General features: G+C 44.3%; 1 protein-coding gene across 3 annotated transcripts; it reads right to left on the minus strand.

Annotated features, from left to right (window-relative positions):
• Positions 1-13713: 13713 nt before the first annotated feature.
• On the minus strand, positions 13714-79858 carry GRHL2 (grainyhead like transcription factor 2). Of its 3 annotated transcripts, none has more exons than XM_050891691.1 (16): positions 79734-79858; positions 66477-66666; positions 63396-63463; positions 61431-61815; positions 58112-58164; positions 54452-54605; positions 51844-51955; positions 46340-46434; positions 37139-37297; positions 31471-31558; positions 31244-31383; positions 29005-29036; positions 27412-27506; positions 21283-21368; positions 14987-15051; positions 13714-13828 (listed from the first exon to the last, which is right to left on the minus strand). In XM_050891691.1, the coding sequence occupies exons 1-16, from the start codon at positions 79751-79753 to the stop codon at positions 13714-13716; spliced, it is 1857 nt and encodes a 618-aa protein (XP_050747648.1). In that variant the 5' UTR covers positions 79754-79858. The 3 variants fall into 3 exon arrangements, with proteins under 3 accessions (XP_050747648.1, XP_050747647.1, XP_050747646.1); XM_050891690.1 differs by having other exon boundaries at positions 31244-31380; positions 54452-54608; XM_050891689.1 differs by having other exon boundaries at positions 54452-54608.
• Between the last annotated feature and the right edge of the window lie 64321 nt (positions 79859-144179).

Here is a 144179-nt window from a genome sequence, read left to right on the forward strand (position 1 = left end):
GGCGGTCCTTGGGCTCAGGAGTTAGGTGTCAGGGAACTGGTGCAAGACTGGTGGAGAAGAATATTTCACCTGCCCTTTGCACAAGCATTTGGATACGTTTTTTGCTCTGTGTCTTACTGGGTGGTATCTCACGTAGGAGTCTTAAAGTGGGGGAAGTCGGTTTCCTTGGTATCGTGGGCAGAACTTGTGCTTAGAAATGCAGAGAAACTTGGCAAGCGTCAGACAGCCAAGCAACGCTCAGAGCTGCATGCAGAGTTTTCCATTGACTATGCAGTAGGCAGATAAGATACAAAGCAGTGATATGTCAGACTCGTGGTGTGATGTGCTCTGAGATAGGGCTAGACCAGAAATGGCACCTTCTAGCTGAGCAGCTCTGTCTGCTATGTATTCAGTCAGAGGCGCTGACAAAATACACTTTTAAATACCTTCAGCATGAACATGCAGCTGCAGGAGTAAAATAACTCTCCTCTTTCTTACATATAAGCAACAGAGCTGTTCGCCATGCCCCAGTTAGGAGTCAAACAAACAGGTCCCAGGAGGAGCATAAGGCATTTCCTAAGCGTAACTGAGGGCAAAACGTTGCCTGCGGGAGCTTTCCTCCTGGTCATGGTAGACAAGAAGGGAAAGCTCCGTTTGACTCTCAAAGCCCAGGTGCCATTTTGCAGGCTGGGGAGGGTGAGAAGAACAGCTGTGTTTTAAGCAGACAGAGGGAAAAAGCAGCAGGGTTTGTAAATTGGCATGGAAAGCAGTGACACTAGAAATGGGGACCATCACTGAGGGGCTGCAGAAGCCGTTAGGTGCCTCTGGCATTCAGAGTAGTAGAACGATCAGTTGGATGCAAAGTCAATCTCCTCATCCCTTGCAGAAACCATTCCTGGCTACCATGGGTGTCTCAGTTTTGCTGCTGTTGCTTCCAGATCATCCATAGTGAGAAGTTGTTTCAGGGGTGGGGATTTTCACAGGATAAGATATAAAGCTTTTCAGATATACTCTCCTTATTTTAACAAGTAACAGCTGGAAAGGCCAGATGTGAGGGGCTTCTTGCAAAGTACAGATTTGATTTCCTCATTGCTCCCACAGGTCCTAAGTGTTTTAATAAGTATAGTTGGGATTAAGCTATCACGTGTAAAATGCTGACTAATGCGCAATAAACAAAGCAAAAAAGAGCTTGGGTTGTAGTGAACAATGTGAAAAGACTAGAGAAATGAAAAACTGTAAGAGACATCACTGCCTTTAGATCAGGGTCTGAATTCACAAGGTGAAACCCCCTTAGCAATAGTCGGCACAGAATAGCTCCTCTGCACCAGCCTAATCCGTGGGACCTCCTGGGCTGCTTCGTCCCCATGTCACCATGTGCTGAGGCTGGGGAGTCTGGGTCTTGCCACAGAGAGGGTCATCTGAGCTTTTTCAGCCTGCTGAGTGCTTCCCAGATCTCGCAGCACACGACGGCCACCCTCTCCGTAGTGTTCACTTACTGTGCAGCTGAGACATGTCTTAGATCTTCCCCTCTTGCCCTGACCTTATACCAAAGATGTTCTCACCTTCCCAGGGCAGGTGCTCAGGGTGTCCGGCTCTTCGAGGCTTTGCGCCCACCTCCCGGTTGCCATCCTTACCCTCTGTGTGAATGAATAACAAACACCAGCCCTTGACATCTGGAGGAGCCAGGCTTGATGCACTTAGATGGAACAGCTTCTGATTTGGTTCTCAGCCTTTGGCCCTCCTGTGTGTACCTTGCCAACCACACTATTTATTTCCTATTATTAAGTAATGGCAGTATTAAACATTTCAAGAACACACTGAACCTCTGCAACAATGTGGTTTTCATTATCGTGTATGTGTTTGTTGATGCACTGCAGACTGAACCTGACCAGTGCTCGCTTTCCGCTCCCATGGTTTATTCCATAGAGAGCTGATTTCTTCCAGGCAGGAGCAGTATCTTCCTATGCGTCACCGTTCAGCGTGTGGTGCCCCGATGCTGCCTGGAGCGCCCAGATGCTGTGGACCAAGAGATAATTTTGGCACAGTAATGTCAGGCAGAAAGTCTTCCTGCCATCTGTCAAAAACACGTGTCAAGGGTGTGACCTCTGGTTTTCTCCTCCCTGGGGACAGGGGTTTCAGCAGTATTCAGGGTTGGCCTCATGTTCCCCCACCGAACGGGATGATGGTGATTAGTAAACCCACCTGAGAAAATCCTCTTAAACTCTAAGCTTCATTTGTGCTGTTAATTGGCTGCCCTCAGAGGGAAGATTAATGGGTCCTATGCCGTTGTTTGGGGGAGAACTCGCAGTTCCTTGCCACCACCACCTTTTTATTTCCTGTCATTAGCTTATTCCCATTTCCAGGGCAACCAAACAGTTTTTATTAGTATCTGGGAGAAAAAGAAAAAACAAACCCAGAGTTTCAGTCTGATAAGGATCTAAGGAAGCTTACTAAAGACATTGTGCTCCATGTTAGTCGTATGAATGCTCTGCAAGATCATGTTTCTTTGGTATTTTGTGTTTAATTTCCTTATTCGTGTTTTAGTTGTGTTCGTGATTTCTTTATTTATTTTGGATCCTCTTAGATTCAGCTCTGCTGGTTGCTTAGCTCATATGCTAGCAGAAGTCCCAATGATCCCAAGAGCAGAGCTGCCTGAGCAATTACTAGTGAGGTGGGCTCACTGTGCCTAGTAAAAATGAAGTGCTTAATTACATTAGGGATTATTTTTGTCTGCACATTTGCTGCAAGGAGACAGATTGAGCTGCATTTCAATATGCTTATCTCTTCCACTTGCTCACTTCAATTCCATTCTAGCAGTCTTGTAGTTAATATTTGTATATTCAGTTCTATTTCGCTCTTGAACCGAAGGTGACCAATATTGGCCTCTTCTGATAGAAGTACTTGATACCTTTTGATTTTTAAATATTGCCGAGTGAATGATGTGATGGATGCAAAGGTAAATAGTTATACATTTGTTTGTGTAAATTTGGGCAGATATTTTTGATGCTGTAGAGACTAATAAATTGAGATAAACCATGGCCAAAAGCTGAATGGATCCAAGTGTCCGGTTCCTATTTAAGCCCATGATCATTCCACAGGGAGAGCTTTCTCATCTCTGTTCCCTCAGGCTGTTTCTACATTGCAGCGTAGAGTAGAGATATCAAATCTAACTTTAAATTAGCTACCACGGGCAGACTAACTGCAGCAGCATGGAGTTCAGCATATCCTGTGTCTTGGCAAAATTAGATACCTCCCTAGATGAATGCTTTGTAAGCAAACCTACATATCCTAAGGAAGACTTTTACAACTCAGAAAGGAGAGGGACGACTATGAATTAAGTGAATTTGGTCCGCATATCTTTCTTATGGCTGTCTAGAATTGCTAGTGTCCTGCGTGTAGTTGCCTATAGCTATTGTGATGTGTTAATTTTTCCCCCCAGTTCTGTTGTAAGCTCCTCTGGTGATATTCTGAGTCTCCAGCCAGTTCTCAGCCAGGCAAAGCCCACGGAAAGGACATCTAGAGGTGAGCTGCCTTCAGGAAGACTGCGGGCAGCTCTCGGGATTCGGCCCTGTGCTGTTGCATGCTTTGGGAGCGTGTACCCGCAGAGCGACATGTTAAACCTACCCGGTAAAATGGAAGTAGATAGTTAGGCCATCGGAGGAGATGGAGAATTTGGCGGAGGGTTGTGTATGTGTTTTGTGCCCCCCAGTACGCGCACCGTTCCTCCTGCTATTAACTTCCAGTTAGGACCTTTCTTGAACTCTTAGTGTCAGAGTAAAGTTTTCTTATGCTGATAATGTATTTGTATTATGCAACATACTCAGAAAAAAACAGAAGATTATCGCTCTACGACTGTCCTCTCCTCTCGAGAAGCTGTTCTCTTCTGTACATATGATACGCAGAATGTATGGGAGTCTTACTAGTGTTGGTTTGCATTTTTAAGACTGTACTAATTAATGTGTGATACTATTGTGTTTTCGTAGTGGCATCTTTGATGTAAGATGTAAAAACTATTTAAAATGATTTTTTTTGTTGTTATTGTTCAGCTTTTAGAGATAGCACCAAGGACTGCATGTTCACTAGAATCAGCCTTTTTCAAGGGTTGTCATAGCTGCACACAGGCACCGGTGTTTCATCCGGAGCATAGTACCTGAGTTCTCGTTTTAATAGGGGTCAGTTTTGAGCGGAAACTAATTCTTCCTGAAAAATCTAGTTTTCTGTCTTTCCCTCTCTCAGACTCAAGCTTCCCCCTCCTGTGCTGTGTGCCAGTCCTGGCCCCAGGAGAAGACCTGGGAGGAAGGTCCCCTAACCTGGGGCACCCCGCTGGCCCCAGCATCAGGCTTCCTTATCCCTTAGCTCACCCGCATGCACGCTCGGTTTTCCTTGGGACTGCTGGCTATACCAGGACAAAACCGATGGATTCACGTTTTAAGACCATTTGTGCAAGTGACTTTACAATTAATTAACTAAAATTTTGAGGAATTAAGCAATTAAGGAAAAGAAGAGCCTGAGTGGCAAGTTTGGGGTCAGAATCTTATTGGGGTGCTTAACATAGCGAGAACTTGGGGTCAGTCCCTAAAAGACAGGACCATTTGGAGGGCTTAGGTCTACGTTTCATGTCAGGTTTGGAGAAGAGGGGCTCGGATCCAGCCTTTCGGGCAGGGCTGACTTACTCAACGGATTGAGTCTGAGAGAGATGCTTCTCCAGATGGTGTCCTAGGCCAAAAGACAAGACTTGCTGCAGCTTAGGAGTTTTTTTTCTTTTAGTTTTTTTCTTTTTAATGGAGAAAGCAGTTCAGACTGCACCTGGCAAAATGACTGACTTCAAAAGCATGTTTTTCCTTGTTATATAGACACTCACAAAACAGCATCGTGTGGTTAAAAAGGCGCATTCGTGATAGTTTCTTTTTCAGTGCCAAAATATATAAGCAGTATTGTTTGAAGGGAAATAAGAATTTTTTTACTGTATTGTTATTACTGTTGAACAAATATTGTTTTTAAATGTTAGATTTTGAAGACTTTTGTATTGTAAACTGTTTTGTGACATGGTGCTTTTTCATACTGGAATTACTGATTGCACCTAAATATGAATTATTTTGTTTTCTTATATAAATATGTAACCTTGAACAATCTTGATGAAAACCAATGTATGGTGGATACCAATGGTTCAACAAATTCCTCTACTGAAATCCCCTAAATGTTCTTTCCTACTAATAAACATTCTGCTGCAGCTAGCTATGATGTGCCATGCACTGTTACTCCCTTCACACCGGAGCCTTAAAGCCTCATGTAGCCCCATGGTCTGGTGAGCAAACCTCAGAGAAGCCTTTGCCTGCTGTCCTCCCAGCCCCCGGCCCGCTCACCGCTGCGGGCAAAGGGGTAGCAGCCAGGCAAGCCAATTTGGAGGGCTTAGCGAGGGCTTAAGCCACGCATGGGAGCTGTGCTGGCACGTTGCAGCCGGCTGGGCTCTCCACTGCTAATACAGTTTTTCCTCCAGCAGCTAAAGCCGGCAGCCGGGCACAGGGCGAGATAACACGGAGCAGGTTATAAAAGCAAAGGAAGGACGGCACAAGGCTGAGAGCCCTGGTCCTCCGGAGCTGGAAAGGCCAGCTTAGCTGGCTGATGGAAGCTTTCCCTGCCATAGATAAATCCCTCTCCAGGTTTAGGGCATTTTTTTATCCCCAAATGACTAGCACACCATCAGGGGAGCAGGATGTGGGATGGGAGCATGGGTTGGTAGGGTGGTAGCTGTGGTTAGTCGCTCTGAGACGTGGCTCATGGGGCGGCAGCAGAGCCCGTCACAGCAGGGGCTCCTGCCAGCCTCAGCCAGGCTCTGGAGGGGGCTGGCTCACGCTCCTGTGCACGCTCCTTAAGCTCCTCAAACTTTTACCTAGGTTAAATTTAGAGCTGGGATTAGCACCAGGGTGCTAAAAGTAGTTTAAATCCCTCTAGAAGGTAACTGAAACCAGTGCTTATTTCCTCTTGAGATTAAAAAAAAAACCCAGCCTATTTGTGGAACTGCACATTAATATGGGCCTGACACAGGCTGGAGCCTGGATGGAGCATGTTACATTGTCCAGGTACCCTGTGTGCTCAGTGCACCTTCAAACTGACTTTATTACATGAGCTTCTGGTGAGCCAGACTCCCTGTGATAGACATTCTCCTCGCTCTCTCATTAGGGTCATTAGGGCCGTAATATGATTTAGCATTAAGGCGTAAAAAAGGCAGGGGTGTAAGGAGGTGTTTATTTGCATAGGGATGCTAAAATCCTCCACTCACCACCTTTGCTGGCCCGTGCATCTCACTGTGCAAAGCCCAAGGCTTCTGTCCCAGGACAGGGATGTGGACAGGCTCCCAGCGCAGAGCCTGGCTTCAGGTGATGGCCACCACCAGGCACTTGAGTGCATGTTGCACCCCGGCAGCCCAGGACCGTCCCTCCCACTGCCTCGGGGAGGAGGGGACCCGAGACCCTGCAGCTCATCGGCTTGTGAGCCCTGGATCTGGCTCTGTCTGGGAAAGAGCATGCGCTGGAGTCAATCACTGATTTTGGCAGCACAAAGCGAGCCGAGAGCTTGGGAAGGTGCCGAAAAATGTTTTGCTGCCCCATTGAGCCCCCTAAAGATTAGGCCAAGAGCTAGAGGAGGGGTGTTTTGCTCCCCTCTCCTTGCAGAGGGTCAGTTTTTCTTAAAGACCTTGTAAGTCGCCTTGCTAAACCCTCGCTCAGCCACGCCAGAAATGGCCTGGCCTTTGGGCACGCTGTGGGTACAGTGGTTCCCATCAGCTGACACGGTTCTCCTCGCTCCTCCACGGCCTCACAGACGGAGCACTTCCAACCACTCAGCTGTTAAAGCATTTGAATTTTAAGAGCCACTCAGTAAAATGACTTCCTATAAAACACGATTAAACATCTATTGCAGGCAGTGCCCAGGAAACGTGATTACTTTAAAGAGCCCCACGGGAGCTGGTCCTGGCTTACCCCACACTGCTCGTCCAGATAGCATGCCCTGAAAAACTCCCCAAAACCTGCTGGACTGAGGAGCCACAGTGGCAGGGGCAGCACCTTGGGCTGCAAGCTTGTCCATGGGGGCTACCAGCACCAGCAACTGCACCCAGTCCCACAGCTGCCATCATATATATATATACACACACACACACGGCATTATATACATATGGCTTTTGGTTTCTGCTGTAGCTCAGGTGCCAGCTGCAGACAGGCTGGTGGGGGAACACGGGCTGCACTGGAGACCGTTGTCAGGGTAAAGAGCATGTGGTGGGAGGGGAACGGGTCTCTGTGGTTTCCGGTGGATCCGGGAAGACCTCTTCTGCTCTTGGTTAGTCAGTCATACTCGCCAAGCTACGGAGTGCTTAGTGCCTAGCTCTCCTGCTGCATCAGAAACAAACAGCTGACAAATAGTTTTCAAAATTATTAGAAAATGCCAAGCACGCAGGGAAAGCCTTTTTTTAAAACCTTTGGTGGCTGTGAAAAGGCTCTTAGAGCTGGACACAACCAGATCAGTTTTTCTTGGATGGGGATGGGGAAGGAAGGGCTGGAGGAAACTGGGCTCTTGTAGCCAACACTCCACTGGCCAAGGCATTTCAGGTGAATTAACTTCTTTCCTCATTGCCCAGGTGTGGTCTCTGCCTGACACAAGAGAGGAGATCCCAGGGGCAGGCTCTCGCATGGCAGCTTGTCCCACTCAGCACTTGCCCTCGGCAGGAGCACTGAACTTCTCCACCCCACCGTAAGACAGGGCTGCCCCGCCACTGCTTGGGCAGCCTCCCTTTGCCAAGGCAAATGCTTTCCCAAGCAATTTCCCACTTACTTAGATGTTCTCACCTCCTGGATTCTTGTTTGAAAAGACAAAGTCAACTCGTGGAGAATAAAATGGTTGATGAAAATGTTCTACTGGAAGACGCGTGGCCAGGTATGCGTCAGTGCTTTGGGCACACAGGGCACAGCAGGAGCAGATGCAGGTAAGAATCTCATCCCAGGTGCCCTGGACTCACAAGGATGTTAGTGCCAGCACTTCCAGCTGGGTTCCCAGGACACTCCAACATGTCACAGAATCACAGAATGGTTGAGTTTGGAAGGGACCTCTGGAGGTCATCTGGTCCAACCCCCTTGCTCAAGCAGGGCCACCTACAGCCAGTTGCCCAGGACTGTGTCCAGGCAGCTTTTGAGTATCTCCAAGGAAGGAAACTCCACCTCCTCTCTGGGCAACCTGTGCCAGTGCTTGGTCACCCTCACAGTAAAAAAGTGTTTCCTGATGTTCAGAGGGAACGTCCTGCATTTCAGTGTGTGCTCACTGCCTCTGGTCCTGTCACTGGGCACCACTGAAAAGGGCCTGGCTCCATCCTCTTTGCACCCTCCCTGCAGGTATTTATACACACTGAAAATCTCTCCGGAGCCTTCTCTTCCCCAGGCTGAATGGTCCAAGCTCTCTCAGCCTGTCCTCACAGGAGAGGTGCTCCCATCCCTTCATTAGGTTAGTGGCCCTTTGTTGGACTCTCTCCAGTATGTCCATGTCCCTCTTGCACTGCAGAGCCCAGAACTGGGCACAGGACTCCAGGTGTGGCCTCACCAGCACTGAATAAAGATCACCTCCCTCGGCCTGCTGGCAATGCTTTGTCTAATGCAGCCCAGGATACCATCAGCCTTCTTTGCTGCAAGGACACATTGGTTCAACCTGGAGTCCACCAGGCCTCCCAGGTCCTTTTCTGCCAAGCTGCTTTCCAGCTGGGCGGCCCCCAGCACGTACTGGTGCATGGGGTTGTTCCTCCCCAGATACAGGACTTCGCACTTCCCCTTGTTGAACTTTGTGAGGTTCCTGCCGGCCCGTTTCTCCAGCCTGTTGAGGTTCCTCTGGATTGCAGCATGACCCTCTGGCGTATCAGCCACTCCTCTCAGTTTTGTGTCATCAACAGGCTTGCCGAGGGTACACACCGCCCCATCACCCAGGTCATTAATGAAGATGTTGAACAGGACTGGACCTGGTATTGACTCCTGGGGTACACCGCTAGTCACTGGCCTAAAACTAGACTTCATGCTGCTGATCACCACCCTCTGGGCCCAGGCCTTACTGAAGTCTGGGTAGACAATATTCAATGCTCTCCCCCTGTCTACCAGGCCAGTCATTGAACCCATGTTTTGGTGATGATTTTTTTCAGTCTCTGTTCTTGTTTTCTTGGTAGAATGAATTTCTATTTTCTTCTTTTTGAAAAGCTTTCTGGGCTCAGAAGTAGGAACTCAATCCCCAGTCTGTAGTAATAAACACCACAGCAACAGAAATATTATCTCATACATAGGAATATTTATTTTTTTCCTTCTTAAAAATGTACAAAAAATAAAATAACTGTATTTACAGTTTATCAAACCCCTCTCCCAGTTGCAACACTATTAAGTTACATGAGCTATTTTCTTAATATAAAAGCACACTATTTATACATAAAGTTTCCTTGTTTGCCAGAAAGAGGGCTTGTCACAAACTTTGGCACAAACATTCTTGTTTGTATCTTGTCTCAGTTCACAAGAAATGGAAGAGCATATAAACATTTCATAAGCTTTACATTTTAAAAGTCAGAAGATACTTCTTTCCAGTTCCATATCAATCAATATACAGCATCTCTGACAGCTGGAGAGTTTAGTTTTTACTAATTGTTTGAATTAATTTACAACATTTAAACAATCCATAGGCTGAAAGAGGAAAATATACAAGAAAGACACTTGATCTCTGAATTCCATTGACCAAAAACTTCATGAGAGAGGACACACAGGAAGAAAAAAGTTCTTTTCTTTGTAGTTTACATTCAGTGGTAAAAATCCTCCAAAATGTCTTGATGGGGATATCACCACATATCAACAAAGCTTCACTGCAAGGATGCACTTTATTTTGGGGATATCAGCACCTGACTGTGTAAAAAGAAACTAAAATTTGAGACTTGGGGGTTTCATAATAAAACATCAAATGGACGGACATAGTGCCAAATCTGTAGCGGGAACCAAAATTAGAGCTGAGAAGACTATTCTCCTTTTGCACATCTCTATCAGTCTTTCAAAACCCAACATCTACAGACACTGCACTGCTCTAATTCTTCATAGGGAAAAGGAGCTGAGCAGCAAGCCACCTTTCAGGATGCACTAGTTAAGATTCAAGACTGCTGTCTTGAAGAAGGAAAGGAAATGAGTTTTGTTCCTTTAAATAAACAACCACAGCAGTGCCACAGAGACAAAAGGAAGCAAGGCAGATATTCCTGTCCCCTGCTGAACAGTAGCCAAATCTTACTTCCATTTAACTCATAATATTTGGAAGATCCAGCGTTAATCAATATTTTTCATTAAACAAAAGCAACATGTATATTTTAAACAATATACCTGCGAGCACTTTGTACTCCTCAAGACCTTTGAATCAAGCAGGGCATGAGGCAGGCCACTGCTTCAGAAGTTTGCATTACTTGTACTGGCCCTTCCCCATCACTTTGATAGCCTGTATTTGACCAACAAGGTGAACCCTGAGAGCTTGCACCTTGCCACGACCAGCAGCCAAGGCTCAGAGCCAAGCTCAGGCTCAGATGCTGTAACTACAACTAAAGGGGTGCAGGGTGATGTGCTCTTTGTAATGTCTTAGGTGCTTGCGATGCATCTGCATCTGGAGCAGAGAAACAAAGCCCTCAGACCCTGGCAGACCCTCCCTCAGAGTCAAGGGAGATCATCCTTAACTAGCTCTAGTTGTTGTTTTAAAATAATCTTACCACCAGGGTAAATCCTACTCATCTTCCTCAACCCTGCTACCTTTATAGAGACTGTAAGAAGGAACTAAAGGCAGGAGTATCAGCTCTCTTGTTTCAGGAATTCACACACTTTAAGACGCATTTAGAAATGCTTTCAGTTAATCTTGGAAGCAACTTTCCTTCCCTGGACACTGCCTGACCGAAAGCTCCTAAAATGGCAATGGAAAGATGGCTCCTTAAGCCCCAGTATTTCCTGGAGCATTGCACTTCTCACTGATCCTACACTGCTCCTCGGCGCAGGATGCTGCAGCATCCAACAGATCCCAGCTCATCTCCACCCATGTGTAAGACAAGAATGTCCCATTAACCTGAGTGCCAGTGCTGCCAGGACAGCCCTGTCCTTCTCCGTGAACCCCAAATTCTCACTGTCCTCTCTTAATGCAGCACATCCCAACCCGGGCCAGCCCCAGGCACCACAGCCATTCCCTGTAAGTAAGAGAGCTTGGATGGCAGGTTTGTTGGGGGCAGATTCAGGGCTCAACTCCTGTGTACATTTACTCCTATGCTTCACCTGTAGCTTCTGCCCAGACATCGTGACCTACTAGGAGATCCCAGCTAATATCCTTAGGATCCCAAACACCACCAAACAACAGAGAAACACAAGAACTAACACCACTGTTCACCAGTCCTGTGTGCTGGTCCCAGTTCCTAATGCCACCTGCCAAAACTGTCCTCTTTTTTTCTTCAGGTAAAAAGTATCTCGGCTAAGTCACCACAGACTTTTTATCTGAGCCTGAGCCAAGTGGAAACAAACTGGACCACCATAAATCCCCTGTTTTCCCAGGATGTCTGCTCTTGAGCAGGGTAGCAAGAGCATCTTTGCTGGAGTACATATTTATAAAAAGATAAGGGAATTACTACAAAACTGCATCAGAAGGAGAAAGAGCACATGGCAAAGGAAGAGGGAGGGAGGAAGGAAGACAGAACAGACACTTTGCTTTGCAGACATATGTGGATTCTGGGTATGTTAGCCCTGATGCTAACGGCCGGAACCTTTTATAGGTTCTGGTCCCACAGAAACTTTGACAGGTACCTAACATTTCTATTTGAAGTACAGATTTTAATGGGATGCTATTGCTAATGAAGTTAAGAAAGTGTGCAAGAGCTTGCAGGACAATTCATGCAAAAACATGACCAGATCAGACTGATCAGCTATCCCAGCTACTCTGCTTGAATGTAAATAGCTCCACACAGCTCAAAACACTACAGAATGAGCCCTGTTAAACTAGGCAGTGTTTCTTTATGCCATTAACCACCTAATAAAAAAAGATTCTGGGACTAAATGAAAAAAAGATTTCAGAAGGAAAAAAAATAAAGAAACTCTGAAGGCTGCATGTAGGAAAGGACCCACATTTCTGTCTGTCACACAGGATCCACATACAGTGCATAGAAAAGAAAATGCTTACAGCTGAAACTCACAGGATTGTATGCTGAGTGAGGAGCTCTCTATGATAGGCAGAGGAGCTGGAAAGGAGAGAGAGAGGTGCTAGGTTTGGATGTGCTAGGGACATTCAGGCCTCAAACCCCTTTCCTGGTATGATTTTAGCCTGCGCAACTTTCTCTCTTCACAGAATTCATGAGATGGGGGTGGCATTTGATGGGATAACCTTGTAGTTCAACTTGGGTTCGGATCCAGCCCTTGTGAGAGAGACCTATCTCCACACCTCAGTTGTGGGATACTCAGTCTCCACTGGTAAAATTGTTCCAGTTGCAATAAAATATTTACATCAAGCCCAGGTTTATACCTCACCCAACTGTCCTAGGAATCAAACCAGAATCATTCAATGGAGACACAAGAACAAGTACCCTTAAGAAGAAGTTTGAAGTCCTGTTTCTTACAGTCTAGAGGAATGCTTTAATGAGCAGGCTGCTGCGGAAAGCACCTTTCCCTCCACAGCATTGAGAAAAACCCACTTTGAGAGCCTCCGCTTCCTCAACAGAACAGGCAGAAGTCCCTTCTGTACCTCTAGGCATACCAGGCAGCAGGCACATGGTGCCTCTTGGATTTGGTGACAGCTGGATGGGACACTCCGGTACCTACAGCTGGGACTTGGGCACCTAAGGTGGGTCCCGTTGTGCCAGAGCACTCCAGACCCTGCAGCACGGTTTGCTCCAATATTTCAGTATAAAACTGGCTGGGGCAAGGGTGGAGCAGATGAGTGCAGATGCAGTTATCAGCTTCTCAGTACACACTCCTTAACAGATTGCAGCAATCTAATCCTCTAGGAAAGATTCTGTTAAAACCTAAACCCAATACATACAAAAACATAGTGGCAGTAAACATGCCCACATACAGTAGTTAAAATATATTATTGCATATTATAAACATTATATACAAGGTTAAAATGGTTTCTTTACCATTTACTTACAAGTGACATTTGTAGCTGAATGCTTTACTTACAAGTCCTCATTGCTACGTGCTGAGAACTACCAGAGGTATTTGGCAAGACTATACACTATAGAGAGATATGGATCAGTCTGAGCAAGTGAACTCTGTCAGCCACTTTCCCCATCTTTAGCACTGCACCGTTTTTTTTAGCAATGACAGAGAGAACTACTGGTAAAGTGATTTACACCAGATTTCTGAAACTAGACCAGCACGGTTCCCTAACATGTTTTAGAATGAGCTCATCCACACTAAAGTATGGATTAAAATGCTGCATTTCACATTTGCAGTGGGTCATCTGGTTACAAATCTGGGGGCTGGTAACTGCTTGTACACTAGAGAGTGGGGAACAATAAATAAGGGACCAGGTTAACATGAGTGGCCTTGTGCTTGACAAACCCAAGTCTATATGCAGTGGGTGCACATGTGCAGAATGGACAGTATTTTCAAAGCAGTCTTGTAACAGTTTCTCTGATCAATGTCTGTCAAGTTCCCAGGGAATCTGCTTTCCAAGAAGGATGAAATGCTGTGGTTCCTTACAAAAAGGCTCTGCCTGAGGCTAGATCTCTGTCAGTGTGATCTTGAAGCCTTCGACCATGCTCTCCATGTGCAGGATGAACGTGTCCTCATTGGAGTAGTGCTCAATAATGTTGTCATCCATGTTTACCAAGATACTGGTGACAAAGGCAAAAATCAATATTTTTATGTACCAGGACACTGAAAGGGAAAGCTATGCACTCCACTGCATGTGTCGCTTCACTACAGTGCAAAAACAGACTCCAGCACATGCCAGCACAGGGACAATAGTGGGAATCATCATCAAGATCTGCCCCATAGTCCCTTATAGTCTTTGGATTAGAAGCTGCTCCTTGCCAAAGCAGTTAAGGTAAGAGACATGCCAGGCTGGGATGTTAACCCACTTAAGCTGCCTACAAGGTGAGCTGCACTCCAGATCCCTGGCAGACCCAGCTAGCTGGTGCTTCCCATGCCTGGTGTTGGCTCCCGCATGTACACCTCTGTGCTACTCATCAGCCATGCCACGTGAGCTGCTGCACCTCTGCGGTGTGAGTCGCTAACACAGGGAAGCAGTGTAATTTGTGCTTTGCACACAGCTCACAGGCCTAGAACTCAGCTTGCATGTGAGAATATCGACAACAACTATTAGAAGTGTATATGAGTGTTTTCCTCACTCTTTACCGTAAAGTGTTTCTTCCAACAAACATATCACTTGGAAACAGTGTTAGAAAGAAGCAAAACATGAGAAGTCTCACCTGTCTTCTGAAAAGCTAAAGAGAACTAAATGACTGATTTAAAATTATATCACTACAATATTGTGGTTATTTAGAAATAAAAAAAGTTAAAGTAGAGAGATTTAGATTTAGATTTATGGCAAGCAGTAGTAGCCTAGCTATTCTAAAACCACAGCTGTGATGCTCATGTCTAAATTTACTCAGCTGAAACCCCTACAGCAAACACTGCCTGCCTGTCTTTCAGATTCAGACAGTGGCCTACTTCTTCCTAACACTGCAGGGAAACTCTACACCACTATCACAGCAAAGGCTGCACCTCTCCCATGTTAGCGCTCCACGATGTTATTAAGCATATAGTCTACAAAACAGACTTTATCCAAATACATTTTCCAAACACAAACTCTGTTTCTTCACAGTAAGCCTATGAATACTGGTCAGACACAGACTGGAGATTCACGTTTCCTCCTTGCTGTCTCCATAGACATTAAGATTTCAAGCGTAGCATCATGAGGCCCCAAGAATAGTTGGGATCTCTGAGTACTTCTAAAGGATCCTGCAATAGCCCCTAGTTAGTTTACTTACCCCTTTTTGCTCTTCTTATAAAGTTTTGCAATCTTTTCAACTGGCAGCCCATATTTCTCAGAGATCTGAAATCATAAAAATAAAAGAAATATCATTAAAGACTAATGAGAAATATGAAATTAACACCTCTCACTTAAGGCATTAAAACACCATCTCTGCAAACTTTGATCAGATAGCTATACAGAAAAGTCACTCGCCATACCATACCATAGCTTATTTAAGGATGATTTGGGGAGGAATAATCCTAAACATCTTGATCAAAAAAATACAATCGTTTCCATCCAGAAACTTGGAGACTATAGTTTTCATAGGGTGTGAGTCATCAAAACTGCCTCAGCATCTCCTACCGCTCTGCTCAAGGAGTCAACACTCTTCCCAGCTTTAGATTTTACCAGGGAATTTCAATCTGATCAGCCGCCTTTCTGCCGTTTCTTATTCTGATTTTCTGGGCTCATGGAAGCAAAGGCTTCTTCCACCAGGCAGAAGGCAGATGAGTAGCAACACAACAAGAGCTGATGGATTGATGGATCAACAAAAAAAATGTGCACATTTCTGTTTCTCAATGGCATTTCAAGGTTTGTTAAGCTAACAGGACCCTCCATGGTACTTCTTTTGTATGAAAAGTATCTTCAAGGTACCTTTTATCGTGGGAGGGCTACAAACATGCTACACACAGGATTAGAAAGCTTCTGTATTGTTGGGGAGGTGACTCAGTCTAGCTACTAGGGTGGCAAAATGAGAACACTATTTGGCTCACAAAACATCATCTAAGTGTACAGATAACGAGATGCCGCAGAGAAGTGTGTTAACAAGGTACAGGACTTCTAAAATAAGCCTCTTGCCAGCCACTCAAATGATAAAGCAGAAAATATAGGAAAGCTTTTGAAGGAAGAACTACTTAGCTGACAAATTACCAACACTAACAAGCACTTCACTGGGATGCTTTGGCATCGCTTTGCAGCAGTGTTTTAGTAACTTCTTTGGATGTCCATTCTGCAGTGAGCCTGTGGTGTGCTCATGGAGATGGTGTCCCTGAGCCCTCCGTCTGAGCCAGGTTTCCTTTCCAAATTACGACTCTTCTTTGAGGGAATAAGTGTCACAGCTCATACTTTAGAAGAGGATTGTCCCAAAAGGCAAAATAATTACAGAAAAATGACTTTTTGTCAGTGATTAATGTCCTGTGATACTCTACTGCCAACCAGAGTAAGTTTCCTGCTCTTCCCAGGTGAAATGAATTTGCAGCTAAATAGCTGACTATTTATCTTCTGCATTAGAGAACTGAAATGCACAATTAAAAATCCATTTAAAGACTGCCAAACATCAGTCACTGTAAAATCCTTTCTTTGTGTTTGCGTTCAGACTTCTGTTGAGAAAAAGTGGTATTTTAGAGAAGTAAATTAAAGCAATTATCATGAAATAGAAAATGGAAAGCAAGCAATGGATAAACTCAGCATCAAGGACAGATTCAAACAGCCACAAGTTGAACCCCAAGCATGGCTCCTGTCCAGAGAGCCAGCATTCTCTAAGAGAGAGAGTTAATTAGCCTATACTTGCCTACATCACCTATACTTGTATAACTGTCATCTTACCTAAGATACAACTTTGTACTTAAAAAGTATAGCATGAGTCCAAGATTTTGAAGAACCAATAAAGCTTCTTTTACACTGCAAACAGTTTCCTCTGACCACAGCGTACCTCTGTGGCTAACAGAAAGGGGAGGTTGTAAATAAGGAGTAACTGATAAGGTACGCTAGACCCATCCACTCCCTAAGTTTTGCACCTAGCAGAGAACAAAATACAAATTAAATTGTGGCTTGTATTTGCTACTTCAGTTTTACTCGCACCAGCGTGTTTCACTGCCCTTTTGGATATGGTGCTGGAGATACTGATGGTAGTCCTGGTTCCATGTTCTCGCCTGCCTTGAGAGAGGCCTAATTCAGCATCAAGGCTGCACAAGCTCATATGCCGTACGGTCACACTCCCCCTGCTGTGGGGAGCAGCCCACTCTGTACATTTATGAGAAGAGAGGCTTCACCCAACTTGTCTTACATCTCACACAAGCATCCTCACTATCGGACTATAAAACCAATCTTTTTCACTCTGAGCTCTAAGTAGCCTATGCAAAAGGCTCTGTGTAGCCTACGGAAAAGCTATGTAACCACATGCACAGGGTGGAAATGCATCCTACAAGGAAGTTCTATAATATACTCAGCTTATCTGGAGCAAGTTCAAGTCTTTGCTCCAAATAGGGCAGAACAAGGGTGATTCGAATCCAGGGTTTGCCATATCCATGTGTGGGATGTCCCAATCTATTCCAGCTACTCTCCGTCACAGACAGGACAGGCTGCCCCACCTAGCCTTTGTGAATGCCTGACCCAGCCTACACACATAAATCGAAGGGAGGATCCATGGGCAGGATCCCCAGTAGAAGGAATCCCCTACCTCTGGCCAGAAGCACTTGTGTAGGTACCCACACCTTGCCCCTCACTCACACTACCCCTGTCTACCACCATCTTTCCAAGTCTCCCTTCCTTTGATGCCTCATCCTGTGCTGCCCATGGAGGACAGCTGCCTGCCCTGAGGCTGGTGACTCCTCTGCAGTACCCAGGTGCCACACTGTGAGGGCAAATGTTGACTGTCTTAGAGAAGCTCTCAGACAAACTTTCCTGTTCTCCTTTTATTCTTTCTTACCCTCTAGCTTTGCTTACCATGAATAGAATGACGTCAGATAAGCAATCTGGTGCTGAACTTTTGTATCTATGGTTTTGGTGTACGCCTAAATTTAAGCTTTCATGTAAAGCAATAATAAAAATGGCTCCATTTCATCAGATTGTTGAAAAAATTCTTCCTAACAGGCATCAGAGAAAAACTGCAACCTGAAACTGCAGAAAATGTCACAACTGTGTGAACATGAGGAAACAATATATCTTCCTCTCTGGGTTGTTAACTCTGAAGCCTAGTGATATTGTAAAGATCAGTACACTTGAAGACACTTTTCACTGACTCCATACAAATAAACAAGCAGGGAGAAACATTCCTGTACCCAGGAGGTTTAATAGCAGCTAATATACAGCATTCTGCACATTCCAGCGTAAAACTTCCCTAGGATATTTGGGATACCTAACACTCACGCATTCCAAATGCTGCTCAAAGTGGTTTGGGACTCTGGGACACCACTTCCTACATAAGCTATGAGAGGTAGGGCTGAGAAAGCCTTGCCTGTCACACTGCCTATGACAGGTGTAGGATTTATATAACATGCAGGGATTAGTGAGCTTTGCGAAAGACTTCCAGCTGACTGAATAAGCACATTTCTCAGGAACCCCTAAGGATTCAACCAATTATACCAAACGGTGAGCTGTGGAAGCAAGGCTCAAAGTGGCAGTATGGGAGAGCCTCCCCCTCACAGGCTCAGAAAACAAGTCTCCAGTGCAAATGTGCTAAGTCCTGCTGCAGAATCTGAGAAAGCAGAGAGCCAGCATCTGCTAGGGCATCTCACTTAACACCCTCTTCTGAAACACGTTTGTTGCCAACTCAGAGGGACCACCACTACTGCCAACTTGCATATAAAACAACAGGATTTCTCACCTGACCCCAAGCAGGCTACAATAAATTTTAAAAAGATATCTTTATTTGGAAGAATATTTTCCTTTATCATCTCCATTGTCTATTTTTCAATCTTATGAGCAGAGAATTCTTTCCTTCCCTTAGGATGCCTGAAGCAGTGGGACAGCCTTCAGAGTGGCACTGAAATAACAGTCTGGCTGTCCCTTTGGGCTGCAGTCCCCTGGCATGGCAAGTTTGTCTGTAGGACATATCTGATTGCACAAACCACCAGAAATGCTTTCTCTGCTGGAGTCAGGAAGACAGAAAGGGCAGTATCTGGGCTGGTCGAGGCACGTAGGAAAACATCTTTGCCAACTTATTTCTATGGAATGGTCCAGTCTGTTGCCCTACATTGGTTGGAAGGACACATACATAGACAGGTATGTAATAAACTTTGGTCTAAGCAAGCTCTATCGAGCTCAGCTGTTAGCTTTTAATTTTAGAAACACTTTGGGAGATGCTTGAATTTCCCAATTTAGATCATCTTCTGTAATTTGAATAAATATGTGATTCTGCACAATGTAAGACTGGGGTACCTACTGAGATCCAGAATTAACCTGACTTTGAATCAGGCTGAGAGCAGGATTTAGAGCTGGTCAGTCACCACATATGTGTGATGTTTTGTGATGGGCAATTGTTTCACTATTTTCTGTTGATCAAGACTGACTAGTGTAGGATGCAAACATCTTAAAAACGAAACATTTGCATCACTTTCTGAGATGTACTGTATCTCTGAAACCTGAGACCTCTACATATTTGCCAGAAGAAAGAAATCTGAGAAGGAATCTAATTGTTCATTTGGAATGGGGGTATATGAGAGAATAAAATAAACATATTATCTGAGAAAACAGTATCATTAATCATGCAAAATTAGGAGAAAGCCACAGACCAGTAATAGTGATTAACAAAAAAAAAAAAGTAAAATCCATAAACACAGAAGGAGGGTATGATTCAGGATCATTGGTGCTGCCTTTCTCTCTCTACAGTCGTTTCAGCAAATCATGTAATTTTGTAATTACACACATCCTAAATGCTCAATTCTAAACTCTAGTACTAAGAACTTAGAAACTGAGGCTCTGAATATTATAGAGCCCCAGATCTGAGACAGAGTATTTAAGAATATGCAGTTTGACAGCTTTTTGGCATTGATTTATCCACAATATCCTACCAAAGAGAATTAAAATTTTCTGAACGTGTTCCTTCCAATGAACTGGGACATTTTACAACAGATCAGATTTCTCTGGTGCCGAAAACATGCCACTGAGTCAGCAGCTGTACTGACAGAGGTATGCAGAAACCTTTCCTGCTTCTGCACCAGCTTTGTTTTTACGTTATACAGTGGCTGGAGAACAGGCATGGAGAGGCACAGACTACCGGAGATAAAATATTCATGTTAGCTTGAAGGGTTATAGAAGGATTATAACATACTTTTAACTTCCATACAAAGACAAGATGAAATCGTGTTACAGCTTATCATGAATCAGACTGCAGACTCTTCAAGTGAAGTCTGGCTTTTATTATACATGTGTGTTCTGCCTAACAACTGAGCTGCAGTCACAGCTAACAAACAGTATCGGCAAAAGCACAGTTAGGACATCCTTAGAACGCAGCTGACTCTCCTCAGAGAAACCCTGATCTGAATAGGTGCTTTAAACTTCACTAACCCACAAATCTATTTTTGCTTTCTGCTACTGGCCAAATATTGACCAAATAACTCCATCTTTACTGCATTTGAAGTGTCTGGTACATGCAACAAGACACTGTGACAGTTTTATGAGGGCATGAATATACACACTTTTAGCACTCAGCTGAGCTCTCTAGGGACACTTTCATCCATTCCCATCTTCTCTCCTACATGTAACCAAGGCTGGAAATCAACTCAGCGTCCCACGTGTCAATCTCACATTAGTCCCCCCACCAAAACAGTGAGACACGTGGTTGCTTCTTAACTCTTCCCTCACCAAATTTCACAGATCTACTAGCCATCAGCTCATATAAACAGGATTAAATGTGGAAATAGCCACTCATGATCACAGCTAATTGGTAACAAGCAAGAACTCAAGTCAAAGAAGCAGCAAAGAGGCAGGCTGGTAGGTAGGTCACTCTGGGAGTGAGGGCTAGGGAAGGAATTTGAGACAGGAGGTATGAATGACTACTCTGCATTGGCTCAGCAACTGCCTCTTATATGCTGGAACAGCAATTGCACAAAAGCCGTATGAAATTCACACGGAAACAGTGCATCCTTGGGCCTCTTCTTTAAAAGATGGCTGTGAACACACCACTCGGCATTACAGGAGAAGATTCAACAGGCTTTCAATCATCAGTTCAGAGAGAAGCATTTCAGAAAATGGAGCCTGCACCTCTCTGCTTCCGTGACACTGGTTAATTACCGCCATTCCTCAAGGCTCAGGTCTCCAATAAATCAGCTCTGCAACACTATTTAATCCCAGCAACCTGCTGACAGCACTGAACTTGGAACATGCCAGCATTTCAGAGGTGTGCTCCAGAAAGCCTTTATGAAATGCTTTAAATGTATTTGAGAATAACTTCATCTTTATATTATGTTTTATCTTAATAATACATGGAGAATAACTTCATCTTTATATTATGTTTTATCTCGATAATACATTGAAAGCCTCAAGATTTTCTTGCCAAGAAAGACAAACAACGTGAGGACATCGGATACTTACTGCTTCCATTAGCCCCTTTACTGTGGGTGATTTCAGCATCAAAGCATCAAACACCTCATCTGTCTCCTTCCTCACATACAAAAGCACTGAAACAGAAAAAAAGTCAAACTTGGAGCAGGTTCAGTCAATTGAACAGATGAAACACCCCACGCTGAGTAGAAAAACAAATATTAATCCACGACAGATAAAGTGAAGTGCTGAAGATGTTTTGCACTTAAAAAAAAAAGTACTCTTATATCATCAGTGATCTAGACATGGAAGACACATCATAGTTGCTTTGAAAACACACAAAGAAAATTCAGCAAATTTAATTTAATGTGAGGAATCTGTATCTTCAAGAATGTAAACCTCCATCTACTGACATAAGAGAAGCTAAAAAGCACCAGGGCCCTGTCCCTAGGCCATAGGACAAAACACACAAGCTAGGTCTTCCTAAACCTGTGTCTCAGCTTGCACCTCTCCAGGCTTCATCCAAAAGGCCGCGAAAGGACATTCAGAAAAGGCAAATCTGGTTGCCTTTAGCTGAGCCTTTAAGAGCAAAATCAACAAAAGAAGTAGTTCTCTCTGACATTACCATGCAGATGACTGCAAATTGGCCTGGCCAGTCTAAAAATAAACACTGGAAAGAACGAGTCCAAAGTCATTTGAGACTTTACAGGGAAGACATTCAAAAGCGCAGCTGGCAGGCAGGCATCTACCTGCGTGCCCACCCCTGCTCAGGTACCCAAATGCCATTTGTGCTCCTGAAAATCTCCTCTTCCTCCCTCAGATGTCCTGCCAGGTCTCAGTGGTTCACAGGCGCAGTGCCCTGCCCTCTCTAGCTCGTCTCCCCTCTCTGACTTGTGCAGGTAAAAGGAGGAAACTTGCTGTTACACGGCAAAAGCAAAGCAGACAGCTACAAAGCGAATAAACATAAACACTAGAGAAGTGTTTTAGGCATCATCTCACGTGACTGATAGAGTAGCAGGTTAAATAAGATGTTTAGCAATTTATTTTGTTCCCTAAATAAACTGCCTTTTCAAATAGCAGTGCTGCACGTTAGGTACAAATACACATGCACTGTTAGGTGTTTTATGTCTGTGTGACAAACTACATTGGTAATCATCTTTTTTTTTTTTTTGGTAGACAGAAAAAGATATCTTTTGAAACTGCTAATCCTTGTCATCCAAAAGATATCTTCACCAGGTAACTCAACAGATGACTTGCAGATGAACCAACAGAGATGATGGTATTTTTCATACAGAAGCAATTGTTTGGAAGCTAATTCGCAGGTCAAGACTGTAGCAGGGTGGACTCAGGCCCATTTGCAGAGAATTCTTTGCCCAGGTGTTGAAATGATTGAAAAAAGATTTAAAACATGGGCAGATTAGTCCCTTGTCTTGGTCTACAAACCAGACGTGCAGGACAATGGTGGTTTTTTGCATCTTTAATTCAGAAGTATGAGCCACAGAACTGCTACCGCAGGCACTCAGAGCCACATCCTTTTCACCTACGTTTTGGTAATTCTTTGGGACCTGAGAGTGTCCTTTTAAAGGACTTAGAAGCTGAGATAACTCTGGGTCATAACCTAAATAACCGTCAGAATATAAGAGAACAAAAAAAATCCACATCAGTAGTTAAACTTTATTGGGTTTGCCATGTTTACTTGCATAAGCAAGCACTCACTCAAAGTGCTAATTTTACCTGTACTAACACTTCTATTAATTCAGTAATTCTCTTCTTGTGACTAGAGGGCCTGTCCTGTAACTCCTGGCTTTTCAAACATCTAGATCTCTGCCAGCCTTAATAATTACAAACATATCTGAAAGGAGGAAAAATCACTCGGTCCGAGGTTAAAGTTAGGGACATTATACAGTCCAAGTGCTGAGCTTTAAATCTCTCTGTTGTGCTTGACATGTCAGGCAACATTATGCTGAATGAAGGATCCTTTACAAGGATAACGGGGAACTTGAATCACTACTATACACACAGAGAGCCAGGATTAGTAAACATATGGGGGGTTGTTGTTTTTTTCTTTCCCCTGACAGGTGTGAAAATCCTGGCTTTGATTCACTAGGGCACTTTTCCATAAATGACTTCTGGTGACAGTGATGCCTTAAGAAGCCCCTGTCTCATCCCTGCCCTTATGCTCTGTTACTCTGGCCCGTCTCAATGAATCTTCCCGGATGATGAACTCTCTCAAACAGCAGATGTGAGTGAAAAAACAACCCTTTTTTCTGACCTGTTCTTCAGACAGATCAGGTCCATGCTCCAGCATACAATGCAGCCCCACAAGCCTTTGTGCTGGTATAACCGCAGAGAGAAGGCCGGCTGGCCCGCAGCAGGAGGCACAGCCAGGGCGGAGGGAAAGGGGCTGCAAAAGCTCCACTGGGCTCAGCAGCATTGCCGCTGAATGCCAAGCCATGACTGCAATGATGTGACACAACTCGTACTTCTGCCCTCTGATCCTACTGTCACCATATTCATGGCATCTAGATGGGCTCACTTTAATAGTACAGATTGCAATATTGCGGGGGGGAGAATCTTGTACCAGGCAATGATCTATTTTTGACTGGAAGCTAAAGGATAAATTCAAATTTATCTTGGGCAAGGGAGGTTGTTGCAGCTGGGAGATTTTTAGAAGCCACGCCACTGAACTCAGGATTTTAGTGTGAATGCAGAAGAACAATGTTAGATACCTCTTTTAAAAGTGTTAACAGCTTGGCTCTCCATTGGCAAATCTGCCAAGGCAGAAGACAAGCAACAGACATGTGGCAAAAATGAAACTAAGGACATGATGGGACAGTAAGACTTGGGCCACTATGAAGGTCTGAGCACAAGCATCATCGGTACTCCGACTGACACCCTATGAGCAATGATGGCACATTTTAATCAAGGAAAGAATGGCTGGTAGCTGTGACCTGGCTCTCCTTTCCCACATTTGGAGTTTTCACTAATTGCCCAGGCACAAATTCCCTAGGTGACAGAGTGAATGCTGTCCTCCACAGGGATGGTTCACAAAACCCTGATTGTTTGCCCTGGTTTTGGCTGGGATAGAGTTATTTTTCTTCTTAGTAGCTGGTACAGTGCTGTGTTTTGGATTTAGTGTGAGAATACTGTTGATAACACTCTGATGTTTTAGTTGTTGCTAAGTAGCGCTTATCTTAAGCCAAGGACTTTTCAGTCTCCCATGCTCTGCCAGCAGGCAGGTGTGCAAGAAGCTGGGAGGGAGCAGAGCCGGGGCAGCTGACCCGAACTAGCCAAAGGGATGTTCCATACCATAGAACGTTGTGCTCATTATATAAACACGAGGGAGTTGGCTGGGAGGGGTGGATCGCTGCTCAGGCATCGGTCAGCGGGTGGTGAGCAATTGCATTGTGCATCACTGGGGTTTTTTTTCCTTTTTTTTTTTTTTGTTTTTTTCCCCTCTTTTTTTTTTGTTATATTCCTTTGCATTACAATTATTATTATAGTTCATTACTATTATTACTAGTATTACATTTTACTTTATTTATTAAACCATTCTTATCTCAACCCATGAGTTTTACCTTTTTTCCCCAATTCTCCTCCCCATTCCTCTGGGAGTGGCGGGGAGTGAGGGAGTGGCTGCATGGTGCTTAGCTGCTGGCTGTGTTAAACCACGACATTGTTATGAATCCAAAATGTTTCAGAGTAGTTTAACATGACTTTCCTGAGAGACAAAAGCTAGACAAAAACATGAATTTCTTCAAGCTGAGAACTACAGGACTGGAAATCTCCCTGATCCGTAACACAGCTGCTGGATTTATAATTAATGGGAAACTCCCTATGAAATCTGAAAGGGAAAGTGATTTGAAAACTGTTACTGCGAACTCAAAACAGGAAAAAGTAGCAAGTCTAGCCAAGTAACTAGCTGTGCTGCACACTTGGTACAGATTAACTTACTTTACGTTTCTGTGTTGGGCACTTGCACCTCCCTTAGAGGTCAAGGAGATGAAAGAATAATTCACAAAGACGCAGCTACCTGTGTGAGAATATGAACCTTGTTTTACCAATGGTTTGCAAACCCCTTCAGACCTGTTCTCTTGAAGGCTGCCCCTTAATACTTTTGCTTCCACCAGACAGTATTACAATTATGTCCATCAGGCAGAGGTGAGGCCACACACTGTCACTTCAGTTCTTCAGCTGGGCTTGGACCCCTCACTGGGTGCTACTTACCTGCACTGCTCTGATAATGAGCCGCCTTGGGATTACATTGCTTTTAATGCATATTTTCACATATCAGACCTGCTCGCTCTCAAACATTACACCAGTGCCCCATCTATACCTGCTCTCTAGGAGTTATTGATTCTGCTGTACCAAATAAATCTGGGAGAAAAAAAGCTTCTAGTATGGCTAAGCCTGGGAAAAACGGCAGAACATTTTCATACCCAGTGACTTCTGTGGCAAAGACAGTAAGATTCAGCTGAGCTGTGCTCCATCGGCACAATCCTAGATGCAGAGTTCCCGATGGCAGGAAGTTCACCAGAGCAAAGGCCACGCTGGAAGAGGCTTGGCCTCCAGCCAGCATAGTCCAAGTTGCAAGAAACACTGAACAGGAAGGGGATGTGAAAAGAGCATCCTCCAGCTTCTCTGGTTCCGTGCCTCTCCTGGATTTAATTATTTAACATAGTTTTGCCACCAGTTGAAAAACTTTTTTTTGTATTTCATATCGTCCCCTTGAAATGGTTGCAAGTCCTGGACGATATTAAAACAACTTACCACAGCAAAGGACAGGAATAATCAAAGCAAACCAATACCTCCTTGCAGGCAACTCTCCAGGCTTCCAGCTGGGAAACCCAGGTGAAACTGCAGGAAATGACAGTTCTTTATGTAGCCCTTGTGGCTGTCCCCTTCTGCTTGATGGAGCCCTGATAATGTGAATTTGGTCAAGGCCTTGAGTCAACCAGATGCAAGTTTGTGGTCAGTGCTGACCTCACACAATTAATTGAAGATTTAATTAAAAGAAGAATATGTTCACATTTATTCCAGGAAGATATCAGTCTCTATCCTGTAATCTTCTATGCTTCCCCTGGTTCAAGCACACCACTCCAACTAACAGAGAATCTTTGCAAATGCAGGCTCATGGGAAGTTGTTTCTATAAGCTCAAATGAGTCTTAACAAATGCTGCAGCTAAGAACAATTGAGCTCACTTCTGTACCTTGTTGCTTTGCTGTCTCACAAATTGATGGGTGAACCTCAAAACATTTGCAAGTTTGAGTTATGTAAGTTGGTCAGACCCCTGGAGCCTCCAATAAACTTACATGACAGAACTCATGAGACTGAAGGAATGACAAATATTCTCCAGGGTGTCTAACTGTGGCAGTGTAGGAAGTTATCACCTATAGCTCTGCACTGGAAGTGACTGTATACAAAGCAGATTTTGTGTACAAAACCACCATCTGCTCATCCTTACCTTCAGTGCAAAGTTTAACAGCTCTGCCTAAACCGCTGCTTCAATGTTACTCAACTTAAGCTTCACTGTAGCAGACTGGAAAACAGGAGTTAGACTGGTATAGCATATGAAACGCGACTGCAATAATATTCACTCAGGGCAGTAAAAACAGTTAAGGCAAACAAACTCTTAAACAATTCAGTTAGGTCTGCTGGAAGATGTCTCTCCATGCCTTATATTTCTAATAGTGTAGGAAATTTCTGAGATTTTATTCAGGCTAATCTAAGTCTGCAATCAGCAGGAGCTTGCCTGTGTAAGGTCTCTGTATTTGACCCAGTGCATCTTGCATATTTGCTTGTGATCCCAGCCAGAACAGAAAAGATGAGCAAAAGTTAAAAATAGACAACCACAGATTTGCTACTGGAACATTTATGAACTATGTAGCTTGGCCAAGGATCAAGAAACTTTCCAGCTTTTTTATATTTTATACACACTTGTGTCCTGATCCCTTCTTGAGATAGCACAGTCCTTTCTTTCTTTTCTGCTTTTAAGTCATTACAAGCATTTGTTAAAATGCCTCCTTGTATACTGGCAGGTGTAATGATCTCTTCTCCCATTTACCCCACATTTGCACCAGCATCAAACAACTGACTTGGTCCGAGCCACACCTGCCCTTCCCAGCTTGAGGGCATGAGTCCCACAGCATTATTTTTAACTGCTAAGAATTGACTGTTACCTCTTTTCAGGCCTTCTTCTTTCATTTGTTTCAAAGGGGATGGACCAAACTCCTCCTCCACAGGCCGGAACATCCTTTTAACCAGGACACTGCTACTAGAAAACACACAACAGGGACCATGTCACAGTAAAACTGTGCTCCCACCAGGAGAGGATACAACAGCAACAGTCATGACTCGCTTTGTACTCTGGCAAAAACCCCACTAGCTACTCAAGTAGCACCAGACCAGAAACTGCAAGGATTTAGCTTTTGATGCTTATCTGAACTCTCCAGGCCTCTCAAATTGCCCAGACTGACTGGCTGGGACAGGTGACAGGAAAATATGCTCCAATGTTACGTACTATTTTGAAAATCCCAAAGGCCCTTAACTGTTTAAATATTGAGGGAAGAGGGGTGGGGAGGAAGAAACAGCTAAGTAAGGAGCTGAACCCACGTTTACACATTGATTCACCTCCTCTTTGGGGTCAAGGAGACAGCCTCAGGAAACACCAGCAATATTTCTAAAATCCAAGACCATACAAGCCAGCAAGTTCAAAAGGAATAACGTGCTGGGCCAGATCCAGCCCAAAGCAGCAACATGCTCCGCCGGGGAAGCTGAGGGCTGAAGGCACTACGGCTGCCCACTCCCCTTGGCACAGCTTTGGCAGGACTCGGTGTCTCCTTTTAGTCTTGGAGGAGAGAACTGAAGCCAATGTGCTTGCTGCAATAAACCCCTTTGTTTCTCAAATTCCACCTTGAGCCTTATGAAGAACATTAGCTTCATAAAAGAACCAAAAAGGGCCTTGTGTTTTCAAGTCAATGTTAGCTGCAGGTGCCTGGCCACTCCCTACCACAGGCCACTTTTTGCAGGCTTACATGAGTGCAGTTGTCTTACTCCAAACTCTCAGATTTGAGGGTGCTCGCTTGGGATTCAAGCAACTTATAAAAGTATGGGGCTTGCACACATTACAGTTAATACTGGCTGAACTTCAGCCACACATATTAAAGCCCTTATTTCATGACCTCTCTAACTATTTTAGGGACTTTCTGCAATTATTCCAGTCCCTCCAAAGCCAGATAGGGGGTGCTCCCATTTCCAACCTTCCCCCTTCCCAGGATCTCCCATTCTCTTTCTGCCTTTCTCTTCTGGCGCTTGGGCATTCCCTCTGCAGTTCCTGTATTTGTCGCATACACACATGTGCACTGCTAAACAGCTTCCAGGAATGCAGTGAAGTTCAGTGCTTCATTAAAAAATTTCTGGGTTTTAAATTATTTGAGAACCCTTACATATATAAAAGGCACTTTGTCAAATATATTGTCAAATATATTGTCCTGTCCCTGTACTGAACCTTATGGCTCTTTAAACTGTTTTACTTGGAAATGTAATAAACAATAGATATAAAAAGCAGCCAGTTCACATGAAGGAAAAGAAAGTTACCATAAAATAAACCTCCCTCTATCAGTTCTATGTATTATTCCCCTACCATTAGCAATGGAAGAACATGAGAGAAGGGGGAGAAAGGGGATTAGTTTTATCTGATTTCGTGTTTTGTGCCTGCTTTCTATGAGTTTGAACTGCTAACTGCAAAGCTTGTGAAACAATAAATGTCTTACCCTTCTCTCTCATCATCTGTATTATAGTAAACCTAGAAGGGTGGAAAAAACACAATTATTCCCAAAACTCAGACACCTGCTTAACAGAATAACTTCAAAAGGGAGAAAAGACAACAAGTGGTTTGCAGTTTTTCATCTGTTAAAAATCCTTCTATATCCTTTTCCTTCTATAAAACACAAACACCTCTGGTTCTAATTGTGATCTGGAAAAAGTGTGGCTTAGAAAAACTGCTGTTGAATATCATCTAGTGGAAATGTATCAAAGCATTTTGACAGACATTGCCCTCTCCCCTGGTTAATATCATTTTCCCAATTATTTTACAATCCTTTAAATCAGATCACTACTCACCTAAATTACCCCTAATACAATTTAAGCCACAACACTCACAAGCTTTTGTATGTATTTAATACTGTCTGAAAATCTAATTAAACTTTAAAGACCAACATTAAACTACAGGCCTAATGGAAATACAATTACTAATGGTACAGCTGAACTTTTTTGCACAGGCTGTGGACAGAAGCTCAAGTCCAGACCATTGTTTCGTGTAAATCAGTATAGCTCACAGTCACTGGGACCAAATTTACAACAGCAGCAAATGCAGCTAACAGTAGCAGGGGAGGTATAAAATCACAGTCTGTTGTCAAAGGCTTTACAGAACAGTCAGCCAAATTCCTCACAAGGTGCCTGCACCACAGGTCCGCACCAACAAGCATACCAGCATTCTAGCTGCTGAGTTACTGTGCAAGCATGGGGCAAAGGCAGGGCACCAGAGCCCTGCGTTCTGCTGGGGCAGAGCAAAGCATCTTGGGCAGGTTTCCAGCACTTGTGCTGGCAAGACTCAGAGCACACTCAGCTCTCACTGGGAGAGGTTCACTTCTGAACCTGTACAATGAAAATAGCTCAGAGGTGTGTGTGTGCGCAGCTGAGGTCTGTAACTCATTCTATGACCAGGACTTGAAAGTGGCTACACCTTCGTAATAATACTGTCATAAATAATAAATTATTGTCATAATAAATCATTCTTACATTAAGTAATACACAAAACAATTGAAAAGTTCAGGATAGCAAGAATGCCGATACTGCAACCTATACAGCAGTAAAAGACAGGGCTGAACATTGCCTAAGAGCTAGCAAACTGGGGTATCTTCCAGTTAGTTTAGAAAATTATTTACAGGATTACATATACTAAGGAATGCTTCCACCTTCTCCTGTTTTGAAACAAATCCACATTCTGGTTTGAAAGCCATGAGGACAGAAGGTACCCAGCACTGATATGTGAGTGGGTGTCTTTCCAATTTTGGAGAGTAAGTCAGTGACAGCTGTGATTGCAATGTCTGCGCTCTTTGTGCTTTGCTCTACCACAATTCTCACTGCTTTAAAATAAATGACAATTCTAACACTCCGTGTCATTTAATCTTCATTATTTTAATATTTTGCAGCAAGATGCATATAAAATTTCCTCATCTACTATTTGTCTTTATAAACACATGCATAAAGGTCTCATTCTGCTCACTGAGATGTTAATAAATAACAGGTTCATATTCAAAAAATTGTCAGAGCTGACCCTCTATTTCAGGTTTGCAGTTTCCCAGCAAGTAATAAAGTAGGTCTTAAAAGAGCCAATTCAGCAAAGACTTCCTCTCATTTACTGGTGATAATGACTGTCAATACCAAATATTAACACTAGCATGATACATTTTTACTTTGTAGAGTGAAAATATTTTCTTCTAAGGAATTCCAGATCTCTAGGTGATGCCGACAGAAAATGGGCAGTGGTGTTTACTCTTGACCTCCTTACACATGTAAGAGCTTGGTCTTTGTTTTCAGTTGTCACAGGGAGAGGGATCTCTGCTACCGCAAGGTGGCACTTCATTTCATTAAGCCAAATAGCACATTCAAAACCAGACTTTCTTTCAGTCACAAATCAACCTTCTATTTCAAAATTCTTGACTATTTGTTCCATTCTTTCTTCCTAGGAAAAGAATGGCAAAACCATAACAAACACAAACCAGTCAGTTGTTAATGAAGTATAAACTCCTTTTTCGCACCCAGAACTCGGAAAGGCACTTGTCTCTTTTAAGGTCTTTTTTAAGTGACTCACCAAGAGGTGCATTTACCAAAACGAGAGCTGAAACAAGTGGCCCCCAGGAACAGTGATTTATTTTCCTAAAACCTGTCTCAGAGCACAGCCAGCCAGATGGCAGGTGGGCACCGGCTCATCTCATTATCATTTCCTACCTGTCCAGTTCTTTGTAGGTTTCCAAAGTGAACATCCGGTATGAAGAGAACTGGCTGGGAATCCAGGTCAGCCATTGTTTTGAAGAAGGTGATATCGCTCTTTTTTTGCAGAGGGAGTGCACTCAACTTCCCTTCAGCTGCTAGGAGGATCACAAAGCAACATGGTTATGAAAGGAGGCATGTTAAGTGTGACTTAGCCCCAAACCAGAAAGGCCTCTCTTACTCACAGTTATTACACGAGGCTTGGGATGCCTGGCCTTTGCCTTTCTTCCTGTTCTGCTTCCTCTCTTCGTCTCGGATTTTCCTTTCCGCTCCCTGATGCAGAAAAGACAACCCACAGATATTATCCAAAGAGGAACCACTGTGAGCATCGTACCCTGCGATGCCTGGACCTACAGAGACGGACACATCAGAAATGCTGAAACAGAGACTGGTTATCCTATTACAGATAAATCTGTCCAGGTTGTTGGGAACGTGCTAGCTTCGGATCGATCACCTGTGCCCGAAACTCAGGCTGGCACAACCAGCTACCCACACAGCTGGAGACAGCAAGAGGAACATATCCACATGCTGGCTTGGAGGAGATGGGATGGATGACTCAGGCAGCGTGCAGTCTATAGCAGAGCTGTTGCCACCACAATTTGCGCAAAGGGCATCCCGAGCCCAGTGCCTCTGCAATGGATGGAGTGCTCAGGCCAAATACTTTGCGTATATACTGACGTAAAACACCTGCAGGATTGCTATCATCTTAGATCATGTCTGTGCTAAGCTTTTCCCTAAACTCTCCTCCACCCACCTTGTCTGAGGGTGGCATTGCTCCACTGTGGCCAGCTTTGTAGAGGCCTTTGAGATTTGCCAGTGCAAGAAGGCTACACTGACAGCTTGTCAACAGTGCAAGGGCTCTTACAGGAAAATACAGGCATTTCAAACAGGGAGAAGCCCTCCAGAAACTGGAAAGCAATGTAGCACTACCCTATTAGGCCCCAGGAACTCCTGGGAAGTTGCACGCTTCTGTTATGTAAATACACTCTCAACAAGTTTAGAAAATAAAACTTGTTATTGACATAAAAAGCAGCAACACCTCCTTTGAAGTTCTCCTAATTTACTTTATAAATATGAACAGTCATGTTGTGAAGGGTATTAAAGATCCATATGCTCCCAGACAGTCAGCATGCAAAATTAAAGATTTTTTCCAAATTAAAATTAGAAGTTTCTTTAAAAGGAAGGGGGGAGGGAGGTTAGGAAAGCCAAAAATATCCACTCAAGATGGCAAAATTCATACATGAGCCAATGAACCAAGCTTGAAAAGAATGTAAGGAAAGATGTACTCCTGGCTGTGATCTATCAATAGATTTCCAGACGTTGAAAGAGGTGGAGGAAGAAACACCTCTTTAAAAAACATGAAGGTGCCTAGCAGAAACATTGCCTCCAGACCCAGGTCCCAATCCAGTTGCCACTGACCTCAACCACAGAAGCCAAGGGATTCAGAGTCGTGCCCTTATCAAAATTGTTTCTAGGGGTACATTTGTATCTTTAAAGGCCACCTGTTCTTTGGCAGAAAGGAGCAAAAATATGCCTCACAGCCACCGTCCTGCAGAAGGCACATCCCCGAGAGCCCTGTGCTGCACAAAGCGGCTCTGCCAGGCAGCCACAGCCCTACCTACCACTCAGTGCTGCCGCTCTGCTGCTCGCAGGGAGCAGGATGAACCATGAAAGCAATTTCGTACACGGCAGCAAGTGCAAGTTTCCTCTCAGGAAAGCAGAAACTGAGGAGGCCTCAGCCTTTTATACACAATAAAGAATGTATGTTTTGCTATTTTTCTTTGATATTCTCTGTAACTGTGAACTTGGTAAACCTTCACGGCTTTGTCTTCATTCAGTCAAGGCAAGACACCCCCAAGTCCTCTGGGGTGCAGGCAATCTCTGAGCAGGGCAGCCATTCCCACCCGACAGTGCTTATTTGTGCCACAGCCACTTTACAAATGCGGCAACTGCAATACCCACAAAACTACCTGCCAGCCCTTCTGAGCTAGGAGCACCCCACATGGCACAGTGCAGGGGCCAGCCAAGCCTACGTGATGTACGTCATTGTTGTAGGTGCTGAGACAATTGACCACAACAAGATTTTTTGCATACCAGAGCATTTCTGCTGGACAGTTTTCACAGCTGAGCCATCTGACACATATCTAATAAATCAGAGTTTGCATATCTCTTCAGGACAAAAGAAGAAATAACTCTCTCACAGGGGACTACAAATTAGGCTCTGACCAGTCCAATGAATGAGTTTTTCATTTTTTCATTGATGTCTGGACTTTGTATAAATGCAACGAGCACTTCTGCTACTAACCATTAGCAAAACGCAACCTATGAATTTCAGCTGATTCAAAATATTTTTTTTCCAAGACTTCAACTCATTTAAGCTTATGTCTTGCACTCTAGCTCCAGCCTAGCAAAGCCTTTACCATCATAAGGACCACCCCCATCACCATTATGAAGCTCATGTGTACACCTGTTTCTAGTTCAAGTCCAAAGCATTCCACTTCTGGTAGGACAGGCCCATAGACTTCATCCTTCTTCCCTCTAAAGCTGAAGATTAATAGGCAATTAGAGTTGCTCAATACCCTATGATAATCCATTGTCTCTGCGACGATTCATACTGAAGACAAGAAGGCAGGAACTGCATATATTCCAAACAATATGCAGTTTTTCAGAGTGAAGAAAATGGGATTAATTTATTTGATTTTGGAACAATGTTATGGTATTTGCCAAGTCAAATGCTTCTGCTTCTTTTCAGCAAAGCTAATCACATATAGAAAATCAAAATATCTCTGAATTCCCAGTTCCTTCATACACAGTGGCTAAAGCATCTTGCAATATATAAATATAAATAGGCCTGGTAGCAAGTTTCCCTGACAACCTACTTAAGGAATAAAAATTATATTCTCTTATCATAATGCAGCATCAGTGATCTGCACATGATAAAAAGACTGCACGGGCAGAGAGAATTAGCACTGAGAAAATAAGATGTGCACCGTAACAGTTGCTTTGAAGATCACCTACTGGAAAACAGACACGGACAAAAGATCGGAGAATGAATAGGGAGCAAGCACACAATTACAACCTTTGCAGCCTTTATCTCCATACGTTTATGTCACAAAGCACAGATTGGATCTGAGTCGGTGTTGCGCTCTGGTTTATATGTAAATGAATACTAAATTTAAGCAACTGCCTGAGTAAATACTAAAATATATATAATATGTACCACTTCGCTAAATGCAGTTTTATTTCTTCAGGGATACTCTTTCCACAACAGCTATGCTGTGTTTCAGCTTGGGGACATTAATTTATCAGCAAATGTTTTTCTTAGAAAATGGACACCTCTACCTGTGATTTATCTAAGTTAATATACAAACACATCTACTGGTCCTAAAGAAGCACCATCACTGCAGAAAAACCATTTTTAAGAACACTGTCAGGCACAGAAACATTTTTTCTTCCACGTTTCAAACTAAGATACATTTCAGTTCTTAGGCAGGAGGAATTTACTGTGCAGTTCCTCTGATCCAGATGATTGTAATAAATCAGGCACTTTTCTCACCAGCTTTTTTGGGGGGTTGTCAGATTGGGGCATAACAGTGCAATTCACACTTTTAAAATGTATAAAAATTATTATACATTTGCTGTTTTTTTAAAATGGCCCCATAATACTTCTTTAATTGATCATGACAAAGAGGTGGGCAATAATTTTCTCAGCTTCACGGCTTTTCCCAAACAGGCAGCAAACGGTGTCTTTGTCACTAGAGGGCGAGTCGCAGACTCGCAAGAAAAACTGAGCCAGGACCCTCCATTTAGCACCGCCTCAACCAGTGCCAGGGTTTATTTTGGCATCTTGGAAAGATGAGGGTACCCAGCCCCACCAGCTACCTTCCTCTGAGTGTGACGAATTCTCCCAGTGCCACCAGCAAGTGGAAATTCTCCAACCATTTATTTACTTACAAAAGCACCATGACAAACAGATGTTGGTAAAGATACAGCAGCCTAAGTGAGGGGAGAAGCAAGCTTCAGTCTCTTTCCAAGTGCCAATTAGCACAAACAGTCATGTGAATGGACCTCAATAATTTTCATTCATTTTCATTCATTCAACTCATTTTCAGCCCTGCATTAAGTTAAAAAGCTTTGTGTGCGTGTATGCATGTATACATTTATATCATACAGATATATATCCCATTATCGATACCCTTGAGCCCTCCAGTTCCCACTTTCAATATAGTTTTGATGTGGATAACGCTTTTACTACCCCTGTGATCTTTTCTTCTACTTTGAGACAGTTTTGATTAAAAGACTCAGCATTCATTTCCTGCTTTCTAGTCTGGATATTTGAAGTACCAGTTAAGCCAACAGATGCAATAAACATGTATTATTCAAAATCTCCACCAGTTGTGTCTACAGGTCACCCTTGATGAGTTTGTGCTCTGAATTTCCTTCCTTTTTTAAAATAATTCAGATTTTTCTAATTGCTTTTCAAAAACAGGTAGATGAAAATGACTTGTTACTTTGATATTTACTGAGCTTTTAACATCCAGCTGTAGCTTCAAATCTCTAAATATTTGACATTCAAAGTTACAATTAAAAGCATAACATTTTGACTGCAAGAAGACCTCGGTGCATACATTTACATTCATTACTTTCAAAGTTTTTGCTCCACTAACACAACTGACTGATTAGCCCTCAAGATCCCGTTGTCAAGACAGCAACAAGGGAACAAGCAGCAGCACAAGAGACCTGGAACAGCTGAACTCTTACCCTTTCCATTAGAAAGTTAATGCTACGTATTGCCTGGGGCATGGCCTTTTGCCTTTCTATTCCCACTTGTAAGACGGCAAGACTCATTTGGATAAATCTCCGAGTCACTTAAATAGATGTAGGCTCCCGAATCCCTGAACCTTGACTAGAATCCAGGCATCAGCTCCCCCCGGAAGATCTTTCCCAGCAGAGACAAAGTCATCGGCTGGCAGGTGTTAAACCCAGCTGAAACGTGGTCATGCTCACATCTAAGAATCATCACTGACATAACATTTCTGAGTAACTGTTTCTACTTGGTGATATATACAGCTGACCATGACACTGTCAGACTCATTGAGGCATGATCTATGTTTTGGTGCTGAAAAATCTTACCAGTTCCCACAAAGGAGCAGGGAAATGCACTGTAAAAGAACAAAATTTTGCAAAAGAGGGAGTGAGCACAAAAAAAAAAAAAAGTTACTGAACTACAAAATGGGAATGGCTAACATATTTTTGCAGTTTACTTTTAATAAGAAAATCATAGCAGCATAGAAGCCTCACTGAAGCTTCCAAAATAACGGCTTGTAATCAAGTGGGGGGGAAAAAAACCATCAGCTGCATCACTGGGACTTGGTGTTTTCCACTGCATTATAAAAGAGAGCTTAGCAGGCCTTTAATGAAAGGTGCATTTCTCTGGCAGAGACCTCTCCACAAAGTTTACACGTTACCTATCCTGGCTGTTAGAGCCAGAAGGCATAACATCATCAGACTGGCACCTGCATGAGCCTATGGTCAGCACTCACCTTCCAAGTAGAGATCTTTACGTTTGTACTTTCTATGACTTTTTTTATATTCCTGTATCATGACCTATAATATGCTGTCCTTAAGCAATCCAACTATTGCTCACAAGCTGAGGAATCAGGGCGAAAAACGTTGCAAAGCAGCAAAATAATTACATGATAATCTGTTAGATTTATGATATAGCTGGTCCAAATTCTACCATGAAACACAATTCTTTAGGGAAAGAAAAAACATTTAATCGGGTTTAAAATACAGCAAGAATAAACTAACAAGGTTCCTCCTCTACCCATGGTAACTGTGCTTTCCACTTACCTTGTCACAAAAAACCTTGATCTGGCAGTAGGCTCGGTGGATGGGTTTATTGCTGCGGTTGTTGTAGCTGTACGTATCAATCTGAATCATCAAAGGAAGCCCTTTTACTCCTTTTTGTGAGGAGAAGTCTGTGCTCAAGCAATTCACTGTGATGAAAATCTGTGCCAGAGAGATTACTTTTAAAATGTGGTGCAAACAACTATTAAACTTCTGGAAACACATGATAATAAATGGGAAAATAAAAGCAGATTCCCCCACCCACCCACCCCCCCAAAAAAAAAAAAAATTAATTCAGCTATGATCCACACTCTGGCAGTTCACACATTCATTCTCTACTTTTGTCCTAAGGCCAGCAAAGATGCTCTCATGCTGGGAAGAAGGACAAACCTTTAAGGCGTGTATTGGTGCTTCAGTTTGGATCAGGAGCTCACATTTGAGGTGAATCATTTCATTGTCCCAGCTTACCGTGCTTTGGTTCATACCAGAGAGCTCAGACTGCATGAGCTGGATTCTTTTCGGAAGAGCCAGACCAGAACATGTGTCCTAGGAACACATCTCACATGCTGCAGCTGCTAATGGTTGCTCAGTCCGTGGGAACTGACTAAAGATAATCTGAGATAAAACCTCCTAAAATGTGCCTCACGTGGATGTCAGGTCTTTAGCCCTGACTTGTTTCACTCTACAAACCTGCTCTGTATGTTTGCACTATTTGTTAATATAGACATAGCAAGATCATCCTGCATTGTCCTTTCCAGCTGTCTTTTGGTCTGGCTTGTTCTTCTGACAGCTCACAATTTAAATTCAGTGTGGCCAAAGATCAGTCCTACCCGTTGTTTTAATTTTACAAATTCTCTTCACACTCTCATCAGCAGTACCCCTTCCTCCATCCCACCAACAGATACTCCTGATCTTCACTTTAAGGGTCCTTCGCTGTCTTTCTTCAATTTCAAAAATGCATCTCGCCCTGTCTTTCAAACTGGGAAGGAGTTTCTCAAACATTTATACAACTACTCCCTACCTCTTCTCAAAAGTTCCCTTTGCCATGTAGCATCCACGCAACTTGACATCGCCCTCAGTTTCTGGCAACCCCCCTGCCTGCCTTTGCTTCAGAAATCCGTCTCGTGCTTTCTTTCTACGCCCACTTACGTCTGTTGATAGCCACTAGTCATCTCCTGCCCTCTAATCTCCATTGGCACCATGGGACAAGATGTCTCATCTGCCATGTGTTTGTACAGGACCTGGGAGAAGGGTCTCCACCACCAAGTCTCCCAAGGATTATTCTGATGCAAAGCAAGCATTGCGAACTGAAATATCACTGATATCTTTCAGTCAGGATAGTGTGCATGAAACCTGAGAGATGAAACTGGATTAAAAATCCAGTTGTTCTTCCCAGTGAGGAATATGTGCACTACATAGTAATTTGAGCCAATTATGTATTAACCTGATTCTACTTTTCACTCTTCCTCAGTTTAAAAAACAACAAACAAAAAAACCCCAACCAAACAAAAAACCCCCAAACTGTGAACTAAGGAAAAGGACAGAGAAAACTGCCAGTACTTATTTCCTGAACCAGGAGGATGTGAAACCTGCTCCAGCAGAATGAGCACACTCAGGAAGGAAGAGATCTCAAACAGGTCTCTCAAACAGACCTGATGCACACCTCGCCAAGCAGAGGAGAGGCCAACAGGCCCCTGGGGTGTGGGAGGATTCAGGAAGGGAGAGCATGAAGGAACCACTCTCTGATCCATAAGTAGGGAAAAAAAAGAGTTTGAGTGACCAGAATGCAACATCCCTAAGAGAAAGGCAGCTGAGAATAAAGCAGGGCTCCGGCAGGGCTGGTGGGGGGATACTCTACCCTAATGGCAGAAGTTAACATTACAGTCAGGTTTTTTTACGATGGAGCCAGAGCAGCTTGTTTGCCTGACTGAGCTAATGGCCCCTTGCATTTCTGCTTCTGATTGTATCAGAGCGCTGCATTTACAAATGAAATAGTTGAACTTTAACTGCTGGAGAGGAGGGAGGCGGGGAAGGGCCCTAGGTGAAACTCTGATTTTGAAGCTGATAGTGTTATTTCTGTTTCAAATTACAACTTGGTCTCCTCCAGCTCCAAAGGTAAGTGTGGATATGGGTGCGTATGCCTTTGAAATATGACGGCCTGAATTTTCATTTGCCTTCAGACTCCTTTACAGTGTCAGGGCAATGCTTTAAAGTGTGTGTGAACACAGAGCAGCGGAATGAGGTCTGGCATAAAACAGAATCTGGTCTTGCTATATTTTAGCCCATACTTCTGTACAGGGATTTTCCAAACTGTACGTTAAAATGTGAGAGGGGACGTGCAGGCTTTGCATCTACCCAGCAGTCTGTGCATCTACCACCTTTACTGCACACTCAGCTGAGAAGTAAAAAAAGATCTTGTCCCACCTTAATCAACTACACACACTGTGTGTCATCTCTTCCGCTGCCTCCAGAAACACAGAGCAGAGTAGGAGCAGCTGGGGAAGACAGACTTCATCGTTTCAAGAGTTCCCATATAGCAATAACAGATTATTCAGCATGAATAATAGATTGATGCTGTAAGATTCAATATCCTTGTCCTGACACTGTAATACATCAGGATCTCTCTGAGGAGCAATGACTGTATGTTCACTCACATGAAGTGTACTATACTTTCTGTCATATCATTTGCACCTCGCAGATAGACAGATGGATTCAAATTAACACAGATCATTTATTTTTGGGAAAATTTTGTCTCCACACAATCTTCTATTAGTTTTCCTGTAAAGCACAACACTGACTTTGGATTTGGAAAACGTGGGAGGGTGTGCAGAGGGAAGGGGAAGAGGGCATAAGTTCTCTTACTTGAGTTGATTTTAGGGTTGTTTTTTTTCCTTTGCATGACTGAAGATTTGCACCAGTTTTAACACCATGGTGCAGCAGGCTGCTGTGGTGAACAGGACCTGGGAAACCGTCTGGACAGTCCCCTTCTCTCTGCCCCTGCTCTGACCAGAAACCTTCGCCTCCCCGAAGCAGTGGCCAAGCAATGCCGCCTGCTCTGAGCAGCAATGATTTCACCCACCTGTCCAAGCACAGCCTGCTTTGCCCTTTACAACCCTCATCTTTCCCTCCTTTGCAGCTCCTGTCCATAATGCAGGTACTCCCATTCTCAATGAGACAAGGAGCAAAACAACCCCATGGGCAGCAATGAAAAGATGAAGTCCCATCTACCTCTCTTGGAATACACCCAGGTTTAAGATCCTCCTTGCTCTGGTCTCTTGCATAGTAGAGTTACATGGTTAGAACATGTAGAGTTAAGTAGAAATGACAGTAGCAGGAATAGAAATAACTGCTTTTTTTTCCCCAGGGCCCCGTCTACACTTGACTTAGAACTATTTTAATGGATGTGAATATCGCTGTACCTGAATTCATTTACAAACTTTTTTTTCCTGTGCAAACTGGATTTTAGCAATGTTTTGCTATCAGGAACACGTTTGGGTTGTCGTTACAGTGATGTCTTTTTTTTTAATGTCAGCATATCTTAGATTAGAGCAATTAATGGCAGAGTTCCACCCATCTAGTCTCCAGCTCAGGCATGCCATTGGCAATGCAAAACTAATTTGGAGAAACATTTGGTGCCTGAGAAAGTTTTAAAAGTGGTCTAAGATAACGACAACTCTCCTGTTTGTTATAGAGCATGCCTAGAAAAAGCACTCTCTCTTTCAGGAAAGGTGCTCCTCCACAGTGTAGCTGTTATTATGTGAATTACTGACTGTTTGTTAAATACTGCAACATAATTAATGATGTACGAGACACAAACACAGTAACCTGCCTTAAGAGAAAGTAAGGCTCAGAAATGCATTTCCCCTTTTATCATCTAATCCAGCCAACATGACTCCTGCTGCGGTCTCTCAGCTTATACACTTTAAAGGTCTACAGTTACGAAACTTCTAATATAAGCCTTTTATTACTATTTACATTTCTGGCTCACATCGTCTCAGAAAGAGCCAAGGGCAGAAAGGAGGGAAGAGTGTGTTATAGTACAAATCAGGAACTTAAAGCAATTTCTCTACTGAATACTGCCAACACACAGAATCTACGCCTGGGTGATGGGTCTTTACAAAATCCTGTTTTAAAACGGTTCATCCTTTCAGACTGTAACAATAAAGAATTAAATGACTTGTCTCTCAAATGACTAACATCAATCCCATCATTCCTCATATACACAAAAAGTGTGGTTTTATAGTTTCTCCTGCCAGCCGTTTACCTTATAAAACCCATACAAAGGTAAGACCTTTGTTTTATTTCAATACAAATGTCTCCAGCAAATGTTTACACTACTCTTTTGAAGCTTCCTCAACCCACACCACACCCCGGCAACTACATAAAAATGCCATTTGCCTTGAATCCCAGATGCATACTTACCAAGCCACTTGTATGCACTGAAATTTCAACATTATTTGCTACCACAGGTTAACTCTTCTTTAATATATATGTGTGTGTGTGCATGCCTGGCGTGTGTGTATATATATATATTAAAAAAGCATATATATGCACGCTTGCACACACAGACATGGTTTATTAAAGCAGCTGCCAAGTCTAACCCTACATAATTTCTGGTACTAACTCTCCAAAACAAAGTATCTTTTCCTCCAACCTTTAAATTTTGAGAGTACAGAAAATATTAATTTCCTCCCTAATTAAATGAAATTTGATGTAACTTAGGAAGGAAATTAATAATTAAGAACAAAATAATTCTTATACTAGTCAAAACCAGTCCTAAGTATCACTAGCATTGTTAAAGAAATATGGATTGTCATAATACAAATCACTGCTAGAGACAGTGCTGCTCTATAAGCTTAATTTTACCATTGTACCCACTGGAATCATAGCTCACTTCAGCCCACAATATCTAAGAACCTAATCCTGCAAATCACTCACTCATTGAAAACAGCTTATTACTGTATGGGCTATGCCAAAACTCATTAAATAACTGGAAAGGTTCCCAGAGGCTTCAGCATGCTTTGGATTAAAGATCTACATTTCAGTTAAATATAGCAGGACAATGATTGCACGCAAGTATACACAACAACTGCACAGCACACAACTACTGTACACACCAAAAAGCGTGTGCCAGCACCTGCCTGAATAATATATCTGCCAACATGTCTGTTTACCACATGTCCAAGTTGCAGTCCTTAGCAGAAATCAGTAATTTCTGGGTATCACTGAAAAGTATTTTTTGTCTGCTGTAAGGTGACATTTTTCTTTAGCAACTGTTCACTGAAGTCACACCTTTGAATTTAAGGTTAAAAAGTACTCTCCATAAAAATATACAATTAATGTATTGTTTCAGAAGTAACATCATCCTAACCATTTTAAATTAGCAAAGTATTAATCAGAGAGAAGGCATATCTCAAAGAGTTGGTATGATTTATGATAAAGATACGCTCCTTTGACTAGGAGAGTTCTGGTTCTTAATTATCTGTCTTGGAAACTAACTTCTGTCAGCAATAAGACTGCAAGCAGGCAGATATATGTCTATCAAAAATGAAGCTGAGCTCTCTCTTCAAAAGCCTCCACTAGAACTTTGTCAACCAGCCAGATGCTGCAGCAAAATCTCCTGTAGGGCAACAGCAAGGCAACTAACTACCTTCTAACATATCATAAAAAGACTTTTAAAAGATGGTTAAAAAGTCAGCCAGTCCTTGTTAATTGTTGTTTGTTTCCTCACCTTTTTTTAAAGAAGTCCTTTAAAAATACCAAACATAGCATTCAGGTTCAACCAAAGGGAGCCAACAAATCACCTTGCCCATAAATGTTGCGTATTTGTATATAGAAGTAAATGTGGGAGTGAAACAAAGATGGACTGTACAAAATGTGTTCTTCACTTCCTACCTCTTCTTCCTTACTGCACAGTATTTTTGTCTCAAGGAAGCATAAGGAAGAGTTTGACATGGCTGTAGACCCTTCCCCTGATTTCCCTATATCCTGCTCTGAACCACAAGCCCTACAGTGACCTCTAGACAACAGCCCCAGCAGAAAAGGATGTTGTTCTAGAAAAAGGTAACGATGTGCCAGGCCCAACTCTGCTCTGCCAGAAGGCAAGGAGACTGCTGTGTCGACCAGATACAGCAGAGGAAATGCTAGTGGAGTGGTGTTTCTGACTTTGGTGCTGTTCCCTTAGTCCACAGAAAGCAATGGTGAGATTATTCCACAGCTCAATACGTGCTGTACAAGATTCCCTCTTCCACTGACTTGTTCTGCCAAGCAGCAGTCAGAAGAGGAGGGACCGAGCACGGGGAGCTGGAGCCAACACCCCAGTTCCTTTCACGTTACTGAGGCAATAGAGAGGCCTCTGCCTGTACTCTCTGAATGCCTGTTTCTTCCACATAAGATCCAACTGAGATGCTGCCTTACAAACTCTCAGCAGGCTCACTGTTAGCAGGCAGATTCTGGCGGTCACACCCGCGCTGTTATACCCTCATCCTGAAGGGCTTCCAGGAGGAGGGTACTGCTCTGCTTGTGTGTGGGAGGAGAAATCTGGCTTTAAATCAGCTGCCCTCCAGGTGGAGTAGGAAAGTGAGAAATCTGATGCTCCAGATGTCTTCCTAGATGCGGGATTTACTCTCCCAGGAGAGACAGGGATATTTGGTTAGGTGATTTCTGCTTCTTCTGTTTGATTTTTCAAGATCGCTCCCCTGTGCACTTCCAATGACCGGTCTGTTTTCTTTATTTCTTCCCGGGCCAGTAGAGCGCTTCATCACATCACATCTCAGAGGCCCTGGAAAGAACTGCTCTGTGCCGCTTTTGTCTGACTCGGAAGAGAAAGGTCTTTGTGCCTGTGAGGTTAAGTTTTAATCTTGAAATTGTGGTGAAAAGGGAAAACAACACTGAGCAGAAACAACGGAGCCAGTTGAAAGATCATCGTTCAAAAAGCTTAAGAAAAGAGAGTCTGTAATTAGGCCTTGAAATTCTTCATCTCTCTTGGATGAGGTAATTGCTGGAGAAAAAACAGTGACGTGCCTCAGAGTCCACAGCTTTCAAACACCACAGGGGCATCCTATGGGAATCCCCAGACCCAGCGCAACTGGTTATTGTATTAGACTCTCCAACAGGAGCAAGCATGTGGGTACGTGTACACGTGTGCAGGGAGGGAAACACTTTAGTGCACGACGATAAGCTTTCAGGTACAACCTGATTTATGCTTGATAGCCCAATACCAAAGCATGTTATGAATCCTTTTATCAATCAATTTGCAGTTCAAGCTCCTAAACGATCAGATATTTGATAACTACCCCCCAAAATAAATATGCATAAGCCAATTTGCATTTTAATGACTACTTCCTGCAGAAATACAAGCGGCTTTCTTAAACTTCACTCCTGACACTTTTTTAATCTAGCAATAATAAGAAGGTCATTATTTTAAAATCTTACTATATTTCCAGTGATCATTGCGAGAGTTGTGTTCTTAATGTTCTGGCACCCAACGCAAGAGCAATGTGAATGGTGTGAGATTAGAACAAAATGGCCAAGGATAACACCTGACATTAGTGGACGTGACTCTCTTACTCCTAGATCAACATGGTATCTTGCTAAGTCTGGCTTGCAGCTGCAAATGCAAATGTGTTAAAGAACTGCCAGCCCTGGCAATGGGGATGGTAGCTGCCGGTGGGACGAGACTGCCATGCTCTAGCCCTGTAGTGCTTCTGTAAAGGTCCTCGGGAAAGTCCGTCGTGTTGGAGATCCCAAACCTGTATTTGCTGTATTTGCTTGCATAATGATCACACGCACACAACGGTCATCTGTTGTGACTGCAGAGGACAACATACCGCTGTATTTTGAAATGGAATCACATAATAGGGGAATATCTGGGGTGGTGAGAATGTAATCATTACATGAGTAAATAAAGCACCATTAGCAACTGGGCCAAGTACAACTCTGTTTACCAAGGCCAGCTTTTGAAAGAGCTAGGTGGTTTTCAGAACTATTGTCTTTTCTTTAGTGCTCTATTCTTTTAAAATGTGCATCAGAGATGCAAATCTCTGTTACTACAGATTTCAGCACCTTTAGTCAGCAAGTCAGGACAGTGACTGTTAATGCTACCACTCCGTGCTCCATGCAATCTCTCACAGGACTCACTCGCTCAATGCAGTCTCTCTAATGCTCTGTTAGAAATGCAGTGGGGAATCGTGCATGAAGATGTCTCTGTATTTGCAAGATCCTTAGCATTACTTGAACATTGGGCATTTTGTATTCAACATGAAACCAGTATCAGGAGTTTGCTAAGCTCAACAGTGTTTGCTGTTTATTATTTCTGCATCCCCAAGAGTGCTGCATTACCCCCACTCATTTTACACAGCCTATTTCCCTTGTTGTTTGCTTTCCGGGGGCCAACTTCTTCTTATAATTGCCGGCAGCTTTTCATTTCTCCTATGCTAGTCCATGCAGCTGAAACACTCTGCCACCTTTGGATAACCTTATCTGTAAGAAACTTGTTAAGGCGCTCTGCTGTCCTGGTTTATAGGTCCACTGTAGCAGTCATATCCGCAAATGCAAAATCCCATGTTTGAGGGTACTTGACCATTTAAAAACAAAAAAAAAAACCAAAACAAAAAAAAAAAGAATGCACCAGTCCTCAAAAACAGTCCTCAAAAATACGTTCATTCCCAATTGCAAGGACAGTCTGTGTAACACTATAAAAAATAATGGCACCAACACAAGGGAAGGCATAGTCTAGCTTACAGAATATTGATTATTAGAGACGTTAATAGTGTAGAAAGGAAGTTGATAATTTAGAGAAAGAAAATATTCACCTTGTGTCCTACACTGACTTTGCAAGTAGGAAAAAAACTTCTACTGTTTCTCAGGCTGGGCATATTTTAAATGGAAAATCACTGAGAGGCCACAGGTAAGAAACTACATTGTGAGAGCCCTGCAGGCTTTCCTCAGAAGTACATCTCTATTTGTCAGTGATACAGGTGTGAATACAGTATCATCCCGACAGCCACTACATACCGTCTTGCCTTTTACAGATGGCCAGAATCCCTGGGGTCAGTGAAAGACCACAGTTTGTCTGGCTTTGCAGAGACTGAGCTCTCCCACCTCCACCTATCCTCATTATTTGCTAAAAAGGAGAGAAGTGGAACAGGGACTAAGGATGGGTGGTACTTATAAAGGGATATCATCTGCATGGCTTTTCCTCACCTTTGCCTCCTCATTGACATCCCAAGTAAAGGACACAGCATTGAATGCGATTTCTTCAATATTCCCAATGGTATTAAAACTCTCCTTGTAATCAGCTGTAAGAAACAACAAACAAACGACTTATGAAAAAGGTTTGAACTTTCTCTTTTACAATTCGTAGTACATCTTTGCTTTTTCAGCTGGGTTGTCTGATGCATCAAAACTACCTCTTGTATTGTTTATGTTGAATTATTAATAAACTTAATTGCAAAGAGGTAATATACTGCAGCTTGAGTCTTATGCATAGCACATCACTAGCTAATGTTCTTGCAAAATAATGCTTGCTCTCAAAAAGGAACCAATGTGACTGTAGTGGGAATGAGTGGGTGCACTCATTAGCTTGGCCAAGGAATGGCCAAAACTGGAAAATTAATTAAAAGCTATTGAAACATAAATAGACAACATTATGGTAAATCCCAAAGAAGCTTTCTAAAAAGCTAAGAGCTATCATTGAAGGAAATAATCAGTGGTGTACATTCCTTGCCCAGCTGTTTCAACTTTCCCAGGAATTACTGCACTGGATGCTGGATCTCTATTAAATAAAAAAAAAAAAAAACACAACAAAAAAAACAACAAAAAACCCCACCAAACAAAGAACCAAAAACACAAAGATCCTTTCTTCAAAGTGTGTATGACACTAAAATAGCAAACAAACATGAAGTATTTTTAAATTGTCTGACTACAAAATCTGCACCTTCTTCTCACTTCTTTCCAAAGGGCTGTTAATATTATCAATAAGCTAGCATTTCAGAAGGAATGCAAAGCAAGAGTGAGGAGGTCCAAATTTCAAAGATGACCCAACCCCCCCCCCCCCAAAAACAGTAAGGGCGGAAAACCACGTAAGACAGACAACTTCCAGGTCTTCTTTATAATCGAAAAGAGGAACAAGCCCCCTTTTTCTCTCCCTTTGCCAGCCAGTTTAACACACTTTCTTCTTTTTGATGACAGATTAAGAGAAAGACCACGTTTGTAAGAAGGTAATATCTGCTTGATTAAAGGAACTTCCAGATTCTTCACACAAATGCATCAACTCTCTCTGGGACATATACATTTCCTTAGAATCCCTCCAGGGCTGTAATGGCTGTAATTGGACTCCATGCCAGAGGGCTGCAGCAATCTTGATCTAAGATTGCCCAAATCTGCGCTTCAGAAGCACGCTGATTCTTAGCTTTGTAATCACTTATAGAAAAAGGATGTTTTTGTATTCTGTAAATAAGACCCTCAAATGGTTTCAATATTCATTTCCTTTGCCCTTCTAAAAATGAACTATTGGTCCCCAACAAATAATTTATAGGTAATAATTGCTTTAAAATCATTTATAACAAAACCATTGCAGTAAGGAGAATTATTTAACATTTGAGATGTGCAATCTGTATACTCTTCTCTCATCTGAAATGCAGGGATACTGGCATTTCACTGGGAAAGTGAAACTGTGTGCCTGGGATACATGAATGATTTTGGATACAGTAAAAATTCACTGTTCTGACCCCAGGAACAGCACAAGGTATTTGCTGATGCAGCAAGTGAACATGGTGTTTGAGAGGGCAGGCAGGCTTTTCATTTCCATCATGAACTCAGATCTCTTTTCTAACTGAAGTCATTGGCTTCACTATCTAAATTCAGTTTGGGAATGCAAATGAGAGGAATTAGAAGACACATAAGTAGTTTAATATGCATGTGCACACATCCACCCACCTCTTAAATTTATGATTCACCAGAAAGTGCCTCGTGCAACTGACTGCTGCATATGGGCGTGCTGTGTAGGTGCGCTTTGGAAAGACATGAACAAGATGTCTTGTACAGACACATGTTTTCTTCTCCTAAAAGGCTGTTAGAACCTTGCATCCCACCAACCCTTCCCTTCCCCCAACACATGCCTCCGCTTCCTTAATTGCCATATACAAATCTCATGGAGCGTCTATGTGCCATGCTGTTTAAAAGCAGAAGTGCATCCTATTCCCCTCAATTTACAGATAATTAAAGAAGGATCCTCAGTTGATTAAGAAAGCATTGACATCCAAGGATATTTGAAAGTTGTTAGTGTGACTACAATTTTTCCTCTTCTGCTGCTGTGAGTTACCAGAAATAGAAAATTGAGGTTCTTCGATATGCAAGAAAACGGCTCTACAGGAATTATTTCTTCTTTTGTTGGGTAAACTGCATATTAAACAATGGCAAATTTCAACATTAAACACTAATCATTTGCATGCATTACATACCATTGTAGTAGTTTTTGTATTATGCATATAAATAATACAAACTATCCTACAAAAAAATATGGGCAAGACTATAGAGCACAAATAACCCCAATCTAAAATTTCCACACCCGCTCTTTATGTCCATGTTTGAATCTGTTCCAGTATTTGTGAAATTATGGTACTGATTCTAAATAATCAATATTTGCCACAATCTAGTACTGTATTCTTTATTTGACATTATTTTAAAAGAAAAAGCTAGTGATCCAATGTCACAGCACAACACTGTGGAAAAGTCAGCTTTTTTTTTCCCCCCTCACTCCTGCTAAAAACAGTGAAAGTGCCTCCCTCCTTCTTCAGAAAAATCCATAACAGCACATAGCCTAAATTCTGGAAAACACCTTTCTTTCTTGCTTAATAAGCGTCATTTCCTCAGGTTTATTCCTCAAGCACTAAGGACTTGCTTACATGTAAGTACATGCTTATCCTATTAATATCAATGCATCTTCAGACCCCATACCGCATCTAATCCATTCAACCACCCTTCCTCCCAGGAGGTGCACCAGCCAGTACACAAAACAAATTAAAGCAGTGACCCCTGCATGTCTGGAGTGAGGGAACAAGTCACTCTATTTCCTCTGATCTCCAGAATGTAACTGCAGGCCAGAAGGCAGACAGACAGACCTGTGCCACTGGGGAAAGCAGTACAAGCAAAGTCATCACCCCTACCTGAGGGCTGAATAGCTGGACCCCAGAACTAGAACATCCCAAATTAATTTCATCCTCTGCCTGCTAAGGACCAAGTCATGCTCTAGATTAAAAGTGCATTCATAAACAATTAAAAATGATTCACAGATGTTAAACACATGCTACAAACATTAAGTTAAAATAATATTATTATAAACATCTATGGAACAGGTTACACAGATTTATGGCTATTCACAGATAGTTTTAAAGGAGCCTAATACATGATTAACCCTTTATATACTGTTGATAGTTGGAGTGAAATCCAAAATAAAAGAGAAGTAGGGCTACCAGCAGATTGCCAGACCATGCCCTGAAGATGGGACAAATCTGATACAAACCACTGTCCTTAGCAAGCTTCTCTCACTGCCTGCTTATATGGTTCTCCATGGCGTATCCTGGTATGCTAATCTCCCTCATAGACACCTAATTCTCTCTGTTAACTACACAGGGCCTGGACACTAACTCAGGATTCCTTTACAGGAGCCCTTCAAGGATCTCCATTTCTAATGTAAAGGGAAATCTTCATAAAGCCACACAATAATTTAGCTTGGAAGGGACCCCTGGAGGTTATCTGGTTCAACTCCTACCCTACTCCTGCTCAAAGCAGGGCCAACTTCAAATTTGGATGAAGTTGCTCAGTTAGATCATCTGATAATAAAACTGGAAGATTTTGCTAAATGCAGCTTGATGCTTGTATGGGAAATGTAGTTGGAAGCCTTTCTGCCCTAATAAGCCCAATATCCACAATGTAAGTCCAAAAGAAAATGAAATGTACTTCAGAAACACTGTACTTGGTAAGAGCTAAGGCCATATTTCAGTTGTTCTCAAGAAAACACTGCTGAGCAACATGTAGGTCTTTCTTCTGGAAACTCTGAGGTGAACTGTGCTCTTATAGTTCTTACATCTGACAGGGAGTGCTATATCAGAAAGTCTTACTACATCGGGCTTTGCTCATGTTTGCAGTCCAAATAAAGAATATGCGCCAGAGTGCCTCAAAAGTCAGCACAGACCTATTTCATCTCAAACTAATGGAAACATAAAAGACATTCACTTTAACACAGATAAACACAGAGCTCATGCACAGCACTTCTTTTGCAGAGCAGTATTTTACAGAATACACATCATAAGCTGACTCATTCAGGTAAGGGGACTGAAATGTGCCGGTACACCACGAGTGCAGTGGAGTCGAAGGGTGTTGGCACTGCAGTGGAACGAGCTCCTCAGCACATACTTTCGAAGGTATGAGCATTAGCACTGCAAGCTTGTAGGGACTAGCACAGAAAAACACGCAGCCTTCAGAAATAGCTGTGACGTGGCATACTTGCTCTTTTAACATGTCATGATAGGAGTCATTTGGTCTGGGGTGGAGGTTTTACTGCCTTAACTACCCCAAAGGACAAAAAAAAAAAAAAAAAAAAAAAGGTTGGGGAAATGGTTCAGCCAGAACTACGATGGTAAGACAAGAGGCAGAGAGGAGATTCAGGAAGAGCTGCTTTGACCAAAAACACTTGACTTTAAATAATGCCAGCCACAGCAGAGGCTGCAGCATTTGAAAGTCGAAAGGCACTGCATGAGTAGGACCACTTGGGGACTGATTCCCTGATCACCCCTGTTCAATCATCCCTGAAGTCTTGCAGTGTTCTCTACAAGTAACCCTGCTTTTTTTCCCCCCACCTCTCTGCCCCCTCTCATTCCTGCCATTCAATGGTTTGGTTCCCTCAGGCGGTCAAAACAAGATAGACTTTGTCTGCTTTGGTCTTGCCGACTCCTTTGACTGGAATCGGCTGCAGATGGCTGCATGTGTAAACTGCATGTGGGAGGGGAGAAGCGCTTGATGTCTAGACACTCCCACAGATTTCAACTTCAGGCTCCCTGGCAGCAGGTACGTGTTCTTCCTCTGCTAGAATCTCCCAAGCGTGCGGATAAGGCAGTTGTGGCTGCAATGGGCTTGTAAATACCTCAGACGGGATGAACAGTAAACAGGTCTCTCAGGATAGCACACCAGAGCTCGCTTCTGCCTCACTTCTCTCTGATACCGACAAGACTCAAAAACTGGGGGCGTAGGAGTCCTGTGCGCTCCTTTGCAGTCACCATAATGATGGCATCTTCACTCTCAGGCTGCATTTACACATCAGATTAGCTAACATAACCGTTATGTGGGCTGCTACTATTACCGGATCAGAGGGGATCAGCCTTTGAAGAACTAAGGGAAACAAACACTCTGCCACTCCTGAGGAGGTGCGGACCTCAACTTCCCAGCAGCTGAAGGTGGAACACCACTAAATACACATGCAAGGGGCAGCTCTTCTTTGTGACTACTGAGGACCATTCCTTCTGCATGGTCTCCATCCTGCTTCATAGAACCCATAGCCCAATCCTAGCAGGGATGAGCCATTGCTAAAAACAGTGGTACAAGCCTTGCAGCCATTGCCAGTATATGCCACCACATCCCTATGCAAGGTACCAGAGCTTTCCACATTCTGCAATCTTCCCTGAAACATTTGGACATCCTCTTACACTCACCAATGTCGAGGACCCTCTGTTTAGCTGTGTGCTGCCGGGAATGCCAGTATTTCCAGTATTTCAGCTGTTCGTCTCTGTTTTTATCCTCACTGAAAACAACCATGACCACACTCTAAGAAAATCAACAGAACTTGCATTAGTTATATGTAATTAACAGTCCGAAACACAAAAATTAAAATCTCCCATATGCCCCTAATGCTGATCCAGTCACCGCCCTCCCCCAGTACTTGGGTTGCAGAAGATTGCTGGGTTTTTATTCCAGTCCAATATTGCAATGCACTTAAAATCTCAGGGCAGAAGAAATGTAGTTTTAAAATAATGCAGGACCTAATATTATGTTCTTGATAGTTCAAATAAAATTTAGTTGTATTCTTAGATTTAAGAAATCCAAGTTGCCTGAAGTAAAAAGTGGTCATTTCAAAGTCAGAGGATCCCCAATTCCAATTCTGATCCAAGTGCAGTCCAAGTGTTGGAGTTCAGATTCCTTGTCACTCTGGAAGATGACATTACACTGTAAAGGGATGTGTTGTTATGGAGCTTAGACTCACTGGCTAAAGGCAGGACATTTTCAGTTTTAGCGTACATAGCCCAAATACCCTGCTCAGGAGCAGGACTCCTGCGTACATGTATTTAATGACAAACTCAGTGTGACTGTTTACTGAGATATGCTGAGCTTTTCAGTTCAAGTTCTGAATTCCCTTTGTTAAACTGCATGATTCAAAAGAAACAGATTGAAACTTTATGCAAAACTTCACATGAGTAATAAAGGCTTTTCAAAAAAGCCCTGCTGTAGGCAAGCAAAACGAAACACAAAACGATGAAAGAATGCTCATACTAGGTAAACTGAAGTGAAAAGAAATCGCAGAGGAAAAAAAATCACTTTTAAATATCCTCTTTTGTTCCCTTTCTTCCTTTAACCCTGAGTCACCAAGCTCAAAAAACACCAACAAGCTGTTTCATAAGCCAAGGAGCTGGATCACAATTGATTCATGATCACCACCATAACACTTCACGTGCTCTGTGATCTTCTCCTTTCCACCTATAAAAGCCGAACGTCATCACTGCGTCTTCCATGTCTAGCTACTGTGTGGGCACAAGGCAGTACATGCTGTGGATGAGTCCTGAGTTATGCATATGCATATTGGCTGGCCATCAGGTATGTGCTAGCTGGCCAGCTGATGCACTAACCAGAATTGGCAGCGCAGACTGTAGCTTTTCCACCAAGGACAGCATTAATCTTTTTCCTCTATGAACCACTTACATGGAACTTGCAGAGGTTTAATACCTTCAAAACCTCTTGCCCCTCTGTCAGGTTTGGATGGAATTGGCGATAAATTCAACAGTCGCTGGGCTGGGGGCCTGGCAAACAGAACATGATCGTGAAAGTTGCATTTGGTTTCACAATCTTCTGTAAACTGTATATCCTCCAAAAGAAATGGTCTCATCTCTCCTTTACAAGTTCCACCCTTCTGCTGCCACAGCTTCAAAACTCATGTGGCTGTGCAGTGAATCAGACTTATGAGGACTGGTTTTCAGCCAGACCAGTGAGCTCCTGACTCCTGTTTCAGCTGTACAAGTGCTAGAGCTGGCACCACAAAGGGGGAAGGAACAGGTGGCTGGCAGGGAGAGAGACTTTTCAGCAGCAGAGAAGTCTTAGATCAGCTTCAGCCAACAACGAAACGCCATCATCAGCCTCATGTCCTTAGGAAACCAGGCTAAAAATTAACTGCTATTCAGGTTTACAAATCATTGCCTCTCTTTAGGAAGAGTCTCTCTAAACTTAATATACAATAGAAACATATAGATTGTTGTCTGCTTCACTGCTCACGTTGACTTTCATTGGTTCCTTCAACTAAAGTCACAACATTTTTATGGTACTTCATTTATTTGGATGGAAACACTTTTGCAGCCTCATACATATGCAGCCCTGTCAGCTTCAGGGTGAAATTTGCAGGGCAGCAACTCTGAGGCTCATTGTTCATTCCAAGGTTACTGGGTTAGGATTTGCTTACTCAAAAACATTACCAGGGAAATCCAGAGGCCTGTTCACCAGGCAGATGTTGCTGAATATCCAAGCTCCAGTTCTACCCACGGAATCTAAGATGCAAATCATCCATTTGGTCATACTTCTGGGTGAATACCAAGTGAAAGCTCACACTTATATGATGTAAGTGGTTTAAAATTTATTTCACAAAGGACGGCTTCAACTCTTCACATTTTATCTGCAATGCACTGGAAAGCAGCCACTGAAGTGCACAAGTGAATGAAGATGGACTTACACAGTAGATGTAGCAGTTCTCTTTTTCTTTAATCATGGCAATGATAAGTTCACCAATGTCAAGTGCAATATCTGTGCAATTACCATTCTGCCAAACCATAAACTGGGGCAGATACGTATATAATCAACTCATAAGATCACACTTTGAAAAAACTGGACCCAAAAATATTTGAGACCACCATCATTATTACTCTCCCACCTTCACATTGGGCGTAAGAGTAAGCTTGCTCTGTCCTCTCCCACAAGAAAAAAATAATTAAAAACCAACCAAACACAACTACATTTATCTGTAGAGCTCCATTCCCATCTAAGAAAGAAATTGGACTATACCCTGACTTTGCTGATGGGATGCCGGAAACATTTGTTGTCACCCGTTTCGCTCAGGGTGATGGCGTAGAACTGTCCTTTGTTCAAGTAGGTCATGGGCCCCTCCCCTTGCTTTTGACGCAGAGATTTGGTAGCTTCTAGCGTATACTGAAAAGTGCTGCTGAAAAGACAGGGAGAGAAACACCAACGAAATCCATACCACTTTCTCCTTTTCTCTTTGTCCCCATTTATTACATATTTTATGCATTGTATAAGCAAGGCATAAGACACTAATAATAAAATTCCAGGAAAAGGTCACACAGGTATTTAAAAATGCAATTTTCTTTTTTCAAGTTCATCAGATCTGACAATCAAGCATAAAAATATCTCGACTGTAAGTCTCTTGGATCAAAGACTACATCTTTACTTTCTCTGAAAAGAACCATCATGAAGTACAAGACTATGCACCCCACAGTGAGAGTGTCAAATACCAGGAGGGAATTCAGTATAATTTGCAGGAAATCAGCTACCTCCACAGACATTTAAAGTTAGAAGTGTCACAGAAAGAGAAATTAAAAAAAAACAAACAAACACCACCCCCACCCCCCCCAAAAAAAACCAGAATAAAACTTGTTGCAAAAGATGGACATGGACAATGGAAAGTCCAACTGCTACTTTCAGCACAGTGCAGAGAAGGAATATAACCAGAAGGGACAGTAGGTTCATTTGTTTAAAGACAACATGCAATCAATGTTTTTACAAGCCGCCTTCTCAAAATTAATCAGACAGAACAAAGTACCTACATTTAGTTGTATCTGTAATCAAGTAACCTCCCTTTAGAAAAAGACAAAAATTAGAGAAAAAGTGAGTTTGCTCTTGTGTTGAAAGTCAGATTTTAGAAAAGACCCCCCTTCACAGGAGAACTTTCCACCTTTAAAGCAGTTCTCAAACCATGAAAAGTTAAAGCTCCATTAACTAGTGAACTGTTAGCTGAACACAATTTTCACAGAGCCTCTTCCAGCCGCCTCCTCCAATAATGGGTTTGAACAATAATCCAATAAAAATGATGCCTGCAGCTCCTCACATTCTCTTAAATGAAAAATAATGTTAACCTTGCAGAATAAATCTTCTCTTCAAACTGCATTTGGTCACCACAGGAAGCTTAATGCAAGGAGTCACTTGCAGGATGTCCTCACAAACTGGAGATATGGGGGAAGCATTTTCACAAAGGTCCTAATTCAGCAAAGTATTCAAGCAGTGCTGGAGTAGAACCAAAAGCAGGAATATGTTGGTCCAAAACAACAGTACTTTCTAGTTCAAGCAAATACTCTGGATCACCATAACACTGCCACAGCAATACGGAAATAAGAGGAAGACAAAAACATTTTTAACTATCCAATGGAAAAAAGAAATCACTAAAATGCATGAATAATAATAACATTTAAATCCCCACTTGAAGAGAAGGTAGAAGAAAAAAAATAACCTGATCCACTGTCTTTCCATCCAACGGAAGAAGTTTCAGACAGTTTAGTATCAATTATTTAGTTTAGTATCAATCATTCAATCAAATGAAGATGATTTCTAAGCTTATAAATGGAAATCTAGTCATTTTTCTACTTGCTTAAAAGTTACAAATCAAAGCAAAACTAAGGTAAAAAGCAAACACTAACCTATACCCACCCAACCTACTGATGGCAGTACCAGCGCTTCCCAACAATGCAGTTGCTGCCCACACAAAGGCTCTCATGCACAGTGGGCAGGCAGCACAAAGGGGACTGCGGTCCCCTCCGCTGACGCCCACCCTGGTGTGCGCTGCCACAGTCCCTCTGTCCTGTGTGCAAGGGGAACAGAGGCTCTGTCGACACTGGCAAGCAGTACGTTCCTGTCCGAGCGGACTGGAAGAGTAGAACCACTGGTGCTGCGGACCCAGCATCCGTCCCACTCCATATGCTTGTCCTATGGATTGACCGCCCATTAGCGGTGGGGGCACGTCCTCTGATTTAGTGTCACACGAAGGGACTGCAGGTTGCGTGCTGCAAGACTGCTGCATGACGCATACCAAAGCACGCTGAGTGCCCTGGGAAATGCACCTCAAAACCTCCCACCAAACAGAAGGCATAACGAGGATGCGTGCCGAGAAGGGCTTAGGATGAACCAGTCAGACACACGGTGTCTTAACAGAGCTGCCTACAGTCTGCCATGGTCTGGTCTTCTGTTTCCTGGCATTCTGTATGTTTCAGAAAGACATCAAAAAAATGTAAATCCCAGACACGCTGCACCTGGCCGATTTTGCAGTCTCTGTGTGGTACCACTTGGGAATTTTCTTCTTGTTCCCAGCTGGCAATCAAAGCGTGCCCTATAGCAGGAGGATTACTATTACCCTTAAAACTTACTGCAGTCACTCAAATGATTATAATACTATTCTGAATCTCACCGTGAGTCTTAACTAAAGCCCCGTGTAGTCATTAAGGGATCTTCTATCAGGCTTCCAATTACTTTCATATTCACCACTTCTTTTTTTCAACCTAAAGTTTTCATTTCTGAGCACCTATCACTTCCAGGTAACTCCCAGGAAAGATGTATTTCATTTTTCTTAATGCGCGTTTGGAGTTTCTTTCTAACGTGGACCTGGGCCATAGCATGAAAGACTTAATACCTGAGAACTGTTAACCATACTAATGCTTCAGGATTCAGTTTTATAAATATCCAGTGTAGTAAGTGAGCAGTCTTTGCTAAATATCTGTTTCATATGTACTGCCTATATAATGACTCAGTTCTGAGCTCACTGCAGTTAATGATTGTTTTAATATTCCTCAGAAAAAAGATCAAGCTGTAAGGAACCTCCACTACAGAAGCAGTCATATGCCTACTCCAGGAAAAATATGTAGGCATGTTCCTGTTTCTAAAGTGAGAGTAATCTCTCAGATATAAACAGAACTATTCACAAGCATGAAATGAAGCATCAGCTTATAAACTTTACTGATCACAGCCTTTATTAGTTAAAGTGACTCTGCAGTGTTTGCCCGTTCTACACATGCATTTTTCTGTGCTTAGGGAGGACACTATTCCTTCCAAACTTCAATTTTTGAAACTTTTTTAAAAACTTTTTTGAATTCTTACTTTTTTTTACATGGTTTGTAATAGATATTTCATTTATATTATTTTATAGGAAAACATGAACTACCACAACAAGCAGGGTAAAAAGATAGAGGGTTTCCCAGAAAACCTACTAGGAGTAGCTAAAAAAAAACAGAAGAGAAAAATAAAGATGGGAATTCCATAAGGTTGGTGGAACCATTTCAACCATCCTGGACATCTGACTTGTGCATCCTGCCATCCTGAAATGTGGGGAAGATTCTGCATGACCTGGCTGTCAAAGCTGTGCCCTGTTACCTGGGGGACCTCTCTTAACAGTTTTAACTTCACATATCTCTGGGGGGCTTCAGAGGAGTTACTAACTTAAAACAATGCTGAGGGAAGATAATAGATGAAGATACAAAGTGGTCAGATATGAAAGCTAACATGCACAGGAGAAGAAAGGGAGAGTAATGCTGGGCAGCATCAAGGGAACCCTGCAGGTGCCCCAGGGTGATGAAAGGGAGGGTGGGAAGTGGACATAGGCAGCCTCTCCTCGATACATTCCTATGTGATGCCAGTCAACACATTTCAAAGCTTACGCCATACCTTGTTTGTTCGTAAATATATTCTTCAGCCCCCACTGACACACTGCGATACTTCTGAAAAATAAAAACAACAATTAAATATAGTCTGATACAATCAAAATGCAAATACCAACAAAAGTAGAATTATGTTTCTTTAAGGACCCCTCACTTTTTGTTTTGTTTTGCTTTATTTAAAAATATGTGTGTGGTCAGCTGTCCTTAAGGCCTACAATGAAATGCTGACAAAAATTTAGATTGCAATACTGTCTATTTTGAATAGGAGTGGTGACGCAGGCTAAGAAAGTATTTTACCTTCAATATAAGATTCTGTTTGAGCAAAACGCACACTTTACCAGATGAAAGGAGACCTACAGTCGCTCTTTAAAAAATGAAAACACATCTATCAAAAAAAAAAAAATTACATCAAGAGGTGGAATTCTGAAAAAATGAAATCTTTTTGCACACACTAAACAAGGATTTGTACTCTGTCTTCCTGAGCAAACAAGCCCGTTTGTACTCTACTATGTAAGCCCTGATGCTTCTTCTTGGCTTGCCTTTTGCCTGAAACATGTTTTTGCTAATGTCTCTCTGATTCACTGATGGATCATTACATTTAATCTCCAGGATTTCTTTTGTGATCACCAGTTAGCAATTAAAAGCTGTTTTGTTTCCAGAAGTGTCAGGTCAGGCAATTTTGAAAATGGTTTTTAATTTTACCTTACGCACAACTGTACCACAACAAATATCCAGTCAGATACTAGCTAAGTACAAAGGTATTATGTACTGGTTAGGAATATTTCCTGGAGATCAAAAGTCAAGGATCCATGAGCAGTAGAATAGATAAGCTAAATACTCTAAGAAATCTAACATCTGAGGGGTATTACAATAAAGATGGTCCCACATTAACATGCTAGTCACATTTTATATGAACGCTAGAGGTTGACATTGTGAAAAACATTCAATTTACTTACCTATCCTTGAAAATTCAGTGTATACTATAAAGGACTAATAAATTAATCACAGCTAAATAAGAACATGAAAGAGATGAGAAAGGTATATTTATATAATTATTAAAACTGTGTCTGAAGAACATAGCAAGTGATTGACCAAAGTGTCCACTACCACAAGGATCTATAAAGACTTAGCACTCCTTCAGTATAACAGAACTAAGTCACCCAATAAACATTTTGAAACAATTTCTAAATACCTATTCATGATGTGTTTAAAAATTGAGCAGGTATCACAGCAAATCCGCTGCAGCCAAACCCAGCCATTCTCACCAAGTGAACAGGAAAACTACTAAGAACAACTGTATTCCTACTTTAAACACTAATTTAGCACAAGCTTCTCTTTTGGTATGTTTTGACGTTTTACCTTATGCTCTCCCCACACCTGCTTCATACAGCTGTCCCTACACAACAGCACGTGGCTGGAGAAGCAGTGAGAGCACCACAGGGGCGAAGCACATCCTGGGATTTGGGCAGTTGAGAAAAAAACTAAGGGACAAGCTAAGTGTTGAGTGAGGCTGCAGCAGGATGCGAAAGCTCTTCCTGCTCCTGTGCCACATGCATGTCAGCGTTTGGGGCTGGAAAGCCACTAACAGTGGCACACACCACACCTAACAGCTACAGATGGGCACCTAGTTAAAGTTAGTTGTTCAGTCTCCCTGTACAGTTAATAGTGGAAGAGAAGATGGAGAGGAGTGCACCTGGCAAACCATTCCACCCACTTTTGGCAATCAGATTTGAACTGCCTCTTTCTCCACAGACTGTAAAGAAAGCCTAGGTGACAAGTATCATACCCTATTATTAACCAATCATTTTAAAAAACATGTAACAAAATATTACCATTGTAACAAAATTACCATAACATGGAGTTTGGGATGCAAAACATACCATCGTAACAACAATCACCATAACATGGAGTTTGGGATGCAGGGCGAACGTATAGATGTAAATTCCCTTTTTACCTCCAAGTTAAATAACTTTGCACATTCAACAGCACTTTGCACAGCGCAGACTGGCTGTTCGGGTAACTCTCAGCAGCGCGTCCCAGAACAAACCGGCGTAATGGAATCATTCAGCTACAGCACCCCAGGGAAAGCCACAGGTATGGTACCACTGGACTCGCATAAAGAGCCATTTATCAGTAACAATGAAAAATAGCTGAAATGATGTGACTTGATAATGCAGAGCAGTGTTTCTAATCCAAGGTTTGATCTTACTGATTTTTCAATGGCAAGCTAGATTTCTTCGTTAATTATTCATTTAGTTGGCCTAAATGTGTTCTATATCTGAAAATGGATTTCACCTCCAGACATCCTGATCTATGATACTTGTGTAGAGACAATTTACTTTTCTATAATACACATACACAAACACACAGTAAATTTCTTATATATTCAGTCAGAGTAACTCAGTCTTAATGTAGCTTGCCTTGTACTTTTGTTTTGAAAGTAAATTATGAAATTTACAATTTCATACAGTTGGAGGAGAAAAATCCGAGGAGAGTTTTACCACCTAATATCTCTAATTATTTGCAGAGGTACTGTCAGCTTTAAATAATTTTTACCTTTCTACATTTCTGGCTTGTTTGCATTATTCTGCAGCAGGCAAAACCAGCCAGAGGGTACTTACCATATTAAAGCTGATGGTATAATTACTTTGCCTCAGTATAACTGTAAAATAGTTACAAGGTAGCTCCTTGTCTCTCTTCTCCTTCTCCTCATTCCCCTACATATACATGCACCAGAGTCTTTCCCTGCCTGTTAACTTCTCCATTCCCCTCTAGTCACCTAATTCTACTACTTTTTCTCACTTGCCCATGTTGCAGAGTAAAGCTTAGTGCAACAGACAGCTTCTGAATAAATTACTTGGGTTTATCTAGCAGCAGAGGCTGACACTGCTCATTTGCACTTTCAAAAGAACATTAAGAATTTCCCAGTTACAAAGTGGCTGCTATTTCTTACTGTTAAGAAGAGGTCTGAAGGCCAATCTTGGTAAGGGAAAACAAACCTTCCTTCAGAATAGCAACTATCCTCTACTTGACACAATATCCCAGAAGACAAAAGATCAGTATCTAGTATTCTCAGAGTTTCCAACAAACAACTTTAAAACTGGCTTCTGAAACGCCTCATGATGCTCCCCTATAATCAGAGCACAGACTGACAGGAACACAGCAAGGAGCAGAGATGAATTTGTTGAAATAAGCATCACTGTTCTTCTAATGGCTCTTGTGGACAGCTCAAATCTCCTTATCTTGTTTACAAGCTCAAATCTCCTTATCTTGTTTACAGCTTTTTATTGAGTTCTTAGATGCTAATTTGGGGTGAAAAAACTTACTTCTGTTCCTCCGTCTTTGAAGGTGTCGCTGTACGTACTGTCAGGAGTACTGCGCTGGTCATCTTTGAGATAATTTGTGTGGGGAGCAATGTTGGACACTTCATATGGTTCAAAGATAACCCCTCGGTGCTCCTCATTTTCTCCTCTTGCATAGTGTGCTTGAGGGGTCATAAAAACAGGGGTGAACTCCTCTGCTTTAACCACAGTCACTCCAGTCCCCGTGATGGGCGTCGAGCTCCCAGATACATTTGTGTTGTATTCCCTTTTGGACGACTCCAAAGGATCTTGGTTCAAGGAAAGGTTAACTGGCACCGTCTTCAGGACTTGCACACGGTTCTCTCCCCCACTTAAATTACTCTGAGCTTCCGTAGTATTAAGACAATTTCTGTGAGACAAAACCAAAAAATGTTATGAACTGTCCTGAGAGAGTAAATCTCCTCCTTAAACAGCTTAATGCTCTTAGATGGCAGGGAAGGAGATCTTTCAACTCTGATAAGCCATTGCCATAAGCAGCAGTACATTAACAAACACTAGGCAAAAGACATCATAAGGCAGAGAGGTCCAGAGCTCTTTAACAGCTAGGGAAAGATAATACATTTTATTTGACCTATAATCGGTATGACTTGTTACAATACATTCTGGGTATCCGGGGTTGCTTGTGCCTTGGCTTATAATTTGGATGCAAAATCAATCCACCAGTGCAACAGCCTTTAGACACAAAATAAGCATAAAGAGTAAGGCAAGGTATGGATTACTCACAGTAGATAATTCGCATGTGAAATAGGCAGAATATCAACACTAAAATCCATACGCTGATGCATGCTCTTTCAGGCTGTTGACAGACTATTACTGTTTGTGTAACTGGTACCAATGCTCTTCTGAAAGAGCAAGCCCAGGAATCCCATTGTATCAGAGTAGATCAGTAACTATAGCGGCTGCAAGGTAACCTCCAGCAGTATTCCCACGTCTACCCATGGTTGCTATTGAAAGCAATCTGATTGCTGATAGTAGTTGCACTGACATAAAATTGTTAACTCGTAAAACTTTTAGTAGGTGTAACACACTGCTTTGTTTTCAACCCAGGATATATGTTCTGACATTACAGTTCCTCTCTCTTGGCTTGCCACTGAAGGACAGTTTTGTCAATCACACTCAACTTAGGAACTTCTCTGGCATTCGCAGAAGAAAAACTGTCCCTCAAAAAGTTTCATATTCTGTTTTGAAACAGTGAATTTATACTACTACCTATTTAAACTTTCACCTTACACAGTTAGTGAAGACCATCTAAGGCTGTCCCAAATTAGCTACATTGAAACAAACCCTGTGTAGCTTCTCTCCACTATAATTTTACATGAAGATACCTTCCTATATGTAAAAACTTAGTTCTTTCTACATAAATATACACTCTCTTGCCCACAAGTCTTAATAAAGGCTGACTCTTAATAACGAGTCAGCTTCCTCTGACTCTTCAAGTCACTTTTAGCCTACAGAGGAAGGCTGAAATCTGAGAGGAGAAAAACATTTTGAGCAAATGATTTTAAGAGAGTTACTTTACTTGCTTCTGGGCAGACCCTAAGTTATGTTAAATAAAACTGTATAAATCAGGTTACTGAGGCCAAACTACTCACTTTTTGCTCTAGAAGAAGAAAATTGAAAGAAAAGCAGCCAATAGCCAACTGTCAATATAATCTGATTTTACTAATCTCAGCAGCAGCAAAACAACAAAATGAAACACAAACAAATCATGAAACTTTCTGCTACTTTGCAAATTCCACGTTTAATAACACTGTTCAATTTTTTTAATAAATTAAAAGTAAAAAGGAGTAAAGTTTGCTTCCCAAAACAGTCTTCATTCTTTTATCTTTTGGAAGAAAACCATAAACCCTCAGGCTATCATAGTTCCTTCAGTTCACAACTGATCAACACTGTTAGTAGCCAGGTGTATGATTTTGAATAATACTGTACCTTTTATCTTGGTCTTCTTGATTATCACTCACTTTGTTAACAGACAACAGCCTTTTATCTCTGGGAACCTGAGAACAACACCAGGCATGGGGTCAGGTAAATGCAACTGTCAGGTATTTGCAGCTTCAAACTGCTCTACTGCAACAACTAGAAAAATGTAACTGTATCAGTGTCGTCTAGAAAAACAGGAGCTGTTTTTCTTTGGGAGACAGATTGTGAACAGAAAGATAATTTCCAGACGGAAAAAATGTAGGGATTGTTCTCTTTTCTAGTTCTTGGGCACACCAGTCTGGAGCAAAGCACTCTTCTGTATGTCCTTATCTTTGGAATATCAAGCTAGGCCAAGCTATCTCAAAATCAAAGCTTATATTCCCAAACACACATGCACTTTTCACTGAATAATAAAAGATGAGAACGAAGACACGATGCTTTGAAGAGCCCTGCACAGAGACCCTTTTAGCTCAGAGGAAAAAGGGTTTTCAATTAAACCACAAGCGCCAGCTATAGTCCTCCTGTTATAGAGCAGTCCGGAAGGTGGAGGACTCATACCTAGAGGAAGTTTGTGGATCCTTCCCTTTCCTAGCATGGGGACAGGTCAGGGCATGCTGGCATGTCATCAGGGAACACTGACTTCTACTTTACTGAGTGCATCAACAGCCATGGGAAGTAAAAATCCAGTCAAATCTGGCCCCTCGACAGACTCAGAATTGACACCAAGTGACTTAAAACATTTGTCTTCCCACACACCAGTTCCCTGGCACCAGCATAGATATGAAATCACCAAGGGCAAAGTTGCTGCCATGACCGTATTTTTCTCTTCTTGCTGAACCAGCAATTTGGGAGCTAAAACTTCTAATCTATCTTTTACAAAATAAAGTACATCCACTCCATCACAGCAGTTAACTCGGGATTAAAGAGCAAGAATAGACACAAGAATGGGCTAAAGCTGTGCCTTTTATCTTTAAATACTTTAAAGAAATATCAGGAAAATATCTGAATTTAGAGGAAAAACAATAGTACGCTGCACTACAGTATCCAAGGTTAACATCAGCTATATCTGCAAGACAGCAGCAGAGTCCGAGAGTGCTAGCCAGAGCCTTTCCTTCTCTTAGGGACATCCTCTCTCCCTATTAAGCATGCTGCTGGTTAAGAAACCTCTTTTATATATTTTAGAAGTGGGATCCAAGCCACAGTTTGCACATGTTGATTCCCTTGTTAAGATGATATATTTACCCCTGAAGGAGGGTCTATGTTTAGGTAAATATCACTACAAGAAAAAGGAGAAGAAAAAAAAAACCAAACAGTTAAGTTCAAATAATTCCTATTGACTGGAAAAAAGTACTTCAAAAAAATTACCCAGTACGTCAGAACAAACGAGCCAGATGATAAATAAGGGCAATTCAAGACAGTCTGGTGCACTGGAAGTCCTCCTCTATACTTCCACATTACAGCACAGAGGTTTAAGTTAGGTTTTAAGTTCCTGTTTGAGAGCATTAACAAGAGTTATCCTTTTTTCCCAGTTTAAGACAGAAATAGTTATGATTGAATGCTGGAAATGGCTCTGAGATTAACACAGCTTATTCCATCTGAACCCCAAGTCTTTTGCAACTGCCTGGAACAAGGAACAGACATGTCTCTTAGAACATAGTTTTGAGAAGGAAAAGGGCCGTTCTCTGGTTTTATTTTAAAAATCCAGCAGATTAATGAGCTGCTACATACAAAGGTATTACTAAGACAGAAGCCAACACTCCAGATGCTCATATGCATCCTGAAGTTTACGAATCCACATTAACTTCACAGACTCTGGCACTGTGGTAACTCTGTCAAGTAGAGAAAAGGACCTTTCTTCTTTCTCACTGGGAAAAGCTTTTCTCTATTGACGACAACACACAAAAGCAAGGAACATCTCTCCAAATATAATCAGTAAAGAAATTAAAACAATATTTAACCGTAAGGTTGGTATATGGCATCTTGCCTACAACCCCTTCTCCTGAACACTCATTTAATGATCGTAGCAGAGACTAAAAAGAGCAGCCCATTCTCTAAAAGCATGTATACTAATAAATACTAGAAGCAAAGGGTTTTAATTTTAAATTTCCATTCCTGCTACTTCTTCATGAATTATGAGGGGAGCTGGCATTGTTCTGCTGGCTTTCACAGAAGATCGTCTGTCCAATGCAGGCATAGACGGCTTCAAGGAGTACTGAGATAGCTTAAGTGAAATGAACAATTTCATACTTTAGTGCTTGGTAGGCAACACTGATTCCATCTGCAGAGTACAAAGGGGTCAGCCTCGGTTTCAGAGCGAAATTTCTGCATTACACAGAGATGCACCCTGTAGGACCCTCCTCTGATTTCAGCAGTAATCTCGAACATAGCTCTACATAAACAGTATGAAATATACAAAAAAGAAAGGTGGTATCAAAATGGCAGGTAAAGCCCTGGGCTTAGAACCTGACATAAGCTGAAACTGTGCGTCAGTGCTTCCCCTGTAAATTGACTTAGATCTCTGTTTCTGTGTCCAGCTCCATTTCTGTCCTCCACCTTTCTATTTAGACTGCAAACTTCCAGTGCAAGGGCTAGACCTCACTGTATGTTTGTATACAGCCTACTGCAATCATTATACAAATAAAAATAACATGGGAAACTGTCAGATGACAGATACACCAGTTAAAGAGCAAACTAAAACATGTGTGGAATGAACCAGAAAAGCAGACAAACCTACAGATGGACAAGGCCTCCCCTTTTCCACTTTTTAAAGAATGCTGCAAATATCCAAGTACAAATAAAAAGGGGGCTAATTCATCCAATGCTCTTGCAAGGGAAGAAGAACACTATGCTCAAAAAGAAATCATGGTTGCAAATTTAATACGGGAATTCCGATTTTGTTTTTTCTCTCCAGAACTAAACACATCAAAACAGCCTCAGACAGGCTTCCTAAAACGGAAAGGGTGCTTGATGCAAGTATCAGAGAGAAAAAAAGATGCAGTGACTTCTGTCTTTGAAAACTGGTTCTTTTGATGCCTCTTAGAGCGGTCCCCTGCTAGTGCAGCAGGGAGGAATAATGATGGAGTTACCTACTTTATAATAGTCATACAATAGGCCAAGAGCAGCAGCACTGTCCTCATCACCATTTATGCTCATCATAGCCTTGGTAGCTGCTGTTAGGGGATTCTCCAAATACGACTTCCAGGCTTCATCTTCGCTGGTGTAGGCTCGTCTGGTGTTGAATGAAGTGTCATTTGGCACTAAGGCCACAAGTCGCTTGTTACTGCATAGACAGGAAGAATAAAATGGTGATCCAGAAGGGATTACTTTATTCACAAGGCATGTTAAAGAACATCACATAGCTCAATGAAAGTGATATGATTACGTCAAGCAAGCATCTCTGTATGAAACTTGGTGACATAAATATTTATCAGTATTAGGTATCTTCAGTACTTAACCAAAAAAAATTAAATGTGTGCAGATCTTGTGATAATTCAAACGTATTTTTACTAATATACAGATAGAGCTATCAAAATATTTTAAAACTATTTGGAAAAAAAGGAAGTAACAATATAAGAACATTTTGCCCCAGTATTTTTGCTAGATGTACACTTGATTAGGGAAAAAAATATATTTCACTGACATCAGTTGTAGTAAGAAGACATGAATGAAAAAAAAGTATCTAATACTAATCCAGTGTTCACCTAAACCAAGTACAGTTCAGTATTTAATAACTGGGTACACCTTGTAATTGAGCTATTCTCTGCTTTTGGAATGCAATTTGTCCATAATTTCAGAGAGGTTTTCTGTAACAGGACATGAGCAATGGGTCCAGTGGATGGAGCAGAAGACGTCAACATATTTGGTGTTAATTCACACTTTATCACTCACCACATCTAGTTACAGACCCATGGCAATACACACTAATGAGTAAGTGGGATTTGCAGCAGAGCAGTTTCCTCCAGCCTGAAAGTGGTACAAACTGACCAGTGCCTGTATATATCACGAGAGAAGCTCCTGCACCACAGCTATGGCTGAAATTTCCAGTATAATGGAAACATAAATGAAGATAATAGTACCTGCTTTTGTAAAATGTAAATTTATGGATAAAAGAGCTACGCAAAAAAAAAAAAAAATTAAAAAAAGTTGCATTCGTATTATACAAGACAGTAGGCAAACAGATTAGGCAGGGAAATAGTGGAGCGAGGGGTGTGCTGCTTAGTGCGTGTTGCAAGAGCACTGTCAAGAACTGTGGCTCAAGTTACAAGGATCACGATGAAACTTTTAGCATATTACACCTTACAAATTTGAAACCTGCAAACATGGCGGAATAACTGAATATACTGAACTTAACTGGTGAAACAAGCAGTTATTCCCGGTAACCTTCATAAAACATTTCTTGCTATCTTCTACATAAAAACTGTTCATTATTCAGTCTCCTTTTTGCTCTCCCCTACCCGCAGTGGTGCCAGCTCCACAGACCTAATCCAACCGTCGCTGTTGCACAGCAAGTGGCATTCAAACACTGGGCAACCGAGCCTTTTATTTGATTTCAGAAACAGGATTTGATAAGGGCACAACTGAACCCACGCCGTAAATGCTCTCGGACGCCGGGAGCGTGTCTTGCCTGGCCCCCAAGCCGCAGTGACCAGCAGGCTGGGGCTTTGCCCCGGGCTCCGCCACTGCCTGAGCACAACCTGCAAACTGCCTGCTCCAGTGTTTAAGGAAGAGGGGGGGTGGGGGGGTGGAGATTATCATCTCTACGGCACAGAGCACTGTTTACAAGTTCCTTTATTTAATGAAAAACAAAATAATCCATCTGGTACACAGAGCACAGTTTTACGAGCTCAGGGAGGGGAAGAGAGCATTTTGTAGCTTCGTATCACAAAATAATATAGCAACAATTACAGTTCAGATTATATTTTCCTTTCATCTAAAATATCTGGATTTTTAGAAGCCTCCTTTCTTTTCCAAGAGCCTTTCTGCCTAGCCTTTTGCTGTCTCTTCTAAATATTTTTGTCCTTCTTGTTTCCACATATACATTTGTGTTGTTACAGGTTTGCTTCAGCAACTGAAACTGAAGCATAAATTAGGAGCCCAAGGAAAGACAGAGAGAACTGCTAGGTCCGCTTGCCTTTTCAATACCTTATTGTTAGCGACTCAAATCAGATTTGCAACAGCCCCGCTGTTTGTGCCAGAGGTAGCTGAGGGCCTGTTCCCACTCTGGAGTAGCCAATTCTCCCTGGCTCAGAGGCAATTATTCCAGGCAAGGATTCTCCTTTCCTCAACAAAGCTCCCCTTCAGCTAAACCCGGGCTGTTTCACTGCATGGGCGGCTGCCCATTGCAATGCACAAAATACCGCTCGCTCTCCTTCCTGTAGCAGTCTTCCCTTACAATCAATAACTGCCTTTTGTTACTTGGAGCGCTCACAGCCATGCGACAGTCATAACCGATTTATGAGCACTACAGGCAGACTGTGAGATGCCCTTTAAAAACACACATTTTGAGTTGGGCTGTGCTTATCTGCAGAAATGCTGGAGGGGAGGAGTCAGTCTCTGCTGCTCTTAGTCAAGACAATCTTAAAGCAATGAAGAGGGTGCTGTGCCTCAGAGGTGTTGTATACGATTGTGTTGGGGAGACGGGGGATAAATGCTCTAGGAACAGCCACTCATTAAGTAAACAATTGGGATGGCTGGAAAGGCACAGGTGCATAGACCTAGAGCCTGCTCAACATCTCCCCAGAGCACATTTTCTCTAAAAACCAGGTTTTCACGTTTAAAAACTAAATATCCGTCTCCTCTGGCTTGAGAGATGGTCTGCAGCGTAATCAACCGACACACTCATTGTGTTTACTCTGCAAACAGACTGAAACAATAGCACTAAGAAAAATAAAAAACTTCCTTGTCACCCCCATCCCTGTAATCAGCTCTGTGGGAGGTTAATGGTCAGACCTAATTATCATGATTTAACATAGTCAATCATTTCAAAGATTTTATCCAAAGCAGTCAGTCAAAACAACTGCGCTCGCTTTAATAAAACTTCTCTATTAAGGTCATTTGGATGGGAGGGAGGGTTTCTCCTAAGAAATGAGACTTGTGTGTGCACACGCATTCCCTTTGGTTTTCCATGACTGCTGAACCTCCTGGACCGTTTCAGCCAAATATGACAGAGGGGTAGCCAAGTCCCCCGTAACCAGAGGATATAATACTTTGTATTTTAATACATGCCAAGTAAACCCAACCTCCTGAGCGAGGCTCTGCACAGGTAAGCTCCCCTGGTCCCGTTAGGCACCCTTCCATGCTGGGGCACCCCCAGCTGTTCCAGCTGTGTAACTGATGACAGCAGGCAGCTGCTTGGAGGACAGTGACTCTGGTGGCACCTGGACCATGGAGAAGACAAAGGGTGACACCTACAAGAAACATAAGAGCGTTCCCACTGGAGAGAGCTGCTCTGAACACCCCACCTGTGAGAAAAGCCTCAGTTGGAGCCTGCAATTAGCAACACATCTACAAATCTTATCAAAAGCTGCAAATCCATCAGTGACCACATTCACGGAGAACCACTCACTTAAGCAAAGAAGATGGGCCAAGATCGCAAGTGGAAGACTCCCATTCAACCTGGCCAGCAATATCAGCAAATATCCGCTGTAGCTCGAGGCACATCTTCTAAAATAGCCTGCCAAGGAGCAAGAGAACAAGCCCAACCCTGACCGTGCCCATTCCTCACTCGGGCTAGCCCACCGCCTCTCTACCTGGTAGTCAGGATGCAAGCAAACCAGAATACAGCTAGGTGGGATGTGCCTGTACAAGCTGAAAGCACATCATTATTTTACCACGGAGATACAGCCTAACAATTGAGGATACTTCGTGCCTAAAAAGTACACGTTTCCTTTCAAGCTATCAGTTGAGCTTCTAATGAATGAAAAATGTTTCAGTTGTTTTATGTTAAACAGTAGTAGGTGGTTATGTATCTTAATTTATAGGTGTGTGAGGATGAAAAGTATTTTCTGAGGAATGGTCTAGCTTAGGAGCTAGATTGCCCTGACACTCGAGTGCTTATGTCAAGGCTAAGCTTCAGAAGGCCTTTATTTTGCAAAATCTTTTTTTTTCCCCCAACTGTTTAGTAGAGATTTTCTTGTTTGTACTGTCTTACATGATTTGTGTACTTTCCTCGTAAGAAAAGATATACATAAGTTTTCCAGATTTATACCAGTTATGGTGATTTCTGCATCTGGTAAACTGATATTTTTGAACTTATTTAACATGAAGATCATGGAATTTTATAAAACCTTGTACAAGTGTAGTGTATAAATAGAGATGTCCAAAACTGTGCTCACTTTGTTTCATTTCAGTTACCGCAGTACAACAACATAAGTTGGAGAAGTACATTGTACTTAATGTCAATAAATGAGCTGAAAGGAAAGGGCTGGCCTTTCAAGCTCTTCTTCAGATTAGAGATAATGAACTTTCAACAGCCAGCACTTGGGGCTATAAAATCCTACTACAGGAAAATTCTCACCCAACTTGATGCAATTTGTGAATTAGCTTACACAGAATCAGAAATGCCCATTAACACGTTCATGAACAACGGGTGAAAGGCCACAGCTTTGTGATCAGAGCTTGGTTTTTATTCAGAAACAGGATGTCCTGCCTGCCGGTCTCTCTCAGCCAATTTTGATGCTCAAGAGTTTTCTGTTGAATTTACAAAGTTCGTGCAGCCCTCAACCTCTCTGCTAAATTTGCCACTGAACATAAAGCAGACTGATGCAGCCACGCTGCATCAAGTACAGCTGCATCCTACTCTCCTCCATCATATGCTCAGCATTACATCCTGATCCAGTTGGTGCTAGTGAGGAAGAAAGTCTCACCCTGCCTGCCCCCCAACTTTTGCCTTGCCCAGGAAATTCACCCCTGAAATCCAAAGCAGACTGTTAAAAGTGCCAAGGTGGGCACCCAGCCCAGGCACTTCCTGGTTTTTTTGTTTTTTAATTGCTTTTTTGGACATTGCATTTGTTCTTTCAACAAACTTTAAAAAAAAAAACCCAACACTGTAACAATCGAGCTGCTCCATGCATATCCCTGCAGACTTCTTTGCCCCCTGATAATGCATTAGGACTTCCCCCTCCCTGCAAAGGGTAGATGCCAGATGGGAACACAGAAAGCAACGTGTGCGATGCAACAGAATGAGAGGAATCCCCGCTCCCAGGTTTCAGCCCAGGACTGAGCCTGCCTGTTCTTACATTTGTGAGACAAGATCGCCAAGCACATCTGCGCACATCATCTGCAAACTGTCCCTTCAGGAGACAAGATAGGAGGCTTTGGTCCGTACAGCTGTTACAAAGCACACAGAAATTTTAGCACCAGTCAAATAACTGGAAAAGGCAAGACAGACTCATGTCATCCTGGCTCCCAGCCCAGCACGTCAAGGCCATAGAATATTTATCATAAGCTCCTTTTTAGTTGGGTGATAAGAAGGTACACAAGGCAACTGTCTCCAATCCGGAAACCCTTGGAGAAACACAAATTCTAAAATGAGATGCTAGCCAAAGGGACCACTTCTATGTTGCATGGAGACACGCACCACACACCACGTTGCATCCTGGCTTTCTGATCCCTTAATTGTCCACATCAGAGACCTGGAAGTATGCTGTGACTCGGTGTGCTATGGGAAGAACACCTGCCTGCTTAGTCTTTCCTCCAGTGCAAAGTAAGAAACGGGGAACTTCAAGAACACCAGCGTTTCATTTGGTATGACAAAAGGTACAGGAGCATGGTCCAGCCGCATCCAAGAGCTGGAAAAAGAGCTGAAGCTCCCACTTCAGTTTTGACATAGCTAAGGAGGGCAGAGTGTGATCATTTACAAGCATTTCAGTAGCTCTAAAGCCCTTTGTAAGTTTATTTTACACTTATACAAATCTCAGTTCAGCTATAAGGCTACTATAGAACAGATTTAGAACAGATGTTCATACAATTTGTCTTACAACTAATGTACATACGTATGAATTCACAGGCACAAATTGAACTACTATGACCATTTAAAAAGCAGCTAAGGACAGATCCCACAGAAGCTGGGTAAGCTAACAAACTTCAGATACTAGAGCATAAATTTCTGTATGTGCTCATTATACAAATAAGTATAAATCAAAGCTAGCCCTAGTGCTTGAAACCATTTGTTTTAAAGATTCTAATGTTAGCCCAAATTTACTACCCTGAGCATACTACTTTGCCTAGACAACAAGTTAAAAAAAAAACAACCAAAAACAACATGGGTGACTCACTGCAAGTTTTGATTTATTTAGTTAAAAAAAAGTTTAGACTCTTCAGGATTTACTGCCAAAAGTATAATTAAAAAGTCAGCAACATTGTTGTTTCAATTAGATAATAGTGTTCCGTTAAAACTACAAAGGAGCATAAATGTTTAACGAACAGGAAAATTATGGCCCATGTGTCTTGGTATTTTGTCTTTCATAGCCGACAATCACATCGTTCCCAGAAGCATGAACAGGTCTCCAAAATGCATTTAGCCCAATCCAGTGAGCATATAAATATAACAATGACTTGAGACTGAAGGAAAATCAAAGCATTTAGACCACCAGGAAACCAGAAGATAAGATGCCCTCTGGCCCTGCCAGCAGTCCATACAAAGGAAAAAAATCCCATTAAAGAGGCTGAGTAATTTTGCCTACTAATGAACACAGGTTTGGGACTCTTGCAATTTTGGGACAATTATTCTTTTTGAGCACAAGACAAATCTGAACAAGATTACACATGTTTAATGATTAAAAGAAATTATTTTACCTTTACAAAACACTCCGAGAGGAAGTAAAATAATACACTGAGAGCAGAAACAGCAAATGGCAAAACAGACTAGTTCAACAATTAGACACCTACTAGAAGTTTTATTTGTTTTTACTCAGAACCAAAATAACTTGAGCATGTAATAGTGATTAAAAAGATTAAAACAAATAGGTGATTCATTAACATTGACAAAAAATTAGTATTAAGTATGTCAAAGTGGAAGTACGAAAAAGAAATCTGATGCAAGGATTAAATACATAGAGTAAATGCCTACTGAGGACTAGTTCAAGTGGACAATTACTCACCCCAAGACAGACTTTTTATACTTATGATTTCAGAGACTTTTTTTGTTTCACTTTTAATTAAATATTATTTCTACCAGACAATCTTTTGTTATTAGTGCACTAAGTAGCCTGTTGCCTTTTGTTTTGTTTTGTTTAAAACCAAGCAGAAAACAGACTCCAAAAAAGGCAGGTTTCAGCATATTTGTAAAAAACCACTGACATCTCAAAAAATGAGGATACTCTGGAGCTCACAGCGTTACTGCAGTAGCTAAGAGAGTTGATCAGAATTAGCAATTACTTAGCAGCATCGTATCAAGCCATGCTCTGTTTTGCTAAGACGCGTACTTCAGTGTGCATAGCACCCAAGGTTGTTCTAGCTGACTTGAAGCAGCCAGCAGTAGGCTTTAAAATTAAAAACAGGTCATGACAAGGCTTCCCAGACCTGCTGCAGTTTAACCTGACCCTTGGCCCTGTGGCCCTTGTTCATTCATTGCTTCCACAGAGTTAATGGAAATGGAATAGTTACTGCACTGATAGCACTGATTGCTGTTTTTTTCAGAATATGAAATTTTTTACATAGTCAGAAGGAAAACATGAATTCAACAACTGAGCAATCCTGGGAGTCAAGATTTCCCACAAATATTTTTAAAAAGCACACAAAACCAAAAATATACTTTACAGAACAACCAAAACACAGAATTATGGAAGATGCCATTATCTCACACTATTAGGAAAATTAACAAATCTACAGATATACGTAATCTTCAAGGTTGCACACATATTCTCAAGCTACAGGTATGTTGCAATATTTGACTTCTCCACAGTTCACATGCACTTAATATGGTTTCCTTGGTTAAATATTTCATAAGCAACAGTTCTCTTCTTTATGAAGTCAGTACTATCGAAGAATAGGACAGTGTCCTGGTATACTAGGATGTCTGAAATAATTACTTATCTTCTTTTAATTAGCTACTACTGTCCCAATCGCTGATTAAAAAGCTAATGAAGATTCATCCCAGGATGAATTCCTAGATCAGCATTTGAAAGTGCTATTTTGTGTGTGTGCATGTACAAAAAAGGGCAGCTTAATGGGCTGCTCCATAATCACGGGAAAAAAATATTTAAGGTAACCATCAATGGTCTGCACTGGATTAATATTTGTGAAAATATTTGACAACAAATGTCAACCAGTGTAATATCATTTCCCCTTTAGATGTCCCTGCTGACCCTTCCACAAGGAAGACCTTATGCGATCATTACAATCAAGTACCTGACCTGGGAAAATCCCCTCCCTCCTGTTCTGCTTTGATCTTCAGTCTGGTCTCAGACTTCAGCACCAGAGAGACAGCAGTGTTAACAGCGAGATGTAACCATTTGATACCCTTACTTCTCTCAGTTAAGCTTATGGTTGCAAGTTCTGTGAGGTTCTGCACACCACCGTCCTTGCACAGAGATGGTTTTCTGGGGAACATCCATGACAGCATGTCTGACATTTGAGAAGTGCAAGCACTAAACACCTCTAATTCCCGTTTCTCTGTTCATTCCCGGATGAGTAACACTTTGGAAAATTCATCTCAATGTATGCCCTGTCCAGACACTCAGCAGCGGAGGAAAAAAAAAAATTGAGCAGTCTGTGCCCTAACTGCCACTCAACATCTGCTGATGGGAAACATGTTTGGCCCTCAAAGAAAAAATTAAGAACAATTCACAGAATCACATTGTTAACCATAAATGCCCTTTACTGTTATAGTAATAGATGCTTAAGTTAAATATTATGAAGGCAGCATCTACATATACATACTGAGGAAGAAATAGGAAACCAGGGCAAAATTACTCTGTGAAGAGTCCAACATCAACTTCTGCCACAGACAAGTAGCAAGCTGGATGTGAACATGCCTCCACTGACATACAGGAGCAGGTCTGAACCCATTCCCACCTCCAGGCTCGCTCTCCCCTCAGTTATTTACCCACAAGCACATGCTCAGCTGCAGACCCAGGCTGCCCCAAGTCCTCCTTAATGTGGTCAGTCTGAGCATGCCCCAGCCCCGTCTACCTGGTGTCCCAAGTAGCTCCTTCACATACTGGGGGTGTTGGGAGCCTGACCAGCCTGACTGACGGGCAGTCATGCGGCTGGCTGGCTAGCAAGAGAGCCACAGCGACCAGCACGCTCAGGCCCGCTACCAAGCCTGCTCTTTGTGCAACTGCAGTCCCAGCCTACGTGGGACTCACGACTTCACACACCACCAGGAGCAGCAGAGACACAACTGTGGCATTTACCAGGCAGATCCCAAGTGGTTGTACAATCGCTGCTCCTCATTCACAGGAGTACTGGCAATCTCTAAAACCCTGTTAAGTCTCACAAGTATTGAAGTCACCGATTAGCTTCACTAATGCACTAGAGCCATTAATCTGGAGTTCTGTGGTGATAGTTTTTTTCTGTATCCTACAGTAAGAACAACTTTTCAGCCTATAAGCACAGAAGTGAACCCTGGAATCATCTTCACATCCTGCACAGGGGATGCTCCCTCCTGCCCGCCCTATGCCCCCTGGCCTCTGTTTAATCCCCAGGGTCCCCTCGTGATGGCTCTGGGAACTGGACAGTAACAGAAGCAGCTGCATGGACCTCCAAAACATTGACAGAGAGGCAGGGACACACATTTCCTTCTGCAGAGGTTCTAGTTTGAGCAGTTCTGTCTCTAACACCTGCCATTTGCTTGCACCCCCTCTGTATATGAAGAACCCAGACCAATGAAAAATGGATGTTAAAAATAACCTCCAAGAGGAGACCAGGCTACTCTCTACCCAACACTCCCCTGAGCCAGGTCTCTAGCTGCCCAAACAGTTCTACTGACACAGCTGAGAGGGTGGAATGGAGGCAGGAACAAGTGGCCACAGCCTGCTGAAGTCGGTACTACCACTGAAAAATGCATGTGAAATCATGCCTTATCTCTTCTGAAGCAAGCAGGCAAGACCCAGCTTAGGCAGAAAGACTAAAGGGAAAGACAGGGAGATATGCACACTATCTTAAGGATAATCTCCCCTTCCAAGCTCCTCAGTTAGCATTAGAATCAAACGACTTGTTCTTTAGCATTTTCACCTGACTGTCCACCTTCCTCTCTTAAAACTGATGGTGCACCTAGCACTACAGCACCCCTGGCCCTGCTCCTCCCTCCAAAGAGGGACACTGCAGGCAGCCCTGCGGAGCCCTTGTGCAGCGGGATGTACCACCTCTCCAGAAAACCTGGCAAATCCCACTGAAGTATGAGACAGGAGCGTATTTTTCCACGCTTTCTGTATCCCCTCAGCTGCTTAGTCCTCTACATCAGCATTTTACTAGCACAAACCCCACAAAAACATGTCCAATGACACTGACAAATTAACTGACCTCGAAATAATGAGCTTCCCTCTCCAGTCTTGCCTATAGGGAAGATCTGTTTTTAAGTAAAAGAAAGGCCATGTGGAGGAGAATAATGTTGTACTCTCTGGATTAGGTTTTAATTGGATATAATTAGAGCCTAACAAAACCAAAAAAACCCAACAAAAAAATCCCTTCCCATGCAAACTCCCCCCACCAGTCTAACATCTTATTCCACCTGGTCATCTTTTCTGAAAACAAATGTATTTGTCTTCTCATGTTACACTTGTGTATAGAGAGCCCAGGGGATTTCTTTACTTTTTATTTCCTTTTCAAACTCTTACCTACCACCTATGAATTTTCTAAACACCTTAACCAGAAACAGATCACAGGCATACCTGCACCGGGGGAAGTGCTGTTACTTGAGGGTACGTGCTCTGCAGTGCTCTTATGTTCCGCACAGTGGTAACAGCAGCAGCACTACACAGAGCAGGGGATGAAGGGCATTAATGCTCCAGCCTCAGTAGCTTACACCTATGCCATACTGTTCCTGTTGGGAAGGAAGGATAGTCCTGCAGCTTAGTAGCATCCTAGACCCGGAGGGGAACCACTTTTGCCCTAGTTTCTTACACGAGTTAGGTTTCCACTGCATTGTTTTTCTGTTTCAAAGCTGACTGTGGTACAAAGTTGCTCTTTCTCTACCCCCCCACCCCCCATATTCCCCTCCCGCTCCCATTAACTGCGCTTGATTTGCTGCAGCCTAGTTTCTGACCCTTTGGTGAAACTACTGGAAACTAGGCTTGGCCAGGGAGTAACTTATGGGCCCCTTTCACCTTTGTGCAGTTCTGGAACTGCCCGTTGCTTTGGGATGCCCTCCATCACTGCTTCTTGTCAGCTCTCAGCTCTTTCACAGTTAATCTGGTTCCCCTCCCAACTCAATGACTGCTCTTTCAGCTGCTCCTCCCTGCCTCACCGGCATCCCTCAGGGCTCTGTCCTTATTCCCTTCCTTGCACTTAAATCACTTACTGCTCTTATCTGGCCACCTAAGGCATTAGTTCCCATCCCTGCTCAGAAGAACTCCCAAACTCCATTTTGTTCCCAACTCCTACCGCAATCAGTTTAATTTCATGACAGCAACTACCTTCGCACTATCCCACTGTCAGCTGATGTTTGAAAAGGCCAGGACTAAAATTATTTTTTTAATCTTTCTCCCCTGAACCGTCCCATCTCTTCCGTACCAGGGCAGCCAACCCTGCTGTTTTCTTTTGTCGGATAATTTCTTTCTTTCACTCCTTGACAGGCAGGCTGTCACCAAGCCTCTCTCAGTCCGACGTCTCCAACATCAGGCTCCTCCTCTCTACCTCCTTTGCCACAAAGGCTCCTGAGGAGCCCAACAAGGGCTTGCATCTGAGCAGCACCAAGCATAGCCGAGATTACACTCGTGACTGGGGCGCTCCTACCTGCACCAGAGCAGCAGTAAAACAAAACTGCCGTCTCCTGCTTGGCCTCTGCAATCTCCCACCCTCCATCTTCCTTGCCCTGTTACTCTCCCCAGCTGCCTCCTGCAGAAACACTAATAACGCGAACAGGTAAAATGGCCTTCCCGCCTGGCTGCCTCACGGCGGCTCCTCGGCGCTGCACAGCAGCAGGCCGCCACCACGCTCCCAGCCAGGCCCCGGCCCTTACGCCAAGCCACCTGGCCGCCATCGCGGGAACACAGACATCGGCTTTACCCCACGGCGTACCGGGGCGGGCGGGGAAGGGGGTAAATAAAAACAACCCCTGGTTCTGGGCCGATCGGCACGAAGCGTTGATGGAATCGGACACACGCTGGGGTGGCCGCGGCCTGCGCGCCCAACGACAGCTCCCGGTGCCTCTCCCCAGCCCCGGGACAGGCCCCTCTCCCGCCAAGCCCACCGCTGGCTCCGTCTCGGTCCTGCTGCGTGCCCCGGTGGGGGGCCAGGCAGCACGGCCGGCGTCCCCCGGCGCCTCCGGAAGGCAAGGAGGGCTCCCCACTTCACCGCCGCTCTTCCCCCGGCCTCGCACGCCTCGCCGTCGCCAGGCCCGGCCCAGGGCCCGGCCGCCGCGGCCTGCGGCCCCCGCCGCCGTGCGCCCGCCTGGGCGGTAGAAGGGCTGCGGCGGGCCCGGGCCCGGCGGGAGCGGGCGGTTTCCACCTCCTCCTCCTCCGGCGCCGCTACTGGGAAAGTTACTTTTTAACCCCGGGCGGAGGCGCCGGTCTCCGGGTAGCCGCGGGCCCGCCGGGGCGTCCCGCCGGGAAAACAAGGTCAGGGCGCTGAGGCTGAAGGCGCCGCACGCAGCGGCTGGGGCGGCCGAGGCTGGGGAGCACCGGGGCGGGGCAGGGTCGGGCCGGCACCCTTCCTCCCGCTGCCCGCGGGACGGGCCCGGGGCGCCGCGGGCCCCCTGCCCTGCCCGCCCGGCATCGGCCGACGGGAGGAAGATGGCCGTGTCCGGCCCGGGATAAAAGCCCTTTGTTGCGCTAACACAAAAGCCAAGAAGCACTTCTCGTCCGGGGCCTTCGGCGCGGGCGGAGGCCGCTCCGCTCTTCTAGGGCGAGAAGAGCTCCCTCTCGAAAAGCGACCCTCGAGGTGAGGGGGGGGGGGGGGAAGAGAAGGAAAAAAAGCCAAACCCTAAACTAAAAGGGGAATTAAAAAAAAATAAAAATCGCGAAGCCCCACAGCCAGATGGAAGGCGAGGTGGGGGGCGGCGAGCCGCAGCCTTGTCCTCGGGCGCTCTGAGAGTTGCTGTGCCGCCCGGTCCGGCGTCGCTTTACGGAGGGAGAAACGCCGTCCCGGCAGGTCCGCGTCCGCCACCGGAGAGGGGGAAACACAACCAGCCAGACGGGCCGGCCAGCCCCGCGCAGCGGGAGCAGCGGCGTGCCTGCGATCACTTACTTGTCCGTCTCTTGTGACATGTTTGATCCAATGAACTCTCTCCCCTTTTCCCGGTGCCTCCGTCTCCCTGGCGGAACTGGACTTTCAGGTCTGTGCAGGTGAAGGTGTGTGTGAACGCCCGGGACGGCAGAACCAGAGCTACTGGTAATTCTGCTTTCCTTCCCCCCCTCTCCCGGCTCCGCAGCCAGCCGCCGAGGTAGGACAGGTAGAGCCCCCTCCCCCTCGCATGTGGGGAGCGGCGGGGCTGGGGCTGGGGCGCCGGCGAGGCACGGCAAAGCTCGGCGCGGAGAGCGGCCGGGCCGGGCGCGCACAGGTAACTTTCCCGAGCGGCGCTGGATTCTTTCACTAAAGGAGCGGGGCAGAGGGGCGAGCCGCCAGCTGATTGGGCGGCGCCGGCCGGCAGGTGCGCTGCCATTGGAAGAGGCGCGCACAGGTAAGGCTGCCGCCGAGCTCCAGGTAACGCACCTCGCGCCCGCGCCGCGCCGGGAGGCAGCCGCGGGGGCCGCCGCCGCCGCCGCTGAGGGGAAGGGAGGAAGGGGGAGCCGGCGCTGAGGCGGCGGGCAGTTCCACCGTCAAACAACCCCTCCCTTCCCCCGCCGCGGACGGAGCGGGCCGGCCGCGCTGAGGAGGCGAGGCGAGGCGCGGCGCGGTGAGGCGAGGCGAGGCGAGGCGCAGGGCCGTTGGTGCCTCGCGCGGCGGCGGTTGGCCGCTGAGGCGAGGCCCCTCGCGTGCGGCGGGGGCGCGACGGAGCGGGGCACCCGGGCGGGCCGGCGGGGCTGCCTTTCAGCGAGCCGGCCGCGCCGCGGTCTGCCTGCTTCATGGGCCGGGCTGGCGGTGGAAAGGAGTAGCCGTGCCCAAAATCCCCCGGCCGCAGCTGCGCGCTGTGGACTGTCGTTCCATGGTGCCCAGGGAGGCGTCGGCCTTCGCAGGACAGTTTCGTAGATAGGTTTTTTGTCGGGGTTTTTTGCGTTTGGGTTTTTTTTTTTTGACTTTACCCACGGTTGGGACCGGCCGGGTTTGAAGTTGGTGAATGTCTTGGTGCAGAAGGCATCTCACGGCAGAGGGATGAAGTGGTGTCAGGACATGACACCCGCTGCATGGATCCGAGAGCTAGCAGTCGAGCTGGGGGGGTTGACGGGTCTGTTGTGTCAGCAGGGGAAATCTGGAGAGAAAATGGGAAAGCTAGAACGGGGTCATTATTGAGGAAGGCCCTGTTATGCAGGGGTGAAGTGGGTAGAGAGGACTGCGCCATCAGTCTGTCAGTCACCCTTCAGTCCAGTACGCTCTACTGTGTACTTTGCCCGAAGACCTAAGTGGGCTTATAAGGGACAGGATCGGGCTGTATGGGCAGCAGCTTTGCCCCTGATGGGGAAAGTGAGGAAGAGGGCCTCTACCCCCTTGGGTCAGTTGGAGAAGAGGGAGTGGAAGGGTAGCAGAGAGACTTCCATCTGCTCTCACCCGTTCTCAGTCCCCATTCCTCCACCAGAGACAGGTCAGGACCCCGCTAATTCTTCCTGCTGCCACCTGTCCTCCTGGAGACATCTTCCTATACTAGGCATCCAACTTGACTGCTGATAATCTCTGCTGTACAAATAGTGCTGTGTATGTAAAGCATGCACCATTATGTGGGGTAGACCATTATATTACTTAGTGATCTTTGCAAGACAATTAGTTGAATGATGCCAAAACCATCAAATTTATACTGTCTTAGGTGAAGGCATTTTCCATTTTCTACCTTTGATTTCACCTGACCAGGGAAATGTAGTAGAAGGGATATTCACAGAAATATATATTGTATAACCAACTATATATGTATACTTATATATATATATTAAAAAAACATGTAGTATTGCAATCTGGGGCCTGATCTTTCACCTACTCCTGCAGTTGAAATCAAACTTGACTCTGTAAAGTCTTTGGTATTATGGGATCGCAATCAGGCACAAACATCTATTACTGGGTCTCAGGCCTTATCTGTATTCATAGTAACTAACCAAATTAAGCAAATTCAGTATAAATCAGTTCTAAGTCAGCTTAAACGTAGCCCCATGAAGATTTCCGTCACTTTAACTAAACAGAATTAGAAAAATACTTCAGCTAGATTAATGATGCTTTGATTGAGCACAAGATATTAGTTAGCCTCTCTTCCCCCATTCACCAGTCACAGGAAAGAAACGTTGTTGTACAATCTGTAAATCCAATCAGAAGTTGCTAATGTGGCCTGAATTTTGAATAACAAATACTAGTATTGAACTTGTAGGCCGTTATTCATAACAATGCTTGTATGAATTATTTTGTATAATAAATTTTGAGGAAGCCATAAGGCTTCATAAAACCTAGAAGAGAAACAGAGTAATTTATTCATTACAAATAATGCAGTTGTTTTGAATACAGAATTACTATGTAATCTTAAAACAAGTTGAGCCTCTCAGGCACATTACTGTGAGATACTGTGAGTTGTTTTGGAGAAATAGTGGTAGAATGCTGTAACAGTTTAAGTTAGTCAAGCCCCCCTGTTAACTGCAGAAATGATAAGGTTTCTTTCCCAAATATTTGTTATGCTGAAAGAAACTTTGAGACCTGAAAAGGTTACCTGTTTGAGCACCATTAATAGGATTAACGCCAATTCGGGTATCCTCTTTCTCTTTTTTAATTTTTCAATTATGAGAAACATTTGGATGTCATCCCCCCCCCCCCCCCCCCCCCCGTTTTTTCCTGTATGAAATGTATAGGAAGGAGGGGAGGAAGATCAGTGATGAGCACTTCTGAAAATGCCACCTTCCGCAAGGTAGAAATGCTGCTGATGCGTGATTTTACAGGAAAGAAAACTGCATTTGATGCCATCAGCAGTCCTGGACCAAACCCAAACTGTAACTCAAACTGAAATGGAGTTTGTTGTTCTAGTACTGGGTCAAATACAAAACTGCCTTTAGCAGCCTGCTCTCAGGAGAGATTCTCTTAGAATGAGGTAGTCAGGAGACTGAATTACTGCTCACCGTCTTAGAAGGTATTCCAAGGTCAAAGTTAGGAATATAAGTGGAAAATGCAGTAATGAACTCTTGATTTGAGGTTGTTGGAGATGACAACTGTTAGTTAGTTGAGACTTGCTTAGATGGAAAAATATACCCTGAAAATTATTTTAACTAGGTAGGTAGGCATAGGGCTCATCATTTGCTGGATGAGCCTTTTGCTTCAGACTGCAGACTAGAATCCAATTGAAAGTGTTGGAGTCCACCTCTAGCTGAGCAAGTCAAACAAGTCCTACCTAATCCAGCCTGATGCTCATTCTTCATGATCTACAAGATTATTATAAACTAATCTGTTAGTCACTGAAAAATCAGCTAATGTTATTTCTGGCCAGACCAGTCTCGCTTCCTGTAGAATAAAGGCTGTGTAGAGCAAAAATGAAATAGTCATGCAATACATTATTGAAAATCTAGGACTTGTCTTTGGAGCGTACAGGAAAAATTTAAAATAGTAAACTACTGTTTTTCGTACTGTGCTTCTTTGTTTGCGCAGCAGTTTTTTGTGGCATTGTAAGGATTCAGTGTAGAATTCAACTGTCTAAAGCTTTACCTCATGTTTACACTATTTACTCCATAGCAGCTAGCGTCAATGTTGTTTGGACTTGCCAGCACTGGGTAAAGGAAATAGAGTGTACAAATAAGGCTTAACTAGGCTTACTAATTGCACTAAGTACCTAAAATATCTTTCAGAAAACTATTAAAAGAAGTCTATGCAATAAAAGATGTTAAAGAGATATTTATGTCAAAACAGTGTTGTAAAGCAGTTCAGTGAGAGAGCAGATGTTTGAAAACAACTGTTTTCAGTAGGCAACGATTACCATGTATTTTTATTTGTGTCTTTCTATGTCATTGATGGCTGTTGATATAAAATGTACTCCCTCACAGTAAGTTCAAAGACAACCACCTACCTACTAATTTTGTGATATGCAACATCTACTGTTAATCCTCCCCATAGCCTTTCCTTTGTAGTCGTCTTCCGTATGAAACTATATTTATTGGAATTTGTGCAGACCTTGATCCTCAACTGACTTCAATGAAGCCATCATGTACATCAAAATAAGCTTAAAAGATTTCAATGCAACCCTCCTGTACCCCAAATAGATCCTTCTTATGCTCTAAGAATGAATTACTCTGAGCTGTTAACTTTAAGAAAGTAATTCTAAGTAACCAATTCTAAGTAACCAAGACCCTGATAACAGTTTACTTCTAGTGCTTCACAATGAAACTATAAAAGACCTATCAGAATAGAAGATTTTGTGATTAATGGCAAGTACTCGTGGATTTCTGTCATGCTGCCTGGAAAGTGCAATTTGTGCTCCGTAAACAGGTCTGCTGGGAGCCCTTTAGCAACCTCGAGCTCTCGGGTGCTTCCACATCATGTATGACACCAGCAGTTCAGTAGTGTGGAGCACCATGGAATATCAAGCATTTCCTGGCCACAGGGTAAGGTGTGGAGCTGAGTGTGGCACTTTCTATTTGAAATGCTGATTTGCATTTCTTTTAGATTCATCAAAGCAGTATGGAAACATGTAAGAAAAAAAGGAGGGGCTTTATTTATTTTTGTTATGCTCATAATGAGCGTAGAATTCATAGTTCTGAAAGATGTTGAAGTTATAACATGACTGTCCTGTATATCTGCAGCGCTGAACTTACGCAGTGTGGCACACACGATGTTGTTTCAGCTTAAAACAGAAGTCATTTTTAGTGATGAAAATAGCTCACAGCATGGAAATCCTTTCAGGATTGAGACATTGAGACAGCTAAGAAGGCGGCAAAGTCTGACAATAGATTGAAATATTAGGTTCCTGCTTGATTAGCAGACATTAAAGTACCAATCCATTTCATAAAGATTACTCACAGTTTTGGAAGCAATTCAATAGAATTTAATATAGAACGATAGCTTTTCTGCAGATGCTTTGATCTACCTGATAGCGTTTTTTAGTGATTCACTCAAGCATTTTGAAACATTGGGAAAATACAGTTAGGTCACCTAATGACAGTAATTTTGCTTTTAGTGTAAAACCGTAGTGTGAAAAAGAATAAGAAGGCATCTCTGAAAGACAATTTAATGTGGTGTGGGATCTGGGACTCTGGAAATATGTTAATTAAGCTGACATTAAAATTGTGTGATGTCATTATGGGGTAGACCTAGAGAACCTAAATAACCTGACCTGTGAAAAAAATATTACAGAGTGCATCTTCCTGAAGCTTTGTCCAGCTTCCTGTGTTAATGAGCAGGATCTTTGCATCATCATAGAACAAAACTGCAAATTCATAGACACATTTTGAATAATCCTAATTTGAACTATTTTGGGATGAAGATAAAATGCTGTTAGTTTGTTTAGGTTGTGAACAGTTCCTGGGGAATGTAAGAAGAAAATTATCCTCCTACCTATATATCCTTTTTTTTCTTTAATTACTAGAACTTTTTTTTTTAATTACCAGTAGTGGTTTAAAACCAACTTTTTCTCAAAATTAAAGTTTTTCCTTTTTTTTCTCTCTTCTTCTCCTCTTCTTCTCTTCTTTCTTTTCCTTCTTCATAACACAGAATTCCCTTCGTTGTACAAAATGAGCCCACAGTTGTTCTTGGTACTGCAGTGGGTGCCTGGGGGAGGTGCGCTGGCCTTCTCTAAGTTCCATGGAGGCCCGGACTGAAAGGCCTCACTGGGCAGTGGGAATGGCCACGTCTGTGCTTGCCACTGAGACTGCTGCTCCCAGCTCTCATCAGTCAGTTCTTGAACCATTATGACTTACAGAGCATCATTTTAAAGGAATCTGAAATAGGAATGTGATTAACATGTGGAAAACCTAAGAGCTTCAAATGCCTTTGCGTTGGCTATAAGCATGTCGAGAGTGTAAAAAAAATATAGAAGCTCCACAGGTCTAAAATATTGCACTGCAATTATAAGCATTCTAAAACCAATGATGAATGTGTCTCTTTTTGCTCTAACAGTCTGTCCTAAAATAAGTGTAAGTGTTCCAGCATGCAGAAGGTGAAGGATGGCATATAAACAATTGCTTGTTTACTTTTCCCACACTCGGGAACTAGAGTAAATGCAGCCCAAAGAATCCACAGAACTACTTTCCAGTCGGAGCAGCGGGAGTTGGGAAACAAAGCTGTGGACATATCATCCTGTTCACTTAAAATCAATGCGGTTTTCCCTCAAAATAGGTCAATACTATAATCAAATAGCAAGGTACTTAAGAAATCACAGCAAATGGAAAAAGCTGCTTTCAGAATCTGCTGAATAAGAGGTGGGGTTGATAGCCCCTGGGCTGTTGCTTATTTATCCTTGTGGCTGCCCTCAGGAGCAGGCAAATGTTATTTTATTTGAAGGGCAGAGGATAAAGAGGATTGTCTGGTGGCACAAAAGGAACCAGTGTTGGAGCCAGGAGATCTCTGCAGTGCCTTGTTCTATGGAAAGGTCACTAGACCCTGTGTCTCTGTGTTTCTGTTTAAGCTTTGTCAGCTCTGCTTCTAGTACCTTTACAGACAGGTGTAGCGGTGTCACTTTCTACTATTTGTTGCTATTCTCTTTTGAAATAGAGGAGTATTTCAGAAGAAAGCCTCCAGCTGGTTTCGTTCATAAACATAAAGGCAGTATATAATATTACTCCATCAGGCTTTTTGGGCAGTGTAGGATCAGAGCATGTTGACATAATCTTTGGCCTTTCTTATTGCCTGCGTTTGGTTCTTCAGTGCTTGGGACCTTCAAGATCATTTAATCCGCGGCTTGGGGAAGACCCCAGTTCTAGATTCCCTGCAGCCGCTTCGTCAGCCTGTTCTATCAGGTTCACCATCTCAGTGATACCGTGTTTATACAATGCACATGCCCTGCATGCACCTACAAGCCTGCTTTATCTCTACTCAGACTGCTGTGAAAGTAGATTTTGCTGTTCCTCTGCTGCTGGAAGGACTTCCCTGACACCCAGGGAGATGTGATAACTACACTATCTCGTTCCGCCCCTGTGTTGTGGGATAGCCAGACCCAGGAATCGGGCTCTCAGTGTGTCACTTTGACGTGCCGGTTCCAAGTTCCTTTACACCTCATTTTTCTTTTGCAGTATCTCTGTTGCCTTTGTGCGTTATTACACTGCCTAATCCAGTATTGATTCTTTTAAATTGTTTTTTAATGCAGATTGGAGTTACTATGTAATTGCAACTCCTTTAGCTGTGTTCCATGGCTGTGGCATATGCTGCTTTATAACCCTACCTTTGTTTCTCTGAGTCCCTTGTTTAAGAGAAGGATCAGACAAAACATCCGTGTTTTCTCAATTCATTCAGGATGCAGAAACTTCTTACCATGTCATGCCTTAGACACTGTGTGTAAATAGGAGTTGCACTGCAGATTTTGCTTCCTTTGTTTCAGTACAGAAAGCAAATCTCTCAGAATAAACAGGTTTACAACATCTGTGCTTTTCCCTTACATTTTTGTTTCTTTTCCTTTTTCCCAAGTAAGTGGAAATCTTAGCTTCAGGAAGAAGCCAGGTGAAAGTATTCTGCAGTGAAGAAGTTTTAGTCATTCCAGGACAGAGATGCTGAGTATTTGCTTGTCTCTGAGTCAAAAACAGTACCTGGAGATGGCTGTTTGTTTATACAGACTGTTTGGGTGTGAGGGGCAAAGCAGGCAGATTTACACTTACATATCTTCACTGCTTTTTTCTCTAGCACCCACACATGAGCAATAGCCCTGCGGGGAAGGGTGGGGGCGAGATGTGTATGTTGCTCTTTATTTCACCATAAACTTTGCTCTCAGTACTAGGGCTTCTCAGGGGAAGACAAACCCTGCTTTACCATCACTGAGGGTATAAATCACTCCTCTGCATAATCAATACCACGGTTAAGATGCTTGGGGAGACTGGCAAAATCATATGCTTGGGCTGTGTCATTCCAGAGTGAACTAGGTACAGGAGGACACATTCAAAGGTTCAGGAAACCTGTGTGAGAGGGAGGCCAAACTGACACCCTGCAGTCTCCTAGCCCCAAGGCAAAAACATTTGGTATCTCGGAGAAGTTGCTCAAGCTCTCACAGCCCAGGCACCAACTGCCAGAGACAGTTCCTGACCTGTGAAGCTTTCAAAGGAGGTGCATGAGGCAGACGTGGGGAGGTAGGTGCAGCGCCTCTCCATTTTATACGTGAGGTTTTTGAGCAACAGACTTGCCAAAGGTTATGTGGGGAATCTGGGCAGGCCAGATTTATTACCCCTTGCCCAAATTTCAGGCTGGTGCCAGATGCAGACAGGTAGTTTGCTGAATGCTCCAGCCTGACTCCTTGAAAGTACTCTTGCATTCCCAGTGAAACCAGTGAGTTCCCCAGTTTAGAATACATTTATTTTTAAACTGCACAGGCAGGGATTACATGTTTTGACAAACTCCTGGAGGAGTGTTGAGTGCCTTGTGGATTCTTAGCCCCTGAAACATCATCATGCCTAACTGCTCATTAAACCTGCTGCCTAGCAGAATTCCTCAGCCCTCCTGTGGGCTCCCAAACAGTGCCTGAGAGAGTGCAAGATGCCTTTCTCAGTCTAGCCTTGCCCTTTTTTTGTTTAAATCGCTAGCAAAGGTGAAGGTAGAGTTTACAGCAGGAAAACAATTCAGGGTGAATTGCACTCACAAAATAGACAAACTGCATTTGAAATGTAGGATTGTAAACTGAAATGACTTTATCTTATTTTATCAGAGCTAATTGATTCAGTCTATGTGCAGCATAGGTTGAATTTTAAATGTTGCAGTGATAACTCTAAGCTGACATCAGTATCTACACAGGACAACTGATGATGCGGTATCATAGTTGGCTTCAAGGACAGGTCTTACCTTGGGCAGAGTGGAGTCCATTCTCACCAGAGTTTTATAACTCTTGATAAAATCTTTCTGTCTTATGTATGTATGAAGTGCAGGTGGTGGACACTGAGCTTGGTACCACAACGCAGTGGAGCAGGAAGTAATCCGGTAGCGGGGATTCCCGTGGTATCCCCAAGGTCACAGCGATGAGCAGGCAGCAACTTGAGTAAAAAGCAGGACACGAGAGAATGTCAGAAGGTCCTGTCACCCTGGCTGTCCTGGGATCTTGTTTGTAAGGTGAGGGAGGATAACCACATGCTTCAACCCTCCTTCTTACAGTGAAGTTGAATAAAGGGTATTTTGTTGAGATTCCTAACAGATAAACACATCAGAGTCACCACTGGTTGGTTTAGCCCAGTAGAAGAGCATGTGGCTGCCCAAAGGAGCTTTCTCTCTTTCTTACCCTAGCTCATGCGTTTCTGCCGTCTTGTGTCACAGCAGCAGCCTTGCTCTTTCATCTTCCTGAAAACTGTTTTGGTTTGGGTTGTTTTTTTTAATAGGGTTAGGTTTCAGGCAGGTAAGTAGGCTGGTTTGACCCCCTAAAACTCCATTCCCAAACTGTGGGAGTGCTGGAGCCAACAAAAGGAAGGGGACTGTAGTTGTAGGGCAGGCCCACCTCTTTTGGCAGCAGCCTGCTTTTAGCTTTGAGTTAAAGTGATTGTGAAAGTGCGTGAAAGCAGTCTTTTCTGTTTGGGGTGAATGAGAGCCTTCCAGGTGTAAGCATGGGGAATTAATTACAGCATTTGCACAGCCCAGTTCTCCTGGAGTCTCACACGTGGCTGGCTCACACGATGTCTCTCAGCATTAGAGAGCCGTGGCATCACCAGCAGCTCTGGCAGCATCTGTTTCTTGAACCTTTCAGCCTCCTCCAGTGGCTGGAGTGGTGGTGAATTTCTGCAAGTGCAAGACAATCCACAGCATCAGTGTCACTGTAGACCCAGTGAAGCTTCTGAATTCATAGAAGTGTATGGATGAGTGCAGCTATCTGATCAAGAAGGTATTTTGTTGTAAGTGACAGGTGAAATGACCATCTTTTCTTTGAAAGATGTACATGTAGAAGGTGTTGTGCCTGTTTTTTATAGACAGTATTATGAAGAATGTCAGTCATTCAAGTTGTCCTTTGCACTGCATCTCCATTCTTTGATTTGGAAGTGACTTCACAGCTGGCTAGTGCTCAAATTCTGTTAGCTTTAGACAGTAGATGCCTGGGGTTAAATTCCATGCTTTGGCCCTCCAAACCCAGCCTTGCAAGATGGGGGCGGGGAGGGGGGATTTCCCCTTGATCTGTGCTGTTCCCTTTGGCTTCCAGAGCTGCCATCAGGGCAGGGAGGGGGAAGGGAGACCAAGGATATCTGAAAATCTTCGGTGTAAACAAGGCCAATTATACAGACACCAATTACCTCAGTGTAAACAACCAATCACACTATAATGGGGAGAACCTTTTGAGCCTGAGGAGGGTGCTTTGAAGTGCCTCTGCTCATAGATTGCCTATTAATGCAGAGAATTGCACCAGCAGCAGCTGTTGGCTCCAGTGAGTAGAGTTGGGTGGCAATGACAATGGAGCTGGGCAGACTGGGAGTTGGATGCAGTGATATGACAATACAGTAGTTAAAATTCTAACAGCGATGAGGCAGTAGCCAGTGGCAACCTGGCTGTAGGCTTGCCTGTATCAGCCAACACATATCATTGATGGCAGTGTGAAGGAACTGGAATTTTTTGTTACATGTACGTGTAGTCATTGCCTTTGTGTCCAGGAAACTGCTTGACCTGCACTTTACTGACCGGTCACTTTCCCAGTAAGTCTGCAGCCTCCTCTGGCTTTAGGTCTCTCTAAGCCCCAAGTGTCATTTTCTCCTCCAAAGCACTATACGTCTTGTTCAGAAGGCCTGATCCTGTGGTGGATGGATTCCACTGAGAATCTTTCTAATTTTGTGAGCTGCTGATCAGGCCCTATAGGGTTGAATTCAGTCTGTTTGCAGGTGAACGCTGCTACCTGCGTAATGCCGAGGGCTGCAGCAGGTTCCTCAGCTGTGGTCTCTGGTTCTAGAAGAGGAATCAAACACAATGATTTCTTCACAGGCTCTTCTCCCCATACGACATGCTTGCTCCTCTCCTAAAGTTCCCTTAACATTCACTGCGTACAGCCCCTGTTCAGTCTGGGATCGACGTGCTGGTTTTGCCCTCCTGCGTTCAGCAGACCTGCGTCATCTACCTCTACACATGACACATCAGTGCAATAAGGGCAGACATTTCTCCTGTATGCGCAGAAGTGAATTCCAGTTTTGTAGCAGTACAATATTTCTAATTTTTCTTGTATTTTCTGTGAAAGAATACAAGTCAGTCATACCAAGGTTAACATAAATGTGTCTTAACTCTCAGCTGGGAGAGGATTATGTCAGTTTAGGCTAATAGCTGCCAAATAATAGACACGCAGATACTCTTAAATTGGTTTAATTTATGTCTGCTGGCCCTGACAATTGGAAGAAAAGATAAATATACACAAAGCATTCAAAGCTTGGGGTGTTATGATGCTAATTGAAAAGTCACCAAAGGAAGCCTGCATGGAGTGTGGGAATCTTAGTGCATGAGATTAGTGGCTAATTAGTGGCTGGGAGCTGGAGTGCGCTCCTCCCACCTATCTCACACTGAGAACAGGCAGCTTGGCCCATGCAATCAAGTCTTGCCCCTGATACCGGCAATGAAGCACCTACTGTGGACAACAGACAGTGTGATGATGGGAAGATACAAATAGTGTCGGCACTGTAGCAGGCTCTCCTAACGTGCACAGAAGCAGTGTCAGAGATACTGCTGTCTAGGTGGCTTGCTGTGTCCTGAGCCACAGCAAAGACACAGGCATTTGAGAACTGAGCTCCTTTTTCTTTTAAAAAAAATGCATAAATCTTGTTATCTTACTTTCTGCCTCTTTCATGCCATGTTTGCAGCAGATGACAGAACACACTCTGGAGGCCCTGAGCTTCAAACCCTCCTTTAGACTCTGAAGTGAATGCGTACAGGTGGTGGCACCCCCTTCCTTGCATCGTGTTTTAGAATCATGACATTTAAAAAATAGAGGTTTCATCTGTCTGTCAGTGTCCCGGTATTTCCCTCTCAAGCTTTTCCCTGGTGTACAAATGAAGTATAAGAATCAGAGATTTAAATAATACACTTCTGTTATGAATCTAAGAGGTTGTCCTTTAGAAAAAGAGAGACATGCAAAATTGTAGGAATTGGTGTCACTGATGCATCACTGACACCACTGGACTAATCAGGGCTTTGTTTGATTAGGCACACATCTATTTTTCTCAATTGTTTTGCATTCATTTGTGCGAATCCCTTATTTATTTCTTAATTTAAGAAGGTTGTTTTGTAACTCTGAAGAGTTATATGTTTTCTTCTTTTCCCTACATTTGCTTTTCCAAATCTGAAACAAGTATAAACATAGCTTTAAACTCTTGCACACCCTCTCGATTAAACTAACCGGTATTAAACCTCACACAGGCATTGAGTAGCAATACCAGGATGGTTCACTTCTGAACATTACAGAAGCTAGAAAACTTTCTTTCCATGTCACCAGCTCTGTGAGTAACGCAGTTTTGCTCAAGCTGGAGTCAGAAGTGGTATAACGTAAGAAGCCCATGGTCACAGGCAGTGGCCTGGGACTGTGTGAGCTGGTGGTTGTAGTCAGCTTTTCTGGCGATCAGTGCATGGGCACTTCTAGGCCAGTTTCCTTAACCCTCCAGTCAATCAACTCTCTTCTCCAGCTGTTGAGAAAAAGCTAAATCATTCATGATCTCCCCAGTGAGAGCTAATTACAAAGAGGACAACCTTCATATAGTAGCCACGGTGTTGTAAAAGTGATGCTATGGGGAGAGGTAAGGTTTGCCGGCAGAGCTAATATCTTGTTTGATCACATATGTAGTTGGGAAAAGTTAACAGACTTTCAGACATAGAAGTTCTTCTACAGGTCTGAAAGAGAAAACTCAAACTTTGAGCTATTCTGGCCCATTCTCAAAAATCCTGTAGAGAGAACAGACACAACAACCCCAGACAGTCAGCTCTGCCATGGATAAAGCCAGCTTGCAGGGCAGTCCTGAGAGCCCAGGTGCTCCAGGAATCTTAATAGCCTATGTGGAGCAACAAATTCCTGAAACTTTGCTCTTCGTTCAGTAAATGTTTGTCAAAACAGGAATGAGAGATACAGGAAAAATCAGCATTTTCTGGCCAAATTATTTCCAGCTGGTTCTAGGTGAGTATTAGTAATGCAGCTGTCAGTTTTCACATGATGGTTTTTAAACAGACACCCTTTTATTAGTCATCTTTTAAGATATCTTCCCTTTTATCTTAAGCAAAATACCTGTGGGTACTGTTACTGATGGTTTCAGATACTGCTGGACAGTAACATTAAGATACCCAGTGGAAGCTGGTCAGTGCGGCAACTGACACAGCATGGGAATTCGGTGACAGTGCTACAAGCTGAAAGACACTCCATGCTGGAGCCTGGCAAGGAGCTAGGAGCAGATAAGACATCTGTTTAATCTCACTGTGAGGCGAAAAGGGGGAAGAATCCCAAGTCAAGTATATTCAGCTGAATGGAGCTTGTGAAGGGACCACTGTTTGCTTGAACAGCTTTTGAGAGGCATCTTAAGAGGACTCTTTGGCCTGGTGGGCAGGTTGCCTTTGCCAAGATGCTGCCTCCTCTTGGGAGCCGCAAGAGAAAACATTTGCCCTCCTCCTGGCCAAATCAAAACAGCCCCTTCTCCTTCCCTCCCACTCCCTGCTGAGCTTGGGGTATCTCCTGCTGCCAGGCGGGGCGCAGCGGGGCCAACACCAACTGCTTCTTCACAGCATCCATTTAAAGTCAAGGCTTGATAATGGTTGTTGGTCCATGGGCTCCTCTTCACTTGGGGGAAGAGCCCTGTCACAAGGGCATCTCAGATAATGCAGGTGGGTGTCGGCAGACCACCAACAGTCCAGCCATCTCCCCAGAGTGCAGAGGAGGCTCTGGGAGAGGGAGTCATCCACGTAATGCTCTCCGGATGCTGTGTCTGATCAGTTCCAGTATTGCTGAGGGGTTTTGTGGGGTTCTGGTGGGCTGCGTGCGAGAGAAGACAGGAGAAGACAAACTCCTCTTCTGTACTTGTTCCTTCTATAAAGAAACTCAGCCAATTGTCCCACCACCTACTACTTGCGCTTCTCAACAGGCTGGGAGACAGGCAGGTCTGGAAAGGCCTGGCAACCCACTGGAGAAAGTTATTTCTTTCATCCCCTTGCAGGACATCCTTTCTCTTTTAATGTTTTCTGCACAGTAAAGAGAAGAAAAAGGGTGAAGGAGCTAAAGAGAAGGAGCTGCAGAGAAGTTTCCAATTCCTATAGGAATCTATGCATGGCACATGGGGTTTGCAGGAGCCCAAAGCTGTGCTCAGCTCCATGAAACCTGGTAAATCCTAGGATTTCTTCTGGTTTCTGAGCCAATCCCTCAGCATTTAGAGAAGGTACTGGACTAAGATGAAGTTCTGCAAGCATATCTGATCTCATGTCAGCTAAAACCCTCTAAAAAACACTAGCCTGTTCCAAAGAAAAGCGCCAAACCTCAGTCTGGAGCTTCTGTTAAGTTAAAAACAGAAATGCTTCTTCAAATAAAGTATAAAATTTAAATGCTTCTTCAAATAAAGTATAAAAGCCAGTTTGCTTTGCAAATGGTGTATTTAACAACTGCTTTCTCCAGGTAACTTCCAAAATAAAACTCACCTATTTCAAAATAAAAAAAATTCACCTAGTAAAAAATTTAAAAATCGCCTATTCCAAAATAAAATTCAGTGTCTAAGATGACATCGAGGAGATCTACAGAAGTCTGGTTTAATTGGGGTAAAGCTAAGGTGAGAGACAGGTCAAAATCAAGCTTACCATGGAGGCTATCTGTAACCTTTCTGGAGAAAGATTACCATCTTGCCGGGGAGATCATGTTTCTGTTATTATCAATAACAATCTGGTTTATACCCTTTACTCTCCCCTCTTTCTTAGGCTATCATCTCTGACAGCTGGGAGACTTGACACGACACCTAGGGTGAAGCTATGATGAGACTGAATCATGTTATTGAATCAGAAGTGTCGTCAGATCACATCACGCACTGTGAGAATGTGTAGGTACCATGGTCCTTCTCCCAAAGCACTTACAGTCCAAAACAGAGAGCTTGTAAGGAGGAGGGTTATAGTAAAGTAGGGACATCTGTGCTATTTTGAATGTTGTGATTTATAGCTGTATTTTTTTCAATAAAGCCCGCTTTTTTATTTTATTGCATTTTGATGTAGAAGCATATGAAATCTTACAGATGTTACAGTAAGAGCAGGCTGCCTTTCCTTGTATGTTTCTGCGGGGGAATGTGTTTTCTGTGCAATTAGCCAGGAGGATCGAGCTTTACGATGGAGCAGTTTGGTCTGAGCCGCTTTCCCTCGCTGGCCTTTTCAGAAAGCGCTAAGGGGAGCAAAGCCAGCCATCTTTACAGCCTCGCCGGGCAGCAGTAACAGGCTGCCTATGGCTGTGTGCAGAGACCCTCCTGCTCCACAGGAGCTGATCCTGTTACGCTTGGCAGAGCAAGTCTGAACGGGGTGAAATGAAGAGGAAATGCCAGTTCCAGCCCTCCCAGATGGCTCCGGGCTACTTTGTACACTAACTTTTTCAGCCTCAGGAGGTTTTGCATATTAATTCCTCACCGTCCACAAACTGCTTTTGGATCAGTGCTGCGCTGCCAAGATCTTGGAAAGCCACCCCACTCGTGTGATTCGGGAGACGTGAGCTACGCCGTGTTTATTGGACTGCCTGCTCTGCTCTCCTGTTTTGGTAATCCTCTGCTGTCCTGCAAGTACTAACACGTACAAGAAAGCTTCGTCACAATAAACAATAGCCAAACATGCCACTTTTTTTCGTCCGTCAAAGATACCATCATACTTTTAAATCAGTCCCAGCGAAAATCATCAGTGGGGCTGCAGAAAGGTCAAAGGTTTGCCGGTTTAGGATTTCGTGGGAATATATGCTTGTTTGGACTTGGCCCAAGAGCTTCGTTTACCTGTTTGACAGGTAACAATTAGCGAGTAATAGCTCTGCTGGCTGGAATGCGGCTGCGAGGGCCAGCGGGCGCTGGGTTACCTGGTGGGCAGGTGTGGGTGCAGCGCCCAGATAGGTATGTGCATGCACAGCATTCCTGGGAATCAGTTTTCCCTTAAAGATGCAGCGATGACTGCAGGGCACAAAAGGGCTGGGCTTAGCCCAGGCTCCAAGACGTTGAGCTGTTTGCAAGGTAAAGAAGTAAAGTAAATAGTGGAAGAGAAGAGGAGCTGAGGAAAGGCCTGTGAGAAGCAGCTGCCCCTTTTTTTCCTTGCCCAGAGAGAGGAGAGTTTTGATTCTTCCCTGAGAATCTCAGTAACAGGGAATTCAGTGCGATTACAGTGTCATGGGAGATAAAAAAGAAGGGAAAAGCTGAGATAGTTCGAGCTAATTTGAGGGGAAGTGCATGTCTGTCTGAAAGTTATGCGGACGGGTGGCCAGCATGGCTCAGGAACAGTCTGTAAGGATTTTGTGTGCATTGCTCCCCAGTGGCAGCCCAGCACAGGCGCAGCAGCATATAGCAGGGCTGAGAAGCTCACTTGGCACGGTATAAATGTGAAGTGGGGAAACCCTATTATCAATTGGTTTAGAAATGGTTAAACAGCTTATGTGCCGTTACCCTCAACTCTGCTATTAGCAAGAATCCAAGGCTTATGAGTTTATCGAATAAAACTACTTTATCTGTGGCAAACAGCCCCATTTCCAGCTCCTGCAGCAGTCGGGGAAGATTCCTGCATCAGCCCCTCCCAATGTCGAGTCCCTAGAGGGAATCTGATATAAATTATGTAGACAGTCAGGGACTTTGCAGGTGTTTTTAAGATGTTTGATTTTTTTTAGCACAGCAGGTGACCCTTCTCTTTTAGGAACAGAAAGGTTTGCTCATTCTTTTCATATTTTATTCCCATTCGTGAACAGGCTTCTGTGTTTGTGTATTTCCACGTATGTGTTTCATACTTGACAATTGAGCTATTGTGTGACTTTGGAGAAGCCACATCCTCTTTCCTGGTCTCTGTATTTTCACCTGCAGACTTGGAGTAGTGAGTCCCGTGTTATTAACCATGAGAGACACGGATGATAAGTACTGCTACTTATAAACATGTATGCTATTATAGATATATATTTACTTATATCACACAGTAATTCCTTTGAACCTTATTTCACTAAGATGACAAAGTATTTTGTATTTTTAATAAAAATCATGTCTTTTTTACTTATAAATGGCTTCCCTGGCTGAAAGGACTTTATCCTTGGTGTACTAGTTGATGTCATTTGAGGAAGAAGAAATCCAAGTATAATTAGAGACCATTTTCCTTGGTCTTAAAGGACCCAGCATCACTTTGAGTCATTAAGCATCATTTGTACACTGTTATTTAGTATGACCTTCATTAAGAGGGAGTCTCTTTGCTCAACAGTGTATGGGCCAATACATGGTCATTAAGCCTGACTGCTAGCTGACACAATAGCGAGGTTTGTGGTTATTCTCACAAAATCTTCACGAGCTACAAGCAAGCACTACAGAAGCACGGAGACATCTCTGCACTGTGGAGCGAACCGAAGCAAAAATACAACCCTTTCTCAGAAAGTGCTGAGAAATACATGACAAGCCCCTTCCCCCAGCCCACAACCACTGCGTAAGAAGATGCAATTATCTGTCCTGGGTTGGACCAGAGGCTCATACACTGCACTGCGCACCTCCGAGAGCCCCTGCCCCGGGCACTTTGGGAATAAGTGAGCCGCACTCTTCCCCTTCCAAGCATCCTCCATTCTGCGTCTCAGACTTCCTCAGCTGGAGCTTGGATCTGTGTCTCTGCATTTTGCACCTCTGAGACAACACTTCGTTTTGTGAATCTGTCTGACCACCATTTGAACCCCTGTATACTTTTGGCCTCCATAACATTACGCAGCCATGAGCCCCACAAGTTATGAGATACTTCAAATAATCTTTTGGTTTGTTATAAACCACGTTTCTGATCGTGGCATTTGGCATCTATGGTACTGCGTGAAACAGTGGGCAAACTGTTCCTTTTGTCTCCCATTTATTGCTGACCTCTACAACCTGCAGAGTCCTGTACATTTTGGTGTGTCTTCCTACCATGGCCATTTTGACCTTGTAACATTTCCAATCGCCTCCCCTTTGGGCACGGAGGACAGGAACCGCATGCAGTACTCAGTACTTTCTGTTCCTTACATTCCTGACGTTGCTTCAGCCCTGCTGAGCATGGGAGCAACCTGAGCATGCCGAGCAACACTTTCATCAGACTTCATGGTCATGATTGTGCTGCATAGTCGTGCTGCATAAGCACAAATGCCTCGGAGTCAAGTGAAGAACTCTGCTCCCTCCTGCAGCTTTCTGCCCACCTCTAGGTTTTGTGTCCCCATGCGGGCTTGATTGCCCCGTCACTTGAAGTGAGTGGAAAGAGTTCCCCTGATTTCAGCAAGACTGGAAGTCCTGGGAGCATCTCTTGTTAATGTCAAGGGGAGCTGCATGGAGAAGCTGAGCCATGGTTAGTGCTGAGTGATGTGCTCTCCTGGTCCTTGGGAAGGGGAAAATTCATGCTCATAGGGAGACCAGACTCATTAAGGGAGAAGAGAAAAGAAGTGCAGTACCAGTGGTGGCCTTGTGAGAGAGTTTTGCCTCACCTTTCACTTTCTTAAATGCTTTCTGTGAACACAAGGAATTCAGCCTTTCAGTTTGGTGCTGCTTTCAGCTATATCAGCACTTTAGCCAGAACAGTTGTAAACATTTAAAGAGTCGTGTCAATTAAAGGTGGCTCAGGAACAAATGTGATATGAAGAACTTGGAAAGACTGGAAGAATAGCTATTGTACCAAATGCTTTTCTAAATGGACACCTGGAGGGAAGAAGCTATGGAGAGGATGGTTTGGGAGGCAGCCTTCCCACTTCAGCGGTGCAGTCATGATGCTTAAACATACCTTTTGGAAGCACACACTGTTTTGAAGGGGCTTCCAGCCATCACCGAATGAAGCTTACAATGAATGACCCATTGCATGTTAAGAGGCAGGATGACTCCTATTTGGGTTCTGTACAAAAGGCTGGCAGTACTTCAGGCTGAACTTGGGGACTCTGGAGAGTATGACAAGGGCTCTGTTGTTCACTGGTAACTACCAATAAAGAGTCCACTAGATAAAGTGGGTCATAAATGGCATCTGAAGTAGTCTTTCACCCCACCAAAGGCTATTTCAGGAGAGCAATGTAAGAAAAGGACCAACTCAAAGGAATTCACCACCACAGGTTATTCCCAGGCAGCACCACACTGCGTTAGGAGGAACAGAAAACACGTGGCCTTATTCTCTGTGAAGTGTTTGTGGAGTTTTTGTCACCATAGTACCGAGTCACCAAATAAATACAGAAAGGTCCCTCCCATGATTCATAACTGAACCCACAGTGGCCATTGCTGTTTCTAGCAGACCTTCTCGCTCTACCCGGTGTGTAATAGCTGAATGGAGCAATGCTGGACACTTACAGGCTTCTCCATCCTTCCAACACATTGCAAACATTACTACACCCAGCAGCTCTTTATGAGCTCTTCTCGGCAGGTGAAAAGAGCAGGTAGTTCTGTGGATCATTTCATACAACCGTAGGTCTGACTGGTGTCACCTGCTGTTACCAGGGTAAGGATTCACAAAACACTGCATTGTGAGACCTTGGGTTCAGCTCTCCATCACCAGACTTGATCTATTTGGGAAGAAATTTTCTGAAATAGTTATCAGCTTGAGGCTGATGATAACCTAATATTAAGAAATTTTTAGCCAAAATGGTTCTGCTGTGTGTGGCAGTAAGGATAGCGAAAAATACAGTATTTTGTCCAATTTTGTTGTTTTCATATTTATGAACAGTTTTGCCATTCCCATGCTTCAGAGAAAGATGCTGAAAGTTAGCATGGCATCAGGAGAGGCATGGCATCAGGAGAGGCAGAAGGGAAAAAAAAATACTGCTTCAGGAGTCTGCTTTGAAAATCCCGTTGAAATTCACATTTGCTCAGCAGTAGCGTTGCTAATGTCAGCAGCTGAATATATCTGGGTTTCCATCCACACGGAGCACACGCCAGGCTACGTGTGGCCTAAGAGCAGATGCCTTTGCCTCTCCAGAGCTCTCCTGCTGGGATGACCACTCTGGAAGCAGAAGTCCCCTGTGAAGACAAACTGCCCTGCAAGGGAGACTTTCTGGAGCTGGGGCAGGGGAGTGGACCACGACAAGGAACACAGGAGGGGAAGACAGGGGCTGGAGGCTCGGAAGGTGGGCAGACAGGCTGCGACTGGGAACCAGAGCGTGGGGAGCACTGGACTGCTTGGATGAGACTGGAACAAAGGGAGGGGACCTCCAGGCACAGCAGTAACAGCAGAGCAGACTGAAGACAGACATGGGGGCAATGGAAGGACTAGGACTGTTTGAACGAGAGAGAACTGAGAACTAACAGAGGTAGAGGGAAAAGCGGTGGGGCTGGTCTGTGAGAAACAAGGGCTACTGATGGCTGAGTGCTGCGGTGGGGATCCAGTCTGGACAAGACCAATGACTGTAGGTGGCCTCCTGGCTCAGCCACCACATTTTCTGCCTTCCCCTGGTGATGGATTGCCCAGAGATCTCAACATTACTGACAATAATTACGCTACCAGGAGCTGCATCACTGCACGAAAGTCACTTCCCAGATGCAAGCTGGACCACGGATGGACACTGTTTCAAATCACAGAATCATAGAACAGCCCAGGCTGGAAGGAACCTTGAAAGATCATCTGGTCCAACCTTTCACAGCAAAGGGAGCCTAGATGAGATTAGCACCCTGTCCAGTCACAATATTGAAAACCTCTAGTGATGGAGACTCTACTACATCCCTGGGGAGGCTGTAGAACTAGACACTTCGGGTGGGACCACAAGAAACTGGAGAATTGGAATAACAGTAAGTGGATGTCTTAGTGCTGTATTGGTACAAGATGTAGGAGGTCATCAGTTGGAGCCGACAGACGAGCAGAGAGGCCAGCTAGCTTTCCTGGCCAACAGCACGGCAATGACCAAAGCACTGCTGTACCACTGCAGGAAGGCATCTCCAGCCAGCAAAAGCAGTGCTGAGGTCACTGCAGAAGACAGTGGTGAGACCCCACGGGCATGACCTGCCTCGTTCTGCCCTAGGAGGGGTGTCCCAGACTTGTTCAGCACAGAAAGCAAAGGCTGCAAGGAGGTACTAATACCTCAAGGAAGTAACTACCAGGAAACAAACACAATTTAAATTAAAGGGCAGTGTTGGCACAAGGACAATAGGGTACAAACAGCCTTTGACATATTTCAAGGGGTAAAGAAAGGATGGCATCTAACCAGGTGAGAAGTGAGTTACTGGAAGAGATCCCCCAGGAAGAGCAGTGAGAACGAGGGCCCCAGGGGCTTGGGGTTGCAGTTTGGTTGGGAGACCCTGCCAGGACCACCCAGAGCCAGGGCTCAGTGGGGCACATGAGCCCTTCCAGACCACTTGCTTGAGCAACTTCCATTTTGGCATCTCCTAACTTTTGAGTTGTCACGGCTCTTCCAGGGCACGCGGGGAGCGTCATACTGGGTCTTCTGCAGCTTTAGCTATTTTATTTCAGTGAATAAGGTAGCTCACATATAGGCCTAATTATGTACTAGTAGTAGAAGAGAAACAGAAAAAGGAAACTATCTGTATTTAACAAAGCTGATCTGCTGCCACCAGGGATTAAGTCCTGACACAAAGAACTTGACTTACCCAAAGTAAGGGTAAAAAGTAAGGGACAAAGCGAACAGTGTGCTGTTTGACTGCAGCCCAGCTAGTGATGGCAAGCCTTTGCGGAAAATAAACTGCAGCCATCACGGCTCAGGAGATTCTTTCCCTGCCAGAGATAAGAAAAGTTATGAAGGACGAGAAGCAGCATCCCTTGGATAGTCATTGTAGTATATAGTCTCTCCTTCAGACTGGGGAAAGATGAACATGAAGGAGTAATGCCTTCCCAAGGAATACTTTATGATGGAAGAATTTAGATTGTAAAGGATTTGTTACTTCGACTGACACACATAGTTTATTAAATCTTTTCAATTCTGTGAAATAAAGAGCAAACACGAGTCCTCACACCCAAGCAAACACACAGATAGGTTCTTATGCAACTCCACCCACTGTGGCTGCTTTTTGCCAATTTCCGCAATGATTTAATTTAAACAAAATCCCAGGACAGACACACTCCAGAATGCTTCAGTGTAACCTCAGCCTGAGCTTCCTTTTAAAGTGGCAGGTCCCTGGGTTTTCCTTCAAAGGCACGCGTGCTTATTAGCATCCCATGTTGTCTAAGGGAAGCTAATGAGACCCATCTTATTTTGAGATTTGTGTAGGTCATGAGAATAGTTGTGCTGCTTGGGACTGCTGTTGATGTTTCTTTCTGTGTAAGACTAAAGGGCAAGTATTGGGGATTAGCACTGTCACCATGCTCACTTCTTCCCTCCTCTCCCCACCACAAGCCTTACACAAAGAGCACAGACAAACACAACCTTTGCATTGCACAAAAGTAATATTCAATCCAATATTTTGTAAGCAGATCGGTAACTGAGAATTTTTATTATATAATTGTTAAACATAGTAATAATTCTTTTCTTCTATGAGCAGTGTATGTGACACTGTATGAGAGTTTAAACCTGGATCACAAATATCACAGATTAATACCTGTACCTTCCAGATCATCAAAATGGAAAGGCAAGTTCACAAGTATTTCCAGTTCTGATAACTGCCACCCTACGCTTTGCTTTTCCTTCCTGTCACCTCTCCAGGGTCTTCCAAGCCTTCTTCGCTGTGGCTTCTCTAGTAGCTGATGTGACACTTCCTACTCAACAAATGCGGAAGTCCATGGGAGTCTTTCAGTATTTATCAGCACGATTTGGAGTCCTGCTCCCAAGAACGGTGGGGAGACTGCTCTTGGTTCAGGCCCATGCCAGTGTGAGCTCACTGGCAAACGGTGCTGGATGGAAGCCACAGGAAAAATGCTTCCTCCCGTTAGGAGACTTGGTGGTTCTCATAAAACAACAGGTAACATCATTACCCTCCCTTTACTTCAGCTTTCGACTTTGTAAAGAGAGGACAGTTACGATCATTTACTGCATAAAAAGACATACAGGAAAGTTTAATACAGTGCTGTCTTTGAATGCAAATACCAGATGCTGTGGAGTCTCAGCAATATAGATTTTTTAATGAAAAGACTCCGTTTGTCCTTGTCACAAAGGAAAAATAAATTATGTACGCATTTTCAAAAGATCTCACCTCTCCACTCTTGGAATATGACATTAAAATGCAATCTGAAATTATGTTTCAAATATTAAGCTAAAAATATTAACCTAAAAAGATGTAAAGGTGGAACTGACCCAAGGACTAGGGGTGTCAGTTTGGCCTATTCTTAGGCTACTGAAGTTGCAATCACTAAAGAAACTGAGCACAATTAAGCTTGGGCTGGCAGCAAGAGAGCTATGTGACCCTGTCCAGAAATCTGGCTGTCTCTGTCCCATCCCATCCCGTCCCACCCCATCCCATCCTTAACGCCGGGAGAGGAGCAATAGAGCAGCATGGCCTGCAGGAAGGCTCTTGGGACAATAAAGTGGATTTTTTGGGGAACCATTAGCAGCATAACAGTGTCTCTGTCCGGAAGCAAGGGTGAACTTCTTAGTGCTTTGCTGTTGGAGCCAGCAGAAAAAAATAATCACCAAGTGCTTTGGGTAATATTCAAGGCTTCTGTCAACACTACCCAAATTACCAGAGTACTTACCATAGAGGCAAACCTTGGGAAATCACGTCAAGTGTTTAGCAACCAGTGATCTCATAGTTTTTCTTATTTGAGCAGTGCAGGATGAAAGCCTCCTACGAAGCCCGAGCAGACAACTACATGTCCCAGCCTGTTTCCTTCAATGGCTAAAAGAAGTCATGGTAGACATTTAAATAAAATCTCCCTCCGTATGTGCAATTACCTCTGAAACTACAGCAAGGGATGATTGCCTCTATGGGCAGCCTTCACAGGTAGGAGTGATATTTGAGGTCCTATGCAGCACTTTGGGTTTGGGAAGTAGTTTAATCTGGTCTTGGAATATCTCATTGCACTCACTTGAAGGAGAACACTTGCCCAGGACGTCTAACTTTTGAGGACAAGTGGTTTTGCACAGGTTAGCCCATGCAGGAGCTGGCAAACACTTTGCGGAGGAAAATCCGAGTGTGTTTCTTTGCAGAGCCTTGTTCTCCAGGCCCTCCTAAGCCTCCTCCTCTGTCACCCACCAAGCCCCAAAGTCTATGCCAAGGCAGGGGTTGCACAGGACAGTTATGTGACGGGAGTTATTAGGAAATAAACCAGGAGCATCTGATGTCACCAGACACCCCACAAAACACGCAATAGAGGATTATCAGGTTGAATCTCCACTCCAAAGCCAACGGTAATACGATGCTGGTGAACTTTTGAATCACCGTAGTCCACTCCTCCCCTTTCTCAGATGCTGCTGTGTAAATCTAGCCTTAGGACCTATGAACTAGAGAACATTTCAATTCCATTTATGCCTAATATCTTGTGAAAACTCTTGTGGTCTTTACAAATGCTCTCTGTGAAAGGCTGAATGAAGCAGGGAGTCAAAAGGAAATTCACCTTTCTACCCCTAAGAAATGTCCTGCTAAGAACTGAAATAAGCTAAGAAGGTCGCTTCCAGAGTATTTAATATTTTTTCCCCAAATTCACAGACTGGATTTTTTTTTTTTAAAGGAATGTTTTTATTTCAGTGTGAGAAATTTCCCATTAGATTTTACTTCATGTTCTAGTGATTCAAAAGTCCTTAGTGAAACGTCAGATCTTTTCAGACAGGTTTTGTAAATAATATGGAACTAAATCTTTTCAAGCCTTCTTTCTCTTTCCCCAGGAGCATTAGCCAGAATGCTGGGATACCCTGGAAGGACGGACTGCTGTGCAGTAAGTTACAACTTTATGATGGTGTAAAAATAAAAAAAGCCCACAACAATTAATGTTATACCTGACACTTATTTATGAGTGCACAGAAGCAATTTGAAAGCTGTAAAATCCCTCACCAGACTCATTTAAGCTCACCCTGTGAAAGACATGGATACTAGTCACTTTTATTATTGGCAGTGCAGAGACCAAGTATTTTAGAGCTTGTTAAATAAGTTGGGTCAGATCCACAGATGGTGTAAATCAAACTTCTGTAGTTACTCCAACATTTCTGTGGTCACAGAGGGCTCTCCGGAGTCATTGCACAACCAGTGCTGCCCCAGGGAGCTCTTACATCAGGTGCAACCTCGATGAGCTGCAGACACACCAGCCTCCTGCCGCCAGTACGGCAGCTCCCCACCCTGCCTCCCCAGCAGAGGTGCTGGAAGAAGGGGCCGAGCTGTCGTGAGCTCTGTCGGCCAGCCAGGCCGACATTTCAGCCCTGCCTGGGGCTGGTCCCCAGCCCCATCTTGCTCTCCTGAAGTCTCTGCTGGAGCCCTTCGGTCCAACCTCATCCATTCCCGTCCCCCTGCTGCTGTAGCGCTACATTCATGATCATGAAAATGGCATCTCTGAATAGATTTAGCCAACGGTGGAGAAATGATCGTTTTTAGGAGAACGTAAGGGTTGAGACCAATGGCTGGAATGTGTTTCTCCCCACCGGGAAGGGGAGGAGGAGCTGGCTGCTGGCAGCAGGTTGTGTTAGCACAACGCTTCAGGATGACTAAATCGCTCAAGGTAAAAGGGTGGTGAAATTTGATTTGAGTTGCTGTCAACTGCAAAAGTGCACTTATCACAGACTTCTCCCACAGTCATGAAAAGAGCCTGCATCTGAGCTACCAGCAGCACCCAGTACAGCTCCTGCTCCGTCCAGCTCTCGACCTCCATGAGATAGGAGTGACGAGGATGTGACACTCAGCTGCCCGCTCCTCCAGCTGAGCTCAAGCCAGAGGCAACTGGATGCAGTCTGCACCTGGGTTCTTATCTCCCATGCAGCAATGCAAGTCATAAAAGCCACCTCATGAGACGTTATAAAAAGCACCTCTCAGCTCTTTCCTGCAACTTCCGAGGTTTTATTCTCTCTTTATGGATATCTCTGCCCACATCATCCTCACCCTTGAAGGGCTTTTGCCCGTCAGTGTCACAGTGCTCAGAGTTGCATCTCAGCAGCTCCCAGCCCAGCTGAGCCCTCCTAGAGTTGCCACAGGGAGCATTTGGTGTTGAAGTGGGACTCCCCCACCAGCATGCTAATGGTGAGGTCCCTTCTTGCAGTCAAGAGACAAGACCCAGAGGGTCTGCCTCTGCAAATCTGTAAAGCCCCAGTGACTGCAACTTCAGCCTGCAGCAAGCTGAGCAGACTTGTTTTCAGTTTTCTCTTGAACAGCAGCGTCACAGGTGACAGCTCTTGCTGTGCCGGTGCCATCCAGTCATAAATTCAAACCAGAGTTTGACTCTGCATCTTCCCTCATGGATTTTCTCTCTCAGGTCACTCTTTCCCAGCAGTTGAGGGATGAGCAGTTACATGTCTAAACTTGCCGTCATCATTCTGTGGCCAGTTATCAGACATGATACGTCAAGTAGCCGTATCTGATTAAAGAGGACTGTGTACACATGCCTCCTTTCTAGCTGCAGTATTCTTCAGTCAGGCCGAATGTGTGAAGTCATGAATGATGCTCATGTGAATAATCATTGAGAACAACTAGATGTTTTTTCCAGCTGGCTCACCCAGATCTGCCTCTGCCTTTGCTCCAGAAGCCTCATTTCCCCTTGTTCTCAGTGTGAGCTCTGTGACTTAGCTTTGCCTGTATTTTAGGTGCATGCTGCAAGTGTCACTGCTTTCTCCAGTGCTTCTGTACAAGGCTGGTGAGAAATGCCACTGGCATTTATCTCAGATTTTTCAGTCCTGACATGACTTTCAAATGTCCTTTTTTCCTTGCTTTCACACACTCCTACTTGGTCTTGATGGTCCAGAGCATGCTGAGTTTCTGGGTTTAATTTGGTTTGAAATGCACTAACATAGTTCTGGCTTTTGCTCCCCATCTGTTTGTCTGGGGTGCTGGAGGCTCCTTCACCCACCAGCCTCTTCCACGTCCATGTCTGATTTTCAAATAACGCGTTAGTTGTTAGCGGTATCCTGGGAGGGCTGGTGTTTGTTTGCAAAGCTCCTCTTGGCAAGGGGACAGGGAGCTTGCAGTTGCTGCCAAATAACACGGGCCTCCCAACAATAAAAATATGTTACTTTTTTCACCTCTGGACTGTGACGGAGGTGAGGAGGATGACTTTGGCTGCAGCACGTTACGTGGATTGGATGAGCGTCAGCTACCCAACTGCTGTGGGGTGTATCCCCACCCCTTCTCCTGTGAGCGCAGTCTGATAGGCCGCGGGACCGTGGCATGTTTTGTGTCAAATTAATCACTGGGATTTGCATATAGAGATGCACAAAGCCTGCCAGGATTTTAAGTCTTCAGACATATTTTTGGCACTGGGAAGCAAGGTGAGATCTCACCTCCCACTACTGAAACGGCTTCTAGTGAGCAAAGCGTGAGACCTGTGGGTTCCCGTAACGTCACGGGCGGCAGGGCGATCTCCGGGTGAAAGCTGGTGGCAGGCAGCCGCCGCCTGCCCCTCTCTCCGGGCACGCTGGCCGCCTTGCCCTGCACAATGCAGCAGGCAGCCCTTGCTCGGAGCCACGGCGTGTGCTTTCCTAGGAAGCACCTCAGCAGCACACAGTGTGTCAGGGCTTCTCTGGAAATATTTTTGCATTGCTTCATGCCCCAAATAATTGCTTAAGCCCCCCTCCCTCCACCACTCACATGCATTTTAACTCCTGCCCCATCCCGCTTGCCAATTTTCCTCAGGCCTCGTTATTCAGAGCAGGATTTTGCGTGCTGCAGCATGGCGCCCGCTCCCTCCCACCCCCCCAGGCCCCTTCCCCAGCTCCCTCTGCAAGCAGCGGCGGTGACATTTGGGCCACCATGCGCCTAATGGAGCAGCCGACCCCACAGCCGGGCAGAGAGGCACGCACACATGGCAGCCCTCTCTCTTTCTCTCCTGCTTACCTCCAGCAGCACTCGCTCTCCTTGGTTTTCCTCCCAATCTTTTGCACCAAAGGGCTTAATTTTGGCACAAGACCTCAGGGGACAGATGGCCATGGCTGGGGTTTGCGACACGGAGGAGGCATGGCATGGGTGTCCCTCTGGACCCTACAGCTGCTGGCAAGCTGAAGAGAGCCAGGGCATGGACTCGGCCGCTGGCCACGTAGTTTCAGTAGGGTATTATTTCATACTGCACACTCCCTGGTGCAAATCTGTCCTGGGCCAAGTAGCGCTCACCCTGCCAGGGCCCCGACCCGCGCAGGGGAGAGCGGGATTGATGATGCCACCCTTTTTTGGGGACAGGAGGGAATCTCACCATATGGACAGGAGCTGTGCTGAACTGCCCGTCCCCAAGCCAGAAAACAGACCCAGGCTTATTTTATTTACTAGTAGTGACAAGAGGTGTCCCCAGCTTCCCATCTGATGCCTGTTTGTGTGGCCAGGGTGGATGCAGTGCCCTGTGCATGCCCCTTCCCAGTGCCAAGCTCCCTCCAAGTCACCACTCCCGGAGCCCATTGCAGCAGTGGCTAACGTACAGGTCATCCGATACTCCCCAGTGTCACTGCTGCTCTCTGCTGCTGCGAACCGTTGCCAAACTTCAACCATTTTAAGCTGAAATTGTCCTCTGGGTAGCTACCTCTAGTATGCATTTGAGACTTAGCCAGTACTAGTGGAAAGGGCTAGCTGTTTCCAAGAGGATGCTCAGGCCAGGCGCTGGAGTGCTCACCCTGGGAAGAGCACACAGTTTTAGCACCTTTTCCTTGAGATGTCCTCACGTTGCTGCTGCAGCTTGGCATGAGACGTGGCCCTCCCCGTGCCTACGAAAATCCACCAAAACCCGGCTAGGTTATAAGCCGTTCAAAAGCAGTCCCCATCTATACAGTGGACCTGATTTCCTGTGGGCTTTTCTGTTGTTAATGACCGATCTGGCTTCCAGGAACAAGGAAGTGCCAACTGGAGGCTTTTTTTGCAGCACAAACATTTTGAAAACTACTATCCCATGTACACCTTCTGGCGAGTGATAAACTGCAAGCTCCTGTGGCCACTTTTTCCACAGTTTGGGATTTTTTTGTGTCTCTCTCCTCCCTCTGCTCCCTTATTTTTGTGAAACTAATAGGGAGTTAATTATATGGGTGACATCTGATTGAGTCAGCCAGTGGCTTCACAGGTTAGCAGGGAATGACAGGCAGATAAACAACCAGACACACAGACACACATGCCCACGCACGTATGCACACACACACACACGCTCACACATGACTGCGTAAGCCTTTTCTCTTAGAAATCTGGATCTACAGCAATAATAACCCATGGTTTTGGCCAGCAGTGGACATTTGTCCAAGACGATGAATCCTGCAGCGACCCTCGGGCAGGCTGGCGAGATGTCACCCTAGGGAAATGGGGCTGTGTCGTGGTTTAACCCCAGTCAGCAGCCAAGCACCACACAGCCGCTCCTTCACTCCCCGTCCCCCACCCCTGCTCCTGGTGGGGTGGGGAGGAGAATCGGGAAAGAAGGCAGAACTCATGGGTTCAGATAAGAACAGTTTAATAACTAAAGTAAAATATGAAATTAACAATAATAATAATGAAATATAATAGTACTACTACTAATACTACTAATAATAATATTAATGAAAAGGAATACAACAAAAAAAAAGAAGGGGGGGGAGAGGGAAAAAAAAAACAGTGATGCACAATGCAATGGCTCACCACCCGCTGACCGATGCCAGAGCCACGATCCGCACCTCCTGGCCAACTCCCCCCTGTTTATATACTGGGCATGACGTTCCATGGTATGGAATACCCCTTTGGCTAGTTCAGGTCAGCTGCCCTGGCTCTGCTCCCTCCCAGCTTCTTGCACACCTGCTTGCTGGCAGAGCACGGGAAACTGAAAAGTCCTTGGCTTAAGATAAGCGCTACTTAGCAACAACTAAAACATCAGAGTGTTATCAACATCATTCTCACACTAAATCCAAAACACAGCACTGTACCAGCTACTAAGAAGAGAGTTAACTCTGTCCCAGCCGAAACCACGACAGTCTGGTTCTTCCTTTTGCCCTTAAAAAAACCCAACAACTTGGAAATTGTTCGTCTAAGACTACTCGGGTGACAACACAAAGTACAACATTACTCAAAAGTAAGGAAGTAGGGAAGCGATTTGGCTCAATGGAGGAGATGCCCACGCTGCATGGACCCCGGCTTAGGCCACCCCCAGGCTCTGCCCGGGCACCGCCTGGGAGGGTGCTCATGCTTGAGCCAAGACTGTGTGAACACTTATTGCATGTCCGTGCTTGGGCCCCGGTCCTGACACTGCCTAGCTTACATGCACTTTTTTGTGCCTCTGTTTCTAAAGCCATAGCAATACTCGTTTTTTGACACAAGCAGTTAGGAGAATAATTTCACTGATCTCTGTGGGGCACAACTGTGCTTGGGGCTGGAGCACCACAGGAGAGCCCAGAGGAAGGGCAATCCTGAGTTCAGAGCAGGGTTTAATTAGGGAGTTATAAATCGAGCACAGGGCTACTCACTGGGAATAGATGGGTTATCAGTGCAGTATGTGGGCATCCTCCGCTTTTCCGCTGGCTTCGGCTGGGTTTCTGTGCAAATGGATACGGAGGCATCATTGAAAAGGGACCCCAAATGCACGCAAGTGAGAGAAGCAGGGGAACTGATTTCCACAGCCACCTAACATTTTGGGAGGAGGTGACACACAAATAAGGAAAATTGATTTTTCTACCATGCTGATAATCTCATGCCTAGCAGAAAAGAGTCGGCTGCCTGCAGAGGCTGTACTTCCTAACAGGCCATTTGCTGCTATGGCATCCAGTCCTGGTGCAAAAGATGACAGCTTTAATTCCTTTGGGAAAAGCAAAGCCACAGAGGTTAACCAAGGCAGTCTGTGCAGCATCAAGGCATTACACAGCAGTTATAAGATTCAGGTTTATTTTGATCTTTGCACTCCTGTAGGACTGACTGCAGGGAATAATCATGGTTTGGCACCCAAGGGAGAGCACAGACAGTGACACAACCTGCAGTTTGTAGGTACAAGAGAAGGTGACTTGATCCTCAGCAGCTGCCTGCCTGCCTATTCTGGGTTTGTGGCTGTGCCCAAAGCCCTGCAGACTTACAAATTTCTTAGTCCAGAGAAATGAAATGGCTGGCAAGAGCAAGGTGGAAAGTGAAGGCTGGCAAAGCGTTTCTGAGGATCTCTTGATTGCTTCGGTCTCACAAGCAGAAAAAAACTCACCATGCAGAAAAACCTCAGCCAGCTTCACAGGCGCTGGCTGGAGGCCTGGAGGGGCCTCGCAACATCTGTGTGCCGCTCTCACTGAGCCCATCAGGCTGCCAGGGCCAGAGCAAGCGTCTCTGTCAGCTGTCTTCCTGCATGAAATAATAATTTTAGTACAAAAGGGGAAAGGACCAGTCATTGTTAGCAGCTGATAGGTCTCCAAGACCAATAACCAAGATACACCAAGAAATGTTTATGCAAATCTCATTAAAATGTGTCCATCCTCTTCCTGTGAGAGTCAAAAAGCTCTGGTACCATCTGCCAGAGCAACGACAAGTGTCCAAAGCTGTCTGCATTGGGCTAAACCAGGAGCTGATCTCAACACGGCCTGCTGAGAAACAAGTCAAAACACTTTAGGATTTACTCTCAGTCAACCTCTAACTGCAGAGTCTAGTAATCATCAGCCGATGAGATCTGAAATGTGCATCAAGCAACAGCTTCAGCAAGTGAGCATTGCAACAAAAACACAGAATCCACACACGGACAGTATTGTTCGCAAGAATGAATCAAAGCTCCTTACTCTGCCGGTACTGTGCAACAGCGCTAGTTATGTTCAGAAGTGGAGCTGGAGGTGCTCGTACTGCACAGAGGGCATTGCTCCTGCGTAGCAAGGCACAAGGGATCCACGCTTAGTCTGAGCCAAGATTACCTACAGAGCCAGGCCTTTGTGCCCGGTTTGTGTTTAGCTATTGCTGACTTCATTCAAGGGTACGAGCACAGGAAACTTGTGCAAGCAATCCCTGCTAATGTGCTTGCACATTTAGAAGGCAGTGGAGCAAAAACACACTTGAGTCACAGCTGAACACACTTGATGGGGGAGACACTGATGTATTTCACTCTATTTAGATCAGCCTGGATCATCTGAAAGAGCATAAGCAGCAAAAAAGGAAGAAGGCATTTTCTTTCGTAAGGCTGTTAAAGAGTAGTCAGAGAGAAAAGAAAAGGGCAAAGAAATATTAACACTTACTTTGCATCTCTGGCTGCCAGAGAACAGATATTTTCTTAAGCAAGATTCTGATTACTGAGAGCAGATGATGAGGAATTAAGAAACCAGGAGATAAGATCAGGAATAGTTAATAAAAAGCTTGGGATCCGTAAAATCAGTAAAAGGGAAAGGCCATATGCAGGCATGCTGAAGGAAATGGGGAAAAAAATTAGAGACGCTTTAGCAAACCTTTTCAGAAGTTCAAGAGAAATCCCTTGGGACTGGAAAATGTAACAAAAAGCAAGTGCTGAGGAAAGCAGCCTGAGGGCAAACCAAGGCTACGTCTAGTCAGTTTGAAATCCATTGCTGGAAAGTCTTAAAGCTCTTTAAAAGATCAGTTTGGAGAAATACTTAGAAGAGCATAAGAGTACCTCACTAAGTTGCTTGAATTCACTGACGTTGTTATTGGCAGAGCAGAACAAAGTTGTGATACATGGTGAGAATCTCTGAAACAATGTCTGGCTTGAAAATTATTTTTAAAAAGAGAAAATGAGAGAGGTACCTGAGTAGAAACCAGATGACCTATGCAAGAAGAGAAAAACTCACTAAGACATATTTGTTGCAATTGTCCTTTCAGCTTCAAGCCCTGGACAAATTATATGGCAAATCCAAGTGTTATCATGAGAGTTTTGTAAAGCAGTTTTAAGATATGTTAAAAATTATAACACTGCATATGACATTACAAAAGACAACCATACATGTCCAGCCCTGTGTCACATGCAGAAATATTAAGCTGGCACTCCCCGTTGGATTTAGCTAAATTGGGAAACAAACCTCCATGGTCTTTGCCTGGCTGACAGCAGGGATGACACAAAGAAGATAGCAAGAGTCATACAACTGCAGTATCACAAACAATACTGAAGCAATAGGCTTGTATTGCTTTAATTAAAGTAGATGTGGTTTATTAACTAATAAAAATAAAGCTAGAAAATTCTGATCATAGAAATATACAAAGATAAAGACAAAGGTAACATAGACATGAAAACCTAGAAGATAAAATTTTTTAAAAGAGTTTTAATATTGGTAAAATATTTAACTAGGTAATATTATTTTGTCATTTCTATCTAAGCTCCCCCACCAGGACCAATTTGCAGGAAGTGGCACAAAGTTAATGTATCTCCACTTTCTACTGTTTTATTTTCTATGCTCTGTGTAGGTTTTTTTCTATCGAGTTTTAATTCCTTTAAAACAAAGTGCTGCTGCTTATATTCTCAGTGTTGCTATAATGCTTTGTAACTTCTTCTGTCTGTGCTAACATTTCAAAAGTAGCTCATTGGAGGAAAAAAATCTAATGTCAATGTTGTAATTAATTCTTACTAGGCAGCAGCATCTTATAAAGCAGTGAGCGTGGTGACCTTGTCCGTGCATCCTGCTAACGATGCCATCCTGCTGCACCGGCCAGAGAGTTGCTGTGCCTGTGGCTGGCCAGGCATCCCTGCAGTTTGCTCAGGCAGTCCCCTGCTTTAAACATTAACTCAAATAAAAGCTGATACGAAAGCCGTCGCGAGGACAGATGAGCAAAGGACTATGAAGAGGAGGTATCAGCAGGTGCCACATCTGTTTGCATTTAAATGACTGGGGGGGGGGTGTCGCAGCAGTGTGCGCCTTGTAGGGGTGTGTGGCAATGGCATTGCCCAAAGTCACCTTTCTCCTTAGCAAGAGTGTCCTCGGCCTGGAAGGGCAGCTACACAGCCACGCAACCACTGAGCACATCGGCTGGCACAGCCAGGACACGAGCCCGGTAAATCTGTGGGCATCAGAGCCCACAGGAACCCAAGGGAGGAGCTGCAGCAGGGGCTGAGTCCCAAACGCTGCTGGCTCAGGAGCCCCAGGGTGGCCGGAGGAGTCTGCAAGGGATTTCACTCTCAGTGGGTGCCCAGAGATCAGCGCTAGGAAAGAGCTTACCTAAAAAAATATAATGATGTAGAAACTGATAAAACTCAAATGTAACTGGAAAAGCGTTTTGAAGGGAGAAAAGGGGACAGCAGCAATGAATGTCTGAATCCTAGAAACGTCCAGCCAGTGAATCAGCGCCAGCGTGGACTGGTGCTGAGCTGTGGCCGTAAAGTGAGGAACATGTACACAGAAAGCCATTGGGCTAACAGGGAGCCTGGAGAGCGGCACACTTCACGAGGCTTGGAGAAGTGCAGCCAATATGGTTGTAATTGTAGCACAGGGATACCAGGACATGGGGCAAGTAATGAGAGAACCCGTAAAATGCTCCACCTCAGACCCTGAAGTCAGAGGGGAAAAATTACAGGCAGCTTCGATCACGTAAGTGCAATGTTTAGGGAATGGGGTTGAACGACTTCCAGTACGAGGAACTACTGTAAGACTTGCATGCAAGTAAGCTGGCAAGTGAATGGAAAACATGATGACCATCCATACTTATGTCTATATCTGTATCATCTATCAGAGCTTTGAATATGCAGGAAGAAGGATTAATTTTTCAAGAGAATCCAGAAACATAAAAAGCAAACCTTTCCAAAGCCTTCAGGGATGCCACTGGAAAATCCCTTGACAGTTTTGTTAGTTGCACAACACACGCTAAGATAAAACACAGCAACCAAACACTTCTGCACTGGCATCCTCTTATATTCCTCTCTGCATGTATGGAAATTGGGTAAGCTTTGGAGCTCACTGGGGACAGATCCATGACCACAGTGACGGGGGAACGCCGGGGTCGTGGCTCCGGAGGCCCTTATGGGACAGAATCACAGAGTCAGCGCGGCGGAGGCTGGCAGCCACTGCTGGAGACTGTCCAGCTCAATCCTTGCTCTTGCAGGGTCAGCCAGAGCAGGCTGCTCAAGCCTGTGTCCAGTCACAGTTTGAGTGTCTCCAAGGATGGAGACTCCATAACCTCTCTGTGCAACCTGTGCCTGTGTTTAACCACCCACCCGCACCGTACAAATGGGTTTTCTTACCTGCAGATGGAATTTCCTGTATTTCTGTATGTGCCATTGCCTCTTGTCCTGTCCCTGGGCACCACTAAGAGTCTGGCTCCCTGTTCTTTATCTCCCCATTGGGTATTTATGCACATGATCGCCCTGAGCCTTCTGTTCTCCAGGCTGAACAGTCCCAGCTCTCTCAGCCTCTCCTTGTATGAAGGTTGCTCCAGTCCCTTCAGCATCTTTGCAGCCCTTCAGTGGACTCACTACAGTATGTCCCTGTCTCTTGCACTGAGGAGCACCGGACACAGCACTCCAGATAGGTCCCACCAGTGCAACGTTCTGCCTAATACAGCCCAGGACACAGTGGCTTCTTCACTGCATGGGTGCATTGCTGACTGATGGTCACCTTGACCCCCGGGGTCCACCAGGACCCCCAGGTCCTTCTCTGCTAAGCTGCTTTCCTGCTGGTCCCCCCCCCAGCATGTACTGGTGCATGGGATTATTTCTCCCCAGGGGCAGGGCTTGCCTCTTCCTCTTGTTGAACTTTAGGAGGTTCCTCTCTGACTCTCTTCTCCGTCCTGTCCATGTCCCTCTGAATGGAGCACAACTACCTGGGGCATCAGCCACTCCTCCCAATTTCGTATCATCTGCAGACTTGCATCGTTGTGGAAGGCTATCGGGTTGGTTAAGCATGATTTCCCCTTCATAAATCCATGCTGACTACTCCAAATCACCTTCTTGTCCTTCATGTGTCTGGAAGTAGTTTCAGGGATTAGTTGCTCCATCACCGTCCCAGGGATCAAGGTGAGGCTGACCGGACCGTAGTTTCCTGGGTTCTCCTTCTTGCTCTTCTTGAAGATAGAAGTGACATTTGCTTTCCTCCAGTCTTCAGGAACCTCTCCTGATTGCCACACACATATTGAGGTAGCTTTTAATTTTTGTGCCACTCCGTCACAGACTAGCAGAAAGCAAAGAGCAAACATCAAGAACATCCATTTTGTTTGGTATTTGTCACGTGCGGAGTACTGAGAGAAGACTTTATATCTAAGACATAGCCATGAGGAGATTGAAACTGTAGTGGGTCCCTGCTACCTTTCATTTATGCTGGTCTGAATCCAAAGCAAGTCCAGCATCTCTGGGCAGGCACTGAGGAGGAACAGGTTTCTGAAATGTAGTCGGTTCCTGGCCATAAACCAGCTTTTCCTGTAGGGCCACACCAGAAGTGGCCGGCACTGCACTGCTGCCAAGCAGCTATCCAAAGCAGGAGGCATCATGGGGCAAGAGTTACTTTAGGTGCCATCATCAGGTGTGAACACTTCCCACGAAGAGCCTGTACCGCCTGGGGAAGGGTCCTGTCGATATCTGTACTGTTACTGTGAGAATCCACAGGAGCATTTTGTTGGCCCCAGCGGTGTGTGGACTGGATTAGCATTAAAAGCTGTTCCTAAATCCTACTCACAGACTTGATGTCTGTGCAACCGTCTCAGGTAAGCAGGTAATTTTCTTTACTGAAGTAGGTGTAAGCCTTAGGCAGATAAAACGGCCACAGAAAAAGGATGTCTGGCTTATTTATTCTCCAATGTGGAAAAGGGTTGTAGCAGAATAAGAACAACTTTATAGCGGTAATTACATCTGCAAGGTTTGCGTTACTTTATCTGTATAATAGCATATGTTCAAATGCGTACATTTTTCTGTGTAAATCCAGAAATATTCTCTATACACTGTGTAATGGAGAAAGCTGCTTCTTTGCATGGCTTTTTGCTTCATTGCAGATAGGTTTCTTAGCTAAACCCAAGAGTCACGTGCCATCCCGCCAGGGGAAGCCAGGTAGAGGAGGTTAGGGTCAAGCCAGTAGGTGACAACAAAGTCTTTCAACTGCATTCATGTGTGTCCAGTTTAGTCATCATTGGAAATCTCCTGGGTTTGGCAAAGTAACAGAAGACTTAACAGGATGCGTGTAGTTCCAGCCTGGCCTGTCTCTGTTGGAAGAACTTGTTGAAATAATGTCTAGAGGTCTGGCTCGGGGGCATTCTGGGGAGGTAGATGTTATATCCTTATTGCTTTCTAGGTAAAAAGGGAGTGATTAAAGGCCTGGATCGGAACAGGCTCTTTTATAGAGAAATACAAATGCTGATCCCAATTTTGAAGTTCACCCCCAAAGGGAATCTGGAAACAAATTTCTGAAAGAAGCAAGGCAGTGTTTTATGGACACCTTCCACCTTCAAGACTGCTGAATCCTTCTCCCACCTCTTAATCCAAAAGCAAACTGGCAAAGTAAAGAAAAGAGATTTGCTCAGAAACCAAGCAGAGGCCCAGGGATGCAGCACCTCCAGCATCGCTCTCCGCTGGGACTATACCAACGGCATGTGTAGAGGGCTCAGAGCAGGACAGACCCTCGGTGTCTCTCTCCCATCCTCCGAGCTGCTCCTCTGATGAGCCCCTTTCCCTCCCATCCTGCCGCCCAGCTCCATCCCCCAAAAGTGGAGTCTGCCCCCAGAATCCCTACAAGCAAGCCCAGCAAACGATACTGCAGTTCCTGCATTTCTCTCCAAGTTGCCGACAGTGCCTGGGCATTGAGGAAGGAGCCCTTTCTGCTAGATCCTCAGCCGGCTGAGGCTTCACAGAGCAAAACCACAACCTGAAACTGCAAACAGCAATTCTCAGACAGATCATGGGGCCTTCAACTTCAGAAGCAGTACAAGATATACGTGTTAATTTGTGGTTAAGGCCTGTTTATCTGGAACAGCACTGGAGGGTAGCTTGGCCTTTCCTGTAGCACAGCAGTTGGAACTGCCAAAACAAAGAGGCATAAAAAGTTAATAAAAAAGTCTGAAACACGCTCATTAAAATACTTGGAAAACTTCACAGTTTGGCTTCATACCATAGAGCGAGTATGTGAGAACTTGACCAGGCTTGCCTGCCTCCCTAGCAGACTCTCTTGACTTAATACTTACAAAAAAAATCACCTGGCGCCTGATGCCGTGTTAAAAAGCCCCTACCATGTCAGATACTGTTGTAATTTGCCCTGGAAATGCATCTGAAGCAAAGGAATGCGTGAGCACAAGTCCAGAGCTCAAACAGGGGAAATACTGGTTGTTATACAGATCAGTGGATATAGATGGTATGTTATTTATTTTAATCCTCAGCCCAAAGTTTCAGGGGCTGATAATTCTGCCACCCCACACTGGTTCATCTGGTCTCTGGATGGACGGATGTTGCAGCTATTGCTCCCAGAGCAGGCTCTTTGGATAACACGGTATCAAGCGGCCTGGCCATATCTGGAGCCATTTCAAGGAAAATCTAGCCCTGTATTTGACCTCATTCTTCTATTTACTCACCACACTAATTAGGTCAGGCAGAGGGAAGGCCAACAAGACAGGCAGGATGGACTATTTGCATAGCTGCGAGCGGTTTCTATCTGATTGAGTGGAGTGGATTGAACCATAGGTGGATTGTGGGTCAAGAGGTTGTTTGAGTTTCACATTCATGGATGCACTCTCCACAGTCAGTGTTTTCATTACGCCGCTCCACAGCACTCTGCATTGGCTGCTAGGTCATGAACTGAGGCCTGGATCTCAGGCTGCTGAGGATCAGGACCGCTGTGGCTATGTGTCCATGCGGCACTTTGAGGACAAACCCTCAGCGGTTCAGTGAAGGCTGCCCACTTTCCATGTCAGCCATATGGTCTGCCTGAAAGCGTGAGCTTTGGTGGCGTTAGAGACTCTGATTTATCAACAGCTGAAGCCATCTTTGATCTAGTATTTAGTTCTAGGGTAAAAATTAAAAGATGTATGAAGTACCAGCTTGGGATTCTTTGCCTAATCCTTGTACCTCCTATCCCACTGTTTCTCTGGGATGCAGAGCCTTTGGCTAACTAACATTCCACTATCACATTCCGGATTATCCTGCAGAACATCATGCTTATCCTGCTTCCTTCCAAGTGCAACGACTACCTTGGGACCAGGACACAGTATTGAATTTTGCACCTATTGTAGCTTCTATGAGTGCAAGGTGTTGGATTTGGTTGCCTTTGGCTCTGGGGTCTGTTTCTTCATGTGATACCACTCCAATGAAGTTACTCTCCTTCAGTGCTACTGCCAGGAAAACCCTTCTCTTGTTGCTGCTTATTCCCTTCACCAGTCCTGCTGAGATCTAGCACATCTCTTCCGTCAGATTAGGGCAAATCCCAACATCCAAGTATGTCTATCCATTTTCAAAGCATGTGTTTCTTACTTGCTCTGAATCCAGATAAATCTGATCAATGAAACAAGTTACATTACTGTTTCTGTGGTGGGTCATCCTAAACTAAGACCTATTATTAATTTTGCAGATCTTTTTCAAAATGTATCTGCTGTTTTTGAAACAACACAGATGATAGAGTTTTCAGTTGAAGACAAAAGGTGAATGATCCTAAATTCAGCTCTTCTGTGGTCTGTAGCCAAAGCAGTGTGTGCTAAGCAGTTCTCTAAAACATACAAAACTGACATACTTAACAGATCATTGTAATAAAAGTGCTTGCTTACTATTTATTTCAACTTGATCCTTGGAGCTGACTTCACCAGCACAATTCCACAGTGCTCCTGCCCCTCTCCATGTACTTGTCTCATGAGATCCCAGGTACTCTATCAGCTTTTTTCCCCTAGATGAGCTCTCAGAGCTTTCAGGTATAATATACGGAGCCTTACGGCTTTTTTATAGTAGGGCTTATTTTACTGAAGGTAACTATTTAGTACTTTTCCTTTTGCCTAGGTGATATTATGGCACAGTACTTCTTCAGCGGTGGATTGCTGTTCCCAGACACGCTTCCTTTGGGAGACTGCTGTAGAAGATTTGAGCTACATGTCCCCCATCCTGCAAAATCCCAAGGCAGGGCTATGAAGAGGTGCAGGACAAATTCAGAACAAGCAGGCTGTGCAGGGGTCACTGGCATCCATGCAACATCCTGTGTAAGGAAGACAGGAGGGAAAGGATTTTCAGCCTCCCCACCCATGTTCTCTGCCCAAAATGACTTCTGCTTGAAGAGCATCACAGTGCTGAGCAGCCAACACCTTGCTTAGTTTGGGTGACTGAACCCAAAATCTCTGCGGAGGAAGCACACCTTAGCATCCCTGGATGGCAATGACTGCTCTTAGGGCAAGCCTACCTGTAAACACTGCCACAGTCCTCTGCACCCTGGAAGCACACAGTATCAGGTAGGACCTGTTCCCAAGGACTTCATAAAGAGAAGAGATTCCTGGCAAAAACAAGAGCAGCACCCAGCTTCTCCAGACCCCTTCGCCCTGTCTCCTTCCTTCACTGGAAGCTCCCTGAAAGACTTCTTGGTAGGAAAAGGGCACTGCTGAAGGGATGGGAAGGAGCCCACACAGTGGAAGGTATGCACATGCCTTCCTTCTACAACTTCTCTATTATCAGTAAAGAACAAAGAAAGAGCAGATGTATATCTGATGTGTTTACATGAAAGCTGCAGTATTTACTGATGCTTTTAAGGTCATATTTTACTTCAGTCATGCATCAAAAAAAATGCAGAGAATATCTTGCAGTTAGTTAGCTAAACACCTTTTCCTGCCTTTGGATTGGGTAAGACAGATACTCACAATAAACAAGGAATTGGCAAGAGAGTCCAAAATCCACTAACTCAAGGTCACTCATCCACTCAAGGAGTCCAGGCTGGCTGAGCAGTGACCGTAAATCATCACATTTGACACTGATTCGGTGGCCTATGTAAAATGTGAGTGAGTCTGCACACAGTTCCCGTGGGAGGAGCGTTGTATCACAACTGCCAGCTACAGAGGCAGCAACTGGTTGCTTCTGTGAAGAGGCCCAGACTCCACTGGGCATGGAAAGATAATTTTCCACCTAATCACTGGGAGTTCTAGTCAAAGCATGTATATACATAGGAGTGTGGCCAAATCTGTCACCTAAGCCCATTCTGATGAAGCTATAAATCCAAGAAACTGCCGTCTGCAAACACAACCAGGACACGCCCTGGGTACTCCTGCCCGTCACACCAAGTCCTAGCAGGGGACATAATGTCATCACATTTCCTCTTGGCATCCTAACAACTTTCTGGGAGCTATGTGGGCACCACCACTACGGTATCCCAATATATCCCAGTGACCCAGTGAGACAGGGAATTTTACAAATGGGAAACTGAGAAACAGCAAAAGTGAATTGCCTAAGGTTTTTTGGCAATCTATGGTTCAGACAAAAAATATTGGGTCTCTTGAATAGAAGTTTAATGTCTTATGCACTGAAACACCCTTCCTAGCAAATGCACTCTCAGGCTTAGTAGTTAAAGCTCCCCACTCAGTTGTTGGGGCATCAAGAAATTACATGTATGGCCAAGTTGTTCCCACAGTCAGCTCTGATGTGTGTGGCCCTGGTCAGTGTGAGAGGCAGGATACTAACTAAATGGACCGTTCTGATCCAACAGCTGTCCAATTACGGTGCTACTTGAAGCCTCCATGGACAAATTAGGAGAAAAAGCAGACAGTTCCTTTTAGTCCTTTAGAATGGAAAGTCTGAAGCCATTTTGCACTGTTGCATCCCTGTTATCATTCTAGACTGTCCACAACACATAAGAACTATGATGTAGCGTGAGCTAGAGCAGAGCTTATTGGGAGCTACTGATGCAAAAATAGAAACCTCCTACACTAAATGAAACGAGTGCTGTGCATGCACTAAGACGTGTGAGAGAGACTGCTTGTAATATTCTCTGCAGTCTGCGTAGGAGTTGTGTGGAGGCAGCCTGAAGACCTCCAGCAGCAGGAAAAGGAGATAAATGGGCATTTATTTGGCTGAGCGTCTGGGGAGAAGGGTTTTAATATGTGCTAGAAGAAACTGGGACTGAAGTTATCAAACTGTGTCCTGGTGAACTTAAATAATAAAGGCCTGAGCTATGCACTGCTGCCTTGTACAGCTCCCGTCCCATGAGGAGGGTTTCAGAAAGGTGAGAAACTCTCTCTCATCATATCTTGTCTCTCTTCACCTGGCAGCTTTCTGTGTTTCTTAGCTAAAATCACAGAGAAAGGAGTCACAAATTTACTGTGTGTAGCAAACTTCCATTAGCTGGAAATGCCCTTCCCAGCTGAGAGACTCCACAAAGTATTGGAAAAATAATTAAGCTATGTAAACAATATTCTTGAGTTTTGCCCAATCTGGGCTAATCCCAACCTTGGCCCGATAGCTGTTCTCACAAGAGCGCAAGCGAGCTTTGCTGCATGCACACACAAGTGAACGCACGTGCACACGCCCAGATGCATGTGCATGATAAGCGGCGCTGGTAGCACCTTCTCATTAGAGGCTGCTCCACGCTTCCTCCTACACGGCTCCCTTACAGCCCTGCCAGCCTCTGCCTCTTTGGGCTGAAATTTTTCTATGCTGCCTCAGGCAGTTTCACTCACTTTTCTGCTTATCTGGGGTTTATATTTTCAGCCAAAAAAGTTCAAGCGTTACCAAGAAAGACAGGAGGAGGAGGGGGAAAAGAGTTAGTTACCTTCATTTTTTCAAAATTTGGTAAATGCGAGCAATTTTTTAATGTGACTTATGAAAATGTGACTTCTGGAAATGTGATTTCTTCCCTTTCTTCTTCTTCCTTCCCACCAATACCAGACCCTGCAGTTTTCAATACTTTCCCAGAGCCACAAAACATGTGCTTTTCTCCAGCTTTAAAAAAAAAAAAGTTCAATAATTCAATTTAAGAATTTTCTTTTTTAAAATCATACAAAAGCCAACATTTAGGATAAAACATTTGAAATTTAAAGCCATATATTTGACAAGGGATAACTAACCAAAAATAGCATTATTAAGGAGAATTTTCAGGCATCTCTAGACCTTTCTCACAGAAGGAATTAGTGACCAATACAAGGCCCATCTCTCTTAGAAAAAGGATTGAATATATATAAGCAAACAGTTTAAATCCACTACATGTGTTTATTTTGTTAATTGGAGAAGTTTTATGGCTTCAGTGGGTCTGAAAGTTCACGAACATTAATACTGAACTCATCTCACTGAGGCAAGTGTCTTTGGTTACATCTCATCTTCGTTTTGGCACAGCATGGAGAGGACCGGGTGCTTGCAGAGGTGTGTCTGGCAGCTGTACAAGAGGCTGGACCAGAGCAACAGGAATATTCCCATTTGTGTGGAAGGGGTTGGGAAAACTGATGCCAGCTCAGGGAGAAAGGATCTCTACTTTGTGCATGCTACAAGTTGTCCATCTACAACTGTAGCTAGCTACGCTGATACAATTAAATTGCCAAGGATGGGCGCAGCCTAAGCAGGCTCCTTAAATAAAACAATGGAGCATTTTTTTGTTGCTGGTGTAATCATGTGTCACAGGAACTGTGGATTTGACAGGTTCACTTGAAAGCTGGGTCTTACTAATACCTGCAAGGATATAGTCATGCAGGATTTCCCCTATCACAACAGCCTCTCCTACCCTGGTCTTCGGGCACTGATTTCCATCACTCTTCTGGATCACTTGTTTGTCTCTGGGGTGGACTGGAACTACGGGCTATCCCAGTGTCAACAAGGGACGTTGCCAGGGAAGCTGGGAATGTCCTCCTGGGCTTCATTGCACTAATGTCCACAGTTTAACTACAACAATATCTTCACGGTGGTCTCTCCAGAAGGAGAAGCAGAATCATCTTTGAAACTATAATGTCCTGTAGTGTAGACATGTAAAATCAGTGTGTCTACATTTGAACCTAGACACCTAGGTGTTCAAGGTCAGGTTGGACAGGGCTTTGAGCAACCTGATCTAGTGAAAGATGTCCCTGCCCATGGCAGGGGAGTTTGACTAGATGGTCTTTAGAGGTCCCTTCCAACCCAAACCATTCTGTGATTCTATGATTCTGTGATCTCCTCCCCACCCCTGCACTCATTTTGGATGCCTATACATATAAATAAATGTGCATGCACATGTATGTGCACAAAGACACATGCATACACTGGCCAAAATGAGACTTCAGAAGCACCAGCGTGACCATGTGCAAGTATTGGTATGAATAAAACACACAGCATATTCTTATTCCTATTTCTTCAACGCAGTTTTACTGCTGGTATGGCATCCCAGTGTCTACTGGGCTAGTCTCAGCCCTGCACATGAGCACATGTATATATGTATACGTACCCAGGAAACAGCACTGGCTGAAGACTGGATAGGATTTATGAATCAGTGGCCATGTGGCTCCTTCAGTGACACTGAAGCAGGAGATGCACCATTTCCTCCTTGCCGTTGTGATACCCCAGGGACCTGGGTGTTTCAGAATGGGAGGAATATTTGTCAAATTTACTCAAGGACAGATGTAAGCTTTGATTGATTGATTGAAATTTCACATCTTCAAAACATTCCCAATTGGAAACAACAGCAACTCACAAAGAACTAGAGGATGTATGGCAGGAAGGTACCTCTGCCCTGAGGCCTGTTGTCAGTTATCATAGGTAAATACATAATACAAACTCTATTAAACAAATCAAGCTCCATTTAAAACATGTTAGGTTGCTTATCCCATGCTCCTGTCAGAAAGCAATACTATGGGGCACCACACCTGCTAATCTGCTGTCTTGATTTATCTGTGGTCAGCTCTGTCTTTTACCTTTGGTCTTACCTCACCTCTGTCCAGACTGTGAAATGCCCAGACCCTTTGATGGGCAGCAGTCATATCCCCCATCACCTCGTCCTGCTAGCTGAAACAAGCCTGACACTTGAATCTCCTCTTACAACATAGGCTTTTCCACCCTCTGCTCGTTTGTGATGCCCTTCTCTGCACCTTCAAGAAATCCCTTGTGAATGCAGGTGAACACAGCTTTCCAGATGACACTCAAAAGAGCCCTGTACCAGGGCATTAAACCTGCCCTCACTCTGCTGGTCAGTCTTACTTTTTACACACACTAGAACTATGCTTCCCGTATATCGGCGGCTCAGAGTCATGCTGTGACTGACTAATGCAGCATGATGCAGCTTGTGCACCAGATCCAGCGCAGCATACTCCCATTCAGCCAGTCGTCTTCTCCCCATGGTAAATGGCTGTTTTCGTAGCAAGTGGCGCCCAAGAACTGAACATCTTCACCTTTACTGCAGCCCACTTAGAGCCCATAGCTATTGCTCCATCCCTGTGCATCGGAGAAGGAATTGGGAAAATGCAGTGCCTTCTTGAGGTGCCTGGCTAGAGTTTCTGCCTCATTATTAGGGGGAGAAGGAGCATCCAACAGAAGCTGGAGCTGCTGTCATGTCCAGTTGTGGGGAAAAGGAGTGCTCTCAGGGCAGCCTGTCCTCTTGCAAGTGTATTTGTGTGAGGGGTGACATGGTGTGGTCAGCAAAGGCCTGAGCCACAGCTGTTACTGTCACAACCTATGAAGTGAGGGGAAGGACAAAGTGTCCCAAGTCTTGGTTGCAGCTGAGTTTGAACTGCCCTGGACTAATACACACATAGATCTTCCTCACCCCCACCCCTCTATTTCCAGCTGAAGAGCATCTATCTAGCTGATGGCAGAGCTTCTTGTTAGAAGTTCTCAGATCAGGCTCTATGCTCTGCACTACTAGGTTTCACCTCATTTCCATTACTACCCTCCATTGCTCACTGCTCAAACCAACAGGATTTCTGTGGGTAGCATCTCATGTGCCCCATTACTGACAGTACTCAACACTGTGTCATCAGTTAATGTCACTGTCTCCTTTTGACTTCTGGTGCCACAGCTGGGAATCAAACATTAAATAAGGTCCATTCCAAGTCCAGTCCTGGAGGAATTCCACCAGTAATTGCTTCTGGCATGTTTGTTCTGACTCTGTCATAACCTATCGTGATCTTCCTGTTTGTCAGTGTTTTCCTTATCTTAAAATTCATGTTTCTCCAGTATAAGAAATAATTTCTTGGGTTTATTTCAACCTCTCAGTGCAAATTGACTGCATTTGCCTTGTCTGAAAAGGTCAGTTATCTTATAAAAGAAAGGCACCATGTTAATTTGGCATGATCTACCTTGAGCAAATTCATGTTGTACTTCATCCCATTTCCAGTTATCTCCTGTCTCTTTCCTTCAGCGCAGTTTTTGTGTCCAGCTGATCCACATATCTAAGGCGTGAGCAGGAGGGGAAAAAAGAGAAGAGTTGGTGCTCAATTCCCCCCTGTACTCTGCTCTGTGTCTGTGACATTGCAGCTGCTGGAGTCCATGCAGGCAGCCTAAAATAGAAGGAACAAAACAAGGAGTAAAGTCATGAGCTCTCCCATGAAGCTCTCCCATGGAGCATGGACTGTGCATCCTTCCTGATAGAACCTGTTGCCTCATGAAACTCGGAGCCCGAGGGGCTTAGTCAAATATCTTAGATAGAGATGAAACGCTAGCAATTATTAAAAGACAATTAAAAGGATTATCTTTCCTCATACTCCATAAACTGTTCTCTAGCTGGGCTAGGAGGACATGAACTCCTCGGTTGAAGAGCTCTTGATTAGGTGCACAACGTAAATTTAACGTTCTCTGTATTGTTTGGCCACTGTCCCAGAGAAGACACCACTGCAGATGAAACATTGCTCTTCTCCACCAAGACCATGGCTGCATCTTCAATATAACCTCCAAAGTGCATCTCCATTGCAGAGACACACTGTTTCTGGGGCGGGGGGGGATGGGGGTGGTGCAGATACAGTTTGCTTTCTACACACTGCATTTGGAAGTAGACAGCGTGGGAAAGTTCTTGTGTAAACTCCATGCCAAGCAAGAGCGTGCCTGTATGGCATGGGTGCTGGGTTCGGTGAGCAACGAGGCTCTGTATCAACTTGTTGATGCTTAAGGAAAGGATGGTGTCTATTGATTAGGGCATGTAGGCAGATGAGCTGCAGACATGGAGCAGCGTTTAAGGATCTGCAGCTCGCTGGGAGTGGCTTGCTTGTGAGAATTCACCTGGCAAATGCACGACGCGTGTAGCCAGCTCTGCACAGCGGTACGGCACCGGTGCAGCACATAGCCCAGGGAGGCCCTCCTTGCTCTGCCCCTTGGGCACGCAGGCGTGCATTACGCACCAGCAGCACGGGGAACTGCCAAGATAGCAGGCGCCAGCAGTTAGCACACCACCAGCTTCCCCCGTGCTGGAGAAACCTGGGGTTGGGAGCTTCAGTAAGGGGTGCAGCCCAGACAGCCAAACCCTGTATGCCCCACAAGCCGGGCAGTGGTGTGGGAGATAGTAATCGTCATTACCTATGTTTTCCCACTGCCCCAACAGTGCAGAGGTGGGCCCAGCCTTCCAGGTACACTCTTGGCCTGGGCCCCAGTCTGCTCTGGCCTTTTCTCTTTGCCAAAGCCAGCCTGAAAGTCTTGTCCTGGCTGCCAGCCTGTTCCCCTCTCCAGCAAGAGGAGAGGGAGCAGGAGCTGCTGAAGGGAGGGTGCGAGGAGGTCTTGGGGCACAGCGTGAGAACTTTTCTCTAGTGGACACAAGATCAACTCACAGGCTGTGTCTCCTTTACCTCAGGGAGCAGGCCTTGGTGTCCTGTATCAGCTAAGGATTTTGGTGAGCTAAAGATTCAGATCTTTAACTTAACCTTCAGGCTCTGTTGCTCTGAAACCAACTTGGCCCCTCTGAAACTGCAAGGGAGGCAGTAAAACCCTCACTGGAACATGATGAGTTTGTTCTCCCCTCTTCCCACCCCCACTCCAAATCTCCACCACAATTCAGGAAGATACTGCTATACTACAACAACAAGAGGGCAGGCCACCCAAGGAGCAAGTGGCTCTCATGAAGAGTTTAATAGACTGAAATGTGGAAATTGTGGGTGTTGGTCTCTTTTCCCAGGTAACAAGTGACAGGATGAGAGGAAATGGCCTCAAGTTGCACCAGAGGAGGTTTAGATTGGATATTGGGAAAAATTTCTTCACCAAAAGGTTGTCAAGCACTGGAACAGGCTGCCCAGGGAAGTGGCTGAGTCACCATCCCTGGAGATATTTAAAAGATGTGTAGATGTGGCACTTAGGGACATGGTTTAGCGGTGGACTTGGCAGTGTTAGGTTTACGGTTGGACTCAATGATCTTAAGGGTCTTCTCCAGCCTAAATGATTCTATGATTCTATAAGAGAGCTAAGTGGCCAGCACAGTCTCCCAGCAACTGGACCAGAAAAGCAGAGGACTGGGAAAGGGCAACAAGGGAGAAGCCAGCTATTGTCTTGCCAAGCATGTCCTACCCCAGCCTCCTTCGGGCATGCAGCATGCAAAGCTTTGTGGCCGATGTGCTGAGCACTGCCTTGGGCATCTGTGACCTCGTTACCTAACACGGTCGTGTCAGCCTCTCTGCCAGCCTCTCTGCCAGTTTGTACAGACCCAGCTCTCCCATCAGCTGCTGACACAGGCGTTTGGAGAAAAGGCGATGGGCCTGCTTCCAGGCACCTCCTGGCTGCTGCTGGAGCCAGGTCCCCTCCAGGAAGCAGACCCTCAGGAGCGGTGCAATGGCATCCTTTCACCCCACATGTTGTACGTTTCTTAGTCTCAAGCTATGTGTGTATTCTGCAGATCACAACGCCCTTCCCCAGGGGCCTACAGTGGAACCCAACATGCCTGGGAAGAGCAGTTCAAGACTGATTAGTCCTTCAAAGCCACTCCACATGTATTTATCCAGCTGCTGTTTCCTAAACTGACAGGAATTTCTATGAGTGCAAACCCTTCTAGCATTCAGTGAACATCAACAATAACAAAAACAAATAAAAAACCAATTCTCACTTAATCTTTTTATGAGCTCGAATTTTACAACTGACTACCACAAAACAGAGTAGAACCTTTGAGCACTTTTGATATTGGATAATCTATAAACCTTTTATTTAGAAAGAAAACTTAAAACATATTGAGAAGAGAATATTTTCCTTCCTGCTGTGAAGTTAATGTACTGGCTCCCTCATGGCCAAGTGGTAAAGAAATATAAAAGTGATTTTGCCCAAATACTGGTTTCTCTGTTGCACTTTGTTAAGTAGAGCCAATACATCACTTATGGTGTTCTCTTCAGATAATGTCAAACGATAATGAGGCAGAACATGCAGACTTCAAATAAGGCAGGACAATAATACTAGGAGAGCTTATAATAAAACAATTGGCTCTGGGTTTCTTTCACAACATTTATCTTTAAACAACTGCACTGAAACCCACCTCAGTTTATCAGCTTTTAAATGAAACAACGAACAAACAGTCCCAAAACTGTTGACATTTTGACTATGACTTTTAGCAAAAGAACATAAAAATGCATTCATCTCTATAAAGGTTCATCTAAAGTATCTTGAGAGCTCCTTCACTTCATTTCAATTTCTTCTAGTCCCTCAGCAACGAAGACTTAGTCGCTCCATATAAACTATGACTCCTAGGTGCTAGATTTGTAAGAGGATCTTGCCCCATAAGATACTGCATATGGTAGCAAGGGATAGTTCTGTTCTTCTCAACATTTTCACAGCTTGGCATTTCAGAGAAAAAAGAGCTCGTTAAACAGCTAGTTAATATGCTGGGAATGACCTTGCAAAGTGAAAAGAGCATGAGAACAAAGTTCTCACAAAACTCCTATTTATGTATGTCAGCTTGGGTAGATTGAAAAAGGATGGAAAACAGTGTGGAGTGTCCGAAGTCCCAATCCACCTGCCTCTGGCTTTGCCCAGGCAAGCTGTCAAGCTGCCTTCCTGTGTAAGAAAGTGTTTTATGGCCAGATCTTACTTAGCTCTGCACTTTTCAAGAAGGCTGGTGTCACATGATGGCCACTCTGGATGCTAGGCTCCAACCTATGGCCTTCATTTCAGCTGGTGATCCCCAGTCTATGCTGACCACAGCAACAGCAGTTTCTCCCAGTACAGGATTTGGTGGCAAGGAACAAACCATGTTTTAATTCAAAAAGATTGAAAAATGGAATCCAGCATGTGGAGAAAAGGCCTTTGCAGAAGAGAACATGGCTGTGGTCTGAGGCCAATCAGATCATTCTGGCTTGCTACCACTGTTAGAGCAGAGAACATGCCCTTCCCAGAATATATCCTGTCCCTGAGGACTTAATACAGATGAAAACTTCAGAGACCAGATTCTCAGCTGGTATAAATTGGCATAATTTCATTAATTGAACCAGCTAGACCCTAATCTCTGGTTGCTGCAAGCTACAGCTGGGATACTTCTTTTCCTACACTTTGCTGGATGAACCAGCATCTTTCTGTCTGACCATCATTATGTTAACCACAGAACAGTGTTTTTTCCCCTAGACGTGCTTTTGTAGCTGACCAAAAGGCCATAGAAGAAAGAGTTGGCAGGAGCCTCAGGAAATCAGCTAGCCCATCGTCTACCCTGCAGCAGGATTAGCTGTACCTGCACTGTAGACTTGTTCCATATCTTTGGATATCACAGCCTATGAATATTCCCAGGAGGTTTGTTTTTAATGACTGGGCAATTTCATCCACAGCAAGACAAAAAGCAGAGGGAATCTGAACCCCTGCAGGTGCAGAGCAGGTTTAGAGGCAGCTTCTTGCCAAGATCCCACCTGGATGTTAGAGTGGGACTGGGCTGGAGAGTAGCAAGGAGCCCAAACTGCAAACACAGGGCTCCACCAGCAGCATTTTTCCACATGTGCATAGGCAAGGGTAGCAAACAGGCTCTGGCTGCTGGCAACAGTAATATTCTGAAAGCTTGGAAGAAGTGGAAGATATCCTGTGTGGTTGGGGCAAAGGATTATTTGGGTTCAGCTGATGTGCATGGACTAAGGACTCAACAGTACTCTGAAGCTGTGGGCCCCTGTACCCTCCGCATGGGACTTCAATGATCGTTCTCTGTTCTTGTGCATGCTGTAAATTGTTTGTTACTCCAGCTATCACACATCTGTCTCTTAGCTCTCTCCAGACCTTTTTTTAAATGTGGCACTATGTTCCTGATGGATTCGCTCAATAATTTATCAAGCACAAACTAGCCAGAAGTATAAGACTGAGAGTTATGAAAGATCATTTCTTCAAGTAAAACCCATGAAACTGAATTACTGAATGCAAAGAGTCCTCCAGGGAGAGTGTTTCTGTAGAGAAGAAAATAAATGCCATTTTTCATTTGTTCTACCAACTTTTTTACCTTCCGCTCAGCCACCGTTTGCACACCTAAACCAATACAAAGAGACCAAGTGTCCTGACCATCCTACACACCCTTGCAGTAACACACCCACAGTTGAAAAATAGAATCCAGTATGCTGACTGCACTGATGACAGAGAAACAGAGACAAAAAAGAAGTCCTTCTTGCCATTAGAACCACCCACCATATGCTTATTAATTTACTTTAAGTTCAGCAAATCACCCTCCAGTAATTTCTAGTTTAATCTAATCTTGCTTGCCTTTTAACACCCAATTAAAAAGACAGATACCACAATAAGCATAATAAATCAACCAACTTGCAGCAGCACCAAACACATAAACACATCCGCAAACCTGAATGGGGAATAACACCTGACAGAAGTTCTCAAGAAGATGATGTTATCTGTCATTTCTCTTGGAGCCTCCCTGTAACTTAAATCAGGATAGAGCGTGCACGGACTTGGGCATTGTCCCAACATATACAAGGGCACAAGTCATGACCAAAAAATTTCAGTCAAATTTTTCTGGAGCATCCACAGGGAGATGGTATTGTGTGTTCTTCACTGCTCTAAGGGCTTGGTAGAGATATTTCGGTGGAACTGCTATCCTTCAGGACTTCTTCAGCCCAAAGCTGGACAACTAGTGAGGTGCAGCCTACTGAGGCTCACTGAGGACCTGGATCTGAGCATTTGTGTGAGCATGTACGTGCTTATGTGTGGAAGGGGAAGGCAAATAAAGTCAGAAAACAACATAATGTCTCAAGACATTCATTAATTTTTCCAGCAATTACACAAAGTCTACACCTTTAATTAAAATTAAATTAAACTAGCTCTAGACCTCTGACCCATGTCAGGAAAGAGAATCAACAGCTGCCTGATGGGGTAATATCAGAGCAGACAGGGGTTTTCTGTTCTCCAAGGGGTCAGTTGTAAGCTGAAGATCTCAGCTGAACCACCACTATGTATTACTTGGAAAGCAGCATACTCCTCTCTTGGTGCTGTAGAAATACAATTAATATTACCATAGCAGCTCATAAAAAGCTTCAGGGCACAACTAGAGTGCCAGGCCCCTATTCCTACTGTGTGACATGAATGCCCTGTAAGAGGGGCCCTGACTCTGCACCTCAGCTGTCATGAGAAGACTGCATGGCAGGACATGGGGCATGGGGAAAGCTTGAGAAGCCACCTTTCAGCACCCAGCACAGGGAGTGCATCCCCTAAAACATGTGTGCCCAGGGCCACCACAGAGACTGACAGCATCAGAGTTAGGTGGGCCCCTAGCAGGGTCACTGGAGGGAACAGGGTGTCTCCACAGGTGAGGCAGTGCTCCCATGCACTGAGCAAGGAATACAAGGCACAGCCTGAGATCCTGACCCTCTCCTCTTTCCTGCACTTCTTTGCCCTCTTGAAGTTCAAACAGAGTCTTCTCCTAAAGGAGATACCTGTCCGAGCTGAGCACTACTTTTCCCAAAACAGCCAAAGGAGGAGGCAGAGATGACCATCACCCCGTTACATGATAATTTAGTGACTGGAGAGCACTTACCCACAAAATGTAAGACTACCTCTCAGTTCCCCCTCCTCAGCATGATCATAATCCAGGCTTTCCTCCACCCACCTACATATACCCTCAGGCTTTCTCTCTTCCTGCTCCAGATCTGCCTTCCTGTCTGAGCCCAGCTCTGCTTTTGCCACCCCCAGTCCTGGTGGTTAGAGAATATAAATCATAATGAAAACTGTGGGTTTGAATGCCTTCAGGCTGAGAAGAGCATTGGATCCAGGTGCTTCCCAACGCTAAGTGAGAACGCCAGCCATTACGCTTGTTCCCAGTGGCAAGCAGAAGTGCCACCAACAAGGGTCACATTCTTATGATGGCAGCTACAGTGCTTTGTGGTGAACTCAGAGCTATGCATACAGGCAAAACCAGCCTGGAAACTGGCAGATTTCAGGTTTTTTCATGCTAAAAGTCTAGATTTTGAGGGAGTTTATATGTGCCTACTTTCTCAGTGCATTCCCTTCATTTCCTGCATGCCTAGGGAACTAGGGAATATAGGTACTTTAGATTTAGGCTGTGGTGAAGAGAAGGTATTTTGGATTGCTTTCTGGAGGTAAGGCACCTACATTCCACCAAAATCCAGTTTCAAGCACTCTGACTCTCACTGAAAGTTGCTAGTAAAACAGATACCCAAGAGCTTTATGTCACAATAGCAATAAAGTGTCTTGGTTTATTGGGATAGGAATTAGAAATGGCATTAAATGGAATTTTAAATGAACCCAAGCTAAACATGGGAAGACAAATATTGTCATTCTTCCAGTGTGCTTCAAATCATGTGTTTCATGCCTGGTTTTAAGCCTTGGAGCTTAGGTGTTAAAGACAAAGGTATATATTGCCCCAGGAGAGTTCAGCAGATCCCTTTTTCTAAAAGGTGGTTCATATAAAAACCTAATTCAGCCCTGGTATAATTCTGCTGCTTTCAATCCCAAGAGTTTATTTTGCTTGCTGCATGTGTCCGAGCTGGGAAAAGACTCAGGAAACAATATGAAAAATGCCTTTCCATGTGACAGCACCTCTCTGTGTTAAAGCCTAGGCATATACACAAGATCTGTGGCATACTTAGCGTACTGTGGCCCAGGGAACTGTATCTTTCAAGGGATCTCCCAAGATTAAGGCTCAAAACATACTACGTGACCATGGGAAAAGCACGTAGTCTTTCTCTGGCTAGGTCTATCGTATAAATTAAACCCTGCCAGGGGATGTTCCAGGGCATTGGAATTCAGTCCTCTATAAACTGTTGACATAATCCTTGGCATCAGTTTCGCTGAAGCCAACTGGCAGCGTCCCAAACAATTCCCCACACAACCCAAGGCCACCCCCAGCAGACATGCAGAAGGCAGCCACTCCGCTTTGGAGGGACACACAGTGAACATGGGCTGCTCCATGCCAGTCAGCGTCTGTGCTCAACAGCGAGCCTGGGCATGTTTTGTTGACTAGTACAAACACAACCGATGCACCTAAAATGGGGATAATGTATAATTTCCTTTATAAAGTGCTTTGTGATTTAAGCATGCAACTACCGTTATAATCCTTGCAGACACATAACTGGACTACCCATAAGATTATTTGAAAGCACTTGTAAGTAAAGGTGTCTTTCCCCTCTCAGAGTACCACATAGGGAACAGCTGCCAGAAAACACATCCTATAGGAAGCTCATGCTCACACCTACAGGTAATGCCTGCCAGAAAAAAAAAGGAAGTAGCATGGTGGCTTATGGGGGCAAGATTTCTAATTTCCTGCTCTTTGTAAGTGCAGGAGAAAAGATGTTTATGCATTGCTCCCTTCCCAGTGAGAGAGCAGGGTGGCCTTGCCCATCTCCAGAGATCCTTTGCTTTAGCTGGCACTCTCTATCCCACCTGACAATCTTGCCATGGCCATAGGAGCCAGGCCACCTGTGCTTGTGTGATTGTCGTGGTTTAACCCCAGTCAGCAACTCAGCACCACGCAGCCGTTTCCCCCTCCCCCTCCCAGTGGGGTGAGGAGGAGGAAAGCAAAGGAAAAAAAAAGTAAAACTCGTGGGTTGAGATAGGAACAGTTTAATAACTAAAGTAAAATATAATACTAACAATAGTAATAATGAAATATAATAATAATAGTAATGAAAAGGAATGCAACAAAAAAAAAAGGAAGGGGGGGGAAGGAAAAACCAGTGATGCACAATGCAATTGCTCACCACCCGCTGACCGATGCTCAGTTAATTCCCGAACCGCGATCCGCGCCGCCCGGCCAGCTCCCCCCTGTTTATATACTGGGCGTGACATTCCATGGTATGGAATACCCCTTTGGCTAGTTCAGGTCAGCTGCCCCGGCTCTGCTCCCTCCCAGCTTCTTGCACACCTGCTTGCTGGCAGAGCATGGGAAACTGAAAAGTCCTTGGCTTAAGATAAGCGCTACTTAGCAACAACTAAAACATCAGAGTGTTATCAACATCATTCTCACACTAAATCCAAAACACAGCACTGTACCAGCTACTAAAAAGAAAGTTAACTCTGTCCCAGCCGAAACCAGGACAGTGATGGATGCACTTTCAGCACTGGAACAGCTTTGAGCCAAGCATCCTCTCTTCCAAAAAGGGCTCAACTGGAGAGCACTTGGTGATGCTGCAGATCTGCTCTAGAGGCCAGTGAGCAATAACCTGGACTTAATGCCAGAGGAATGGAAAGAAGGTAGAAACAGAGAGAAAGCACCCTCCTCCTTCTAGAGTCACTGCTTCCCCTCATCCTTGCCAAGTATGCTGGAGCTCCTCACCCTGTTTGAGCCTTTCACTTGAAAACATTTTGCTTACTGATCCTTCCAGATGCACAAACAATTGTCATCTCCTCCAACTGCTTTGGACTTCAGTGCATTAGGAGCTGGGCTCAAAATACAAGTCATATTTCATCCACTGTATTTCAGCCCTCAATGAAAGGCAGTCACTTATGGAATGGGATGCTGGAGCTTTGTAACAACTCATACTGGCATTAATTACCAGTCTCCACAGTCAAGGGCTACCTTTTTGGCCAAATGGACACACGAATGATCGCCAGCGCTAAGCCTCTTCTGTTTGCTCATCCTGAAGCAGCAGGCTCCATCACTTCCCCACACTCCTCCTGCCAAACAGAATAGAATTGGTTACTCTTGATTTAAATTTCTGCAACTTTATATATATGTAGTCTTTCTAATAAAAAATGTATACATATATTTGCTTACTAATGTAGGATAACATGCTGTACAGTACGATACTGATACATTCAGGGGAAACAATCCTATTTTGGAAATGGGCTATTCTGAGACTTTTGTTCACAGCAGCTTACACACAATTTCCTTCAGAGCTGTTAGACCGCACCTCTATACATGCTCTGTGTGCAGGTGCTTTACAGCCCACAGCTGGAGCTGTTTTGTATGTAATACTTTCTGTGTAAAAAACAACAGAAAATTGAACTGGTGATAATTATTATGGTAGTTCTTCCTCTAAGATTTTGGAAGAAACTAATCTCTGACAAAGGGAGGCACTCAGCTATATCTTCACCCAGTAAACAGTTGCCTAAGTGTTCACTAGCCCATTTTACAGAGGGAATGTATTTGCAAGAGGCTTTCGTCCTGAAATCATGCCCTCTGCATAGATGATCCTGTGGTTTTCATTATCCACTGCTCTCTCATCTCATTTCTGAATGAAGGAATAAAAACATATTTGCACACTTGGAAGGACTAACTTCCAAGGAAACATTATTGCTGCAGAAAAGACAGAACAGTTCAGCCGGTAGATGCGCTGCCTGTAGCACAGCTTAGTCCATTATCACACCTGTCTCTCTTCTGATGGCAATATAGAAGTAAATAACGACCCTACAAAAGACTAGTTTTGGCACTAGCTTTGTATAAAAAATAAGGATACTTCATTCCTCTCAGTAATTATTAAATTAGATGGAGTATTAGCTACTAGGCTACATTTTTTAAAGTGTTCTTTTGGCCAAGTGCCCCTGCAGACTATCATGAATTGTCCAAGTCCAAAACCCTCTTCTGCTCACTGTTCCCAAAGCTCCAACTTTCTACAGCATTTACAAACTGTTGCACTTTTCAGAAAGGCAGAAATACTCTCAAATTTAGCTACATGTTTGGCAACATCTGTCAGATGTTCACAGGACTCCAGACACAGCCTCTCCCACCTCCCAAATGGAATTCCTTTTGACTGACAGAGCTTGAATCTACACCCCTGACTCAGCTCTTTCCACAGCCAAACCACTGCGCAGGTGCATAAAATACATGGCCAGTTGGCACTAGCTCACTCCTGCAGTTGATGGTACCTGCCCTTCAGATTTCCCAAAGGAGAGTAATTCCTGCTTCACACTATTCAAAGCCTCTTTTGTTCTGGTTTTAATCCTGTGTCCAGCTATGGGCTTATTTGACTCCTGAACTGCTGTCAGCAGGAATGATGCCACTTGGTACCATTCACAAGAGATTCAGCACCTGCAGGCTCAAGCTATGAGTCAAGAAAGACAATTATGGGAAAGTAATTTATGCACAGAGCAGGAAAAGCAAGTGTTAGTATGTTGGAGTAAAGTGAGTGTTTTACTCAGAGACAAGCCAGCGAGGTGAGGGCAACTGTGTTGTTAAGTAGATACATGAGAAGGAGAGAATGTAGGTATACAGGCTGAAACCAACTCCACTTTTGTTCTCTAAAAAACCATGTGAAACAAAAATGCATTTTGATTTTTCATGGAAAAAGGAGACATTTGGTCCAAGTCACACTATTCTCATGAAGCATGAAGATTAAATTATATCACTTGTTTTTAATGGACAGAGTATTTCTACCAGCTGTAGAAGAGGATAGGTTGGGGTGCTGAATTGGAAGCAGCTGGCTCAGCAGCCCCCGAGGGGAGGCCAGCCCTGGAGGGGCAGTTACCAAGTACCTCTCTCCTTCAGGAAGGGCATCGGCAATGCATCAGGGCCAGCCAGGCCTGGCAGCCTCAGAGGCTGTTACTTCTTACTACCTCCGATGAGGGGGGGAGGCGGAGGCAGAGGAGGAAAATGGCTTGCTGAAGGCAAAGCATAAATATAAACAAATGTCAAAGCTTCCGGCTCCCTGTTGGACTCTGTGGGCCACACTGCCCAGGGGAACTCAGGACTGAGGAGGCCGCTGATGCGCTACCCCACACCATGAAGGCAGCACAAGGCCCACACTGGCTTCACTCCGTGCCAGGCGCTCAGGAACTCCTCTCCACCCAGACGAAGCCATTTCCTAGTATTCCTCAAACCTCAGCTCCGAGGAGCCTGCACAGAGCTCGGGAGCCGCCCATGAAGCACTCATGCTTTGGAGGCTGAGAAAGGGCCGCGAGCGCCAGCCGCAGCCGTGCCGCGGGGCCGCCATGTTCGCCGCGCCGCCCGCTGCGTGTCCTCACGGCCGCCCCCTCACTCCCCAGCGGCCCCCGCTGATTTCTTTGCCCGGGTGACTCCAGACTGGGACGTGAGGTGGAGCGAGCGACCCGGTCTGCGGCATTATGTCCGCCTCCCCTTTCCCTGTCACCCCAAGCCCTCCCCCGCCCCGTGGCGGCGGGGCCGGCGGCGGCGCAAGGCCGCCATCTCGCGGCTGGGAGCGGGGCACCCGCCGGCGACGGCAAAATGGCCCCCGCGGCGGCCCGCCCGCTTCGGCCGCCACCGCCCGGCGCCGCGCACACGCGTTGCGGGAGCCGTGCTCACGGCAAATAACTGTTCGTGAGGAAGCTTCGGGTTAGGGCGGACAAGGGCTAAGCAGAGAGAGGGAGAAAAGGGACCGGGAACAAAGGAGTGATAAAACCCACAAAGGTAAAGGGCGCAAAAATGCTTCTTCAGGTAAGTGGTGCCGGGTTGTGCCCAAGGCGGGCTGTGAGAGCGGCCTGCTGTTTTTCACTCACGTGAGACAAGATGATCGGCTTTTTTTTCCCACATAAATTAACATCTTCCTGGAAAATTTAGTAAGGGGCTTGGATTGAAAAAAAGATCAGGGGAAATTTCAAAACTATAAAGGCAAATCTACATCTGATGGGAAGAAGGAGGACTTTCTTGCTCTCTGTTGATTTCGTAACAGCCAGATGCATTCCAGTGTCATTTCAGAGCTTGCAGATGTCAGGGTGTAGGGAGAGCGCTGTTCCACCCCATTTCCCTGCCAAACTTCATTTATTTGAAATTTCTCATACCACTTGCCTGTCTCAGACTGAATTTCAGCTTGAAATTTTCCTAAAAATAGTTCAGCCAGGACCAGAACCGGTTAGTGGTGAAACACTTGTTCTTGCCCATGTTAAAATCATGTACAGTCATTTTGTACCATCAAAACACACAAATTTCTTCAAACTAGAGTGCCTCCATGCATTGAGGCATGAATTTGGCAAGGAGCCAGGGATGTAACTTTAGCCCAAACTATTAAAACGTTAAAAGCTGTAGAAAATGTTCTTCTCAGTAGGGGCTTTTTAGAATTTGGCAGCTAAAACCCTTCAGGATGCATTAAATTCCAGCGTAGGACCACCATGGATAAAGGAGACTTTCCCTGTCAGTGCTGCTTGTGGCTGCTGCAGGCTGCCACTGTATTGTTGGGTGCCTTAGATCACTCCATGTGGTTTGTGTGCTTAACTGCCCTTAGTGATGGCTCACAGAGGGAGTGGCAGCTGAGGGTCCATTACACGCTCCGCTCAAGGAGAGGTAGGTAGCATACAGTAGTAGATGTTTCAGGACCACTCGTGACTCATACAGGTGTAGATATGAGGCCATGTGGTGGGTTTGTTTTCCATTTGTTCTCTAAAAACCTGGGCAGTTAAACATTCACAGAAGTTAACGTTAAGGTCACAAAGCCACATAAACCACTCCAGAACACGGAGGTTGACCGTGCAACCATCATTCCACCCCTTGTGCATGTGCATTGAGGTGGGTCTGTACCACAGGCTTCTTGCTTCAGTTGGAAGGGGTTCATGTCTGTGATACCTTCTGTATCATCATGACAGAAGCCCTGGGCATGTAAAGATCAGTGCCGTAGCAGTCCAAGTGAAAATGAAGTGACAGAGCCAGGGAGCCGTACAGCTTAGTATTGTTCAGTGATTGAGCATCAGGAGCTCAGCGTGCAGCCAGACCACAGTCCTGCCTTTCGATAGCTGAGCATGCCACATTTTCTCACTGGCTTGGGAGGCTCATATTCTTTGTGTGCTTGAGCAGGACAGGTAATTTTGAGTCTGTGAGATGTCAGATGTTTGCAAACATAAGGTGGGCATTAAGAACTCAGCATTTTCTGCTGTTAAAAAAAAAAAGTGCATCTCCAAAATAAGAGATCACTGTAATTCATACAAAATTGCCTTTTATTCTCAGTTTGCAATGAGCTCTTTTACTGAGACCTCTCTGACTTGTCCCCCAGGACATTTGACTTCTATCAGGGAAACCAGCTTTCACCCACTGCAAGCACACAGCAGTACAGTCTTAGAAATGTGGGCCAATCCATCCCGCTTCTTTTCCACCGAGAAATAAATCAGACACCAGCAGGGATTTCCCTTTCTCGGTGGCAGAGCCCGCTTCTGCCGGAGCCGCAGCAGCCGAGCAGCTCCTTCCCCTGTGCTGTCGGAGACCACCACCTGCTGGGGGGCTCGGCTCAGTTCTGCCAGCGCTGCTGCTGCAGCCGCATGCCCTCCCCTCTAGCCTCTTTCTTTTCAGGCTCGTGGCATTTGTATCCGCATCACACATTTTCCGTCTGTCTGCGCAGCAAGCAATTCTCTGGAGCTAACAAATACACAGTTTATAGTTGACGGTCCACTGCTTCACTACACCCAGTCATGCTCGGCTGTCTCCAGCAAGAAGCAGGAACAGACTGTAGCTGTTACATCCTGTTTTCCTTACTCCTCAGGCGATTAATTTTGAGGACTTTTGACTGAATTTATATCAAAAGAATCCTTCCCTTCCATTCTTTCTTACATGCATTTAGTTGTGGTTTTGGTTTGTTGGGTTTTTTTTAATATTTCTGCTGCAGTTTTGGAGTCCACTTGAGATGTATGGGTATCAGACAGCATTGCTACAGCTCCAGCAGGCAAGCAGCTTATTTGGAGGGTCAGGAAAATCACAACTTCTGATTGCCCTGGTTTCTTTCAGTGAGGAGGGAATGCCGAGGCAATGAAAATGAGCTGCTCTTTGTCACTGGAAATCTTACAGGTTTGGGAAGTGACTAAGTTGTGTTTTTTGGGAGACAGCCTTGTATAGATGGATAAGAGGAGAAGAATTTTCCATTTGTGTGGAGTTAGAGATGGACAAACTGAAAATGATAGCAGAGCTCTAGAAAGCCTGTGGAGTGGGTTCTCTATAAGGGCCAGCAGGGTAGAGAGGAGACCTAGCAGATGGTGGAAACATTTGCTTGTATAGGTTTGGCTTCTGGGATTGATTTTTACCATGAGCACAGCAACAATTTCAAGCCCTGAAACGCAAGTTTTTAGTAAGCTGCAGGTTTTCCTTTTTGTACAGTTGTGAAGCACATGAAAACACTGCTTGGGCTTCAAGAACAGATTCAGTTGGCTATGGGAAGGTAGTCCAAATACACTTCATAGGGCATGTAATGAAGATCTTAATAATCCTATATCTAGAACAAACTAACAACCAGAAAATGCTGTCAATTGACTAGTTTCCTTTCAGACAAATTCATATAATCATGTTACCATGCAGTTCCCATGACAAATCAGTAACACGCTGTGGAGAGAGCTGAGAGTTCCCATCTTGCCTATTCAATAGCATAAGAAATTTTTCTTGGAGTGTCTGGTGGGAGATCATTTCCACCATAGCCTGAGACTGGCTAGACCACAAGGCTTCCAGAAGAAACTGCTGCTCCAGGAGGTCCCACAGATCGGTTGTCTAAACAGAGTGATTCTTTCTGCGTTACTTCTGTTTGCAGTGAGATTCAGCAACGCTCATGTTTCTGCCAAGGCTCACTGAAAGGAAGGCCTGCAAGGATTTAACCATCAGTTTGATCTGATTTTGTGCTGATGCTTTCTTGGACCCACAGGATATAATTTCTGGTCAGCTGTAGCCTTTCGTGCATGCTGGCACATTTAGTGATGGCTTTCTGCATCTCTGAGACCCATAGGTTATAATTTCTATTAAAATAAACAATTTCTTATTCTTTTTTACAGAATGAATCAATAAATGACTGGAGCTCCAATGTCAGGCATTGCTGTACAGTACCTAGAAGCCTGAACTGGCAGCAGTGAGGAACTTCCACCTTCAGGACTTGTCTCATCTTCTACCTCTGTTCTCACCTTTGGCTTGTCCAAATGTAGTACCTCTGGGGCAGGAGCTGACTTTTGCCTGACTTTTCATCCCACACGCGCGGCAAAGTGATCCCACTCCCTACGCTTAAACGAAAGGACTTCTGACGCATTAACATATTTGCATAACCCCATGGGAACCTTCAAGCCTGACTGGGGTGAGAGGTGCCACGTTACCAAACAGCCTGCAGGCTACGTGATGGCTAGTTCGTTGGCACAAAATTACAGGGTGAGCTGGGCTGATCTGAGCCATAGCCTGCTACTGCATACCCAGCCAGAAGGTTTGTGGTGTTCTTTCCAAATTTTCTGATTTGCTGGTTTGGCAGGCTTCAGCTTTTTTGACAAAGTTACAACCTCATTTGACAGACTGAACCAAAATAAGGTCAAAGCAGACCAGAAATTATAACTGGAAATAAATGTTGGCAACTCAAACAAGTACCAGTTTTGACCTCTGATTTTTTAATAAAAGCAAGACATTGAATTCTACCTCACTTCCCACCAGGGCAGCTAGGAAGAATCAAAACAGCACATAACTCAGACTAGAGATGCACACACATAGGTAGGAGCCAGATATTGAGCAATGCTCAGCATATACTGCAGTGGGATGGAAGCAAGCCTTCAGCTGGGGCTTTGGGGTATTGCTATCATGTAAATTAGAAGTGGTTACATTCCATCTCCACCATAAGCGATAAACAAGCCATGGAAGCAGTAAAGTTGAATTATGTCATTCTTGAGCACTGTATGCTACTTTTAGTGCTTTGAAATTTGTACTACTAGCTTTGGAAGTTAGCATGCAGGTATTTCACACTCTCAGCTAACTATGCATTTGTTAGCTTCTCAGACATCATGTGAATGGCCTGCTCTCTATCTCCTCTTCTCTGTCTTTGATGGCCATGTAGGCTGTGCCAAAAATACAGCCAAGACAAACACTTGGCTCCAGATGTAAGCTACCCCGATTATAACTCCTGCACACTGTTAACGGGCTTCAGTAAGTTTGGAAACCAGCATAAAACACAGATTTCTCTGAACTTCCAAACTTTGCAGTTTTTACAGTGTTATGTTTCTGGCAGGAAATCCGGATGACATGCCAAGTTGGTAGAAAATTCAATATCCCACTATAAAGTGTTTATTGTTTGGCATGTGCACCTTCCCGTTGCTAAGTTAACATGATTAAAAAAATCCCCCATCTGAGAATCAATCATCCAGCTGCAGAGTTTAGTGAAATGACTTTCAATAAACGGTGCAAGCATGAGGGAGCCATTCCTGTCAGGGCCTCAGATCCAGAGTACCTCCCAGTATCTTCTGCAGGACCTCAGCATTTCCTGATGTCTAGACCTGAACTTTTATTTAGTTCATCCTTTTAAATAGTCACAGGACCGTTACTAAAACTGTGATAGGACACGTCATTTGCTTTCACAGTATGAACCAGGAAGATATAAGCTTGATCCTACCCTAACAAAGCCAGATCCTTAGTAGTTCTTGTATCACAACCATAGCAATAACTAAATGACAGACATCAGATTTCTTTTTTCTCTCCCCAAATATGTGCTTTAATAATTTTGAAAAAGTATAAAATTTGCGTATGCATTTGTAAACCATATATGTGGCTCAGTTTCACAAAACAATGCATCTTCTCATACTAGGTAATATATTTACGTTACAGTATCACTAGAACTATAGGGTTGTAAAAGGTTAGCTTTACAAATACACTGTCCTCATTCATACCCTATAAGGACATGCTAAAACATCTCCATTATGTAGTTTACAAACATGCCAAACTAGTGTATAAGTATACTCCATGGTTAAATTATCTTATTATTCCATAATCAGGAACCATGTGATCTTCCTTACCTTAAACCATTTTATACCTATTTCACTCTTACATCCAAAAATACTTGCTCTTTTGTAGAAACTAAAATAAGTTTTAGTGAGCCTTTTCAAAAGTATCCTTGATTTCCATTTCTTACCCATTATTGCAGAAAGCCTTTATATAAACAGTAAGTATCTTAATAAGGAGACTTGACACTGCAGGCTCCAGAAGGCTCACCCACAGATGAGTGAAGTGAGCTCTTCTACACAGCTGCGAGGTCTTGCTGGAGAGGCTAAATCTCCACCAGCCATTGCGACTGCCCCAGCTCCAGGTATTTTTTAAGTCTGGGTGCCTTCAGGAGTTCCCACCTGCCGTTCAGTGTCTCTGAATGAGACACTTGCTGAAGCGTGTTTGATTGAGGAGCAGATCCACGGTGGCTGTAACCCGTGGCTGCGTGGTGGTTGTCTCACTGCCATCCTGTAGCCTGCATGCTGCTTACAAGAGGTCACCGGTGACAGTGCATTTGGTCCTGTCACAGTCCCTTTTTATGTGTCTCAAACCCCCCATAGAGCACGGCACATTAAGCAATC

The sequence above is a fragment of the Gymnogyps californianus genome, chromosome 2 (genome assembly GCF_018139145.2).
Source record: "Gymnogyps californianus isolate 813 chromosome 2, ASM1813914v2, whole genome shotgun sequence".
NCBI lineage: Eukaryota > Metazoa > Chordata > Aves > Accipitriformes > Cathartidae > Gymnogyps > Gymnogyps californianus.

Bases quoted from the DNA above. Each gene is read 5' to 3' on its own strand.
- GRHL2 (XM_050891689.1), bottom strand. From the start codon at position 79,753: ATGTCACAAGAGACGGACAA. The intron at 63,464-66,476 runs GTAGGTAACTCC...TGTTGTTCTCAG, and splicing joins TATTGTATGACTATTATAAA to GTTCCCAGAGATAAAAGGCT. The intron at 31,384-31,470 runs GTGAGTAAGAGA...TGATCCTCCTAG, and splicing joins CCAAGCCTCGTGTAATAACT to CAGCTGAAGGGAAGTTGAGT.